General features: G+C 40.2%; 1 protein-coding gene across 2 annotated transcripts; it reads left to right on the top strand.

The window, feature by feature from the left end:
- The first annotated feature begins 45,790 nt into the window (after positions 1-45,790).
- Positions 45,791-138,231, top strand: WAPL (WAPL cohesin release factor). Of its 2 annotated transcripts, none has more exons than XM_047759564.1 (19): positions 45,791-45,924; positions 48,681-49,201; positions 72,755-73,798; positions 76,021-76,121; positions 111,413-111,508; positions 113,333-113,485; positions 113,751-113,887; positions 114,554-114,665; positions 116,640-116,867; positions 123,594-123,705; positions 124,080-124,177; positions 125,377-125,453; positions 128,913-129,088; positions 129,347-129,462; positions 130,597-130,761; positions 132,835-133,042; positions 134,074-134,162; positions 136,900-136,995; positions 137,637-138,231. In XM_047759564.1, exons 2-19 carry the CDS (start codon positions 48,703-48,705, stop codon positions 137,700-137,702), a joined length of 3,573 nt encoding a protein of 1,190 aa, XP_047615520.1. In that variant the 5' UTR covers positions 45,791-45,924; positions 48,681-48,702; the 3' UTR covers positions 137,703-138,231. The 2 variants fall into 2 exon arrangements, with proteins under 2 accessions (XP_047615520.1, XP_047615519.1); XM_047759563.1 differs by having other exon boundaries at positions 76,003-76,121.
- Positions 138,232-139,431: the final 1,200 nt, after the last annotated feature.

Below are 139,431 nucleotides of genomic sequence, written 5' to 3'. Positions count from 1 at the left end.
AATCCTTGGTGAAGGAACTTTCACATGCTATACCCAAGGCCAAACCTGCCCCTCCAAAATCAGAGAGAAGATCTGAAGGAGTTTCAGGTCTTCAAGTCACCAGCAAGAGGGGAAATCCAGGGTGGAGAGAGAGAGAAAGTCACCTGGCCAAGGGGAAGTCTGGTCCAAGGTCAGGGTTGTACTGGGGCTGCCAGTACATCCCTGTACCTCCTCCACACCCCCAGGTCTTCAGAAGTAAGCTGTGGCCCTGCCAGACCCAGTCTGGAGCCCTAGGGCAGCCTCCTTTCCCCATCACCTGAGCTGGCCAAAGGCCACACCCATTGGATTCCTCCCTGTGTGGGTTATGGAACCCAAAGAACAAAGCCAGGTCCCAGGGAACAGCCAAGCTGGCTGGAGGACCTGTGGTGCTCCTTCTCCTGGATCTTCCAGCTCTCAGCAAGGAGAGGTCCTTAGGTGACAAAGGCAGTGAGTACATAGACATTAACTCTGTCTCCCTTTCCTTCCAACTTCTGTTGGGCCTCTCTTAAGTGTTTCTAATATCCCAGATGGAGGTAGAGCCCACGGGTGCTTGTCAGAGGGTCACTGAAAGCTTGTGAGAAGGATTTGCCTTCACCCATTGATCACCTTCAACTCCTGCAGTAACCGGCCTCCGCCAGCAGGGGGTGGAACGGGAGAGACCTCGGCGAGCAGCGTCAGTACAGGCAGCCCGCCACTGGGTGGCACTGCGGCTCCTCAGGAAAGGGAACGGCCCCTACAGAGGAGGGGGCACACCTCTAGGCCCTTCCGTGCTGGGGCACTAGAGTTACGAGAGCTACAAAAAAATAGATCCTGCCTTCCAAAGCCCATGGTAAGCCAGAGCGACACATGGATAACTAATTGCTCGGATATCTGGTTCCAACTGAAGGGCCCAAGGGTAGAGCTTGCATTTGAGCGCTGGTGTAGGATTTGACGATAGGCCATTTGGGGACAGGATGGCTGTGATGGTGTTGGCTCCCAGGGCACAGCGCACAGACGTGGTGTGGGGCGAGAGGGCTTTGTAGAGTTCCTAGGAGGGCGGCGGGCAGCTGGGGACCGATGGCCTCCATCAGCAGCCTGCCACAGGTGGCAGAAGAGTGGGCCTCTGTGCAAGGGAGCAGTCAGCGCGGCCTCACCTCCCACCCCCGGGACTAGAGGCTGAGCTCCATGAGGTACGCAGCTCCGAGATGTGGAGGAGATGCCCTTGGTGTTAAGACTACTAGAAAATGCTGGAAGCCCCTGGCAGGGATGGAAGACTACTGGCCTCCTGTCCTTTTTCCTGGCTGTCCTGGAGCTCAGCCTCTAGTCCCAGCTCTGGTGCCACCTTAATGTGGGGCCTGGGACCAAGTGCCACAGCTGAGGTGGCTCAATGACTGCGTCTGTACAAAGGGTCTTTCTTATGCACAAATAATTTGAAAATAAAAGCCACAGGATGGAGGAAAATAAGTCAGCAACAGAAAAACCTATGTTGCTTCCTGCAGACCGGAAGGCGGGCCACGGCCTTCTTTTGGCAGGTGGGGCCGCTGTGAGCATTCGGCTCCCTCTGCTGGCTTCAGGCCTGGCCAGTACCTGTTGGAAAGCCAGAATATATCTTTGTCGTTGGAGAATGGTTCATCTCCACAGAGCCTGTAAAACTTGATAGGTCAAGATTTGCAGCAGGGAAACAGTTTAATATCTAGTAGATATGTTGTCCTTGAAATTTTTAAGATGAAACAAGGACTCTCTATTTTCAAATTTTCTGTTCAGAAATAAACCCATCATGATGTTAAAACCCACTTCCTAAAGCAAACAATGAACGAAGACGGACTGACTGAGGTTAGTGGTTGGAGGTTCGAGCCAGCGCAGTACGGTTGATTGGCGTGGGGGTGGACAGCCTCTCACCGTGGGCATCTATAACTTGCAGGTGGCACCTGTTTTTGCCCCCAATCCTCCCACAGGTGGCACAGGTGGGACAGGAGGGGGGTTAGGGCTGCAGGCCAGGACCCAGTGTATCATTTCAATCATACTCTGCTCCTCCCTTTGTCATTTACAAGTGATTCTGGTGAGAGGTGATAAGGAAGCTTGGAGGAGGCACCTATGGTTTCCCAGGAAGGGCTTTTCTCCTCTTACCCAACTCCCAACTGAGGAGCCCAGGTCACCTTTCAGAGACTCCAGAAGAGGCACCAAGGGGCTTTGAGGCAAGCTTCACGTGAATAGCCCTGTACAACCTTTTCCTTTAAATGGTAAAGGAATCAATACAAATAGCAGTTTTCCAAAGTTGCTTTTATTTACACATTTCACTGTAAAACAGAAAACTTATGTAATTATTTGAATAATGATGATGGGAGGGGAGGAGGATGGCTTGAGGGGAGCTGATGGAGATTAAGGGAGATAAAGCCCTCTGGCCCTGCCTTCTCCTCTTCCTTAGCCCCTGTTTGCTCCTAAACAATTACTTTTTAATGTTATAAGGAGTCATGCAGTAAGAAGGTCAATAAATGTACTTGACCCAGTCTTTGGGGTACCACACTCTATAGTCAGATTGTGTGTATTTTCATTCCAAAATTGATAAGGAGATTTCAATTTAGATCAGACTAGGTGCAGAAATGCTTCAGCTTTTTGCACAGAAGGTGGTCTTAAAGGAGGGCAACTGAGTTTCCAGAAGGCATGGTGCAGCACCCAGGCACAGATTTATTTTCTACAACTGTGTGTTCCACAAGAGGATTTGGGGGAACGTGGGAATTTACCTGTCTCTCATATGTTCTGCAGAATGCTTCTAATCTCTTTATGGTGCATCCTGGCACCACTGAGTTCCTTTTAAAATTTTAGATTGGGGAGTTCCCGTCGTGGCGCAGTGGTTAACGAATCCGACTAGGAACCATGAGGTTGCGGGTTCGATCCCTGCCCTTGCTCAGTGGGTTAACCATCCGGCGTTGCCGTGAGCTGTGGTGTAGGTTGCAGATCCCGCATTGCTGTGGCTCTGGCGTAGGCCAGTGGCTACAGCTCTGATTAGACCCCTAGCCTGGGAACCTCCATATGCCACGGGAGCGGTCCAAGAAATAGCAAAAAGACAAAAAAAAAAATTTTTAAATTTTAGATTGGTAAACTTAAGCAAGTGATGTTGTGTCTGGTCATTCCATCAGTCAGAACTTACTGCTGACTTTGTCAATATCTTGGTGGTATATTATCCTTAATACATAAAGAGCGCATATAAATCAAATTTTAAAACAAGTACCCTAATTGAAACATGGGTAAAAAACATGAAAGATACAATTCCCAAAAGGTTAAAAATACCCAGTGGTAGATGAAACTGGGCCTCACCTTTTATAACTAAGCGTGTTATTTTATACAATCTTTCAATTGAGAATAGTTTCAAAATTGTTCAATGTGTATACTCTTTGATCAAGCAGTTTTACTTCTAGAAATTTATCTTGTGAAAACATCTGCCCAACTAAGCAGAGACAAATGTGCAAAGATTTTCCATGTAGCACTATCACTATATAGGCAAATTGGAAAAAGCATAAAAGTCCCTCAAGAGTAGATTGGTTAAATTATGGTATAAGCACACACTGGAACACCATATAACTATTAAAAATGATACAGTAGATCCATACCTCTTAATGTGTGCCAACATAGCCTTAATATATTATCAAGTAAAAAAAAAAGGCAGATTAAAAACTAGTATGTTCCCTATGAGTTCTTTTATGTAAAAATATAAATCTGTATATACATAGAAAATCTGGAAAGTTACACAGAACATTAAACTTTCACGTGTGGCTAGTTTTGGGAAGGATTTTAAATTTCCTATTTTTTACCCTTCTGGATCAAAAAAAAAAACTTTTGTAATTTTTCTTAGTATTATGATCAGTAAAAGTAATTGAGTTTCCATTTGGGGAGAAAGCAAATATTCCAACATTTTAATCCCTATATCTTCGGATGTTTTATGAGTTAGCTGGCTATTGTGTATTGGTTTGATATACTTTCAAATCCACTTGTTTATGACTGAAATTGTTTTAATATACTTGTTTATGGCAAAGACCAAAAAAAATTTGTTTTTAGAGGTAAAGTTGTTTTGATATAAGAATGAAGTAAATTGGAGTTCCTGTTGTGGCTCAGCAGAAACAAATCTGACTAGTATCCACAAGGACGCAGGTTTGATCCCTGGTCTTGCTCAGTGGGTTAAGGATCTGGCATTGCTGTGAGCTGTGGTGTAGGTTGCAGATGCAGCTTGGATCTGATATTGCTGTGGCTGTTGCAAGCCGGTGGCTACAGCTCTGATTCAACCCCTAGCCTGACAACCTCCATATGCCAAGGGTGCGGTCCTAGAAAGACAAAAAAAAAAAAGAACAAAGTAAGTTGTGTCAGGATGTCATCATCTGTTCTGTTGTCACTGATAAGTACTCAGTAGCTCAGGTGCTGAGGGGACCTACTGGGGGTTTATTGATGAGAACATGTAAAGAAGAGACACAGGTATACCTTGGAGATATTGCAGGTTCAGTTCCAGGCCACAGCAATAAAACAAGTCACATGAATTTTTTGGTTTCTCAGTGCATATGAAATGTATGTTTACACTATACTTCAGTCTATTAAGTATGCTTTAGCATTATATCTGAAAAAGTACATACCTTAATTAAAAGACACTTTATTGCCAAAAAATGCTAATCATTACCTGAGAACAAAGAGTTGTCACAAACCTTCAAACTGTAAAAAACACAATTATCTGCCAACTGCAATAAAAATGAAGCACAATAAAATAAGGTATACCTGTAAATACTGAATGTTTGTAGGGCTATTAAGAGTGTTCATCTGGGAAGGGGACCCTTTGCTGATCTAAATAGCTCTCTGAAGTCTGGGGCATTGGTTCCTGCATGGTAAGGGCAATTATTTTACTGGCAGTGGGGAAAGCTACCAAGCAGCTCCTCCAAGGAGATCATCTCATCCATCAACAGCAGTGCCTTATTCCCCAGCAGTGTGCTGTAGCAACGGAGGACTTTTACTTTTATGCTGGCAGCTAGACGTCAGCTAGCAATTGGCTAAGGCAACTGTCCTCTCCCAACTTGTATAAAGGTATACCTCAAGCTAAATTTGGACTTGATTCGTTTCATCTCCCCTTGCCTGGAACAATAATGTGATTAATCTAGCATTGGTTTGGGGTATATTGTTTCTTTTTTGGCTTATTAAGAAACATGCTATTGGCTTGTGAAATTTTCACAGTGAACCTAGGTTAAATAAATTCCTGGCAAAGACAGATTTAATCCCTGAATGTCAATTTTGCCAGGACAAAATAAAACAAAACACGGTCCCTTCTCCAGGTCAGGGAGGAAGCCAGTGGTTTCACCTTAGTCTTAGAGATAGATGGGCACCTTGAACCCCCATGGGTGTAGGGAACTTGGCCAGGATAATACGCCCAAAAGTGTGTGCTCACTCCTCTTTAACTAGATGTTTCACAAGGAACTTTTGGTTTTTCTTTTTCTGGGAGCCAGCCCCTCTGCCCTGAGGACCTTCAGGAAGTCACCTTGGTATTCTGTATTTTCCTGTAGCAGATGCCATCAAGATCCTACCTTTAGCCTCTTAACCATATCATTTCATTGTATGCTGGCTTGACTTCTAAATGCCAACACCGGCTCCAAATTGCCTGAGAGCATTCTCTGGAGCCCTCTCTGCCTTCAAAAACAATCCAGAAGTAACAGAGAGTTCATCCCTCCTAGTAGCAATCCTCCTACTTAATCCCAGGCAGGAGTTGGTGTATTTATGCTCCTCAGCAGGCATAACACAGAGGCAAGTGTTCTGTGTTGGCTTCCAGAGCTCCACAGCAGACTGACCTCCTGTTGCCCACAATGGTAACTTTTTGATAATATATTGACTTCCTTCCCTATCTTACTTTCCTACACCCTCAGTGAGGTTTTCAGGGAGCCCTTCCCCAATAAATTACTTTCATTTAAATCCTTATATCAGAATCTGCTTCTGGGGTTACTCAAACTAAGATACTGTGCTTTGTCAGCAAGTTGGAAATGGGAATTGCCCAGGATGGAGGAGCCAAGAGGTCTGAGGGGAATAATCACACTTTGATGCCAGGTTAGGGCTCTGGAATAACCTAGAAAGGGGAGAACACCAAAATTCCCTCACAGTTCCAGTACCCTAGGATAGGGTTTGTCAAGCTTTTTCCATAAAGGGCAAGGTTGTGAATAATTCAGGCTTTGTGTACCATGTGATCTCTGTTGCAGTTGCCTGGCTCTGCCACTGTGGCATGAAAGCAGTCAGATAATACGGCAAAGAATGAGTGTGGAGCTCTCGCTGTGGCTCAATGGGATCAGCAGCATCTTGGGAGCCGCTAGGATGCAGGTTCGATCCCCGGCCCAGCACAGTGTGTTGGGGATCTGGCGTTGCCCCAGCTGTGGCTTGGGTCATGACTCTGGTTCTGATCTGATCCCTGACCTGGGGGCTCCATATGCCTTGGGGTGGCCAAAAATGGTCAAAAAAAAAAAAGGAATGATCATGGCTGTGCTCCAGTAACAGTTTATTTGCAAAGAGGCATCAGGCCAGGTTTGGCCCACGGGCTGAGATTAGTGACTCTTGCTCCAGGACAACAAAGAGAGACTGAACAATCAGCTGTCCAGAATGGGGTGCTGGGTGGGAGATGAGGTCAGTTGCTGCCTTAGACTCTATGAATCCGGCAGCAGGGCTCTCTGCCGGAGTCCCATGGCTGTGCTGCCAAGGCAGGAAGTACTCCTATAGCTCTGCTGACAGTGGGCCACTAAGTGTCAAGTTTCTAAGCTTGAGAGAAGATTTCTACTCCACTTTTATGTTAATAAGTCACTTCTCCTAATGGGGAGAATCCTGCCCACTAGAAAAAAAAAAAAATTCCGCTCCCCAGAAGGCAAAGCAGCTTACTCTTTTAAAAGGCATATAAAATGGTGAATTCAACTGATATTTCAAATAAGACAGGGAATGTAAAACATGATTACAGATAATTTATGGAGCAAGAAATGGAGTCTTCTGTTGGAAATTGAAGGCATAATATTGATAGATGACTGAAGAAAGGCTTTGCTTATGGTAGTGAAAGGTACAGAACCAAGTTTACCAAAAAGAAATTGATCCAAAGATGGGTGATGATATTAGTAAGAAAACTGTTCTAAATAATACAGGTCTCCTAATCTGGTTAATTACATTCTTTTATTTTTATTTTTTTATTTTTTATTTTTTTGTCTTTTTGCCTTTTAGGACTGCACCCACCAGCATATGGAGGTTCCCAGGCTAGGGGTCGAATGGAGCTGTAGCCGCTTCCTATGCCACAGCCACAGCAATGCCAGATCCGAGCTGCGTCTGCAACCTACACCACAGCTCACAGCAATGCCGGATCCTTAACCCACTGAGCAAGACCAGGGATGGAACCGACAACCTCATGGTTCCTAGTCGGATTCATTTCCACTGTGCCATGGCGGGAACTCCTAATTACATTCTTGAAAACTTGCAAATAAGCTAACAAAACTAGCTGGTTACCCTTTCCAATTTCCAAAAAGAATTCTGCATAGTGAACTTCCTATAGACCCAAGGTCATGCTGTAGACTGAGTTTTTAGAGACACTGGTTTGTGAGCTGACCTAATAAGAGAACCCCAGAATGAAGCCTAGATACTTATCAGGCTCACTTTATCTTTTTCTTTGATGGTGTTCTGGGCTGGTGTGTTAGAAAGTGCAGAAGACAGAAAAATTATGTATACATGTAAGTGTAACTGGTCCCCATGCTATACAGTGGGAAAAAAAAAAGTGTGTTGGGGGAAATACAATAAAAAATAAATTAAAAAAAATAACAGCAACAAAAAAAGAATACAGTGGTGAACAAGAAAAAACAAAAACAAAACAAAAAAGTGCAGAAGACAGAGGGTGCAGTAGAAGCATCTTTTGAAATATTAATCTTTGTGCTTTTCCATTTTCACTTCCTAGTACCTTGCGGCCCTCCCCAGACCAATCGGCCAGTTCTTCTCCCAATCCAATCTCTCAATTACTTCAAATGGGCATAGATCTCAAAGAACTCTTTGAATTTTAAAATAGGCTTTTGGAATTTGTGACAAAGACAACGTTTTGATAGAAAGGATTATAGAATTCACAAAGCTTCCCATTGCCTTGGATGTCAAAAATAAAACCCCAAAGAACTCAGGGCATCTGACTTATGCCATAAGTGACTAATTTGGGCAAAATAATAGGTGAAATGCCAAATTAACCCCACTTCATACATTTGAGATAAAAATTCCACTTCCAGAGTTCCTGTCGTGGTGCAGTGGAAATGAATCTGACTAGGAACCATGAGGTTGCAGGTTCGATCCCTGACTTTATTCAGTGGGTTAAGGATCCTGCCTTGCTGTGGCTGTGGCATAGGCCGGCAGCTGTGGCTCCGATTTGACCCCTAGCCTGGGAAACTCCAGGTGCTGCACATGTGGCCCTAAAAAAAGCAAAAAAAAAAAAAAAAGTTCCACTTTCATGGGGGTGGGCAGGACAAATATGACTGAGCAAAGAGATTAGAAGTGTTCAAATCAAGGTTGCATGGACATGAACTGCATGGAAAACAAGGTTAGAATCAGCATGAAGAAATGGCCTAGAAAAAAAAAGAAATGGCCTAGAATGCCTTCCTAAATTCGGAGTGTGGAAGTCCTATTTAACTTCTAAGTTCTTTGAAATCCATGGGAGTTCTCTGATGGCCTAGTGGGTTGAGGTTCCTGTATTTTCACTGCTGTGCCTCTGGTCACTGCTGTGTGACGTGGGTTTGATCCCTGGCCCAGGAACTTCCACATACTTCCTGTGGGGCAAAAAAGAAAAAAAATACAAAAAGAAAAAAAAGAGAGAGAGAGAACCTGAAACAAACACTGCAACTCTCATTTAAAAAAACAAAAAACAAATTTCTTTGAGATCCAAAAGCCATAGACTTAAAAACTCAACCAATTTGATTACACAAAATCTAGACATTTCTCTGTGGAAAAAAAAATTAAAAACAAAACCAAAACTCTAGAAACAAATTGTCAGGACAAATGATGGACTTCCATTTCAGTCTGTAATGGAATAAAAATGACCAGATTTAACATTCCACCAAAAGACAAATAAGCAAACAAAAAACTAGACCAAATATGTCAAACAGTTGCTTTCAGACATCAAATAACAGGCAACACACAACGGTGATTCTTGAGCGAAAGGAAGAAAAAGAGTTCAGCCCTATGAACTCTGCAGCTTTCTGCCTGCAGGCATATTTCAAACTACAGAGTAAGGAAGAGGAATCTGAACACAGCTTAACCATCTTGCTTAGATGAAGAGCCAGAGTTCAGGATATCTGAGGTGGCTGGAAATCTCAGGGCAGAGTTCAGAGAGGAGTAGATTATGAGGAAAAAGAATTCCAGAAATCTCCATAGATACCTCTATGAACTTGCTGAATACTAACATGTGAATGTACAGGATAAAACTCCATTAGGCTGGATAGAGACTGGTCAGGAAGAAATGAGCTCAGTGGCTCCCCAGCTCACAAAGCACTGGAACACATTTCAGTTCTGATCAGCAAGATTAGAAAGCTCTAATTGATCATTTGGCACCCTAAGCAGGCCATGCCTTAGTGAATAGGCGAAACACTCCCAAGAATATGGGCCTCTCTAAACCCACCTTAATGACACTTTAAAGGAGCCTCGAATGGATCAAGCTGAACTGAAGTTAACTTCATTGACTATGGCAAGAAAGCCCAGCATCCAATAGAAGAAGAAAACAAAAATATATATAACAGTTTAAAACAATGGCTAAATCCAAGGAAACTTACTAGACATGGAAGAAGCCAGAAAATGTGATCTATAACTAGGAGAAAAATCAATCAATACAAATAGATTTGATGATTTGATAGAATTAGCAAGTAGGAATATTAAAACCGCTGTCATAACTACGTTCACGTATTTAAAAGAAAACATGAACATAATAAGGAGAGAAAGCAGGAACATAATAAAGAAATGAAAGAGAGAAAAGAATAAAATGAAACTCCTAGAGGTGAAAAATACAGTACCTATGATGGGATTAAAAGTAGGTTAAATGATGGAAGTTCCCTTGGTGGGTGGTTCAGCAGTTAACAACCTGACTAGGGACCCATGAGGATGTGGGTTCCATCCCTGGCCTTGCACAGTAGGTTAAGGATCTGGTGTTGCCGTGAGCTATGGTGTAGGTCGCAGACGTGGCTCAGATTCTGTGTGGCTGTGGTATAGACTGGCAGCTGCAGCTCCAATTTGACCTCTAACCTGGGAATCTCCATATGCCATGGGTATGGCCCTAAAAAGCAAAAAAAAAAAAAAAGTATGACTGGGTCACTCTGTTGTACAGTAAAAATTGGCACAACACTGTAAATCAACTATATTTTAATTTAAAAACGTGAACACAGGAGTTCCCGTCGTGGCGCAGTGGTTAACGAATCCGACTGGGAACCATGAGGTTGCGGGTTCGATCCCTGGCCTTGCTCAGTGGGCCAACGATCCAGCGTTCCCATGAGCTGTGGCGTAGGTTGCTGATCCGGCTCAGATCTGATGTTGCTGTGGCTGTGGCGTAGGCAGGCGGCTACAGCTCCAATTGGACCCCTAGCCTGGGAACCTCCATATGCCGCAGGAGTGGCCCTAGAAAAGACAAAAAAAAAAAAAAAGCGAACACAGTCTAGTGAACTATGGGTATACTTGGAAACCCAGAAAGAAAGAAAGATATAATATAGAAAAAATATTTGAGGAATAATAGCCAAAATTTTTCCATAGCTGAGAAAACTATAAGGCTGCAGATCCCAAAACATCAACCAACACAAAATAGGACAACTATACACACACCACCACCACCACTACCTCAAGAATCAGAATCAAGACACAATCAAATAGCTGAAAGCTTAAATATTATTAAGGGAATTTTTTTTTTTTTTTGCTTTTTATGGCCATACCGGTGGCATATGGAGGTTCCCAGGCTAGGGATTGAATCGGAGCTACAGCTGCTAGTTTATGCCACAGCCACAGCAATGCAGGATATGAGCCAGGTCTGCAACCTATACCACAGCTTACGACAACGCTGGATTCTTAACCCACTGAGTGAGGCCAGGGATCAAACCCAAAACGTCATGGTTCCTAGTCGGATTCATTTCTGCTGCGCAAAAATAGGAACTCTAATATATGGAAATCTTGATCTATGAACAGGTTGGCACTTATGGCAAATGCAGAGGTAAAATGTATGAAAACAGTAGTACAATGAATGGAAAAAGGAAAATGGAAGTATGCTGCTGTAAGATTCTTATAATTTACATTAGGTTGCATACTATTATCACAGGACAGACTCTGAAACGGTAAAAGTGTTTATTGCATATGCTACAGCAATCACTAAAACTAATAAAACAAAGAGGTAGAGCTTGTAAGCCAATAGAAGAGGTAAAATGGAAGCAAAAAAAATTTAAAATAAGCAGTAAAAAGAGAACAAGTAGCACAAATAAAAGATAGTAGACTTAAACCCAATCATAAGAATAAGTACAATAAATGTACATAGTCTAAACATTCTAATTAGAAGTATTAAATTGTATAGAAAAGCAATACCTTACAACATGCTGTGTGAAAGAGACCCATTTTAAACATAAAGACATTGGAGTTCCTGTGGTGTCTCAGTGGAAACAAATCCGACTAGGAGCCATGAGGTTCCGGGTTCCATCCCAGGCCTCACTCAGTGGGTTAAGGATCTGGCATTGCCGTGAACTGTGCAGTAGGTCGCAGGCACGGCTCTGATCTGGCGTTGCTATGGCTGTGGCTGTGGATGGCCTCTGTAGCTCCAATTAGACCCCTAGCCTGGGAACCTCCATATGCCTCAGGTGTAGCCATAAAAAGCAAAACAAAAAACATGAAGACACAGACAGGAATTCCCCATCGTGGCGCAGTAGAAACGAATCCAACTAGGAACATTGAGGTTTTGGGTTCAATCCCTGGCCTCGACGAGTGGGTTAAGGATCCAGTGTTATCATGAGCTGTGGTGTAGGTCACAGACGTGGCCCAGACCCTGCAATGCTGTGGCTGTGGTGCAGGCCGGCAGCTGCAGCTCTGATTCAACCTCTATGGGAACCTCCATGTGCCACAGGTGCAGCCCTAAAAAGCAAAAAGAAAGAAAAAAGAGAAAAAGACACAGAATAAAGTAAAACAACATGAAAAATATACTATGGAAACACCAATCATAAGAAAACTAGAATGGTGATATTAATATCACTCAAGGAATGTTATAATTACAAGGAGTATTATATGGGACATTACAAAGACATAAAAATACTAAACATACCCAATAATAAAGTTTCAAAATACATGAAAAAATAAAACAAAAAAGCTGAAATAAATAAATCCACAATTACAGTTGGAAATACAAATATGCCTCTTCAAATAATTGATTTAGGAGTTTCCTGATGGCTTAGAGGGCTGAGGATCTGGCATTGTTACTGCTGTGGCTCTGGTTACTGCTGTGGTGCAGATTCAATCCCTGGCCAGGGAACTTCTTCATGTTGTAGTCATGGCCAAAAATTAAACCTATAATTGATTTAATAAGTAGGAAGAAAATCAGTAGAAATGTAGAAAACCTAAAAACACCAGCAACTTAATTTAACTTAAATTTATAAAACACTCTACTCAACATATAATTTTCAAGTGCACATTTATTAAAATATACCATATACTGTAAAACAAGTCACAACAGTATTAAAAGGATTGAAATGGCACCAATACAAAATGAAGCAAAATGAAGAAAGATTGAAAAAAGTGGACAGCAGTCAGTGAGCTCACTAGGACAATCTCAAGTACTCTAACATATGTACAAATGAGATTAAATTAAGAATTAGTAGTTGAATTGGGAGTTCTTGCTGTGGCACAACAGGATTGGCAGTATCTCTGCAGCACCAGTTTGCAGGTTCCATCTGAGTTGGCACAATGGATTAAAGGATATGGTGTTGCCACAGCAGTGGCATAGGTCACAACTGTGTCTCAGATCCAATCCCTGGTCCAGGAACTCCGTATGCTGTGGAGCAACCAAAAAAAGAAGGAAAAAAAAAAGAATTAGTAGTTGAATTGAGTAAAAGGAGAAATCAATATTAGAAACAAATCTAGAAAATCCCTAAATATTTGGAACTTAAACAACACTTCTAAATAATCTATTAATTGGGATTTCCCTGATGGCTCAGTGGGTTAAGGATCCAGTGTTGTCACTGCTATGGCTCTGGTTATTGCTGTGGGGCCCATTCAGTCCCTAGCCTGGGAACTTCTGCATGCCACATGCATAGTAAAACAACAGCAAGAACAACAACAAACACATTAATCAAAGAGAAAATCACAAGGAAAATCAGAAAACACATTGAACATATTGGTTGAAAATGAAGACACATTTCAAAATCTGTGGGATAAAGCTAAAGCAATGATAACAGGAAATGTTATAACTTCAGATGTTTATCTTTAAGAAGAAGAATAGTCTAACACCAATAATCCAATATAATACATTAAGAAGCTACAAAAACAGGAGTTCCCATTGTGGCACAATGGGATCGGTGGTGTCTTGGGAGCACTGGGATGCAGTTTCGATCCCGTCCCCATACAGTGGGTTAAGGATCTGGTATTGCTGCAGCTGCAGCTTAGGTTGCAACACCACTTCAGTCTGATCCCTGGCTCAGGAACTTCATATGCCCCCCAAAAAAAAGAAAGAAAGAAAAGAAAAAAGAAACTTGGAAAACAAACTAAATCTAAAATGAGTAGATGGAGTAGATGAGGGACTTTGCATCATGGCTCGGTGGTTAACAACCTGACTAGTGACCATGAGGATGTGGGTTTGATCCCTGGCCTTGCTCATTGGGTTAAGGATCCCATGTTGCTGCAAGCTGCAGCATAGGTCACAGATGCAGCTAGGATCTGGTGTGGCACAGGCTGGCACTGCAGCTCTGATTAGACCTCTAGCCCAGGAACTTCCATATACCACAGGTGTGGCCATAAAAAAATTAATAAAAAGAGTAGATGAAAGGAATAAATAAAGATAAGAATAGCATCGATTAAACAAAAAGAACAATAATCAAGAAAAATAAATGGGGGAGTGATGGATTGAGAGTTTGGGATTAAAGTATGCTGTTAATCTATATAATGTATGCTGTTATCTAACATTAGATAATTGGAGTTCATATTGTGGCTCAGCAGGTTAAGAACCCAACTGAACCCATCCATGAGGATGCGGGTTCAGTTCCTGGCCTCACTCAGTGGGTTAAGGATCTGGGGTTGCCATGAGCTGTGGTGTAGGTTGCAGATGAGGTTCAGATCCCATGTTGCTGTGGTGGTGGTGTAGGCTGGCAGCTGTAGCTTCAGTTCAACCCCTAGCTTGGCAACTTACGTATGCCGCAGGTACGGCCCTCAAAAGCAAAAAATAAATAATAAAATAAATATTTTTAAAAAGAAATATAAGGGAGTTCCCATCATGGCGCAGCAGAAACGAATCCGACTAGGAACCACAGGGTTGCAGGTTTGATCCCTGGCCTTGCTCAGTGGGTTAAGGATCCGGCATTGCCATGATCTGTGGTGTAGATCACAGACTCGACTCGGATCTGGTATTGCTGTGGCTGTGGCGTAGGCCAGCAGCTGTGGCTTCAATTAGACCCCTAGCCTGGGAACCTCCTAAACCTCCAGGTTTTATGGTGCAGCCCTAAAAAGCAAAAAAGAGAAAGAAAAATAATAAAGCAAAAGCTGATTCTCTGAAAAAAAAATCATTAAATGGATAAAGACAGATCAAGATAAAAATAGAGAAAACAGGGGTTCCTGTGTGGCTCAGTGGGTTAAATATTAGGCATTGACACTGCAGCAGCTTGGGTTGCTGCTATGGCTCAAATTTGATTCCTGGCCTGGGAACTTCCACATGCTGTGGGTACAGACAAAAGAAAAGAGAGAACATAAAAGTTTCCAACATTAGAAATGCAAGAGAGGACAATATCACAGATCCAGCAGATATTAGGAGACAGTAAGGAAAAATTATGAAGAACTTTATGCTGATAAATTCTTCAACTTTGGTGCAATGGAAAATTTTCCTGAAAGACCAAAATAACCAAGAAAGAAAGTTTAAAATCTAAGTATCTATTTTTTTTTTACTGAAGAAATAGAATTTATCATCATAAACCATCCTATTAAAAAATATCCAGGAGTTCCCATCATGGCTCAGTAGGTTGAGAACCTTACTAGCATCCATGAGGATGTGGGTTTGATCCCTTGCCTCCCTCAGTGGGTTAAGGATCCTGTGTTGCCGTGAGCTGTGGGGTAGGTCTCAGACTCGGCTCAGATCCCATGTTGCTGTGGCTGTGGTATAGGCCGGCAGCTACAGCTCCAGTTTGACCCCTAGCCTGGGAACTTCCATATGCCACAGGTGTGACCCTAAAAAGCAAAAATAGAAAATATTTAAAAATTTAAAAAAGAGAAGGATAAATACCATGTGATATCACTTATATGTGAAATCTAAAATATGACGTAAATGAACATAGCAGAAATAGATTCACAGATATGGAGAACAGACTTGTTGTAGCCAAGTGGGAGTGGGGAGGAGTCCGATCGACTAGGAGTTTGGGGTTAATGGATGCAAACTATTACATTTAGAATGGATAGATAATAAGGTCCTACTGTATAGCACAGGGAACTATATTTAATCTCCTGGGCTAGATCATGATGAGAAATGATATTTTTTTAAAAGTTGAAAGAAAAGAAGAAAGAGAGAAAGAAAAAACCTTACTTACAGTACCAGTGATAAGAATAAAATATTTGGAAAAGCTTTCGCAAAAGAAGTGCATGGTTTGTACATGGAGAACTACGAAACAGTGTTTAAGGTGATTAAAGAAGATCTAAATAAATGGAAAGACCTTCCACTCTCATGGATTGGAAGACTTAGTATTAAGATGGCAATACTCTCAGGAGTTCCCTGGTCATTCAGTGGGTTAAGGATCTGGTGTTGTCACTGCTGTGGCTCAGGTCACTACTATGGCACACATTCGATCTCTGGCCTGGGAACTTTCACATGCCATGGGTGTGGCCAACAAAAAAGAAAGAAAGGAGTTCCCATCGTGGCGCAGTGGTTAACGAATCCGATTAGGAACCATGAGGTTGCGGTTTCAGTCCCTGCCCTTGGTCAGTGGGTTAAGGATCTGGCGTTGCCATGAGCTGTGGTGTAAGCCACAGACGTGGCTCGGATCCCTCGTTGCTGTGGCTCTGGCGTAGGCCAGCAGCTATAGGTCCGATTAGACCCCTAGCCTGGGAACCTTCATATGCCGTGGGAGCAGCCCTAGAAAGGCAAAAAAAGGACGAAGACAGAAAATTTAAAAAATTAAAAAATAAAAAATAAAAGATGGTCCCTCAAGGAAAAAAAAAGAAAAAAAGATTCAACACAATCTCTTTGAGAGTCCCCGATTCTTTTGGCAGTAACTTAGAAGCTGATCCTAAAATTCATATGGAAATGAATGAGACTCAGAATAGCCAAAACAATCTTGGAAAAGATAAACAAAGCTGGAGGACTTACACTTCTCAATTTTAAAACTCACTGTGAAGCTATAGGAATCAAGACAGTGTAGTACTGGCATAAGTATGGCTAGATAGATCAATAAAGTAGAATTGAGAGTCCAAGAATAAACCCTTACATTTATGGCCAATTGATTTAGACAAGATGTCAAGACATTTCAAAGGGAAAGAGTAGTGTTTTCAACAAAAGGTGCTGGGACAAATAGATATCCACATGCAGAAGTGAACTGACTCACATCATACGGAAAAAACCTAACCCAAAATTGACAATAGGTATAACTGTAGGTGTTCTATAAACATTTAGAAGAAAACATAGAATGAAACCTTCATGACCTTAAGCTAGGTATGACCTCCAAAGCACGAGAAAACAAAGCAAGGGGAATAGATAAATTAGACATCATCAAAACTAAAAATGTTGGGGGGAGTTCCTGTCGTGGCACAGTGGCTAACGAATCTGATTAGGAACTATGAGGTTGCGGGTTTGATCCCTGCCCTTGCTCAGTGGGTTAATGATCCAGCGTTGCCCTGAGCTGTGGTGTAGATCGCAGACATGGCTCGGATCCCGAGTTGCTGTGGCTCTGGCATAGGCTGGCAGCTACAGTTCTGATTAGACCCCTAGCCTGGGAACCTCCCATATGCCGTGGGAGCGGCCCAAGAAATGGCAAAAAGACAAAAAAAAATTAAAAATGTTGGGGATTCAAAGGACACCATAAAGAATGTGAAAAGACAATCATAGAATGGGAGAAGATAATTGCAAATTATATATCTGATAAAGGACTGATTATATCTAGAATATAGAATGTATATAGAACCCTTACAACTTAACAATTTAAAAATCCAATTTAGGAAGTTCCCATGTGGCACAGTGAGTTAAGGATCTGGCATTGCCACAGCTGTGGCTCAGGCTGCAACTGCCGTGTGGGTTTGATCCCTGGCCCAGGAACTTCCATATGCCATGGGCGCAGCCCCTTCCCCCCCAGAATATCCAATTTGAAATTGGGCAAAATCCTCGAATATACATTTCTCAAAAAAAAGTATTCAAATGGCCAATAAGTACAAGAAGAGATGTTCAACATCATTAACTAGTAGGGAAATGCAAATCAAACTACAGTGAGTGGGAGTTCCTGTCGTGGTGCAGCCGAAACGAATCTAGCTAGGAACCATGAGATTGCGGGTTTGATCCCTGACCGCCCTCAGTGAGTTAAGGATCTGGCATTGCCATGAGCTGTGGTGTAGGTCATAGGCAAGGTTCGGATCTGGTTGATGTGGATGTGGCATAGGCTGGCAGCTGTAGCTCCAATTCAACCTCTAGCCTGGGAACCTCCACATGCCACAGGTGTGGCCCTAAAAAGCAAAAAAAAAAAAAAAAAAAAACCCACAAAACAAAACAAAAACCTACAGTGAGATACCCTCGATTTCTGCTACTACAGCTGTAATTTTTGAAAAATGGAAAAATGACAAGTGTTGGCAGGCATGTGGATAAATTATAACTCTCATATGTTACCAATAGGAATGCTAATGGTGTATCCACTGTGGAAAAGTTTGGCAATTCCTCAAAAAGTTAAACACAGAGTTATCTTTTGATCTAGTCATTCCATTCCTAAGCATATACCCAAGAGAATTGAAAACACGTTTACACAAAAACTTGTAAATGACTGTTCATAGTATTATTCATAGTAGTCAAAGGATAGAAACAATCCAAATGTCCATCAATTGATGAATGGATAAAAAAGATGTGGTATATATCTACAATGTACTATTATTCAGCAATAAAAAAATGAAGTGCTGATACAGGTTACAACAGGGCTAAACAACCAAAATGTTAGACTAAGTTTAAAAGCCAGTGACAGGAGTTCCCATCGTGGTGCAGAGGAAATGAATCTGACTAGGAACCATGAGGTTGCAGGTTTGATCCCTGGTCTTGCTCAGTGAGTTAAGGATCTGGCATTGCCATGAGCTGCGGTGTAGGTGGAAGATGTGGCTCAGATCCCACATTGTTGTAGCTGTGGTGAAGGCCAGAGCTATTGCTCCAAATGGACCTCTAGCCTGGGAACCTCCATGTGCCAGGAGTGCAGCCCTAAAAAGCAAATAAATAAATAAATAAATAAATAAATAAATAAATAAATAAATAAATAAAAGCCAGTGACGAAAATCCACACCTTGTATTATTTGATTTATATGACTTTCCTGGGATAGGCAAATCCAAAACAGACAAAGTTTAAGTTAGGGATGGCAGGAGCTGGGGATGAGGAAATTGGGAGAAACTGATAATGCAAATGGATTTTATTTTGGTGGTGATAAAAATGTTCAAAAATTATATAATTTAGGGAGTTCCCGTCGTGGCGCATTGGTTAACGAATCCGACTAGGAACCATGAGGTTGCGGGGTCGATCCCTGCCCTTGCTCAGTGGGTTAACGATCCGGCGTTGCCGTGAGCTCTGGTGTAGGTTGCAGACGCGGCTCAGATCCCGCGTTGCTGTGGCTCTGGCATAGGCCGGCGGCTATGGCTCCGATTCAACCCCTAGCCTGGGAACCTCCATATGCCGCGGGAGCGGCCCAAGAAATAGCAACAACAACAACAACAACAACAACAAAAGACAAAAAAAAAGAAAAGAAAAATTATATAATTTACTATGAATATACTGAAATCACTGAATTTTACACTTTAAAAGGATGACATTTATGGTATGTGAATTTACATCTCAATAAAGCTATAATTTAAAAATTGATCATACACTAAATGTAAAAGCTAAGATTATAAAACATTTGGAGGAAAACGTAAAAGGAAACCTTTGCAACCTCGTGGTAGACAAATACCTTTTTGGGACACAAAAAGCACAAATCATAAAAGAAAAAGTCATACATTTGAAAAAACTTAAAACTGCTCTTTCAAAGACATCTTTAAGAAAACAAAAAAGAGGGCTCCTGTCATAGCTCAGTGGAAACAAATCTGACTAGGATCCATGAGGACGCAGGTTCGATCCCTGGTCTTGCTCAGTGGGTTAAGGATCCAGCGTTGACATAAGCTGTGGTGTAAGTTGCAGGCATGGCTCAGATCTGACGTTGCTGTGCCCAGCAGCTACAGCTCCAATTCAACCCCTAGCCTGGGAACTGAGGGAAGTATTTGCAATACACCAAACTGACAAAGGACTTACTTCCAACATATACAAAGAACTCTTCCAATTAAAGAATAAGAGAAAAGCCTGGTTTGGTGTTCCTTGGTGGCTCAGCAGTTTAAGGATCTGACATTACCACTGATGTGGCTCTGGTCACTGCTGTGGTGGGGGTTCAATTCCTGGCCCTGGAACTTCTCTATACTGTGGATATGGCCAAAAAAAAAAAAAGTCTAAGCAAAAAGCCTGATGAAATGTTGAAATATGAATGCAAAGTAAAACCGTGATCAGATACCACTGCACACCCACTAGATCAACTAAAGCTAAAAAGACTAGAGAGTATTTGATTATAAAGATAAACTCTGATGTATTTCTAGTAGGGGTGTGAAATGCTAAAACCAATTAGAAAAACAAGTTGGCAGGTTTTTAAAAAAATAAAATTAAACACATTCTTACCATCAGATACAGCAATTGTACTCCCAAGGAAAAGAAAATATATATTTACACAAAGGCATGTACATGAATATTCATGATAACTTTATATTCATAATGGCCAGAATCTGGAAATAATATAAATGTCCATCAGCAGGTAAATGGATAAATAAATGATTATATATCCACACCACCGTACTCTGCAGGAAAGGGGGGAGGGGAGAATGAACTGTTGATATACGCAAAAACATGTTTGAATCTCAAAATCAATCTGCTGAACAAAAGCAGCCAGACAGAAAAGACATACTGTACATTCATTTATACAAAATTTAGGAAAAACAATTCTATAGTTAGAGAAAGAAGATATGTGATTTCTTGGATCTGAGTGTGATGGATTGAGACCACCTGCAATGGGCACAAGTGAATATTTAGGGATGATGAAAATGTTCTTTCTATATCTTAGTTTTTCCGGGGGCCTAGTGGCTAAAGGATCCAGGGTTATCACTGCTGTTGCTTAGATCGCTGTGGCACGGGTTGGATCCCTAGCCCAGGAACTTGTGCATGGTGTGGGTCACACACACACACACACACACACACACACACACACACACACAGAAAAAGTTCTATATCTTATCTTTTTTTTTTTCTTTTTTTGGCTGCACCCATGGCATATGAAAGTTCCTGGGCTAGGATTCCAAGCTACGCCACAGCAGCGACCCAAGCCTCAGCAGTGACAACGCCAGATCATTAACCCACTGCACCACAAGAGAACTCCCCAAGATGTGTTTTTATGTCAAGTAAAGCCCAGCTAATTGGAAGCGTAACCTTTTCTACATCTTTTGAGCAATGAGTTGGAACTAAGGTCTACTATCTTACCTGAGCCAGGCACTCTTCATTCACTTTTTCATTTAATCTCTGCCCCCCTTGTCTTCTATTTCCCTTCCCAGATCGGCTCTCCACCTGCCTCTACTTACTGTGAGTCCTTAGAAGCTGAGCTATTGAGACAGCTTCAGCCAGCTTCTTCCTCCTCTGGCTTCCCTTTGGGTTTGGCCAATGGGGAGCATCAGCAGGAGGTGGCACATGAGGAGAGAGAACCTGAGGTGTTTGTTTCCCAGTTTCCAGTGAAGAACCCCTACTGGCTGGCTTCTCCAGCCACCAAAGGCCCCACTTCCTAGAGGGTAGCCCTCCACACAGCCTTTCTGTCTCCAGGTTTCATCCTTCAGGCCCACGGTAGATGAGAGCCCTATTGTTCCTAGTCCTTTGTCTATACTCCCGGAGGACCACACTGTCCCTGGTGGTTATTTTACACCTTATTCACACCTTTGTAAATAGTCTCTGTGTTAAACTCTCCTCAGATTACCCAATCGAATGTGTCATTCGTTTTCTGCCAGGACCCTGACTGATATAATCCCTAAAGAGATAGGGAGTAACTCATCCAAATTTAAACGTTTGTAGGTGGCATAACCACGCTGGGAAACAGGTCTGTCTGCATCCTTTGCCAGGTCAGACAGCACAGCTCAGGAAGGAGCCTACTTGAGGAATGGACAGATTAGGCATCCAGGATGAGGTCCAGCACTTTTGAGCACAGGGAATGGACTCTTCTCCTGCTCCACACCCTAGGCTGTTGCACATCCAGAGCCCAATCCCCACCCCCGTATTTCCTGAAGTTGGTGTGTGCCGTCCTCTGTATTCAAACACTGCATTTATCTAGGAAGTCTTTGCTCAAGAGTCCAGAGTAATCTCCCCAGTAGTTCCTGTGGTGGTTCTTTACTACATGGCCACAAATTCTTGGAGAATTCTGTCCATCAGGAATGCAGCCTAATTCCCCTTCCCTTGAATATGGGTTGTCTCCAGTAATTTGCTTCTAACAAATAGAATACAGAAGAAGTGATCAGGTATGACTTCCTGGAGGCTAGATCATAAAAGCAGATCAGCTTCTGCCTGCCTTTCTCCTCTTGGGATGTCCCTTCGTGTAATCCGGCTGTCATGCTGTGAGGAGACCTGGACCACATGGAGAGGCCACGGACAGGTGATCCAGTTGAAACCCCAGCATAAGTTCTAGCTGTGAGGAAGCTTTCAGGTCCCGGCTATGGCTTGAGTACAACTGCATGAACAACACCCTCATGACTGCTGAGCTGAGCTAAGCAGGAACCAAGAAAAATAAAATAAAATAAAGTAAAATAAAAGCCATTGTTTTAAGTTAAGTTTTGGGATGATGTGTGTAACACAGCAATGGAAAATTTACAAACTCCTTTCTGTGTAGGCATGGTGGGGCCACCAATGTGGTTTGGAAGAATATTCAGTGTATTCTGGGAGACTACTCTAATTCTTTTTAAAAATCTCCAAATCTCCAAATTTTACTTTCACCATGATTGTCCTGGATTTTGCTCCTGGATAACTTCTTGGGTTTAAAAGTAGCTGAATTGTGATCAGAACAAGTTTATGTTCTGGGACTTGCTTTTTTCACCAAGTAATATATTGTTGACAACTTTCCAAGTGAGTAATTATAGATATACTGCTTTATACTGCCTTTTTTTTTTTTGACTGCATCTGTGGCATGTGAAAGTTCCCCAGGCCAGGGATTGAACATGTGCCATGACGGCAACCCAAGCTGTTGCAGTGACAATGCCAGATCTTTAACCTACTGAGTTACCAGGGATCTCCCTGCTTTTTATTCAAATAGCTTCATAGTAATAAACTCAGTTTGGGGGCAGGGGTTGTTTTTGGTTTTTTTTTTTTGTCTTTCTAGGTCCACACCTGCAGCAAATGGAAGTTCCCAGGCTAAGGGTCGAATTGAAGCTACAGCTTCCAGCCTACACCACAGCCTCAGCAACTCAGGATCTGAGCTGCATCTGTGACCTACACCACAGCTCAGGACAACGCTGGATCCTTAACCCACTGATCGAGGCCAGGCATCAAACCCGCATCCTCATGGATACTAGTCAGATTAATTACCACTGAGCCACTACGGGAACTCCTGTAATAAGCTGTTTTTAAAGAGTTTTCCCAAGCTGAGTATGCCATCAGATAACATCCACCGACTACTGGAGAATTTATTAATTCATTTTTACATTCATTCTCTAGCTTATTCAAAAAACCACACAGTGTTCACTATATACCTAGTGGTAGTTTTGAGAATATCAGTAACTTTTTAGAACCCTAAGCCTAGTTTTATAGAGAACATTTTTGCTTAGGTTAACCAGACGTTTTTTGTTTTGTTTTTTTTGTTGTTGTTGTTGTTGTTGTTTTTTTTCAACAAGAACCCTGAATAGAATAGCAATTCATATGAGGTATGAGGTATAAGAAGTAAATTCTCAGAGAAATGGAGAGAATCTGATACTGGTTATCTTCCCTCGATTGAAGCTATGATAATTGTGGCAGGCAGCCTTTAAGATGACTCCCAAAGATTCCTGCCTCCTGCTTTTCAAGCTGTTTTGTAATCTGGACCTCATGACTTGCTTCTAACAAATAGAATATGGCAAAAGTGATGGGATATCACTTTCACAACTAGGTTACTAAAGGCTGTGACTTCCATCTTGCCCTATTATCTTCCTTATGTTTGCACTCTTTTTTTTTTTTTGTCTTTTGACCTTTTTTTAGGGCTGCACCCACAGCATATGGAGGTTCCCAGGCTAGGGGTCTAATCAGAGCTGTTGGTGCCAGCCTACACCAGAGCCACAGCAATGCCAGGTCCGAACCCCATCTGCAACCTACACCACAGCTCACAGCAACACCGGGTCCTTAACTCACTGAGCGAAGCCAGAAATTGAACCCACAACCTTGTGGTTCCTATTCGGATTCATTTCTGCTGTGTCACGACAGGAACTCCCGATTTTTTCATTCTTTTTTATTTAATTGAAATATAGTTGACTTACACTGTTTCAGGTGTAAGCAAAGTGATTCAGTTATACATACAAATATGTATATTCTTTTTCAGAGTCTTTTCCATTATAAGTTGTCAGGTTGGAGTTCTCTGGTGGTGCAATGTGTTAAGGATCCAGTGTTGTCACCGCTGTGGCTCTGTAGCTGCTGTGGCGTGAGTTCAATCCCTGGCCCCAGGAACTTCTATATGCCACAGACATGGCCAAAAAATAAGATATTGAGAGTTCCCATTGTGGCTCAGTGATAACAATCCTGACTAGGATCCATGAGGATCCAGGTTTGATCCCTGGCCTTGCTCAGAGGATTAAGGATCCAGCACTGCCATGAGCTGTTGTGTAGGTTGCAGGCGCAGCTTGTATCTGGTGTGGCTGCGGTGTAGGCTGGCAGCTACAGCTCTGATTCTACCCCTAGCCTGGGAACTTCCATATGCTGTGAGTGTGGCCCTAAAAAGACAAAAAAAAAAAGATATTGAATATGATTCCCTGTGTTACACAGTAAATTCTTGTTTCTTATCTATTTTGTATATAGTGTGTATCTATTAATCTCAGTCCCAATTTATCTCTGTCCCTACCCTGCTATCCACTTTGGTAACCATAAGTTTATTTTCTATGTCTGTGAGTCTTTTTCTGTTTTGTAAATAAGTCATTTGTATAATTTTTTAGAATCTACATAGAACTGATATATGATACTGTCTTTCTTTGTCTGACTTACTTCACTTACTATGATAATTTCTAGGTCCATTCATGTTGCTACAAATAGTATTATTTTATTCTTTTTCAGCTGAGTCATATTCCATTGTGTATACGTATGTATATCTTCTTCATCAGTTGATCCGTTGATGGACATTTTAGGATGCTTCCATATCCTGGCTATTATAAATAATGCTGTTATGAACATTGGGATGCATTATCTTTTCAAAATAGAGTTTTCATCTTTTCTGGATGGATGCCCAGGAGTGGGATTGTTGGATCATATGTTAACTCTATTTTCAGTTTTTTAAGGAACCGCCATACTATTCTCCATAGTGGCTGCACCAATTTACATTTCCAGCATATGTTTGCGCTCTTTAATGAAGCAAGCTGACATGCTGGAGAGGTCCAAATGGCAAGGAACTGAGAGGGATTTCTGACCAGTAGTTCATAAGGAACTGAATCTTGTCAACAACCGTGTGAGAGAGCTCGACTGTAGATCCTTTTCCATTAAAACTTCAGATGAGATCACAGCCTCAACTGATACCTTGATTGGCACCTTGTGAAAGACCTTGACATTGAGGATGCATATAGACTGTGTCCAGATTCCTGACTCACAGACACTGTGAAATAATAAGTGTGTTTTTTCAGCCCCTAAATTGCAGAGTAATTTGTTATGTACTGATAGATAACTAAGAGTAATTATTTAAGGATGGGAACTTGCAAGTTACAGCATGTGGTGATGAAGTAAGTATTTTAACTATTGCTTACAGTTGCCTGTCATGAAGTATGCATTGGGGCAAGGCTTTGGGGGACCCAATGGCTGACACCAAAAAACAGCATATAGGAAACAAGGAATTTAAGGACTATGGGTGATGATGTTGATTTGAACTCTTCTGGACAATTTAAGGAAAGAGATTGATAAGCCCAAGTTCATAAATTCTTGGTCTTCTTCCACTTCTTTTTACTTTTCCCTTTTCTTCTCTTCCCTCACTTTTTTGAAAAATTCAATCCTAAAGGTATTCGGTTAAGGCAGAGCAAGGAAGGCATTTGTGCCTGGAGTGAAAGGACCTGTGGAGGCACAGAGTGGGTATTGGTGTCTGAAGTTGGTAAGGAGAGCATTTGTATAGGAGGACTGCCTGGCATGGAGAGTCAGTGGAAGAGGAGGGTGTTCCCACAGGAAGGTGGCCTAGCAGAGCTCAAGAAGGGTGAGAAGAACAGCACTGCAAAGGAGTAGTTTAGTGAGGGCATCATAGCCTGAGCATGAGACTGAAAGTGTATTAGTTATCTCTTGCTGCCTAAAAAACGATCTCCCAATTTAATACATTATAAGAATAATCTTTTATGCTCATAGTTTCTGTGAGTTAAGAATTGAGACAGGATACAGTAGGAATGGCTTGTCTCTGTCCCGTGACATCTGGATCCCTGGCTGGCATACTTAATGGGCGGAGGGCTGAAATCATCTGAAGTCTTGGCGGAGGCTGCATCTAAGGAGGCTCACTTCAGGCTTGGAAAGCCAGTGCTAACAAGTTGGTTTCTTTCCATGTGGGCCTATCCAGCTGTGGTCCCCACCAATGGACTGTTGAGTGCCCTCACATCATGGCAACTAGCTTCCCTGAGAGCCAGTGATCCCAGAGAGTGCACCTTTTTATGACTTAGCCTAGAAGGTTTTATGGTCATTTCCATCATGTTTTATTCATTAGTAGTGAGCTGAACCCAGCCTACAGTCAAGGAGAGGGGAATTAAATTCCACCTTTTGAAGGGAGGAGTAACAAAGACTTGAGAGACATACTTTAAAACCACTATAGAAGACATGGAGGTACAGCTTGGTGTGGGTCTCACAGTCTGAGCAGAGTGAGGAGGGCATACACACAGAAAGGAAGCTGGCATGGGTTTCCAGAGCCTGAGGATGAGAAAGACATCCATATGGGAGAGACAGACTGGTGTGGGCAATTGGAGCCCAAGTGTATTTAAGGAAGGCATCTGTTCTTGTATGGGGCGGGAGCAGCAGTGGAAGATGGTTTGCATACAGGGGATTAATCACATGAGTAAATGTATTAAGGATAATTGGAATTTCTCACTGTCATAAGAGTGAATTACAAATATGGATAGGGAGGAAAAAATAACATTAATCCTGTGATGAGTGTGAACTAACAGTTTTCTAGATAGATGGATAGGGTGGGTGTACGTGCTTGTGTGTGTGTGGTGTGTGTGTGTGTGTGTGTGTGTGTGTGTGTGTGTATTTCTTGTTGCTGTCTAAGGGGCCTGGAAGAGCAGAATCCTAAAACAATGAGCATACCTGGCACCCAGAAATATTTCCCCTAAAAAAAGCACCAATGTTCCTGAGAGAAATGGTAGATTCCAAGATTAAAGCAGGAAATAAACAAGATCAGCTCAAAACATCTTTTTGTACCAGAAAGCAAAAATTTGCTCAAAGAATGTTGGAGACATGTCAAAAGGACCTATAAGCCTGGAGTTCCCATCATGGCTCAGCAGTTATCAAACCCAAATAGCATTCTTGAAGACATGGGTTCAATCCCTGGCCTTGCTCAGTGGGTTAAGGATCCAGCGCTGCCCTGAGCAGTGGTGTAGGTCGCAGATGTAGCTGGGATCCCATGTTGCTGTGGCTGTGGCATAGGCCGGCGGCTACAGCTCTGACTGAACCCCTAGTCTGGGAACCTCCATATGCTGCAGGTGTGGCCCTAAAAAGACAAAAAAAAAAAAAAAAGACAAAGACAAAAAAAGTGACCTATAAGCCAGGGTGAAGGGGTTTCTGCTGGGACAGTTTGAGCCAGTCAAAAGAAATAATGACATTAAGAAAGAACAACTTATTAGGGAGTTCCTGTCGTGGCTCAGTGGAAACGAATCTGGCTAGCATCCACAAGGATGCAGTCCTTCAATTCCTGGCCTTGCTCAGTGAGTTAAGGATCCAGCATTGTGGTGAGCTGTGGTGTAGGTCACAGATGTGGCTTGGATATTGTGTTGCTGTGACTTGTTATAGGCTGGCAGCTACGGCTCTGATTCAACCCCTAGCCTGGGAACCTCCATATGTCATGAGTTTGGCCCTAAAAAGACAGACAGACAGAAAGGAAGAAAGAGAGAGAGAGAGAGAGAGAGAAAGAAATGAAAGGAAGAAAGAGAGAGAGAGAGAAAGAAAGGAAAGAAAGAAAGAAAGAAGAAAGAAAGAAAGAAAGAAAGAAAGAAAGAAAGAAAGAAGGAAAGAAAGAAAGAAGAAAGAAAGAAGGAAAGAAAGAGAAAGAAACAACTCAAAGTAAAATAGGAAAACATGAGTCTATATGTATAAATAAACAAATAAATTAATGAGGAAGCAGATATTTACAGAGTTTCAAAGTATCCACAAAATACTTTTTAATTTTAAGGGGAAAAATGTGTCTCCACAGGGGAGAGGCCTGGAAGGCACTATCTTATTTAAATAGTCAAGGTGGACCTCACCAGCAATGTGACAAATCAAAATCATGTACCAGGAGTTCTCTTCGTGGTTCAGCAGTAACAAGTCCAACTAGTACCCATGAGGATTCGGGTTTGATCCCTGGCCTTGCTCAGTGGATCGGGGATCTGGTATTGCTGTGAGCTATGGTGTAGGTCGCAGATGCAGCTCGGATCTGGCGTTATGGCTATGGTGTGGGCCAGTAGCTACAGCTCTGAGTTGACCCCTAGCCTGGGAACTTCCATATACCACCGGTGTAGGCCCTAAACACACACACACACACACACACACACACACACACACACACAATCATGCACCATCTGATCAGATACAAATAGAAGGAAACAGTATCACTTTAGTGATAACCCAAATCTAATCATTAGGAAACAGTAGACAAAACACGATTGAGAGCAACAACAAAATAACAAACTATAGAGAATTCCCTGATAGTCTGATGGCTAGGATTCAGGACTTTCACCACCTGGAGCCCAGGTTCAATCCCTGGTCTGGAAACTGAAATCCCACATCAAGCCACTGCAGTGTGTGGCCAAAAATAATAATACATAACTAAACTATAATCACCTAAAATATCAAGGATATAAAAGTTAGGGAAAGACTGAAGAATGTTCCAGAATGAAAGAGATTAAAAGGATATGAAAACTAAAAGCAATATGCCAATCTTCAGTGGATATTATTTTTCTAAAGGATTTTACCAAGACATCTGGCAAAACTGGAATAGGGATTGAAGATTAGATGGTAGTAATGTTAATTTCCTGACTTTGATGTAGGTTGCTTTTTGTAGGAAATATACTCAAACTTAGCATTCTATTGGAGAAGTAAGCTTTAATATTCTAAGCACCCATAATATAGTATGAATTATTTCTCTCCTGAACATAAGGATATAATTATGTATGCTATCCTTGAGAGAACTGGAATAAATAGTCATTCAAATTATTTTCTCCTCTTCCGTCATTCATTTAAGGAACCCTCATTGAGAACGGCTGCACTTCAGTATTATAGGATGATCATGTCAACAACTTACTCTCAAATGGTTCAGGGAAAAAAGAAAAGTGAGTCTAAGATTGTTTTGTGCTTAAAGGAAAGTTACAATTTTTTTGACTTTAGATAAGATAAAAACCTTATTTACAAACATTCTAGTCCTTTAGAATATATACAGAGGAAAGGTTTTGGATAAACTTGATAAAATCAGAGGAAACAAAGCCAAATTCTGATAAAAATTGAGAAATTGGTAACACCTGGAAAATCAAAATGAATTATAATAGTTACAAGAGGGTCAGGGCAAAAACAGTGAGGGAAAACAACCACAACAAATTTCCCCTGAGACCTCTGCCTACTGTTTTTGTTCTATAAATTAATATCTAGCTCAGAAATTCTGAGTTATGAATAGTCTTACTTCTACCCACCTGATATAATGGTGATGTCATTTATTTAATAATAAAATCAGAGAAAGAGATTGCCTCCATTCAGAGAATACAGAAGGAAAACCACTTGCTCAGAGTGACTGAGAATTCTTTGAGCAATGAAATCACAACCTGGGATTATGCTAAAGGAATCTCTCACCTCAGGACCTCCTGTGGCTCAATGAGTTAAGGATCTGGCATTGTTACTGCTGAGGCTGGGGTCACTGTTGTGGTTGGGGTTTGATCCCTGGCCTGGGAACTCTGCATGCTGCAGGTATGGTACCACCACCAACCCCCACCACACCCCTGCAAAAAAAGAAAAAAAAAGGAGTTTCTGCTGTGGCACAGTGGGTTAAGGATCTGGCTTTGCTGGAGTTGCAGCTGTGGTATAGGTCGCAGCTCTGGCTCAGATTACATCTCAGGAACTTCCATATGCTGCAGAGGCCGCCAAAACCAAAAAATAAACCAAAAAACCCCAGAATCTCTCACCTGCTGAGGTAGCCAAAAGTCAGGCCTAAAATTTGAGCAATAATCTGATAAATTACACTGTCAGTTGAATTTGCAGCCTCGCAGTTTCTTAGCTGAAAGTTAAGGCATTGACGAAGATTCTCAAAAGTGCAATGAGGAGGAGTTCCCATTGTGGCGCAGCAAAAAACGAATTTGACTAGGAACCATGAGGTTGTGGGTTCAATCCCTGGCCTTGCTCAGTGGGTTAAGGATCCGGCATTGCCATGGGCTGTGGTGTAGGTTGCAGACGCGGCTCAGATATGATGTTGCTGTGGCTGTGGTGTAGGCCAACAGCTGTAGCTCCGATTCTCCCCCTAGCCTGGGAACCTCCATATGCCGCAGGTATGGCCCTAAAAAAGAAAAAAAAAGAAAAGTGCAGTGAGGTTAACATTACTCCTAACTACACTCAGCCTCGTTTGTGTCAGGAATCACCTTGCTTGGAGACCCCATGCAGATACTGGAGCCAGCTACCTGCAAGAGGAGACCAGTCCCACTGGTACTTGATCTAGCCCTACTACAAAAACAATAGTTCTCAACTCTGGCTACACATTGGCGTCACCTAATGAGTCTTGAAAACCACTGAATCTCTGGCTTGCATGCCCAGAAATTTTGATTTAATTTTTCTGGAGTCCAGTTTAACTTGAGTCTTAGTAGCTCCCAAGGAGATTCTAACTTGCAGCTGAGACTGAGAACTACTGAACTATAGAGATCAGTGCAAGGTCAGATAGCAACACAAAACCCAGGTGCGGCCTTTTATGCAAAAAATTTCAAGATTTAGCTAATTCATATCACCAGCATACATTATTTGGCATCCTTCTGCATGGGAGATTTGTCTCTTCTTTCCCACTTATGTATTTATTCAGTCATTTATATCAGCATGAACTCATGGATATTTATTTTATATTTTGGGCTATCATTCAATACTATTATTGTTCAGATTGCTCCACCTTTAGCCATTGGGAGCTCTGTCAATTGGCTTCTGTGTCCCTTTGGCACTCCAGAATTGTGGGGCTTTGTTTTTCAGTACTTCCTTACTTTCTAGTACTGTAAGATCCTCTAGGTTTTTTGTGTTCATTTGTTGCTGCTGTCCTGGAAGCAGTCATTTCTCCAAGGGGCCTTGGTTCCTTTTATTGGAAAATGGTATTTGAAACCAAGAGAAAGCTATGTGTAATTTTTATATCCTGCTACACTAAAAGAAACAACCCCCCAAATTAAATTTTAAAAACCCTGAGTTCCCAGGGTCAATGACTCCAGACTGGCATGCACCCAACCTTGGAATCTCTTTCCTGGCTGTCCTTTTGATAGGGATGAAGTAGGCACAGGTAGTTGTAGAAGTCCCAATAAAGAATTACAGATAGGGAAATTTAGAGGAATTTGGGATATGACTGTAAGTTAATAAATTGCTCAAAAAAGCCATCAGAACAAGGTAGGCTTGCTCAAGTAGTGGAATTGAGAGAACTGCCTCAGGTTATTGGGTGGGGATGGGATGAGGCCTGCATTCAGATTCAGACCAATGGCAGGAGTTTGAGGACCGCCCCTCTGCTGATTTGAATACACACCTTACCAGATACCAAGGAGGAACCAGTACTACCAGAAAGGAAGAGGTGGTCTTTTCCGACCCCTACTCCCCATGGATGATAAAACCAGCCCACCGGATCCTTCGGGCAGAGCCTCCTTTCCTGCCTGCTTGCATCTCTCACAAGCATCCTATCATAATAAATCTTTTTCTTGCCTATCACTTTGTCTCTTGCTGAATTCCTTCTGCTCGGAGGCATAAAGAATCTGAACCTGGAGTTCCCGTAGTGGCTCAGTGGTTAATGAATCTGAATAAGAACCATGAGGTTTCAGGTTCGATCCCTGGCCTTGCTCAGTGGGTTAAGGATCCGGTGTTGCTGTGAGCTGTGGAGTAGGTCGCAGGCACGGCTTAGATTCCTTGTTACTGTGGCTGTGGTGTAGGCTGGCAGCTACAGCTCCAATTAGACCCTAGCCTGGGAACCTCCATATGCCACATGTGCGGCCCTAGAAAAGACAAATAAAGACAAAAAAAAAAAAAGAATCTGAACCTCAGTAAGTACAGACATCGGGTGAGTGCTAACTTAAAATGTGGGTTCAAGTCCCAATCTAGCTTTAGGCTGGGTTCCGGTCCCTGTCTGTGTTCTGGCTAGGTTTAGGCCGTTAATGCTGTCAGTTTCACTTAAAGAGCTGGGGTTGGAGCTGTCCTGATCATGAAATTTGGTGACCTTCCTTCAGATAGGCACCAGCCTGGCTCTGGTGAGCATTGATAAAACTAACAAATGAGAGTGTAGTGAGTACTCAAAGAGAGGAAAGTAAAGATGCAGAGAGGAAGGAGAAACTAATGCAGTGGGGAGGAGGTGGAAGAAATTTCAAGCCTTGAAAGCAGCTCAGGAAGTGCTACTTGAGTGCAAACACTATGTCATCTTTTACCATGCTCTTGGTACCCCTAAACTGACCTGCTGCCTGGCCTACTGCAGTCCTCCATCAGCATCCTGAGCTCAGAGCACCCTAGAGGATATTAGCAGAGCCCTCCCTCAATTTGTGAAGCCCCAAAGTAGTTCTCCAGTCCTGCTGTTATCCTAGGCAGAATAATCCTGCCAAGTTTCTGATGCCTAAGAAGTTATTGTGTGTGCCTTCTGGGGATTTTTGAGTCACCCTTGGTGGCATCTTCACTGAAAGCAGCATTTGGGAGATTACCTCCAAGGTGAAGTTATCAAAGGGGTTCTCCAGTCAGCGGTGGACTAAGGGGGTAGAAGGACAGAGAAGAGCAAAGGAGCTGAGAAAAGTTGAGACCGTCTGGTGATTCTGGGCAGAGCTAGATAAAACTCTGCCTGGGATGGGGCCCTTATTGTTTAGCAACAGGGTCCGAAGTCCCTTTTATATCCTTCTTAAGAGTGTCCCTGGGCAAGTTCCTGCTATGGGGCAGTAGGAATCCACTTGATTCTGTGGAGGTGCCCTTTTCATCAGCAGTGGGTTAAGGATCAGTATTGCTGCTGCTGTGACCTAGGTGGAAGCTCCAGCTGGGATTGGATCCTTTACCTAGGAACTTCCATATGCTGCTGGTGCAGCAGAAAGAAAAGAGTGGTCCTTATCTCACCGGGACCTCCTGAAATTTTCTCTGGAGGGGTTAGGGGACTGGTATTATTGTTTTCATTTTACCAAAACTGGCAACTCATTCCCTTTCTACAACCCCAGGGGTCCTCTTGGAGGTATCTCCACGACTGCAGAGAAAAGGATGCACAGGTGAGTATGGGAGACCCTGCATGCAGGTAAACATTCCAGGGGAGACCCGGTTGGTGGAAAGCCAAGGCTGGGAAACAGAGGGGCACACAGCTAATTATAATTGCGACTACAACTTTGTGGACTGCTATTGGGGTCACCCAGGGGCTTGGGGGCAGAGAAGAGGCCAAGGGCCTGGAGGCCTAGAGTTTGCTGAGTCGATCCGCTTTGGCAGGACCGACGAAGCAATGCAGACATGAGTTCAGGGGGAAGGGGGACAGCAGCAAAATTTGCAGGAACGGTGCATCTGGTAGCAGAGACTGATAGCGTGGTGCGTGGCCTCCCGTGCCCAGCGCCCGCAGCAAACTGCGGGTTCGCTCCCACACTTCCTTTCTGAACTGCACAGGCCACACTTCGGTGGCAGGATGCAGGCAGGAGGCACGGAGGTGCGGGTATCCACTTCATAGGAGCTGACTCAGTGCCCGCTTTGCTATGCCCTTTTGGACTCAAAAGGCTCGGATAAGGAGTTCAAAGCCTAGGTGGGGGTGGACAGGCCAGTCCCGCTGCCGCTAGCGGGTCCCCAGCGGCTCCCCAGCACTGCGCGGGACAGCAGAGTACATGAGTTCAGGCGAAGGCGGAGGTCCTGCGTTCTTCCGCCGGGGGAACCCAAGGACGAGCCTCGGTTCTTCATTGATCTTCGACTCCCGGGGCCGCTGCAGGATAGCCTTGCATAGCCGCCGGGCCATCTATCAGTCTGGGAAATGCCCGTGAGGTGATGGGCACAACAAAGGCGCCCCTAAGTGGTGCCTTCTGTTTTGTAAATACTGGGTGGGGTCCTGGGGTGAAGTTGAGCCCCGGGAGAGCAGCAGCCCAAGGAGCTCCGCCCCCATTCCGCTCCCCTCCCCTATAACCCCCGGAGTGCATTCATTTGAAATGTTAATATTTTTAAGCTTCCCTCCAGGCTTGGGTCTGTCTCCTTGAAAGCGGGCAGAAAAGCCTCTGGAATTGATAAACAATCCAACGTCAGGCATGGGTGGGAACCGGGTAAACATTTGTTGGTCTCAAAGAGAAGCAGGTGCACGAGGACAAATGCGGGTAAATTATTACACAGCCCCGGTCACTCTCTTTAAAAAGACTCCTGGAGTTCCCGTCGTGGCGCAGCGGAAACGAATTCGACTAGGGACCATGAGGTTTCGGGTTCGATCCCTGGCCTCGCTGCTCAGTGGGTTAAGGATCCGGGGTTGCCGTGAGCTGTGGTGTGGGTCGCAGACGCGGCTCAGAGCTGGCGTTGCTGTGGCTGTGGTGTAAGCCGGCAGCTACAGCTCCGATTAGACTCCTACCCTGGGAACCTCCATATACCGCGGGTGCGGCCGTCCAAAGACAAAACAAAACTCCTTCGTGCAAGCACTCCAGGAGGTGGAGAAGTTTTCCCAATATACAGACCCTTATTTGCACCCTCCAGGCTGGAGGCCCCTCTGGTCTCTGCCCCGAAAGGAGGAATCCAAGTCACAGGCAGAGGGAGGGGCGGGGTTGCTCTCGGGCGGAGCTAAGGCCTGGCCCCACCCAGGTGCTGTCAAGCCGGAACCCAGCCCGCAGCTCCATGCCAAGATGCGGCTAGAATCCGAAATGTCGTCGGGTAAATCCTGACCCTGCGAGGTTCTGTATCTCTGGCCCGTAGGCCTCAGCCTAACACGCCGGGCCTCCGCAGCGGGAGGGCACAGAGGCGGTGTCACAGCCTGTGCTTTTTAAAAGTATTGGCCTGTATTTCCCTGTTCACATTAGATAGTTGTCGGGTTATTGCCAGAATAGCATCAGTTGGATCCTTTGCACAGTCCAGCTGCTAGCGACGATAAGAGTTACCCTCGAACACTTTGGCAATGCTGATACTGTCAGGCACTGTACGAAGCCCTTTACGTGGATTAATTTGTGATGAGGTGACTCAAGTCATTAACACACTTCTTTCCAGAACAGGTACATCACTCATTCTCCACCCATCCTCCCCGAGTTAGAGCAAATTGGGGCACGCGCACAGCATATGGGGTTCTAATTGTGCAGGTATGACTCCAAGGGCTCAGGGCTCATTGTGCTTGAGAGGGGCTGTGGAGGTCACCTGGGGCGCCACTGTGCTCCTTGCCAGGACCCCCCCCCCACAGTTCCCCAACTTCAACATTGTTTAATCCATTAAATCGTCCAAGTAGGCGCTGCCTGGTCTTCCAAAAGCTTTTTCCTCAAGCTGGGAAAACTCAGCAGAGAATGATCATTTTTCAACTGTGGGTGCCAACAGCACTCATATATAATGAAGCAAATCACACAAAAGAAAGAATTCCTTCCCATTATCTTGGAGAGGCCCCAGCCCAGGGAATCTTCAAGCTGCCCAAAGGCTCACTGAGGCACCCTTCTACACCCTCAAAAGCTGAAGTTTGGCAGCCAAAGAAATCCAACCCAGGTTATTTATATGCATTTCATAGAAATCCCTGTTCCTGTGTTTTCGCTGTGCCAAGTGCCAGCTGTGGATCCCCTGAGCCAGCTGAGGGACAAAGGGATGGGAGCTTCGAGAAGGCTCCTCTCTATCCCAGTATAGCATCTGTCCTCTGGGTTCTGTCAGAGGACCCAGTGGACAAGGTGGGAAGAGATTCCATATCACCTGGTTAAGACAAAGCACTGTAGCCCCAAACTGGTGAATAAGCCCAGTCTTATAGACAGCTGTCTACCCCTCTACCTTCAGTGATCACAGATACATTTCTATAGGGTCTCCTGGATCTGTTATGTCTTCCTCCAAGGATTAGTCTATTCCAGACTCCAAACTGACCTTTTCCTCATACCTTTCCTGAAGTCTCAAACAGATTCTTATTCTTTCAGGCAGGCCTGGATCTCTGGCTTAAAAGATGGGGGCAAAAGGATGGGGTTCTCTACTTGGCCTGATATTAAGGACCCAGGATAGTACATGCTTCATGCCTGTAACCTTTGAAGAAAATCACCTAAGTAGCTGGGTGATCTTGAACAAATCATTTATATATGACAGTGTTCCTTAAGTTTCACAGAGTGGCGGGAAAATAGAACATCCCTGAAAAGAAGATATAGGCAAATTGGCATTGTAAACTCAGCACCTGGAAACCTGCTCACCTGTTTTCTCACATGCTCTCCTGAGGCTCTACTATATGATAGTAGAGACAGTAATGTCACTACCACACGGTCATCTGCCCTGGAAGTACAGTACTTAAAACTGAAACACCGACATCCTGGCTAGCGTGAACAGCAGTCAGAGGCAGATTGGCTTTCAGAGCAGGTGACAACCCAGAGGCCTTTCTCTGATCACTGTAGCCAAGCAGTCAGATAACACTACCTTGCTGTGGAATGGATCGTGTCCCCAGCAAGGTATCCCAGTGTTTCCTGATGAAGGAGGTGAGCCCAAGCAGACCGTCACTGATACTCAAAAGACTTGTTCTGCTTCCAATGTTCCATCTCAAGGATATTAATCTCTAGGCTGCCTATGGCTATCACAATCCTTTTTCAACACTTCCAAGATTAACACATACCCTCATCATATCCATTTTCCAAACTTACTAGAAAGAAGCATAAAACTCCAGTATGACCGAAACTCCAAATGCCTGGTTTTCTGTATCTACCTTTAATTTAGAACAATAGCAATACGGAATGGAGAATGATTCACTTATATGGGAGGGTGTTATGATTCATGATTAGGTTCCACAAGCGGAGTGAGAGGAAGACTTTCCAGGCAGAGAAGACTGAATGAGACAAGGCTGGAGGCCCTAATACAGGTAGAAAGAGGAAGAGGAACAGCAGAACTGGAGGTGTGATCAACACCACTGCAAATGCCAATAGATATGAACTAATTTCTGGTAGACAGTGGGGAACTACCAAAGATTTTTTTTTTAAGGTGTAAGTGGTTTATTAATTATTATTATTTTTTTTACGGACACACCTGTGGCATATGGAAGGTCCTGGGCTAGGGGTCAAATCAGAGCTGCAAGCGAGGCCTACCCCAACAGCCATGGCAATGCCAGGTCCTTAACCCACTGAATGAGGCAAGGCCTTGAATCTGCATCCTCACGGAGACAACGTTGGGTCCTTAAACTGCTGAGTCACAACAGGAACACCACTTTGTTAAATTTATGTTTTAGAATTATCATTCTAGTGGCTGTGCAAGGGTGAATTCATTTATTTATTTATTTATTTTTTTATTTTTATTTTATTTTTTTTGTCTTTTGTTGTTGTTGCTATTTCTTGGGCCGCTCCCGCGGCATATGGAGGTTCCCAGGCTAGGGGTTGAATTGGAGCTGTAGCCGCCGGCCTACGCCAGAGCCACAGCAACGCGGGATCCGAGCCGTGTCTGCAACCTACACCAAAGCTCACAGCAACGCCGGATCGTTAACCCACTGAGCAAGGGCAGGGACCGAACCCGCAACCTCATGGTTCCTAGTCGGATTCGTTAACCACTGCGTCACGACGGGAACTCCTGAATTCATTTTTTAAAGTAGAATTTTTAAAGAACAATTTTAGGTTCACAGGAGTACCCATCGTGGCGAAGCGGAAATGAACCCAACTAGGAACCATGAGGTTGCGGGTTCAATCCTTGGCCTCACTCAGTGGGTTAAGGATCTGGCATTGCTGTGAGCTGTGATGTAGGTAGCAGACGCAGCTCAGATCTGGAGTTGCTGTGGCTGTGGTGTAGGCTGGCAGCAACAGCTCCGATTAGACCCCTAGCCTGGGAACATCTATATGCTGTGGGTGCGGCCCTAAAAAAAAAAAGAACAATTTTAGGTTCACAAAGTTGAGCATATAATACAGAGAATTTGCGTATACCTCCTTCTGCACCCTTACAGTTTATTATTAATATCTTGCATTGGTGTGGTATATTTGGTACAATTAATGAACCAATATTGATATATTGTCAACTAAAGTCTCTAGTTTACATTAGGGTTCACTCTGTTTATAGCTCAGTGGGTTTTGCCAAATGCATAATATCATGTACCCACCATTATAATATCATACAGAATCATTTTACCACCCTAAAAAAAAAATCCCATGCTTCACCTATTCATTACTATTCCTTTCTCCTGTAAATCCCTTGGCAATCACTCTTTCTCAACTCATCTTGCTCTTCCGAAACATCATATGGCTGGAATCATATGGTATGTGGATTTTTCAGAGTGTCTTCTTTCTCTTAGTAATATGCATTTAAGGTTCTTTTATATCTTTTTGTGGCTTGATAGCTCATTTCTTTTGGTAAGTCTATTTTAAAAATATTTTCCTTCAATAAAGATTTACTGAACTTTTTTTTTTGTCTTTTCTATGGCCACTCCTCTGGCATATGTAGGTTCCCAGGCTAGGGGTCTAATCGGAGCTATAGCCGCGGCCTACACCACAGCCACAGCAACGTGGGATCTAAGCCACATCTGCAACCTACACCACAGCTCACAGCAACGCCAGATCCTTAACCCACTGAGCAAGGCCAGGGATCGAACCTGCAACCTCATGGTTCCTAGTCAGATTCGTTAACCACTGTGCCACGATGGGAACTCCCAAGATTTACTGAACTTCTATGTCAACTTCTAAATATTCTATCTGTGCAAGAGAAATATGATGCAAGCCACAAATTTATTTTTCTAGTAGCCACAATAAAAAAGGTAAAAAGGAGATGAAATTAACCTTAATAACACAGTATATTCAAAATATCGTTTCAACATTTAATCAATATAAAATTGAGATACTTTATATGTACTTTTTTTATACTAAGGCTTCAAAACCCAGTATTTTGTATTTCCAGGATATCTCGGGTTGGCCTTGCCACATTTCCAGTGCTCAGTGGACACACACAGCTGGACAAGGCAGGATAGATTTTTTTTTCTTTCAGTTTGAGTTTTTTAAATAACAGTTATTCAAGATTTTATAATATATTCTCAAAAGAAAAAAGAAGTTCCTTGACACCACACTACCGAGAGTCTAGTGTGGAAGACCATAAAGAAGTAAACAAATCATTTTAGAGAGCGATGAGTGTTATTGAGAAAATAATACACTTTATTATATAGACAGGAAAGCTGATTTAGATTGCCTGGGTAGTCAGGAAAGACCCAAATGAAGAGACATGAACCATCAATTATCTATTGCCACAATAATGTATAACAAACCACTTCAAAATTCAGAGGCTTAACATAATAGCTAGTTATTGCTCACGGGCCTACAAGTCTGCTGGACAGTTCTTCTGGTCCTAGGTGGGCTCACACATGCATCTTTGAGTAGCAGTAGGTCAGGTAGGTGGCTATGCTGATCCTGGCTGGGCTTGCCTGTTTGGGGTCTGCTGGCTATAAAGGTGTAGGATGACCTCAGCTCTTTTCATGTGGCTTCTCATCCTCCAGCAGGCTAGCCCAGGCCTGTTCTCATGGTAGAGGCAGGGATCCAAGAGAGAATGTGGAAGCATTCAAGGTTTCTGAAAGCTTGGAACTATATATCACTTCTGCCACATTCTTTTGGCAGATGCAAGTTACAAGGCCAGCACAGATTCTGGGAGGAGCAGCAAGTCACATTGCAAGAGGTGTATGTACAGGGAGGCATGGAAAATACAGGCAATTTTTGCAATTCATCTGTCATATTACTTACAAAGCTTTCAGCACCATCAGGAAATTATAACAATGCTAAACTTGTATGTGCCCAATAAAATGTTCTTAAAATATAAAAACAAAAATTGTAGGGAGAAATTGACAAAATTGCTCTTCCTAGGGAAGTTTCAATGTACCTTTTGCTATTATTGATAAGTTAAACACCCACACACATAAATTAGTAAAGATATAAAAGGTTAAACAAATTTACAGGGTATTCAGTCAACAAATATTCTAGGTGTGCTGGGCATAGAACAGTGAGCAAATCAACCATCCCTGGCCTTTATATTCTAATGTAGGGAAAGAAATAAACAAGTTAATATGTAAAACAAACATGATGATGAATAGGGATATGGGGGGCAGGGATGGCAGGGGGAGGGGTTTAACATAGATAACCCATGGTCAGGGTAGGCACTACTGAGGAGACACTGGAGTGAAGACGGGAAAAAGGCAGGCGTTGTGTGCTTATCTCCAGGATAAGTGGGGGGAATGGCAGTACAAAGGCCCTGAGGTAGGAGCTGGTTTGACAGGTTCTAGGTGTATACAGAGTTAGGCTTGGCAAAGTGGGAAGGGATGGGAGAAGTCAGGGGCTAGATCATGACCTTGTAGGCCATGGTAAAGACTTTGGATTTTAGTCTTCATAATGTGAAGCCCCTGGAGGATTTCTGTGGTGGGGGAGGGGTATCTTAGAGCATTAGGGGTGAGGACTCTGGGGAGAAGGCTGTTTCTAGACAAGGGTCAGGTAGCCAGACCTTTAGGGATGGCTGGGTACCAATCCTTGTCAGGAACTCTGTCCCCAGGAAATTTCCTTTGCTTTCTCTTTGAATTACCTAGATGGCAATTTATTCCCCAAAGGATGTCACCATCTCCAGAGAACGTATTCCAATTATCCCAGAAAACAAGGTAATTGGGATTATAGCAGTATTCATTGTCTCAATTCTCAGGATGAAAATCTATCCGAAGAAAGAACAAAAGGTAGATCCAGAAAGCACTGCCCTACCCCTTAGGAAAACTAAGCTAACAACTTATGGAACTGAAGGTTATGTGAAGTTGTTAATATCAAGTCACTTTCCTTTCCGGATATAATTTTACATGAAAAAAATAGGGATATTTATTCAACAAATATTTATTGAGCACCTACTGTTTGCCACATACTCTTCTAGGTGCTAGAGGTACAGCAGAAAACAAGATGGGCAAAAATTCCTGTCCTCATAGGGAAGATAAACATGTGAAAGTATGACAAGTTGGATGAGGAAATAAATGTCCTGAAGAAAAATAAAGGGGGACTAGTGAACATTTGACAGTGGGCATGTTATAATTTAAAACACCTGGTCAGGGAGTTCCCTCATGGCTCAGGTGGTTGAGGACCTGGCATTGTCACTGCTATAGCTCTGCTTACAGCTGTGGTGGGGTTTGATTCCTGGCCTCAGAACTTCCACATACTGTGAGTACAGCTAACCCCCACCCCCCTGCCCCGAGCCCCCCAGCCGGTCAGGGAGAGATTAGTTGAAAAGTCCTATCAGCCCAGCATGGGTGGAACAGAGAGAAGGGTTGGGGAGTATCAGAGAGATAAAGGCAGGGCCTGGCTTACACCTTATAGGGCATTGTAACATAACCGCTACAACGTTAAGTGTACAACTTGTAATTTTAGTTCACATTCTATGAAGAGGAAAAAACTTCCTCTAGCCAATGTGGTTATTTCTGACCTCTAGTTCTCTGAACTGAATTCTGTAAGTTGTAATACACTTCATGCATGTTATCAGAAAAAGATTGCACAGCTCTATTTTGCAACTATAATTTTTTTGGTTTTCAAGGTTTTGTTTATTTCAGCAGTTTGGAGGCATCATCATGTTTGATTGAGAGGCAAGCAAAGGAGAGAAAATTCTTGGACCCATTTTAGATTCTGGGACATTGAGGGTGAAGTGGGCTCCTGGCAGGGTCAAGGCCATAGCTAGTGGAGTGAGATGTGTGAGGCTGTGTCCCACGCAACAGCAGGCCATGCACAGAGAAGTGGGTCCCTGGCTGGATTGGGGAGACACAGCAGACCCTTCCTACCCCACCTGGCTTGCACCTTCTCAGCTGTAGCCTTCCTAGTCCCCTGGAGAGCCTGCCACTCAACAACAGCCAAGTCTGTGGCTCCCTATAGTAACTCTAGTTTTCACAGTTCCCGTTCCCAGGCTAAAACAAAGGCGCAGTGGCAGAATAGGTTCTTTTTAGGTTTCTTTGCAGGATTTTCTTTTTTTAGCTGGAACTCTAGGTAGTGGGGATTTTGTCCTCTTCTAGGTAGTATACAAGAGGGGAGCCTGCAGCATCAAAGGGTACTTGCTTGCCTCAGACTGATTTGAGTTTCTGGCATAAATATGAGACAGTAGAAAAAAAAAATCAGACATCTGAGAGCTTGCATAGACACAGTCTATCAGAGAAAAAAGCACCTATAGGCTACCTGGTGGGTGTGTGAACAGATTCAAGTGAAGTGAACCAATCTGACGGGGTGGGGATGGAGAATGGGCAGGTGGTGGAATATAAGCTGAAGGAACTAACAAAACAAAAGCAATAAAGTAAAAATAAAACAGCTTGCTGATGTTATCCACACTGAAATCTAGTTTGTTCACTGTGGTGTAGGAACTCAGGGCCATGGCAAGGTAATGGGATAGAATGGGATGCCTTCAGAGCATCTGCATGCCTTAGTGGAACCAGGGAGGTACAGAGTAAAGGTGGTGGTACAGCCTGCATGTCCAGTGCATGAACTTCCTCCAGGAGGGGCCCTGGATTGGGCAGGCTTTCCACCTGTCCTTAGTGTAGGACACATGAGGGTGGACAGCCCTAGCACAGTTCTCTCCTGTATTCATATACTAAGCTTCCACAGGCCAAACACACACACATAAAATTTTTATTTTTCAATCATGTACCAGATTCAAGAAAGTGTTTTAGTTCATGCTGTGGGGGTGGCCAAAAAAAAAAAAAGTCTATAAAGGTAGTTCCCGTCGTGGCTCAGCGGAAATGAATCTGACTAGCATCCATGAGGATACAGTTTCGATCCCTGGCTTCGCCAGTGGATTAAGGATCCTGCCTTGCTGTGGCTGTGGCATAGGCCGGCAGCTGTAGCTCTGATTCAACCCCTAGCCTGGGAATTTCCATATGCTGCACATGCAGCCCTAAAAAGCAGAAAAAAACAACCCCCCCAAAAAAACAAACAAATAAATATAAAATAGTACTTTAATGTGTGGACCAATCACCTGGGGGAAATTCTGTTAAAAGTGCAGATTCTGGAGTTCCCATTGTGGCTCAGTGGGTTAATGACCCTAAGTTGAGGATGTGGGTTTGATTCCTGGCCTCCCTCTGTTGGTTAAGGATCTAGCGTTGCCACAAGCCAAGGAGTAGGTCGCAGATGTGGCTTGGATTTGGTATTGCTGTGGCTGTGGTATAGGACCAAGCCACAGCTCCGATGAGACCATTAGTCTGGGGACTTCCATGTGCGGCCATAAAAAGAAGAAAAAAAAAAGTGCAAATTCTTTTTTATGGGATTTGAGTTGTGGTCACGGATTCTTGCATTTCTCAACAAGCTTCCAGGTTCTGACTATACTGCTGGCTGGGTGGTCACTCTTTTTGAGTACTGAGATTTTACATAAGTGCCATTACTTAACACAACAAGTAATACAAAAAGCCCCCAAAAGGAGTTCCAGGGACTAGCTATTTCTTTAAAAATTCAACTTTTCCACTTTAGCTTTATGCAGAGTCACTGACCCAACTAAGTGCCCAGCACCAGCCAGGCTAGGGCATAACGAGCTGTGTGAGGGCATCATTTGGTCCTGGAAGGTTCGCAGCACTCTTTTACGGAAAGATCCTGCAATTGTCTCCCCACCACTTTCAGCTTTTTGATCTTAGCCTCTGCCTCTGATGATAATTACCCCTTAATTAGCACCCGCCACCATGTCATCTAAATAATTACAGTAAGTGCAGCTTGCACCTCTGCCGGCAGTCTTCAAACAAACCGATAAAACAAGATCCTACGCCAATTTTTAAAAAAGACAAAACTGACCCAAATAAAAATATGCCATGGAATACACAGACCTGTTAAAACTTCCACTGAAGTAAGCTACTGAAGAGGTGCTTTTGAAACAATCAGCTATTGATATATTTGGGAAATTGTAGATGTCAGCATACAAATTTTGCAAGCCGCTGTACTTGCAAACATGCTAAAATCCACCTTAAGTTTCTGCTGCGAAGGGCTACAGAATGTCCAAACTATTTTTTTTTTTCTTTTTTGGAGTTTCCAGAAAACATTGGAAGACTCTGGTAACTTCTGCGTGCATGCAAAGCATATTATCCTTTTGTGGAAGTTGGGCGGGCCTTTTCGCAGAAAGCAATTAGTACTTCTCTAATTTCCCAAGTGGATCTCTACTCGTGGCCCACCGAACAGCAGGGCCATCACAGCCCCAAGAATCGTGCACCCCTCCTGGGAGGAACCTATTACGCTACTCATTAGACTGTTGTTTTCCCACTGCAGCCCGAGAGAGAGAGAGAAAGAGAAAGAGAGAGAGAGAGAGAGAGAGAGAGAAAGAAGAGGAGAACCAAACCTAAAATTTACCAATTTTCCGAATAGGTAATACAGTGAAACACAAAAAACCTCCAGTTCGAACAGCACAAAATGGTGTATAGCGATAAATAAATACTCTTCTCTCTCCTCATCTCTAACCTTGCTGTCCTTCCCAGAGATAATCACTCGTTCATTAATTTTTTTTTATTTTGGAAAATTTCAGACATACAGCTCTGTAGAGACACCGGAATGAGTCGTGTATAACACAGCATTGGCAATGAAAAACACCCCACCGGGCTTGTTTTATTCTCTCTTCCTCAGTTTTTGTAGGAGTTATTTTAAAGTAAATCCCAGACACCAGATCATTTTATGTCAAAACTTTAGTATTCCGTTTTTTCCCCTCTCCTTAACCTAACCACACTACCGTCATCACGCCCTACAAGGAGTCCCTTTTAACGGGTTCGTACGGATCAAGGGAGAAAGAACTACGAAAGGCGGAGGCGACATAGAGGACGCATTTAAGAGCCGTGCCGACATCGCTCCCGGCCGCGGCCATTGGGCGCCCAGCGCCTCAGGCCTCCCGGTTCCCGCCGTCATTACCTGCGCCGGGCCAGCACCGGCCAGACCGGTCAAAGACCGCTGGGAACCGCGAGCTCCCGCCTCCTGGCTCCCAGGCGGCGGCCCCAGTAGGCCCGGCGCAGCTGCACAACCCACCGTCCCCAGACACCGGCGAGTCCCTGGAGGGGAAACGATTGACACAGCTGCCTGCACTGCGCAGTCGGCCCTCCCCCGCGGCATCTGCGTCTCCCAGCGGGGATGGGAGCTCAAACTGGCTACCGAGCCGGGGCAGCCGAGGTCCGCCACAGCCACTCCTTCGGCAGCCCGCTCTTGCGCCGGGCTCTCAGCCCCGCGACCTCGCGGACCTGGACTACAACTCCCGTCGGGCCCCGCGGCCGGGCCAATGGCGGGCGCCGGAGCATGCGGGGCGCGGCGCCTGCGCGGCGGTTTGAGTAAGCCGCCGCGCAATTGGCTGCGGGGTCGGGCGGCCGCGCGGGGCCTGTGGGAAGCGGAGTGACGGAGCGAGCGGCTGTTGGAGGAAGGAGGTGGGGGCCGGGAGCGCAAATGGCGTTGAGATGGTTCAGGGCCCTGTTCAAACTCCAGCGCTGACCATTCACCGACGGAAGCGGCGGCGCAGGAGGCGGCGGCGGCCCATCGGGGGCACGTAGCGGGCTCTGGTACCAGCTCCGGCGGTGGCCAGGGAGGCCTAGTCCGGGCCCGGCCGGCGGCGCTCGAGGCGGGGAGGGAAGTTGCGGTGCCGCCGCTCCTCCCCCCCTCCACCGGTTTCCTATTTACCGAGAGCGGAGTCGCGGGTTCTGACGGTGGCGGAGCTCCTTGCTTCTCTTCACGCACCAGCCAGCCCCGTTCTCCCGCGCGGGGCTCCGCCGCCCGCCCGTGGGCCGTTGGGAGCCGGAGAGGCGGAGGCGGCCCGAGGCTAAAGCACCCGCCAGGCGCCGAGGGTAAGTAAGGTCTCGGGCGGCTGCCTAGGCCCAGAGCTTGTCGAGGGTGGGGGAGGCAGAGGTGTTGGAGGGGGTGATGGAAGTCTCTCTGTCACCCACCCGGCCTCTGAGGAAGTTGGGCAGCGGAACGATCTGAAGAACTCTTTTTTCCTTTATTCTGAGTTCTTTTTGGGCGATGGCTGATTTACTTCCCTCCCCAGGCGCGGTCAAGTGTGTTGGTTACGGGCCTGAATCTTTTGCCGTCTCTTCCTCCGCCCCTGGCCGCCACTGAGGCCTTCAACTGCCCTGGGGATTCGGTGGCAGAGGCTTCCGGGGCGTCAGAAGCAACGTCCCTTTCCTGGGAGGTGGGGGTGGGGAGGAGAAAAGTTGCGTGAGCCTCCGGCTGGAGCGGGGGGGCGCCTCTCCCCGCCACCTTCTATTGCTCCGCCGCCCCCAGGTGAGGATTTCTGGTTCGTGAGGTTTGGCCTTTCCGGCTTTCATTCCTTCTTGGAAGCCTCTAAATCCTTGGAGATCTGAAAGACGCTGGATTTCAATGGGGGTTAAGTGTGAGGACTTTTTATTCGCAGCGCACTTCCCTGAAAATTCGACCTGGCTTTGGGCTGAGTGAGGTAAAGGCCCAAAGACTGCGAAGACCTAATTGTGAATCATTTTTTCCTTTTTGGTTAGGGTAGTCTCTGGAGTTTGAAGCTTCAGCAAGATAGCCTGTGTTCTTGAAATATACTTAAAATGTAATGTCACCTATGTCTACCTACTTATTTTGAATTTGTACGTACTTTATACACTAGGCTTAGATAATGCAATCACAATAGTTTGTCTAGTGACTTTTAAAAGAAAGATAGAAAATTGGAAAGACAGTCAAAAGTAGGGAATGTTAGGTAGTGAACTCTCATATATTCATCTTTCAGAATCAGGTTATTAACTCTCAACCAAATTTTTCTCATCTGTGCACTTTCCATTCCACACCCCTTAAAGTTAGAGAATCACTGACATTATTGCATCAGTATTTCAGTATATAGTTGTCAAAGACATGGGTTATTTTAAAAAACGTAAGCATGATTTTCTTACTGCTTAAAATAATTAATTTCTTAATCAAATATTCGTTGCAGACTTTCAACTTGCAACAGTGAATGCTTTGTGGTTCTAGGACCATTTTTACCATGAGTTTTTCTGGTGTGGGCCTAAAATAGCCCAAGTCTAGATTTTTGGTTTGGCCTTTAGTCAGCATTTTTAGGTGATTACCATGTTAGTGTATCCAAAACATTTCAACTTTGTTGGTGTATATGTAAATACAGGTCTGTAGATCAGGGCTTTACATTCATGGAGGAATGAAAAGAAATGATTTATTTTGTCTTCTGGTAGCTGCCAAATATTCTTAGCTTTTTAGGATGTGCTTAACAAGAAAGACAAAAATCTTTAGTTTAAATGTGCAGTAGAAAGGGAAATAGATCTCCCTCAGGAAAAAGTTTTGTGACATATTGAAAGGTCTTCGAACAAATTACAAACCATTTTCTTTTAAAGAAGATGTGAGTGATGACTAAATTGTTATTTTATCCAATTAGAATTAGCTTCTAACTGAAATATGAGAGGGGAATATAAACTAAGTTTATAGTGATTCCCTATAAATTGCCAGAATTTAAGAAAGGGAACCATGTAAAGTATGGATAAAAAACATTCAAAAATATAGGTCAAAATATCATTCCAGTCATACTGTAAATTTCAGAGTTTGCCTTTTTTTTCAAGTGTGTAGGCAATTGTTCATTTTTTTCTGTTTGTATTTATTGATATTTAAACTTTAGTAGGTCACAGTGTGAGAAATGGATAAAGATTGATAGTGTTTAAAAAGTAGCTTGTTTTTTAAATGTTTGACTCTTGATACACTGTTCTGAAACTTTTTTTTTGTCCTAGTACTTATTATGTAGATAAATCAGATGAATCAGTTTATCCTTTCTTAAAGCAAAGAGGAAAATAGTTAAATGTTTGCATTGCTTCATGCAGTAATCCGGAGACCAGTCGGTGTAATGTGCTGGAGTTCACTAGCTCTAGAAAACCTAGCTCAGTAAATGAGCCCAGGACTATAGGGACAAGGAAGATAGAGTAAGTATGGTTTCTTGGATTTAGGGAGATGACCAAGAAAGGAATATTTTTCAAGTCACAGTTCATATTACTTTAGAACAAAAATCACAATCTTTGAGGTTGGGTTAAAAGCTGAAGGTTCTTATATGTGAGAAAATAGCACCATTTTTTTTTCTGACTTTCCCCCCCTTTCTCATAAGTGCTGTGAAATTTCAAAGAACTGTGTTTAGTTAATTATTTGACATTTTTAAGATCCTGAAAAAATTCACATTTTGTGCTTAAGATTTTATATATTAAGAGTAATTGGCCCATTTAGATTATTTTTTTATGGTAAAAGTGATGAGAATAGTAAGTAGACTCATTTGAAACTAAAAAAAATTGATGTTCCACTCTAAGTTGGTTTTGTGAATGCTGTATTATAAGTTGGTTAGTTGTTACACTTTCTTATTCTGAAAGTATCATATGGATATGTACTCACTGTAAAAAAAATGGCAGAAGTATGTAGAATAAAAAATTAGCCTCTCTATACTCCCTCCCCACGTTTATTTAACCATTTTAAAAGAGCTGTATCTTGAATGTTGAAGAGCCGCATGGAGGGCATCCTTATGTTCTTATTTTTACATTCAGTATTAATACTTGTCAAATATTTGTTGATTGTATATTTTCTTCCTTTTTTCCCACAGAGAATATGAAACAGGTGTCAAAATGACATCCAGATTTGGGAAAACATACAGTAGGAAAGGAGGAAATGGCAGTTCAAAGTTTGATGAAGTCTTTTCCAACAAACGGACCACCCTTAGCACAAAATGGGGAGAGACCACATTTATGGCTAAATTAGGACAGAAGAGGCCCAATTTCAAACCAGATATCCAAGAAGTTCCGAAGAAACCTAAGATGGAAGAAGAAAATACTGGAGATCCTTTTGGATTTGATAGTGATGATGAGTCTCTCCCAGTTTCTTCAAAGAATTTGGCCCAGGGTAAGGGTTCCTCTTATTCAGAATCTAGTGAAGCTGCTCAGCTGGAAGATGTCACTTCTGTACTTGAAGCTAATAGCAAAATTAGTCAGGTGATGGGTGAAGACAGTGTTGTATCTGATAAATGCTTACGTTTGGAGGATACTTTGCTTGGGAAAGAAAAAAGCACAAACCGTGTCTTAGAAGATGGTGCAAGCAGAAGTAGCTGTGCTAAATTGATGACTTCAGGTAAGTTTTGATTTTCTTTATTCTGAGCCAGGAGAACTTTGTGTAAACCATTTAAATGCCTGTTTTAAATACACCTCTTGGGTTTTCTTTCTGTATTTATAATTGATGGGGACCAAAGATAATTTTGTAGAAGAGATTTAAGAAATTAAACCAAGCGGGGGTTGAAATTTTATGTAAACAACTTGGATATTAATGTTTCTAGACTAAGTACATTTCAGGGATGGTCTTTCATTAATTCTTAACTCCAGTTTCAATAAGAAACATTCTTTTTGTTGTGTTAGAATTGCACACTATCTCATTTCTATTACTGTGGAGGATTTGGATGGTTACTGATAATGGAAACGAGATGAGCATTTACTATGAGGATTAGGTTTAGAAGTGTTAGACTTTCTTCCCAAAAGTAGAAAGATTAAGGAGGTATGGAGAAGAAGTGTTGAAGAGTTAAACTTGATGCAAATTCAGATTAGTTTGGGGTCTCTTTGGTGCCAGCAGCAACTTGTATTAAGAGATTTTTGCCCACAGAACTAGTGTTTTTAAAATGTCAATTTGTAAATCTGGCATCTAGTGTTTGTTCCTAAACAATGTATTTTATCAGTTGTACCTGTAACTCATTTTAAGGATTTAACACTTAACAATAAGTGATAAAATGTGCAGTCAACTAAAAGACTAGACAGAAGAGCTTAGCTACTAGACGGCAGGGTAGACAGCAACATGTGTGCCTTATCAGCAATAGGACAAGGATGGCACTGTAGTCAAAAACAAACCTTAGTTCTTTACTTCCTGGCAAAATTTAGCGATAATAAAAGGTTATAAAGAACTTACATTTTTAAAAGAGGTAAAGACAGGAATTCCCATTGTGGCTCAGTGGTAACGAACCCCACTAGTATCCATGAGGATGTGGGTTCAATCCCTCAGTGGGTTAAGGATTTGGCGTTACCACAAGCTGAGGTGTAGGTCGCAGATGCAACTCGGATCCCCAGTTGCTATGGCTGTGGTGTAGTCTGGCAGATTCAGCTCTGATTCAGTCCGTAGCCTGGGAAATCCCTTATGCCACAGGTGTGGCCATTAAAAAAAAAAAAAGGTAAAGACTAAACTTACCTAGTTTTGAATACTTGAGAAGAATTTGTCCTCTGGGGGCTTAATATTAAGGCGCCTCAAACAGTATAATACAAGACTTTGCCTTGCATAGCTTCACTAAAAATGCTGAACATTTTTCACTCTCTTTTTTACCCTTGGATGAGAGGATGAACCAGCTGTTCCTGTCATTCCCTTGATCCTCCTGGTTAATTCTGATTTGGCTGTTCTTTCCTTTGCCCGTATTTCTCCTGAAGCATTGTCCATAACTTAAGGTTAGGTTAAATTTTCATTAAAAAACAGTATAAAAGCTATTTCTCAGATCAGCTCCTAAAAATGTATTCTAATCATAGAACTGCTAAGCCAAAAGAAATTTTAACTCCGTTCCTCTTGTTTTATAGATGAGACTCAAAGAGGTTAAGTAACTGTTCAAGGTTGAGTAGTGGCAGAATTGGAATGAGATTCATTTATTGAGTTTTCAAAATGTTGAGTGCCTGCTCTGTGTCCTCTGCTGTGCTAGGCTCTGAGAATGTTCTTCTCTGTCAGTTTATCTAGTGTTCTAATCCTCCGTGTGGGGCAGATAGCCTGGAGGAGGGAAGATGAAGCTGGGGGAGGTGGTGAAATTGGTCAAGGCACATAGACACAAGCTTCCTCAAGTGCTATCTTTGGAGAATAGAGGGGCATCATTGGCAGGCAGAGGATATCAATAGGATAAATTTTAAGTAGAGGGGGAACAGGAACTAGGAAGTGAAATATTTTTAGGCAGCAATTGCTTATATAGCTTTGCTGATGTTACATCTGTACATGTCCAAACTGCTATTTGAAGTTGTTCAGTGGGAACTGGAAACATAATTTTCTGTAGAAAAGAGATATTAGCTTCCCAGTCTCATGTAGCTAAATCGGGATTCTGGTACTGTGGCCTGACCAAGTGTACAAACTATTTTGATGGGTTTGGGATGGGAAAATTTATACTAAAATACAGAAAAATATATGTTCAAGAACATCTTGTTCCTCTTCCTTCTTTCTTCACAGGGCATCCTTAGTAGGAAGGGAATGGTGTGACACTGAATATTTCTAACTTTGTCCTCTCCCTTGGCCCATCCAGAGCTGCAGCAACTCTGGTAGCTCGCTGAAAGACAAGGGAACTTTGAGGGAGTACTTTTAATTCTCATGGTCTTGTCCTATCCCTAATATGTGTAAGTTAGTTGTTCCTTTAAACCTTTTTAAGTTTGTATGTTTATAAGTTGGTTATAGTTCTGGGAGTACTTCTGTACCTTTTGACCTTTCCTTGCCTCTCTAAAATTTGGGCATTTCCATGCATTATGTCTGTCAGATTGTCAGTGCCTTTACTGTCATTCAGAAAGCATGATTTTAGTTGAAGTTTAGAAATTCAAACCTAAGGTTTTGATAAAAGGGGTCTCTATAAATCTAAAGTGGTTCCTAAACCTTTTTTGAATTAGAGGTCTTTTGAGAATAAAATTTTGGATTTCAGATAAAAGTACATGTACACTCTCTTAGGTCTTAGAAATCCTTTGCAGATTATGTTCAGGCATTTTAAGAACTTGTGAGAAATTTTATGATCATTTTTGTTCAAAGTGCACCAGTTAGGTTCTTTAGTATCCTTTCTGTGGAATGTTCCTGTTCATTCAGACCATTTTTTTTTTGCTGTAGAATTATGTCACATCAGTGAAAAAGGGCCCATCATTTGTTCTGGTGTTAAGTTTTAAAGTGGATCTCTATAGGGGAATATATGGTTAATTTTTAGGTACTGTTAAAATTACTTGTTTTAAATATTTTATGCCAGATAATGCTTTTTAAAATTGGGGCTTTGGAGTTCCCATCGTGGCTCAGTGGTTAATGAATCCGACTAGGAACCATGAGGTTGCGGGTTTGATCCCTGGCCTTGCTCAATGGGTTAAGGATCCGGCGTGGTAGTGAACTGTGGTGTAGATTGCAGACGCGGCTCAGATCCTGCCTTGCTGTGGATCTGGTGTAGGCCAGTGGCTACAGCTCCAATTCGACCCCTAGCCTGGGAACCTCCATGCGCCGCCAGAGCGGCCATGGAAAAGGCAAAAAGACAAAAAGGGAAAAAAATAAAATAAAATAAAATAAAATAAAATTGGGGCTTATTTGGAGTTCCTATTATGGCATAGTGGAAACGAACCCAACTAATATCCATGAGGAGGTGGGTTCGATCCTAAGCCTTGCTCAGTGGGTCAAGGATCTGGTATTGCCGTGAGCAGTGGTGTAGGTTGCAGACGTGGCTCGGATCTGGCATTGCTGTGGCTGTGGCGTAGGCCTGGCAGCTGCAGCTCCCTTTCGACCCCTACCCTGGGAACTTCTATATGCCTCGGGTGACCCTAAACAAGTGACCCTAAAAAGTTTGTTTTTTTTTTTAAAAGTGGCTTATTTGAAGAGGAAACCCAGAATGAGGTCATGATAAAACATAATGGTTGCTGTTTTCCGAATGGATGCTTGATGGGTAAGGGAACCAGAAGCAAGATTACAAACTGAATGAGAACTGCAGGGAAGGATTGAGGTGCAAAAACATCCTAACCTTAATTAAAAAAACAAAAAACCCCCCCACTTTTTACTGTGGAACTTTGAGACACACAAAAATAGAAATCTTAAAAGGCTCTTGTGTGCCTGTGTTCTACCTTCAACAGTTGTTATATGCAAATCTTGTTCTATCTATTGTACATACTACTTTCTCCACCTCCTGTCCTCTACCTCCTGGATTATTTTATTTATTTTTATTATTGTTATTATTTTTTGGTCTTTTTATCTTCTAGGGCTGTACTTGTGGCATATGGAGGTTCCCAGGCTAGGGGTCCAGTCGGAGCTGTAGCCGCTGGTCTACACCAGAGCCACAACACCACCAGATGCTAGCCACACCTGCGACCTATACCACAGCCCACGCTAATGCCGGATCCTTAACTCACTGAGTGAGGCCAGGGATGGAACCTGTGTCCTCATGGATGCTAGTCAGTTTTGCTAACCGCTGAGCTAGGATGGGAACTCCCCTCCTAAATTATTTTAAAGCAGATTCAAGATTTATTATTTTACCTATAGATACTTTAGTTGCAGTTGTCATTAAAGCCAGGGAATTCTCAAACAAGTGAAACACTTAAAAAAAAACTTTTAGCAAGAGATAAAAATTTGGTCTTTTGAGAGATCTTAGTATTCTTATAAAGTTTGGAATCCAGAGTTATGTGCATTAGGGATGAAAGAAGGCTTCTCATGCCGTTTATATGCACCTACTTCTGTTTTCCATCTTTGTGCTTTCTGCTGTAGATTTTTAATCTGGACTCTAGAATAAAAGTGTGCAAAGACTCTATTTGGCGCACTTTCTTTGTTAGCCAGCTGGAATTCAATCTACACATCCTGCCAAATATTGAGATAAAATGGCATAGGCTCTTAATTTGCATGACTGTTTTTGTAGCCAATAATTTTTTTCCCATTTGCTTAAAGCTGTAATGAGTATTTGTATATGTTATGAGAATGTTATTGTCAGGAAATTAGGAACTTTGATTTAGAACTGAAGGTGGTTTTAAGAAAGGGAAATAAATTCTTTTATTCCTGAAAGCTTAAAATAGGCCAGGAACCTGTGACCTGAGAGGAGATTGTCATCTACTCATTGGATAAAGTAAGGTGATTAATGAGGATTATTAAAGAATTTTGCAGGTATAGTACCAGTAAGAGTTACCTGTCTTCATTTAGATATTGTATGTATTTGTCATATAGAATATACTTGTCATACCTAAAATCACCTTCTTCTAAGAGAAGAGGATAAGATGCCTATTATTACTTTGTGCTAAGCCCTTTATATATCAGTTGATCCTTAATCACACCTGTTTATTGCAGGCTTTATTCCCATTTTGTAGGGGGTAAAGTATAGTTCAGGGAGGTTAAATAACTTGAACTATTAAGTGGAACATCTGAGAAACATTCGGAGTTCTTTTCATACTGTGCTGGTGTATTCTGATATGTGTGAACTTAATTTTATCATATGTGAGGCCTTAAATTTAAAATAACAGACTGACATTATACAGTGAGTTTGGAGGTAACTGGTGAGAAACAAGTTAAAGATTACTTCTCCCCTCTGTTTAAATAATTTTCTTTTTAATAAGAATAGTGGTCAGACTACTTACTTATAATACTTAATGAAGAAAACTGACCTTATTTTTATTGTTAATTATCTTCTGCTTGCTAGTTTTTTGTTCTGTATACAAGTGGAAATTTAATATGCAAATTCTGAAAGAGACACTGTAATTTCAAGTAAGTACATTTTGTCTTAAAGAAGAACTTTAATTTCTTGTAAAATATATTTTAGTAAAAGGAGGTTCATTCTCAAGCCTTGAGCAGTAGCACAAATGCAGTTAACGACTAACAAGTTTCTCCTCAGATCCAGGCCGAATGCCAGCTATGGGCTAGTACAAGAAAATTATAAGCCTGGTCTTTGTCCTCTAGGTAGGGTTGAAACTTTTGACTTGCGCTGGTCATGATAAATAACTATTTCTGAAACAATGGCAACACATTTGTATAATGCCTGTTGCTTTTCAGATTATTTCCACATGTATTCTATATTCTTAGAATTTAGAGCACATGTAAAAATACATCATGTATTTTTACGGTTCAGCTCCTGACTCTAGAAAATAGTCCTCAACTTTTCCAGACCCCTGGTGGTAGAGGATGAATTTTTCATAGGTAGTTGTGCAGATGCTTTCCTTCCAACCATCCAGCTATAATTTCAGTGTCTTTTGTATGCTGGGTGTTGGATGTATGTCCATAAACAGGACCTTTCCTTTTCATATTCTAGTGGGCAAGATGGATTGAATAAAAATAAGACCAAAATTGAATACAAACAAGTGTGTAGAAAACTGACAGAAAAATACAGGCTGCTGTGAGAATATATAATGGGTTACTTTGCCTGGTTTGAGTGAATGAGGCATGGTGGCAGACTGACATTTAGCTTGAGACCTGGTGCACTGAGAAAAGATAGAAGTGGTAGAGCTTCGTGACATGGGCTATAAGGAAGGAGGAGACATGGAGAATGAATCCCAGGTGTCTGATGTGAGCAGCTGAGTGGATAATAGTATCATTGAGATAAGGGAAAGTTCATGAGTTCAGTTTTGGACACATTGAGTTTGTGATATATGGGAGTTATGTTCATGAGGCAGCAGGATCTGCTGGTATGGAACTTAGGTGTGTCTTGGTTGGAGATGATAAGTTTGTGATTCAGGGAGTTCCTGTCCTGGCTCAGCGGAAACTAAGCTGACTAGTTTCCATGAGAACGCAGGTTTGATCCCTGGCCTTGCTCAGTGGGTTAAGGATCTGTGGTGTTGTGGCTGTGGTGTAGGCCAGCAGCTACAGCTCCAATTGGACCCCTAGCCTGGGAACCTCTATATGCCGCGAGTGCAGCCCTAAAAAAGACAAAAAAAAATTTGTGATTCAGTATATAAATGTTATTTGAAAGTACAGGATTAGAAAAAGTCATTACAGAGAATTTAAGGAAAAAGTACCGAACAGCTTGAAATACTAATGGATGGAGAGAAGGGGAAGAAAAGCTAGGCAATTGAGTAGAAGCAACTAGAGCATCTGAAGGAAAATCAAGTGAGTGATATTTTATGGACTCCAACTGAAAAATGTTTCATGAAGGATCAAATAAATTGGAATGCCTGCTGCAAAGTCAACAAAAATGAGGACTGCGAAGCAGGCATTGGATTTTACAGTTTGGCTAGAAGTGGTCTGAGCAGCTAGTACACAGTGAGGAAATGGGGGTGGCAGGTACACAACTTGTTAAAGATATTTGAAGGAGAGAAGAAAAGGGGCAGTTAGAGATATATTGGGGAGGGGGGTTCTGGAAGGTTTGACTGCATGAGAGAGAGCATAGGACCCAAAGCTCAGGGGGAGAGTGGTCTTGGAAGAAGGGATTCTGCTTTTCCTGGCTAGGAGGAAAGGTGGGCGAAAATGTGAGCTTAACGGGAGGATGGAAGATAAGGTGGTTTATGAATGAAAACTTTTTTTTTTTCTTAAAGTGACAAAAGAGGTCATCTCTGAAAAGAGAAAGAAAGAAGGATGGGTATGTGGTGGCTGGTGGAGGGGGGACAAAGTGTTCAAATATATGTTGCAGAAAGTGGAAAAGAAGGAGCTGTTTAGAGAGAAAGCAGAATTTCTGGACGTCACTGATGCCTTAGTTTGGATCACTGAAAACTTGTGGTCATTGATCCACCTATTGAGTATGTGTGTTTTCCTCTCTCCTTAAGCCTTAATAGCCAGAACCTGCACAAAATATAGAATATTGGATACAATAATGAGAATTATTCTGGATTGGCATTTTGTCTGACAAAATATGGAATGAACAGATAGAGAAGAAAGAGAATTTAGGTTATTGACCAGAGAGTATTTGAACCAAGGGACTGTGCAGTTTAAACTTTACCTGGACAGTGTGGATGGACAGGAGAAAGAGGGGGAGAGAGGTTAGTATACCGAGTCTTATTACATAAAAGTCAAGAATAGGATTATTCTGGAGTTCCGTAGTGGTTCAGTGGAAACGAATCTGACTAGCATCCATGAGGACATAGGTTTGATCCCGGGCCTCACTCAGTGGGTTTAAGGATCTGGCATTGCCGTGAGCTGTGGTGCAGGTCACAGATGGGGCTCCGATCTGGCTTGGCTGTGGCTGTGGCGTAGGCCACTGTCATCTATAGCTCCAATTCGACCCCTAGCCTGGGAACCTCCATATGCCACAGGTGTGGCCCTAAAAAGCAAAAAAAAAAGAATAGGATTATCAAAACAAACAAGTTGGATAGTTGTGATTAAAATGATTTTAGTATTTAAGAATTGAAGCATTTTAGGACATGGTAAGTTCCTGGATGAAACTGAACTAGTGGCTAAAATGGAATGTAGAAGCCTGTTGCAGAGAGGAGGTTCAGAACTGGGAGGTCAGGAGGTTGGAATTTGGTGGAATCAGAATGATAGCAAAAGTGGTGTGGTGGGGTAGATTGTAAATCTGTAAAATCCTTAAATGAAGAATAAGAGGTTGTTAGATAACACATAGGAGGAGTATGAGAGGGCGACTAGATAGGTGGTACAAGCCTCAAAAGAATGGGCTTTTGTTTATTTATTCAATCTTTTTTTTTTTTTTTTGGCTTTTTAGGGCCACACCTGAGGCATATGGATGTTCCCAGGCTGGGGTCGAATTGGAGCTGCAGCTGCCAGCCACAGCCACTCAGATTCTAAGCTGAGTCTGTGACCTACACCATACAACTCAAGGCAGTGCCGGATTCTTAACCCACTGAGTGAGGCCAGGGATTGATCCCTCATCCTAATGGATGCTAGTTGGATTGGTTACCACTAGCCACAATGGGAAGTCCATCAAAAGAATGGGCTTTCATAAGAGAAGTGAGTAATAATAGTTTATAAAGGGCTCTGGAGAGCCAGCATATGGGTGACTGCAAGCCATTCTTTTCTGAGATACTAAAAGGGGCTGCAGAAGTAGCATCCTTAGTCAGGTTTCATTTAGGGCAAGGAAGTGGTAGAGGGTGTGACCCTCAGGTGTATGTGAGTGTGCCGATTCCTAAGGCCTGGATACTCTGATGATGGAGGCAGTGGGTTGTTGGGATTAGGAGATAGGAAAGAAGTACAGGTACATTTTGAATACAGGAGGAGGTAGATGACAAGATGTGTTTTCCCCGTGTGCGTGTGTTTGTGTATTTTGTTGTTGTTGTTGGTTTTTAGGGCTGCACCCATGGCACATGGAAGTTCCCAGGCTAGGAGGTCGAATTGGAGCTGCAGCTGCTGGCCTACACCATGCCCACAGCAATTCGGGATCCAAGCCCCATCTGCGACCTACATGGCAGCTCACAGCAACTGGGATCCTTAACCCACTGAGCAAGGCCATGGATCAAACCCACGTCCTCATGGATACTAGTGTGAGCCGCAGTATCCATATATCCATACTTTCCTCATATATTTTACAAGTTTGCATTTTGATTTATCAAAGTCCCAACTAGAAACAAGTGACATACCTCAGGCTCATACCAGGAGTGTTTATTTATACAGAGCATATTTACAAAGGTATGGGAGGAATATTAGGGAAAGCCCATCCTTGGTTAGCTGAGATGAAGCTTTTGTCACCCAGTTTCACAGGGGCAAGGGATTATTTGAGCTGAGTAGAGAAGGCCACCTTAAGAAGAGCAGTATGCTTCTCTTAAGAATGGGGAACCTCACAAAGAAGGTGCTAGAGGTTAAGGTATCTGAAAATAAAATGTCTGCTCCTTCCCTCCTTTATCCTGAGGCTCCTCATTGATAGAACCCAATGGAAGCCTGAAGGTAAGGAAACCTTGATACAGGCCAGCCTTCTGGGGCTGAGATCAGGATGGAGAGTGAATCTGGAAGGAAAAATAGAGCATAACTGGTGCAATATCTAATCATTGCAATTATTATCAAGATGGAGAATATTTTCATCATGACAAAAGTTCCTTCATGCTCCTTTGTGGTCATTTCCTTCTTCCACTTCCAACTCTGGCATCCACTGATCTATTTTTTTTTTTTGGTCCCTGTAGCTTTGTTTTTTTCCAAAATGTCATATATATACATATGGGATCATACAGTAGGTAGCAATTTCAGTCTGGCTTTTTTCATTTAGCATAATGCTTTTAAGATATTCCCTGTTGTCGCATGTATCAGTATTTTGTTATTGTTGAGTAGTATTCCATTATATTTATGTACCACAATCCACTCACAAGTTAAAGGCCATTTTGGTTTTTAGATTTTGGCAATTATAAATGAAGCCATTTACAGTTACTTTTAGGTTTTTGTGTAGGCATAAATCCACATTCCTCTTCGAGTAAGTACCTAGGTACGGGTTGCTGGTCATGAAAAAATATTTTTAAAAATATTTATTTAGCTTTTATCTCTTTATTTTTAAATTTATTTAATTTATTTTATTTTTTTATTTTTTGTCGTTTGTCTTTTTAGGGCTGCAGCCACCGCATATGGAGGTTCCCAGGCTAGGGGTCAAATTGGAGCTGTACTGTTGGCTTACGCCACAGCCACAGCAATGCAGTATCTGAGCCAGATCTGCAACCTATACCACAGCTCATGGCAATGCCAGATCCTTAACCCACCTGAGCGAGGCCAGGGATGGAACCTGCATCCTCATGGATGCTAGTCAGATGTGTTTCTGCTGAGCCACAACGGGAACTCCGTATAGTGATATCTTTAAACTTTTTATTGTAAAAGAAAATACAGATACAGAAAAATCACACAATATAATAGAAAGATATGTTTTGCTTCAAGAATATTATAAGAGCAACACTGTTGTAACCACCACCCACATCAGGGAATAGAATAGTGCTAGCCACTCCATAAAGAAATTCTTCTTTGTGGTCCCCTTCCTCACCCTCAATGTAATTGCCATCCTATCTTTGTTTTTGTCTTTTTGTCTTTTTAGGGTTGCACCTGCAGCATATGGAGGTTTCCAGGTGAGGGGTCGAATCGGAGCTACAGCTGCTGGCCTACACCAGAGCCACAGCAACGCCAGAGCCAGTTCTGCAGTCTACACCACAGCTCACAGTAGTGCCAGATCCTTAACCCCACGGAGCAAGACCAGGGATCAAACCCTTGTCCTCATGAATGCTAGTTGGGTTCGTTAACCACTGAGCCACGAAAGGAGCTCCCATATTATTTCTTTATAGGTCATGCCAGAGTAGGAGCAATGTACCATAGTAAGATTAGGGGATAGGTGAGCGATCTGCCATTATTTGCAATGTGGGAGAAGATTGATAGATTGGTAGATCAGTTTTTGGACCAGAGTACATGAGGAAGTTGGGAATTTAGAAACAAACGTCGCTAAAACTTGTGCCTGTGTATGTTTTGGAAGGTCTTTGTGTAACTCCAAGGTTCTGTGTATCTAGTTTGAAGAGTTAATTGTCAGGGTGGCCCACTGATTGAGGAGTGGCATAGATTATGTGGGTGTGTTCCCTATTCTGCTGTAAGGGTGGACAGAGATGGGCAGCTTGAGCGGGAGACCATGGGAATAAACAACCTCCTTGGCAATGGCAATTGACAGATTCTCCATAGGCTCTTGTTGAGGAATGAGAAGTTGAGTTGACTTGACTGTTCTGTATAGCGGGTTCAGTTGAATAGTTCTTTATTTTTTAAGTTATTATTATTTGGCCACACCCATGGCCTGTGGAATTTCTCTGGTCAGGGATCAGACTTGCGCCACAGCATTGACAATGTGGATCCTTAATCTGCTGAGCCACAAGGGAACTCTGAATAGTTCTTTTGAAGTTACTTTATTTTTCTTTTCTTTTTTCTTTTTTTTAGGGCCACACCTCTGGCATATGGAAGTTCCCAGGCTAGAGGTCAAATAGGAGCTGCAGCTGCCAGTCTGTGCCACAGCTACAGCAATGCTGGATGCTAACTGTGCCTGTGACCTACACCACAGGTCACAGCAACGCCAGATCCTTAACCCACTGAGCAAGGCCAGGAATTGAACCTGAGTCCTCGTGGGTACTAATCGGGTTTGTTACCACTGAGCCACAAGGGGAACTCTTGAAGTTGCTTTATTTTTAAAATTACATATAGATTTGGTGTTTGATAGGTATGTTTTATGAAATATAAAAACTTGGAGTTCCCATTGTGGCTTAGTGGGTTAAGAATTCGATTAGTGTCTCTGAGGATACGGGTTCAGTCCCTGGCCTTGCTCAGTGGGTGAAGGATCCGGTGTTGTTGCAAGCTGCGGCATAGGTCACAGATGCAGCTCAGATCTGGCGTGGCTGTGGCAGTGGCTGCAGCTCCCATTTGACCCCTAGCCTGTGAACTTTCATATGCTGCAGGTGTAGCCATTAAAAAAAAAGGCTATGTATATATATAAAGATATATATATATTATATAATAAGATGTATAACTATATATACCATATATATAATATAGATAGATTTTTATATTTATATATATAAACATTTGAAATCATCATTTGAAATGCCTAACTTTCTTTTTAAGTATTTTTTTACTTTCCAAATACTTGAGTAAAATTGATTCATTGAGGAAGATGTGCCATGTTTTTCCTTTGTCTTTAGGTGCCTCTGATAAATAGCTACATACTCTTGTTGACAATGAAAAGTCAGTTCCATTTCACAGAAGCAAATGCTGTTAACAATTTCTTTATTTTTTCCCCTTGATTTCCCTTGGTTGTTCCTACGGCATGCAGAAGTTCTTGGGCCAGGGATTGAATATGAGCCACAGCTGAAACCAAAGCTGCAGCAGTGACAATGCCAGATCCCCGACCCACTGAGCCACAAGGGAATTACACTTTCTTACATATCTTTTCATAATCTTCATGCACATCATGCAAATATATGTATCCTTAAAAACACAAACACATAAATGGGAGCATGATATATATGTGAGTGTATAGTGTATTGTGCCTTAAAAAACACTTATGGAGTCGTTCTCCTGTGGCGTAGTAGGTTAAGGATCTGGCCTTGTCACTGCAGTGACTTGGGTTGCTGCTGTGGTATGGATTCATTCCCTGGCCTGGGAACTTTGCATGCCACAGGTGTGGCCAAAAAAACCCCACCACTGCCTTTCCTCCACACACATTTACGGAAAAATTTTTAGGATGTACACATCAGTATTTATGAATCTACTTGTTCTTTGTTTTGTTAACAGCTTCATGGTTTTCTGTTATATGGATATACCATACTTGAGGCTGTTAAGGTTGGTTTGTCTGTTTCTAGTCATTTACTATTACAGATAAAGTGCTTCATTGAACATCTTTCTCTTTTTTTGGCTAGACTAGTGGCATGTTGATGTTCCTGGGCCAGGGTCAAACCTGCGCCATAACAGTGACCTGAGCCTCTGCAGTGACGATGCTGGATCCTTAACCCACTGCACCACAAGGGACTGCCATGTTGAACTTACATTTTGAGCATCACATATATATGATATATGATAATATATCATATATATGTAATATATGTTCTGCTTACATTTTTGAGCATCATATATTCAGTACAGTGGTATGTTTATAGAAGTGGAACTTAAATAGCATATACATTTAAATACTCAATTGATATCACCCAATTCTTCACTAACAGTGTGGCTCTTTTTCTCTTTGCATCATTTCGTTGAACCTTGGACTTTGCTTAGCTGAAAAGTAGAAAAAAATGTTTATTTTGGGGGTTTAATTTTTTTCTGCTTTAGAATATGTACTTTTTTTTTTTTAAAGTTTAAATTTAAAAAATTTATCTGAGAGTCCCATCGTGGCTCAGCGGAAATGAATCTGGCTAGTATCCATGAGGACACAAGTTCTGTCCCTGGCCTTGCTCATTGGGTTAAGGATCCAGCTGTAGTGTAGGTTTGATTTGACCCTGAGGCTCGAACCTCCATATGCTGTGGGTGAGGCCCTAAAAAGACCAAAAAAGAAAAAAAAAAGTTACCTGCACCTAGTACAAAATAGTAGTGGTTAAAAGCTTCCCAGCCTTTTCCTTCATTTGCCCTAATTCTTCTTGGAGTGATCACTCACTCATAGTTACTTGTGTTAGCCTTTCTGACATATGTTGTGCACCTATAAACAATACAAACAATTACATATATGTGTGTGTATTTAAATCTACAAGGAGATAACGTGCTGTTTTGTACTTTGCTTTTTCACTTAATGTGTCTTGAGAATAATCCTTTGTCAGTATATGAAAGCTTTCTGGTCTCCCTCCCTTTATTAATTTAAAAATACTTACGTGGGAGTTCCTGTCGTGGCGCAGCAGAAACGAATCCCACTAGGAACCATGAGGTTGCAGGTTCAATCCCTGGCCTTGCTCAGTGGGTTAAGCAGTGAGCGGTGGTGTAGGTCGCAGACGCGGCTCGGATCTGGCATTACTTGGGCTGTGGTGTAGGCTGGCAGCTGTAGCTCCAGTTAGACCCCTAGCCTGGGAACCTCCATATGCTGCAGGTGCAGCTCTAAAAAGCAAAAAAAAAGAAAAATAAAAATACCTGTATGTTACAATTTCTTAACCAGTTCTTTGTACATGTCAGACTTTTGGGTTGCTTCCAGTGTTTTTGTTTTCTTTAGAAAGTTGCTTTATTTTTCAGAGAACCCACTCCATTTATTAACTGTGTGGTTGTCAACTGTCTACTAACTGAAGTCTGCTGTCCCTCATCTGCAGAATGGGATACAATTTCACATTTCCTTATTGAAACCTTTGGGGTCAGTTTTGTCTTGGAATTGGAATTGTTTTGAAATTTAGAAAGTGTATGTATTTTACATTAATACCCATCAGGGGCTGAGGCAGCATTCTAATCAGAGATTAGAGTTTCTTCGGAAAAAGAAAATACTACAAATAGCCTCATTTAGGGAAGTCAGGTTTTGCTTCAAAATACTTTATGAGGAGTTCCTTGGTGACTCAGTGGGTTAGGGATCTACTTATCATTGCTGTGGCTCTGGTTACAACTGTGATGCGGGTTCCATCGCTGGCCTGGGAATTTTCCCCAAAAAAAGTGTTATGAGAAAACTTTGTTTTCAGAGCTCTTGGGATGCTGGAAGTGTGGATAAAGGTTTGTGAACTTGTGCTAGTACCTACCTCAAATGATTGCTATGAGATCAAAAGAGTTAATAGATGGAAAGTAGAACAGTACCAGGCTTAGGAAGTATACAGTTCAACTTTGTTTTACTTTCTTTTTCCAGCTTTATTGAGATATAATTAATATATAACATTGTAGGCGCTGATATTTAATTGTGAATGATATTGAGTATCTTTTCCTAAGTTATTCATTCTATTTCTTTTTTTTTGTTGATTGCCTCTATGCATGTCTACCTGCTTTTTCTGCTGCAGCATTGATTGGACTTACTGATGTGTAAGAATCCTTAGTATAGTAAGGAAATCAGCCTTTTGAATTTCTCTAGTGACTGATGAGTATTTTTCATGTGCTTATTTGATATCAGTGTAGTTTCTTTGGTGATGTGTGCTCAGGTTTTTTTCTTTTTCTTTTTTTTTTTTTTCTTTTTAGGGCTGCACCTGTGGCATATGGAAGTTCCCAGGCTAGGGGTCGCATTGGAGCTGCAGCTGATAGCTCACACTGCAGCCACAGCCATGCCAGATCTGAGCTGCGTCTTTGACCTACACCACAGCTCACAACACCACTAGATCCTTAACGCACTGAGTGAGGCCAGAGATCGAACCTGCATCCTCGTGGATACCAGTCAGGTTCATAACCCGCTAAGCCACGATGGGAACTCCCTGCTTGTCAATCTTTATAGTGTCTATGAATTGAATGATTTCTGCACATTAAGTTTATTCCCTGTAATTACAGCCACTCAGACATCTAGAGGCGGCCTGCCTTTTAATAATGGCACACACGCACCCCTCCCCCAAGTTAAACTTTTGGTACCTCAGCTGTTTATCATGGCTCGTGGTCTCCAGTAGTGTCCTTAGATGTCAAAGGTTTTGTTTAAATGTAGTCTTCAGCACATGGTGTTACATATTTTCAGTTTGCCCAACACATTAGCTTTTACCTTTTCACCTGAACCTCTTCTATTAATTTGGGTTAAGATGGTTTATCTGGTGTAGTGTTTGAAATTTAAGCAGCCACCGTTAGTAGTAGTATAGTATATTAGAACTTGATACGGTTCTTTTTTTTTTCCTGTCTTTTTAGGGCTGTACCTGCAGCATGTGGAGGTTCCCAGGCTAGGGGCTGAATTGGTGCTATAGCCGCTGTCCTGAGCCACAACCATACCAGATCTGAACTGCGTTCTCGACCTACACCACAGCTCATGGCAATGCCAGATCCTTAACCCACTGATCCAGGCCCGCGATTGGACCTGTGTCCTCAATACAAGTCAGATTTGTTTCCGCTGAGCCACGACAGGAACTCTCATATGGTTCTTTTTATGAGGTTTCTTGGTCATTGGTTTAATTGGCAGCCTTTGTGGTCATTGGCCTCTGTGGGCCACCTTTTCTTCATTTATATAATGATGGATTTGGTGAAAAAGTGAAATATCTTTATTTTCTTATAAGAAAGGTGAAAGTAGTATGTATGCTGTTTGTATATAGAGAGCAGCATACAGTTGTACAGATGTTTGTGTATATCCAGCTTTAGTAAACATCAGTTCATAGCTACTGTTGTTTCATTTTTATCACCACCTGCTTCCTTTCAACATGGATTGTTTTGAGGCAGATTCCAGACATTGTATTTCACACATAAATATAATTCTTTACCAGTAAGGACTCTAAAAAAGATAACTATGGTGTCATTGTTACAGTTTAACGTACTTTTTCCCTTTGTCATTTTTTACTTTTTAGGCTTTTGAGTAGACTGTTTATAGATAGTATAAAATTTGAAAATATGGAAGATTTTTCCTTTAGCCTTTTAGTTATCCATTTCCCTAAGGGCAACCATAGCTGTACATGATATAGACCTGCCTCATTGTTTCTAACAGCTACATAGTATTCAGATAAGTGGCTGTATGATAATTTAATTTAATTAGTTCCTTGTTGATAGATGTTTAGGAAAGCAGAAATTGGGAAACAAAGTTGTAGTGAATTTACTTTTTACTTATGTTATTCATACTCACAGGAAATTGTTTGTGGAATAAATAAAACTGCTTGCTTCAGGGTCAGTCTGTTTATTTCACATGTTCATTCTTAATTCTAAAAAGTATTACCAGATTGCTCTTTGTAGTGATTGTACTATGATATACTCCTACAGAAATGTAGTTTTGATTATTTTTATTGCTTTGCAGTATTTCTTTGTATGACTAGACCGTTCTATTTATTGTACTCTTTTTTTAAAATTTATTTTTATTATTATTTTTTTTCTTTAGTACTTTTAGGGCTGTACCCGTGGCATATAGATTTCCCAGGCTAGGGGTCCAGTTGGAGCTACAGCTGCTGGTCTAAGCCATAGCCACACCAATGCCAGATCTGAGCTGTGTCTGCGACCCACGCCACAGCTCACGCCAATGCTGGATCCTTAACCTACTGAGCAAGGCCAGGGATTGAACCTGCAGTCTCTTGGTTCTTAGTCAGATTTGTTTCTGTTGCGCCATGACAGGAGATCTTACTGTGCCCTTAATGAATATTTATATTTCACTGTTACTGCTATGGCATGAGTTCGATTCCTGGCTTGGGAACTTCCACATGCCACAAATGCGGCCCAAAAAACAAAACTAGGAATTCCCGTTGTGGCTCAGTGGTAACAAACTGAACCAGTATCCATGAGGATGCAGGGTCAATCCGTGGTCTCTCAGTGGGTTAAGGATCCAGAGTTGCTGTGAATTGTGGTGTAGGTGACAGATGTAGCTAGGATCCTGCGTTGCTGTAGCTGTGGCATGAGCTGGCAGCTGCAGCTCTGATTTCAACCCCTAGTCTGGGAATTCCATGTGCTGCAGGTGTGGCCCTAAAAAGCAAAAAATCCCCTAATGTCCATTAAAAAAACACTATTTAAGAGAACTACCAGACCAGAGTAGGGGAGTATTAAAACTATGTAGAGAATGCCTATAGGAGTTCCCATTGTGAAGCAGTAGAAACAAATGGGTCTAGTATCCATGAGGATGTGGGTTCAATCCCTGGCCTCACTCAGTGGGTTAAGGATCTGGCGTTGCTGTGAGCTGTGGTGTAGGCCAGCAGCTACAGGTCCGATTAGACCCCCAGCCTGGGAAATCTCCATATGCCGTGAGTGCAGCCCTAAAAAGACAAAGAAAAGAAATAAAAAATAGAAAAATGGGAGTTCCCATTGTAACTCAGTAGGTTAAGAACCCAACATAGTGACCATGAAGATGTGGGTTTGATTCTTGGCCTTACTCAGTGGGTTAAGGATCCAGCATTGAAATTCTATGATTAACATACATAATTTCCCGCAGATATTTCTCTCCTTCTCTTATCCTTTACCAATTAAAAAATATAGTTTGGAGTGTTTGAAAACTTGCTAAAATTATAGATACTCTCCCTGAAAATGTGTGCACAGACATTTTTTTCAGTTTCACAAGATTTGCAGAACCCATGAAATCTATTGCTAAAACTGATCAAACCTCCTTCCCACTTGTTAAATACGTCTAAGAGTTCACTTTAACCCATGGAAGCCTCAAATCATTTCATCTGTTTATTTTCCATTATAAAACCATGTATATTCTAATTACTGTAAGTGTTGATATGTTTTTGTTTTTTTGAGAGTGTCATCTATTTTCTTTCAACATTAAGAACCCTGGAAGTTCCCTTGTGGCACAGTGAATTAAGGATCCTGGAGTTCCCGTCATGGTGCAGTGGTTAATGAATCTGACTAAGAACCATGAGGTTGCAGGTTCAATCCCTGGCCTTGCTCAGTGGGTTAACGATCCAGCGTTGCCGTGAGCTGTGGCATAGGTCACAGACACGCTCAGATCCCACATTGCTGTGGCTCTGGCGTAGGCCGGTGGCTACAGCTCCGATTCAACCCCTAACCTGGGAACCTCCATATGCCACGGGAGCAGCCCTAGAAAAGGCAAAAAGACAAAAAAACAAAAAAAAACAAAAAAAAATATCCCGTGTTGTCGCAGTTGTGGTGCAGATTCAGTCCCTGGCCTGGAAATTTCCACATGCTGCAGGTGTGCCTCTCCCAAAAGACTACTCCCCCATATAGTCTTTATTATGCTAAATTCTTCTCTAGTGTGTGGCCTAATATACAAAAGATTGAATACCTATTTAGTGATGTTAAAAGGTATTTTTAGAAGTTCCCATCGTGGCGCAGTGGTTAACGGATCCAACTAGGAACCATGAGGTTGCTGAGGTTGCGGGTTCGGTCCCTGCCCTTGCTCAGTGGGTTAATGATCCGGTGTTGCCGTGAGCTGTGGTGTAGGTTGCAGACGCGGCTCGGATCCCGAGTTGTTGTGGCTCTGGTGTAGGCCGGTGGCTACAGCTCTGATTCGACCCCTAGCCTGGGAACCTCCATATGCTGTGGGAGTGGCCCAAGAAATAGCAAAAAGACAAAAAAAAAAAAAAGTATTTTAAAAGTATTTCTGCAGATGATGGTGGGGAGTCTTCAACTGAAAGCTTTCTACATAACCAGTCTTTACCCTCTAGGTTTAGGCCTTAGAATGTAGTTTTGGAGTCCTTGCTTAAAGCTGATAGACTCGGGACCTAAGGAAATATTGGTGAACTTACAGGTTAGATTCCACTAAAGAAGGTTTCACTGGAGTTCCCGTTGTGGCTCAGAGGTAACGAACCTGACTGGTATCCATGAGGACATGGGTTCGATTCCCTGTCCCCGCTCAGTGCATTAAGGATTGGATGTTGCCGTGAGCTATGGTGTAGATTACAGATGCAGCTCAGATCTGGCACTGCTGTGACTGTTGTGTGTAGGCTGGCAGCTGCGAGCTCTGATTCATCCCCTAGCCTGGGAACTTCCATAGCTGCGGGTATGGCCCTAAAAAAAGAAAAGAATGTCTCACTAAGAGATTATTAAAAATATATCCTATACTGTAGCAGAGTTGTAATAACTCTGATAATTTGCATTTGTGTGGTGCTCTATATCCTGCAAATATCTGTAGGTACATTATCTTCTTTTGTCTATTCAACTTGCTCTTAAAACAGGTTTTATTAACTCATTTTTCAGATGAAGAAATTGTCTGAACTTTTTTTTTTTTTTTGGTCCTTTGCCATTTCTTGGGCCGCTGCTGCGGCCTACACCACAGCCAGAGCAACTCGAGATCCGAGCCACGTCTGCGACCTACACCACAACTCACAGCAATGCCGGATCCTTAGCCCACTGAGCAAGGCTAGGGATCGAACCTGCAACCTCATGGTTCCTAGTCGGATTCGTTAACCACTGCCCAAGTTCATTTTAGCCAGTTAAGTAGCATATAGCTGGTTTAGATGAAAACAGAATAATCTTTTTTTGTTAAAAAAAAAAAACATTTTTATTTCCTTTTTTTCCCTCCATCTTGATGTTTTGAGCTATAAAATGATTTTATCTGACATAGAAGCTGGGATATTTAAGGAAGGTGGTCAGTCGAATGCAGTTGCTGTTGTGCATTTTAGGACAAGTTAAGTTTACTCTCTCTTCTGAAGGTATGGTTAAGAATATTTGTTGAAGAACTAAATGGTGAAGGACTGTGTAGAAAGCAATCATTTTGAGCAGACTTGTAGTAGTTTTTAAAATTTTTTTCAGCTGCATGTGTGACATATGAAAGTTCCCAGGCCAGGGCTTGAATGTGAACCACATTGGAGCCACAGCTGTGACCTACGCCACAGCTGTGGCATTGCTTGATCCTTAACCCACTGTGCCACAGCAGGAAGCTCCTAATAAAATTTACTGTTAACGTAAACTTTTTGAGTCAGAAGGATGTTACATAAAACAATTAGAAACAGCTTAAATAGGTTTTGTGACATTAAGGCAATAGAATGCTGTATAACTATAAAAATGGTGTGGTATAGCATTTGTTGACATCGCATAGACTTTGGTGTAGCAATGCATACAAAGGATTCCCATAGCTGTTTATTAGGAAACAAACTCCTTTAGTGCTGTAAAGTAGTCTGGGTCAGTGGCTTCCCTTTTGAACACAGGAGGAAGTTGGAGCTCTCAGGAAAATTCCCAAAGTTAGGGGTCTTGCCTGAGCCTCTACAGAGCTAGTTTGATTAGGGCAACAAAAGAGTCCAGATTCAGTTACTATTGCTCTTTCCACTTGTTACAAAACCAGTGGTGGAGTTCTCTTGTGGTACAGCAGTGGCTTGGGTTGCTGCTGTGGCATGGGTTTGATCCCTACCAGGCCCAGGAATTTCCGATATGCCACAGGTGTGGCCAAAAAATAAATAAATAAATAAAAGCAGTAGTATTATTTTTTTAGGTTTGGTTTAGGCTTGGCTTTGCTTCTGCACCCTTTAAGATAGTATCAGATGTTAGAGTCAGTTTTTAATTCTTTGCTTTTTGGTATCTTATGCTTAGTGATTGGTACTTCTCACACCCCCACCTCCACCCCCCAGCATTTGGAGTTCCTGGGCCAGGGATCAGATCTGAGCTGCAGTTGTGACCCATGCTGCAGCTGTGGCAGTGCTGGATCCTTTAACCCACTGTGCTGAGCTGCGGATTAAACCTGGGTCATCTAGATGCTACAGAGACCCTGCTGATCTTGTTGCACTACAGTGGGAATTCCTAGTGATTGGTACTTCTGAGATTATGAAAGCCATAGTTCCTTGTCTTTGGCAGGTGTACCTATATATTAGATGCCTTTTGGAATTCCTGTTGTGGCTCAGTGGGTTAAGAACACAGCATGGTGTCCATGAGACTGCAGGTTCAATCCCTGGCTTTGCTCAGTGGCTTAAGGATTCGATGTTGCTGCAAGCTGTGGTGTAGGGCACAGATGTGGCTCATATCTGGTGTTGCCGTGGCTGTGGTGTAGGGTGGCAGCCGCAGTTCTGATTTGACCCCAGGAACTTCCATATGCCGCTGGTGCAACCTTAAAAAGGGGAAGAAAAGTTAGATACCTTCTAAAAGTAAGTAAATATAAATTTTATTTACACCTGTTGGGTAGCATTAAAAATCGTCAGTGAATTCATGTAAAGCATTACTTTGCTTTTTTTTTTAAATTTTATTATAGTTGATTTGCAGTGTTCTGTCATTTTTTGCTGTACAGCGAAGGGACCCAATTATACATATATATGTACATTGTTTTTTTCACATTATTCTCCATCGTGTTCCATCACATGTGACTAGATATAGTTTTCCTGTGCTATACAGCAGGACCTTTGTTCTTAGTGGTTTATTAATTGAGATTTGTAAATGGCTTTTCTTAAATATAGGTGTTTTTGTTTGTTTGTTTGTTTTTGCTTTTTAGGGCTGCACCCGAGGCATATGGAGGTTCCCAGGCTAGGGTCTAATCGAAACTACAGCTGCTGTCCTACACTACAGCTGCTGTCCTACGCCACACCCACAGCAATGCAGGATCCAAGCCAAATCTGCGACCTATTCCACACAGCTCACGGCATTGCCAGATCCTTAACCCACTGAGCGAGGCCAGGGATCGAACACGCAACCTCATGGTTCCTAGTCACATTTGTTTCTGCTGTACCATGGCAGGAACTCCCATTTGTTTGTTTTCTTTTTCAGCCACCCCCTCTGCATATGGAAGTTCCAGGGATAGGGATTGAATGTGAGCCTGAGCTGTGACCTGTGCCGCAGCTGTACCAATAGTAGATCCTTAACCCACTGCACCAGGCCAAGGATCAAACTGGTGCCTCCACAGAGACAAGCTGAATCATTAAACCACTGTACCACGGTGGAAACTGTTTTTTGTAATTTTATTTTTTGGCATAAACATTTTGCCTTGGTTTTTCTACTAATAAGTGCTTGGATAATTAATTGTCATATTTGCACTTCTCATTTAGAAAGATTAAAAAAATTTGATGATAAAAATTAAAGACAACAAAAATGAATTCCCCAGGTACAAATCAAACAGGCAGTTTAAGATTTATCACTGGGTGATACGGATAAATGGCCACTGTAGCTACTTTACTTAGGCATCAGAGCCACTTTTAAAAAATAAAAAAGCCTTAGGGAGTTTCCTGTTGGCCTAGCAGTTAAGGATCTGGCATTGTCACTGCTATGGCTTGGGTCCAGTCCCTGGCCCAGTAACTTCTGCATGCCACAGGTGTGGCCAAAAACAAAACAAAACAAAACAAAAAAAACCTTTGAAGTTATATGGCTTTTAGGATTAGGAGAAAGAACCGAAAGCAGAAATAGCTAAAGTAACTGATCCTGAAACAGATTTCTAGACAGAGTGGCATGCCATATGGGCAGCGCTACTCCAAAGAAATACAGACATTTATTGTGTTACACTTAGGTTTTACTAAATAATTTTTTATTTACTTTTTGTCTTTTTAGGGCTGTACTCATGCCACATGGAAGTACCCAGTCTAGGGGTCGAATTAGAGCTACAGATGCCGGCCCATGCTATAGCCACAGCAATTTGGGATCCAATGTGGAGCCACATCTGTGACCTCCACCATACATAGCTCACGGCAATGCCAGGTCCTTAACTCAGTGAGCAAAGCCGGTGATCTAACCCGCATCCTCATGGAAGCTAGTTGGGTTCGTTACTGCTGAGCCACAACAGAAACTCTGTTTTTTTTTGTTTGTTTTTGTCTACTAAATTTAATATAAGCATTTTTATCTCAAAAATCTATAGTACCTCTGAGAAGGTTTGGTTGAGTTTCATTCTGAATTGATCTTTAACATTGTCGAAATCCCATGAGTTTAGGGTAACAATTTTAAGGGACTTGGATGCCTAGGGAGGGGTCACTAGAAGACATGAGACCTGTACACTGAAAAGGTAGAAGGGGAGATGTCAAATATGTAAACATTTATTTCTTTAAAATTGAAAATTATTGCAGTTATTTCAAAATTAATTGACTATGCTATTAATTAGGCAACTGTCCTTTTTATTTAACTTTTACATTGATGTCATTCATGTTTTTATCCTTGACTTATTTTTCATTTTTATAGATAAAGTGGAGAGCTTTAGTGAAGAACATGAAAAGAATAGTCACCATATTTACAAAAATGCTGAAGACAGTACTAAGAAACCCAGTGCAGAAACTACAGTGGTTTCTGGATACAGAGCTGATGAAATCAAGGAAACAAATGATACTTGGAACTCCCAGCATGGAAAAAGATCAGAATCTCCATCAGAAACATCTCCAATCAAGGGATCTATAAGAACTGGTTTGTATGAATGGGATAATGATTTTGAAGATATCAGATCAGAAGATTGTGTTTTAAGTTTGGATAGTGGTCCTGTTTTGGAGATGAAGGATGAGGATTTAAAAAATCGATTGGAAAATCTAAATGAAGCCATTGAGGAAGACATCATGCAAAGTGTTCTTAGGCCGAGTAACTGTAGGACGTACTGTAGGGCCAATAAAGCAAAATCCTCACAAGGAGCATCAAGTTTTGATAAGCTAATGGACGGCACCAGTCAGGCCTCAGCCAAAGCAAACAGTGAATCAAGTAAAGATGGCCTGAATCAGGCAAAGAAAGGCAGTGTAAGTTGTGGGACCAGTTTTAGAGGGACAGTTGGACGGACTAGAGATTATACTGTTTTGCATCCATCTTGCTTGTCAGTTTGTAATGTTACCATACAGGATACTATGGAACGCAGTATGGATGAGTTCACTGCATCAACTCCTGCAGATTTGGGAGAAGCTGGCCGGTTAAGAAAAAAGGCAGACATTGCGACATCTAAGACCACTACTAGATTTCGACCTAGTAATACTAAATCTAAAAAGGATGTTAAACTTGAATTTTTTGGTTTTGAAGATCATGATGATACAGGAGGTGATGAAGGAGGTTCTGGGAGTTCTAATTACAAAATTAAGTATTTTGGCTTTGATGATCTCAGTGAAAGTGAAGATGATGAAGATGATGACTGTCAAGTGGAAAGAAAGACAAGCAAAAAAAGAACTAAAACAGCTCCATCACCCTCCTTGCAGCCTCCTCCAGAAAGCAATGATAATTCCCAGGACAGTCAGTCTAGTACTAATAATGCAGGTAAGACTTAAAAAAAATTATTGCAAGTGAATATGTTTTTCAGGCTTAAATAACAGCTACTTAGTTTCCTCCTAGGTAATCAATTTTAGTTTGTTACCGTGTTTAATTTTAATAGAAGTACCTATTTAGAGTCAAAGATTACCTTATCCAGAGATACAGCACTTTAAATGTTAATAAAGTTCCACTTTGTAAGGAACCAACTTGTAAATGGAAGAGTCTTTTCATGTTTGTATTTTATTTCCACCTAGCAGTTGAGTTTTTAAAGTGTGTGTGTGTGTGTGTGTTCATGTGTCTACAGGTTTTTCAACTTCGAAAAACCAAATGTAGTGGAGACATAAGGATAGATTCTGGTCATTTAGTACTCTGTTGATATTAAATGGTTATAATGAGGGAAATAGGAGAACATTGAAATAAAGCCTTTGTAGTTGTCTCAAAACTAATCAGCTAATGTTAAAAATGTTCTAAAGAAATTTTAAACTTATAAAGTTAAGATTTAATCTTTGGAATCACTCACTTGGAATTCCCACTGTGGTGCAGCAGGTTTAAGAATCTAGCATTGTCTCTGTGGCAGTGCCAGTTTGATTCCTGGGCCTGTGCAGTGGGTTAAGGATCTGGTGTTGCTACAGTTGTTGCGTAGGTTGCAGCTGCAGCTCAGATTTGGTCCCTGGCCAGGGAACTTCCATATGTTATGGATGTGACCGGAAAAGAAAAAAAAGAATCACTCTCTTAAATTGAGTTAATAATATTGAAAAGTGCTGATTAAGTATTTATACACTCTTACTAGTGAAAAATTAATTTGCACTTTAAGATAGTAGAATCAGTAATGACTCCGCCTTTGAGGAGTTGGTAATCTCCACTGTGAGAGACAAAGGAAAGAAATAGGTTGGCTTTGCTCTGAACAAGTCATTACTTGACAAGGGCTTTGTGAAGTGGATTGAGTGAGGAAGCCTCAGTGTGAAAGCCTCTGGGACACAGGGGCTATCTTTATTTATATTTAACCAGTACAGTTTTCCTTAACAGTTTACTTGTTAAAGCTTTTGTCCTTTTAAGGTCATAGAAGAAGAGTTATTATGGTGAATTAAAATTATCATAGTATTCATACATATAGGTTCTCTTGTAAAGTATGTCATACCATTTTGCTTTATTTGGCTTAAAAATAGTTTTGCTAGATTAGAATCATGCGCATAAATAAGTTTCAGAATTTATCCAACGTTTTGAATCTCTTCTGGAGAACTGAAGTTTGCTGCAGCCTTGCTTGTCACTTGAGATTTGACTGGGCAAACAGCTTTACGTTTGCTTTCTCAGGAGGATGATAAGTTAATTATGTAATGAAACCTGAGCTCCATTCCTGCCAGAAGCTACTTGACTCTCATGCAAACCTTGATAGCAAATTATCCTAATCTGCAGGTCAGAATCTGTGGCCGAAATTTATATTTTAAAACAATAAACTTTTTAAGCTTTAAAATAAGAAGGTTGGAATCTGAGTCTTCATATATTGTATGAATAGCAATCATTTTTAAGGATTGGAATAGAGAAAAGTTTATTTTTTAATTTTCTTTTTTCTTTATTTTTTGGTTTTGGTCAGAAAAATTACAACCATTTGGAAATTAATGCTTTGGTTAGTTTTGTGGGAATGTATATCCACAAACGACTGAACTACATTGTACTAGGTCATTCTATGTCTTTTGCCAAGGATAGCTATATCCTTTTTTTTTTTTTTAAATGTGGCTTTTGTAGATGTAAGTAGGCATTCTTTAAAGGCAAGTGTGATTCAGTGTACTTAAATTCTGGAAAAATAGTACAGGTAGATACCACCTGATGGTATGTGTATATGTGTGTGTGTTTAAACTAGACCATACCAGCGTCAATGTCTATAGATATCTAGCAGTTATATGAACTTTATATAAGAACTTTATATAATTTGAAGAACAAATATTCTGGAAAAGAATTAATTTTGGCAGTAAAACTGGAGCACATACACAACAACTAGGTTTCTGGTTTTCTTTTAGAGTAGGTGACAGGCAAGGGGTGAGCATGGGAGAATGAAATTTAGTAATACTGGGAATATTTTGTCAACTATGTGGAGCTTTTATTCCTTTATTTTTTTCTCCCCACAGTATACCTTTCTCCCCAAAATGTTTATAGGTTGTCTGGTAGATAATTTGAAATAATAGAAAGCTAGCTAGTTTTGATTACCATTTCAGAAAACTTGGATTTTACAGAGGACTTGCCTGGTGTGCCTGAAAGTGTGAAGAAGCCTCCAAATAAACAAGGAGATAAATCAAAGGAAAATACCAGAAAGATTTTTAGTGGCCCCAAACGGGTAAGTAAAACATTAACAGTGATTTGTATTATTTAATGTTGGAGGGCTCAACTCTTATTTTTTTTATTTTTTATTTTTTTGGCTTTTGCCATTTCTTGGGCGGCTCCTGCGATATATTAGAGGTTCCCAGGCTAGGGATCGAATTGGAGGCATAGCCACCAGCCTACGCCAGAGCCACAGCAGCATGGGATTCGAGCCACATCTGCAACCTGCACCACAGCTGATCCTTAACCCACTGAGCAAGGCCAGGGATCGAACCCTCATGGTTCCTAGTCGGATTCATTAACCACTGAGCCACCACGGGAACTCCCAACTCTTAATTTTTTTATTTAAAAATTACAACAAACATCATGACAACTAAATTTTGCCTTTCAAAGGATATATCTAAGTCTTTTTTTTTTTTTTTTGGTCTTTTTGCTATTTCTTGGGCTGCTCCCGCAGCATATGGAGGTTCCCAGGCTAGGGGTTGAATTGGAGCTGTAGCCACCGGCCTACGCCAGAGCCACAGCAACGCGGGATCAGAGCCACGTCTGCAACCTACACCATAGCTCATGGCAACGCCGGATCGTTAACCCACTAAGCAAGGGCAGGGACCGAACTGGCAACCTCATGGTTCCTAGTCGGATTCGTTAACCACTGCGCCACGACGGGAACTCCTATCTAAGTCATTTTTGAAAAACATTGTAACCATTTTTTGAAGTGTGGTAAAACATACATGATGTTTATTATATGCACCTGTACAATTCCATAACATTAAATAGATTCACAGTATTTGTAGCTACCACCATTATCAAAACCCAAAACTTTTCATCATCTCTAACAAAAACACTGTACCCATTAAACAATAACTTCATTCATTAAATAGTAACACTACCATTGACCTACCCAGCCCTTGGTAATTACTATTTTACTTTCTATATCTAAAACGCTCCTTATTCTAGATACCTCATATAAGTGTAATCAGAGTATTTGTCTTTCTGTGTCTGCCTTATTTCACTAAGCATTGTGTTCAAGATCCACCCCTGTTGTAGCATATGTCAAAGTGTTGTTCCTTTTTCGTGGCGGAATAATATTCCATTGTGTGTGTATACCACATTTTGCTTATCCATTCATCTGTAGATGGACACCTGGGTTGTTATTTTGGTTATTTGAGTCCTTGGTTTCACTTGATTTGGATCCCTAGGTTAACTGTGAAACTGTTTTCCACTTCGTACCATTTTTATTTTTATTTTTATTTTTAGGTCTTTTTGCTATTTCTTGGGCCGCTCCCACAGCATATGGAGGTTCCCAGGCTAGGGGTCGAATCGGAGCTGCAGCCACCGGCCTACGCCAGAGCCACAGCAACGCGGGATCCGAGCCGCGTCTGCAACCTACACCACAGCTCATGGCAACGCCGGATCGTTAACCCACTGAGCAAGGGCAGGGATCGAACCCGCAACCTCATGGTTCCTAGTCGGGTTCGTTAACCACTGCGCCACGACGGGAACTCCCGTACCATTTTTATATTCTCGTCAGCAGTGCATAAGGGTTTCAGTTTTCCACATCTTCACCAACTCTTGTTATTTTCTGAGTTTTCTTTTGTTTTTTTGGATAATACTTGTCCTAATGTGTGTGAAATGGTATCTTATTGTGGTTTGATTTGCATTTTCCTAACTAGTGATATTGAGCATCTTTTTATGTACCTACTAGATGTTTGTATATCTTCTTTTTTTCAGTTTTGTTGAAGTATAGTTAATTTACAAGGTTGTGATAATGTTTACTGTTAAACAAAGTGACTCAGTCATACATATACACATACCCATTTTCTCTCAGAGTCTTTTCCCACATAGCTTATCACAGAATACTGAATAGAGTTCTCTGCGCTATACAGAAGGTCCCTGTTGGCCAATTGTTCTGTATACCTCAGTATGCACCTGCCAGTACCATGGTCCCCTTTGATAACCTAAGTTTTTCAAAGTCTGTGATGCAAAAAAGTATCTGTATCCTTTTTTTTTTATTTTAGGATTTCACGTATGGGTGATATCATATGATGTTTGTCCTTCACTGTTTGACTAACTTCACTTAGTATGATAATTTCTAGGTCCATCCATGTTACTACAAATGGCATTATTTCATTGTATCTTTATGGTCAAGTAATATCTCATTGTATACGGAGTTCCCATTGTGGCGCAGCAGAAACAAATCCAACTAGTAACCATGGGTTACCAAGTTTCGGGTTCAATCCCTGGCCTCACTCAGTGGGTTAAGGATCTGATGTTGCTGTGAGTTGTTGTGTAGGTTGCAGATGCGGCTCTGATCTTGTGTTGCTGTATCTGTGGCATAGGCTGGCAGCTGTAGCTCTGATTTGACCCCTAGCCTGGGAAACTCCATTATGCCTCGAGTGTAGCCCTAAAAGGCAAAAGAAAAAAAAATTCATTGTGTATGTGTATTACATCTTCTTTATTCATTCCTCTGTTGATGACATTTAGGTTGCTTCCATATCTTGGCTATTGTAAATAGTGCTGCAGTGAACATTGGGATGCATGTATATTTTTGAAATATGGTTTTCTCTGGATAGATGCCCAGGAGTGGAATTGCTGGATTGTATGGTAGTTCTCTTTTTAGTTTTTTGAAGAAGCTGTATACTGTTTTCCATAGTGGTTGCACCTCTGTACATTCCCACCAACAGTGTAAGAGGGTTTCCTTTTCAGCATACCCTCTCCAGCATTATTTGTAGACTTTTTGATGATGGCCATTCTGGCTGGTGTAAGGTGGTGCCTCATAATAGTTTTAATTTGCATTTCTCTAATGATTCGTGATGTTGAGCATCTTTTCGTGTGTCTTTTGGCCATCTGTATGTCTTTGGAGAAGTTTATTTAGATCTGTCCATTTTTTTGATTGGGTTGTTTTTTGGTATTGAGCTGCATGAGGTGTTCTTTATTTTTTGGAGATTAATCCCTTGTCAGTTGCTTCATTTGCAAATATTTTCTCCTATTCTCTGGGTTGTCTTTTGTTTTATGGTTTCCTTTGCTGTGCAAAAACTTTTAAGTTTAATTAGGTCTCATTTGTTTTTGTTTTTATTATCATTAGGCAGTGGATTGCAGAAGATATTGCTGCAGTTTATGTCAGTGTTAAGCCTTTGTTTTCCTCTAAGAGTTTATAGTATCTGGTATTACATTTAGATCTTTAATCCATTTTGAGTTTATTTTTGTGTATGATGTTAGAGAAAGTTCTGATTTCATTCTTTTGCATGCAGGCTGTCCAGTTTTCTAGCACACACTTATTGAAGATAATGTCTTTTTGATATTGTAAATTCTTGCCTCCTTTGTCATAGATTAATTGATCTTAGGTGCTTGAGTTTATTTCTGGGCTTTGTATCATGTTCCATTGATCTATATTTCTTTTTGTTGTTGTTGTTGTTGTTGTTGCTATTTCTTGGGCCGCTCCCGCGGCACATGGAGGCTCCCAGGCTAGGGGTCGAATCGGAGCTGCAGCCACCGGCCTACGCCAGAGCCACAGCAACGCGGGATCCGAGCCGCGTCTGCAACCTACAGCAGAGCTCACGGCAACGCTGGATCGTTAACCCACTGAGCAAGGGCAGGGACCGAACCCACAACCTCATGGTTCCTAGTCGGATTCGTTAACCACTGCACCACGACAGGAACTCCGGTACTGTATTGTTTTGATGACTCTAGCTTTGTAGTGTAGTCTAAAGTCAGGGAGCCCGATTCCTTCAGCTCCATTTTTCATTCTCAGGATTGGTTTGGCTTTTCAGGGTCTTTTGTGTTTCCATACAAATTTAAAAATTTTTTTTATTTTGTTTTGTGAAAAATGACATTGGTAATTTAATAGGGATTGCATTGACTCTATGAACTGCCTTGGGTAGTATACTCATTTTGACAATATTGATTCTTCCAATCCAAGAGCATGGTATGTCTTTCCATCTGTTTATATCATCTTTGATTTCTTTCATCAACGTGTTACAGTTTTCTGAGTCCTGGTTTTTAGTCTCTTTTCCTAGATATTTTATTTTCGATGCAGTGGTATAAATGGGATTGTTTCCCTAATTTCTCTTTCTAATTTTTCATTGTTAGTATATAGAAATGCAGTTGATTTCTGTGTATTAATTTTGTATCCAAATTCATTGATGAGCTGTAACAGTTTTCTGGTAGCATATTTAGGATTTTCTAGGTGGGGTACCATGTTATCTGCAAACAGTGATAGTTTTACTTCTTTCTTTCCAATTTGGATTCCTTTTCTTTCCTTTTCTTTGATTGCCGTGGCTAGGACTTCCAAAACTATGTTGAATAGAAGTGGTGAGAGCAGGAATTCTTTCAGCTTTTCAATGTTGAGAATGATGTTAGCTGTGGTTTTGTCATATATGGCTTTTATTATGTTGAGGTAGGTTCCCTCTGTGCCCACTTTCTGAGGGATTTTTATCAGAAATGCATGTTGGAGTTTGTCAAAAGCTTTTTCTGCATCTATTGAGGATCATGTAGTTTTTATTCTTCAGTTTGTTAATATGGTGTACCACACCGATTGATATACAGATATTGAAAAATCCTTGCATCCCTGGGATAAATCCACTTGATCATGGTGTATGATCCTTTTAATGTATTTCTAGGTTTGGTTTGCTTGTATCTTGTTGAGGATTTTTGCATCTATGTTCATGAGCGATATTGGCCTGTAATTCTCTTTTTTTGTGGTATCTGTCTGGTTTTGCTATCAGGGTGATGGTGGCTTCATAGAATGAGTTTGCGGTGTTCTTCCCTCTGCAGGTTTTTTTTTTGGGAGTAGTTTTAAAGATACGTGTTAACTCTTCTCTAATTTTTTTTTTTCTCTTTTAGGTCTGCACCTGAGGCATATGGAAGTTCCCAGGCCTAGGGGTCGAACTGGAGCTGTAGCTGCTGGCCTATGCAACAGCCAAAGCAATGTGGGATCCGAGCCATGTCTCCAACCTGCACCAGAGCTTGTGGCAATGCTGGATCCTAAATCTACTGAGCAAGTCCAGGGGTCGAACTTGCATCCTCATGGATACTAGTTGAGTTCGAAATCACTGAGCCACAATGGGAATTCCTCTAAATTTTTAATAGGATGCACCTGTGAAACCATCTGGTTCTGGACTTTAGTTTGTTAGACGTTTTTTGTTTTTTTGTTTGTTTTTGTCTTTTTGTCTTTTCTAGGGCTGTACCTGCAGCTTATGGAAGTTCCCAGGCTAGGGGTCTAATTGGAGCTGTAGCTGCCGGCCAATGCCAGAGCCACAGCAACGTGAGATACGAGCTGCGTCTGTGACCTACACCACAGCTCAGGGCAACCCTGGATCCTTAACCCACTGAGCGAGGCCAGGGATCGAACCCGCAACCTACTAGTCGGATTCGTTAACCACTGAGCCACAATAGGAACTCCTGTTAGAAGTTTTTAAATCACATTTTTAATTTCAGATTTGTGATTGGTCCATTTATCTTTTCTATTTCTTCCTGGTTTAGTCTTGAAAGATTGTACCTTTCTAAGAATTTGGACATTTGTATGTCTTTTTTGCAGAAATGTCTGTTCATTGTCCATTTTTGAATTGAGTTGTTTGGCTTTTTAATGTTTAGTTTTAGGAGTTCTTAATATATTCTAGATATTAATGCTTTATTAGATATATAATCTGCACATAGATTCTCCTATTCTTTCTTTGAGTTGTCTCTTTACTTTGCTAATATGCTTTAATTTCAGCAAAGTCCAGTTTATCTAGGGTTTTCCTTTTGTTACCTGTGCTTCTGGTGTCATATCCAAGAAATCATTGTCAAATTGGATGTCATATAGGTTTTCCTCTGTATTTTCTACTAAATTTTATAGTTTTAGGTTTTACATTCAGATCATCCATTTTGAGTTGATTTTTATATATAGTGTAAAGGGTCTGGCTTCATTCTTATGGATTATATAAGTCATTTTAATATGGTCCAGCATAGGTGTTGAGAATATTTTACTTGACCTTTTTTTTTTTTGTCTTCTTAGTGCTGCACCCACAATATACGGAGGTTCCCAGGCTAGGGGTTGAATTGGAACTACAGCTGCTGGCCCTACACCACAGCTGCAACAACATCAGATCCGAGCTGCGTCTTCGACCTTCATCATAGCTCATGGTAACGCAGGATCCTTAATCCACTGAGCGAGGCCAGGGATCAAACCCGCAACCTCATTGCTCCTAGTCGGATTCGTTTCCAATGCGCCACAATGGGAACTCCTCTGTTAGTTTGTCACTGAAAATTGCAGTTAGAAACTGTTGACTTTTTGAGTAGATAGACGTACTTTTAAGCAACTAAAGAATGAGTGTGTGTTTTATGGCCTTGTTTTATTTTTTTTCTTTTACCTCTGTGAAGAGCCAGTTGGGAATCTTTTCAAAATGATTGCGTTTTACTTTTGAACCCCCTTGGTGCCCACTCCCCCACCAGAAAAGAAAGTGCTTAACGCTGAATTCAGGAGAGCTAACTTGCTCTGGAACGAGGAGCCAGGGTAGTGTTGTGTAATGTCTATAGCCCTTAGTGCTTAGATGAGGCTTTTTTTTTTTGATTATTGTATGGCATGTGTTGATTTCTACTGTAACAGTTACCAAATTTTTTGGTCTTAGGACTACTTTACAGTCTTAAAAAATTTATTGAGAATCCCAAAGAGCTTTTGATTATATGTTATATTTATCAATATTTATCTACCTAGATTGATTCCCCTTTGAAAAAAAATTTGTCATGGAGTTCCCTTCGTGGCTCAGTGGTTATCGAACCCAACTAGGATCCATGAGAATGCAGGTTCAATCCCTGGCCTCGCTCAGTGGGTTAAGGATCCGACATTGCTGTGAGCTGCGGTATAGTTCGAAGACACGGCTTGGATCCCAAGTTGCTGTGGCTCTGGCGTAGGCCAACAGCTGTAGCTCTAATTCAACCCCAAGCCTGGGAACTTCCATGTGCCGCAGGTGCAGCCCTAAAAAGCAAAAAAAAAAAAAAAAAAGGTTGTAATTACACACAGTCTTTTTTCTCCCCTCCTCCCCTATATGTGTGTGTATTATGTTACATCTTCTCTGTCATATTTAAAAGTAAGATGTTGAGTTGTAGATAGAATGCTTTTCTTAAGTAAAAAGATAGTCTCATACCTAACTATGGTTATGATTATAATACCTAAGAAAATTAGTAATTCTTTGGTGTAACCTGATCTCTAGTCCATATTCAGTTTTCCTCGGTTGTCTCCAAATTGTCTTTTAGCTATTTTCCCCAAAACTATAACCATTTACGTGTTATGTCTCAAGCCCAGAGTTTGTTTGTTTGTTTGTTTATTTATTTATTTATTTATTTTGGCTGCACCCAGGGCATATGGAAATTCTAGGGCCAGGGATGGAACTGTGCCACAGTCGAGACCTACAACAAGGCTGGATCCTTAACCTGCTGTGCCACCCAGAAACTTCCTACTTATTATGTCTGTTTAATCTTGTACAGTCCTCTCATCTTTTTAAAATTCTTCATGGCACTGATTTAACTTCTTTAAGAGCCCGGGATATTTGTCTTGTAGAATGTTTCACATTCAGAATTTATCTGATTGTTTCCTGTTGATGTAAGTTGTTACTCCACTATATTGAAGTAATAGGATGTCATAAAACACTGGAAGCTAAGTCTACACGTTTGATTAGGCTCAAGTTGAACATAATTTGGCAAGAATTCCTCAAAGTAATGTTGTGTATATTGTCAGAAGCTGTGTAATACCTGGTTATTCCACTTAGTATTCTTTGACCACCTATTGAAGATAATGGTCACTGGATCGCTCCAAAAATCATGTTTTTCCTTTTTTAATTTAATTAGTAAGCTTCTGGGTGTTACTTTGACACCAGGTGAATATTCTGTTCCCCATTATGGTTTTATGCCATTATTTTAGCATCCATTGTTTGTTTTTAAATTTTTTAAAATTAAAGTATGGTTGATTTACAGTGTTGTGTCAGTTTTTGCTCTACAGCAAAGTGACCCAGTTATATGTACATTCTTTTTCTCTTATTATCTTCCATCATGTTCTATCATTAGAGATTGGATATAGTTCCTTTTGCTATACAGTAGGATCCACTGTTGATCTTTGCCTGCATCACTTATTACGCTGATAGCTACAGAACAGTGAGTTTTCTAATTGTTGTTTATTCTACATTTAATAATTAGGATTTTGTAAATAGAAGTTTTCTTTCTCATCATCCCTGCCCCCTCCCTATTACTATCACTGTAGACTCAACTGTTATTTATTAAATGTATTTGTAATAGATTTGGCTAGAATGAGCCATTTCGAGCCTTTTTTTATGTCCTTCTTATGTAATCCCTTCATCTTTGAGCACTTATTTTACTTTTTGTACAACAGATGACCCACACTCATCTTGTACTTTCAATCATGGAATCATTCATTTATCTAAGGATCTTTAGTTCATTTTGTGGGGAGTAGTAATTAGAAACCCAGATCTGAGTGCTGGGTGTATTCATTGCTTCTAGACTCTTTCACTGGGCAGAGAGCTATGAAACATGTTGAAAAATAAACTGAGTTCATGTGGATAGTTTCATTTCAAATTTAACATATCAGAAGTTTGTATTTAGCTTTCTTGCTTTATTCTACAGCATATATTACTTTTTAAATTACAATACCTATATCTTTGAATAGTAAATACACTGAGTGAGATTTAAGATTTTTTTTTTTTGGGGGGCCTTTTTTTTTTCCCAGGGCTGCACCCATGACATATGGAAGTTCCAGGCTAGGGGTTGAATTGTAGCTACAGCTGCCGGCCCATGCGACAACCACAGCAACTTGGGATCCGAGCCCCGTCTACAACCTAAACCATGCCTCGTGGCAATGCTGGATCCCTGACCCCCTGAACAAGAGCAGGGATCGAACCCACATCCTCATGGGTACTAGTCAAATTTGTTTGTGCTGCCCCACAACAAGAACTCCAAGAATTCTTAACAGTTCTTTTTGTCTTTAAATTATTTTACTAATGATGTTTTGAAATAATATATATATTACTATTATTTTTAGGCCTGTATTTGCAGCATATGAAAGTTCCTAGGCTAGGGGTGGAATTGGAGCTACAGCTGCTGGCCTGTGCCACAGCCACAGCAACTCGGGATCCAAGTCGTGTCTGTGACGCATACCACAGCTCACGGCAATGCCAGATCCTTAACTCAATAAGCTAGGCCAGGGATGGGACCCGCATCCTCATGGATACTGGTCGGGTTCATTACCACTGAGCCACAGCAGGAACTCCTTGAAATAATTTTTATTTTGCACATGTTAATTCAATATTCATTTGTACTTGTGATCACTTTTTAAACTTAGTTTTAAATTTAATATTGAATTTATTTCTTTGTTACCAACATGGCTTAGAAGGCAGCAGTGTACATGTACTTGACCTGATTATGAAGGAATCTTTCTGGCCTAAAGTAAATCAGGTCATGCAACCAAGTAGACAGAAGACCTATTTACTGTTGTCAGAGGAAAATTAAGAGAATTATTTATTAATTATGAAACCAAAAGAGTTGTGAGATTGGACTCATTTGAAAGATGTAATATAGGTAAAGCTCTGCCTTAAAACAATAGTCCTGAAGAGGCTTCAATAAATGTTTTAATTTTCTTTTTAATGTCCTGTTAAAAGGTTTGCGAAAATCCTTTTTAAGAGAAATTATGTCAGAATTCTTTCACTTAGATATTACTACTGCTTTGGTGGATTAGTAAGCTTCAAAAATGAGACTTTGATCCTGAGTGTTATAGTACTTTAATAAAAAGTAATAAAAAATGTTTTAGATCCTGTGGAGTTATATATCCTTATGAAAATATCTAGGTAAAGAATTTAGAAGCCTACTTCAGGAAGAGAGCAACAAGAAATTAAGCAGTATAAAAATCCCTAGCTCTTAGAAGAAATAGGTCATCCATTTGTCTTTAAGACAGCTAAAAGACTACTTAAGAGTTGTTTAAAAAGGGAGCAAACCATTGAGAAACAAATATCAGTGATTTTACCTGAGTTTTGATGGGTGTAAAGTAATAGAGGAAATAAATGAGATCAAAGTTTTAAGCATTTATAAATTAATACAGTGGAAAGAATAGATGTTTCATATATATAAGAAATTAGGATTCATGTTTTCTATGTAAAGATGAGATAAGCTCAATTCTCCAAGGAGTTTTTAATGTAGGTTATCCCCCAAATCTCTAGGGAGAAAGGAAAGGGGGGTGGTCACTAGGTAGGTGGGTGTAGGAAATGTTCTCAGTAGTTGTTCCATTTTTCTGTTATAATAGAAATACCCTCCTCTAGTGGATAGGTCACTGGGAGTGTCTGAGTCTTCTCTAATCATTAAAAGCACCAATGACCTCATTTTTGTGTGGTGTAGTGGTGGCCCATGTCTTGTAGTGGCAAATTTTCCTCTATCAGGGTTTCTTAGCCTTAACACAGATGTTGTGGTTTGAATGAATCTTTGTTGTGGAGGGTAGCCCTGTACACTGGAGAATATTTAGCAACATCTCTGGCCTTACCCACCAGATGCTAGTCCTCTCTGCCCCTCTTCACACCCCCCTTTCAACCAAGAAATCTCTTGGACATTACTAAATGTTCTGTGGGGGTCAAAATGATCCATGTTTCTCCCCCCTCCCCAGGTTTTGTGTGGTATGTGTGACTTGACAGTAAGTTACAGACTTGATGCTGATTACTCCTAAATACCTTGGTTTGTACTTTTAGAAACAAGAATGCTCTACTATATAGCTATAGTATACCCATCAAAACCAGGAAACTAATAATAATACTGGTACAATAATTCAGTCTAATCCACAGGTCCCATTCCATTTTACCTGTTGTTTCAATAATGGTCTTTATATGGCAAAACAGATACTACCCCCCCCCACCCCCCCACCCCACCCCCACCTCAGTCTTCCAGACAAAGAGCCCATGATCCAATTCAGAATCACAGGTTATATTTAGTTGTCGCAAGTCTCCATCCGCCCTCCTTCACTCTGGAACATCTGTGTCTTTCCTAGTCGATCCATGTGTTTAATATTTTTGAGGAATTAAGTTATTTGAGGAATGTCTCAATATGTGCTCATCTGATGTTTTCTCACCATTGGATTTAGGTTATGTGTATTTGGTGGCAGTACCTCAGAAGAGATGAATGTTCTCACTGTATCTTATCAGGTGGCGTACAGTGTCACTTTGTACCATTACTATTGATGTAAAGTATCCCTTGGGGTCTATCAGGTTCCTCAGCTTTCCTTATCAAACTTTTACCCATTAGCTTTAGAATTGATTTTTGCCTAAATTGATCTTTACTGTGATGGTTGTTGAATTTTTTTTCTAATTACATCATTCCCCCTGTAGTTAGTAGTTGGCCTTCTACTGTAGGGTAGATCTTTTCCTCCCTTTCATGTATATAAGAATATGTATAGGAGTTCATGTTGTGGCTCAGTGGTTAATGAATCTTACTAGGAGCCATGAGGTTGTGGGTTTGATCCTTGGCCTTGCTCGGTGGGCTAAGAATCCGGCGTTGCTGTGAGCTGTGGTGTAGGTTGCAGACTCTGCTTGGACCTTGCATTGCTGTGGCTCTGGCGTAGACCGACAGCTACAGCTCCGATTAGACCCCTAGCCTGGGAACCTCCATATGCTGTGGGAGCGGCCCTAGAAAAGGCAAAAAGACAAAAAAAAAAAAGAATATATGTAAATATGTATGTATGTATTCATTATACACTGTATATAATATATTCAATTATATATATTTCTTTGTCAGTATGAACATGGATTTCTGTTTTATTCAGTCATTTGTTACTATCATTTCAATTCTCAAGATATTCTTAGATTTGGCCCGTAGGTGTTTTTTTCAACTGGCTTTTTTCCTTTACCTTTTTCTTTTTCTGTTGCATCTACAGCATAGGAAAGTTCCTGGGCCAGGTATCAAATTTAAGCTGGAGCTGCAGCTTGTGCCACAGCTGCAGCAATGCCAGATCCTTAACCCGCTGTGCTGGGCTGGGGATCAAACCAGTGCCTCCATAGCGGTGAGCTGGATTATTAACCCACTGCACCACAGCTTGAATTCCTCAAATTGGCTTCTAACATGTCCCACAATTTCGCTTTCTGTACTAATGACACACTAAGATGGTCATACATTCCCAGACTTGGAAATCAGCCATTTTGCCAAGGATCCCTGTTTTCTTTTAGTGGAGAATGATCTTTTTTTTTTTTTTTTTAAAGATTTTTTTTTTTGTCTTTTTGCTATTTCTTGGGTTGCTCCAGCGGCATATGGAGGTTCCCAGGCTAGGGGTCGAATCAGAACTGTAGCCGCCGGCCTATTCCAGAGCCACAGCAACGCCGGATTGTTAACCCACTGAGCAAGGGCAGGGATCGAACCTGCAATCTCATGGTTCCTAGTCGGATTCGTTAACCACAGCACCACGACGGGAACTCCGAGAATGATCTTTAGAAATAAAATCTAGTTACTAGATATGGTCTTTTTTCTGGGGTATCATTGCTTCTAGGCCTTGTTTGAGTCAACAAAGCAAAGAAACTTGAATATGTGCATTCTCTCTTTTTTACATGTACACAACACACGTTTATTTCATATATATGTATATTTAGAACCATGAGTTCACACTGATAGCTCTAATTCTAGTTCAACATCACAGGTTTTACTCTAGCCTTCTTGCTTTCCACATTTTACTTCTCTTTGCCAGTGATTAGCTTGGTTCCCATTACCCTAAATACATTTACATATTTGCTCAGTCCTCATGTCTGTAGCCAGTTTCCTGACCACATAGGCCATCTCCTCAGCTTTCATGCCACTAGCTAAGAGGTCCCTCTTCCCTCTCCCTCCTGTCCCGTGTTAGAAAACCTTAACTTTTTAAGCTTGCTAGCATTGAGAATTTTCCCTAACACCTCACCAGGGATATAGAGAAGGGTTGTTCATAACAAGATTAAGGGCTGGCTGGATGAACACATGTGGCAGAAATAAGATGAGAGTAAAGAAAAGTTTCTGGTAAGGATATATTTGAAATGTTTATTCAGAAAAGTTGTCACTTGCAAGGTAGAAAAATAAAGATAAGGTTTGAGGGATTAGGATGAAACATCTGTTTTTAAGTACTTACTGCTTCTGTGCATGGTTTTATCGATCGTTTACTAATATTAGTACCTTTTTTTTAATCCTGTTTCTAGTCATTGGCTATAGTTTCTCTGAATTCCATTATTTCTGGTTATCATATATGTGCTAATAAACTTAGGTCATTTCTTCTGCCTGCCCTGCTTTTTGTATGAGTTCCAGTTTTCCACTTAGCTGCTGCCTATTTTGCTCACTTCCTAAGGGAATTATCTGTATAATCATCCCAACTAACCTTCAGTGCTTGGAGGGTTATATTTTACCTTGGGTTTTGGCTGTCATATTGTGCTGGTTAAGACTGCTACTGGGTCATTGATGAAACTAACTATGTCGATCTCAGCTTGAATTCTCAAATATTTATACCTTCACTTTCATCATTTCCCTATGGTTTAATGCTGGGCCCATCTGGTCCTGTCTTTTGTTTGACTCTCAAAGGAACATTTTGAACTTCATTTTTTTCTTCCCTTCTGTCATTCAGTATGACACAGGGTAGTGGATTTCTGGGTAATTAATTGGATTAAAATTTGATTATCAGTATAAATCATGGTTATATATTTAGCTTTATTAGTTAAAGTTGTGTAAAGCTGCAGTTTTAAAGTTGTGTAGTTTTTATAGTTATAAACTCATTTTTAAAAATAAAACAAGGTTATATAGATTGTCAACTTAAAAACAGAATTGTATAATTGAGATTTTAAAAGGACAGGTGTTCCACCTCTCACCCAAGAACAGATGCTCCTTCTCAGTAACCTTCTCTAGCAGTTAGAATTCACTCTCATGAAGTAGCTTATTTTTCTGTCAAATTGTTTTACCCATGGTCATCTTTGTTCTGTGTCTGGGGATTCATTGACTGTCCTGGGATCTAGTCATCAATATAGCAGTATGAGATTCATTATATTCTCATGGACTAGAAACCTGGAACATAGATAAATGTGAAGCCTGGGGGGGGAAAAAGTCTAATCATTGGCCCACGGATGAGGGATGCTGGCCAAAGTGAAGAAGTAAAAAGCCACTGCTAGCCATAGCTCCCAAGTTAGTGATCCAAAGAGTCGTTGAAGTTGAGTGTGTTCTGGCTGAGCCTGGACATAGAGGAGGGTCAGTTTTAGTTGGCCTTTCCCTGTCATTGTTTTTATTTAACACACACTAGGTGCATTTCTCGGTGCTAGGTGCTGGGGGTATAAAAAGTAAGATAAGTGTCTTAAAAAGTGAGGTAGAATGTTGTTCCGCCATGGAAATTTTTGAGTAGTCTTAGTATTTCATACTCAGTGCATTTGTTCCAAAAGTGGCAGTATCTATTTTCCTTTTATATAGATAGTATTTGACTTAAACATTGAACTGGGTACTTAAACCATTGATCTCTATTCTATAAAGACATAGGAAATTATAAGTTATTTTCTCTAATTCTTGTGTTTTTTTCCTGTAACGTTTTATTATTAAAGGAATAAAAGTACTATTAATCCTTTTATTTTCTTTAGTTCAAATTCCTTTCAAGTTTGAAAGTTCAGAATATTTCGTTATAACTTACTTTCCAGAAAATGAAGTTCACAATGAGAAAATGGGAGTTCCTGTCATGGCTCCGTGGTAACAAACCTGACTAGTATCCATGAGGATGTGGGTTTGATTCCTGGCCTTGCCTGGTGGGTTCAGGATCTGGTGTTGCCATGAGCTGTGGTGTAGGACACAGACATGGCTTGGATCCTGCGTTGCTATGGCTGTGGTGTAGGATGGCAGCTATGGTTCCGATTCGATCCCTAGCCTGGGAACTTGCATATGCAGCATGAACAACCCTTAAAAAAAGACAAAATGAGGAAATGTAGCCATGGGTTAATCAAAAGCATGAGAACTTTGGCATACATTTGACACTTAGCAAAAGAGTGTGAGCATGTATATGTATGAGGATGTTTATAGTTTGGAATTTATTTTTCCAACTTATAGTATTTTATTTTAGACTTCATTGGGGTTCTGACATCCAAAACTCTTTGCTGAACCTTCTATTATTGATACTCTGATGGCTTTATGCTAATGATGACCACAATTTAACATTAGAATCTTTATGTAGTGTTAAGTATTTGACTTTTTTATATTTGAAAGTTGATGAATTAATCAAATTTGGGAAAGTTTCAGCCAGTATTTTTCAAATAGTTTTTTTGGCTCTATTGCCCTCCTCTGGGTGTATTTGTCTTACTTCAGTTAGCCTAAAGCCAAAAATCAAGATGTTTAACCTGTATTATGACAGAATGAGGCTTATGGACTTATTGTAAGAAAGGGTACTATGCACCAGGGAAACCAAGGAGCATCTTACTAGTGAAAAGTTTTTGTAGGATTTTTGGGGAACTGGGGAGTTTAGGTGATATTTAAATGAAACAGTGTTTGAGAACTTCAGTGCAAAGCATTGCTATCTGTGAAGAAAGTTAATCTTTACCTTTTCATACATTTATTGGGATAGCTGAACTTGTCCCAGTGTGTGCTGACATTTTGTCCATTTTCATTTTTCTGTCTTTTTTTTCTCTTGGTTTCATTTGGTTAGATAGTTTAGTTGCGATTGCTCAGTTTTAGATTCTTCTACAGTGTCCAATCAGCTGTTAATTCCACTCATTAAAATTTGCATCTTCAAAAGTTTAGTTTGAGTCAGTGTTATGTCTTTATTATCTACTCAGCATATTCAGTGTTTCCCCTACTCTCTTACATATGTGGAATATAGATAGTTATTTTCAGTGTCGTTGTCCCTTAATTCTGTCATTTGTATTGTTTCTGAGTCCTTCTATTTTTATTTACTTATTTATTTTTGCTGCAGCTTGAAGAAGTTCCTGGGCCAGGGATTGAATGCACACTGCATCAGTGGCAGTGCTGGGTCCAACTCTCTGAGCCCCTAGGGAACTCCTGGGTCGTTTTTATAGATTGATTTTCTCCTTATTATGGATTGTATTTTCCTACTTCTTTGCACGCTTGATGATTTTGATTGGATACTTGTCATTTAGACTTCCTTGTTGGGTATTGGACATTTCCCTATAAGTTTTGGTTTCCTTTGAGATGCATCAAAGTTATATTTGATCCTTACGAAGCTTTTAAATTTTAGGTGGGACAGAAAAGAAATGCATGGACTTGTGGTTGCCAAGGGGGGAGGGAGTGGGATGGACTGGGAGCCTGGGGTTAATAGATGCAAATATTGTATTTGGAGTGGATAAGCAATGAGATCCTTTTGTATAGCACAGGGAACCATATCTAGTCACTTGTGATGGAACATGATGGAGGATAATGTGAGAAAAAGAATGTGCATGTGTGATTGGGTCACTTTGCTGTACAGTAGAAAATTGACAGGACATTTCAAACCAACTATAATGGAAAAAATAAAAATCATTAATAAAATAAAATACTGAAAAAAATAAATTTTAGGTGGGAGAGCAGCCTTTAGAATTCATCTCCCGGAGTTCCCGTCGTGGCGCAGTGGTTAACGAACCCGACTAGGAACCATGAGGTTGCGGGTTCGATCCTTGCCCTTGCTCAGTGGGTTAACGATCCGGCGTTGCCGTGAGCTGTGGTGTAGGTTGCAGATGCGGCTCGGATCCAGCGTTGCTGTGGCTCTGGCGTAGGCTGGTGGCTACAGCTCCGATTCAACCCCTAGCCTGGGAACCTCCATATGCCGTGGGAACCTCCATATGCCATGAGAGCGGCCCAAGAAAATGGCAAAACACACACACACACACACACACACACACAAAGAATTCATCTCCCACCACACCCCCTAAAATATATCACCTGATATTCTCCTTAATTACAAGGCTAGTGGGAACACAAAGTTTTTCTAGCCCTGGGAAGAATAATTTAGGAATTGCCTGCTCTTTTAAGGGGAAGTCATTTCCTTTGCTTCACATTTGTTCATCAGTACTCAGCTACGTATTTGAGAGGAACCTCTGTAGATCTTTATTTTATTTATTTTTATTTTTTTGCTATTTCTTTGGGCCGCTCCCGCGGCATATGGAGGTTCCCAGGCTAGGGGTTGAATCGGAGCTGTAGCCACCGGCGTACACCAGAGCCACAGCAACACTGGATCCGAGCCGCGTCTGCAACCTACACCACAGCTCACAGCAACGCCGGATCGTTAACCCACTGAGCAAGGGCAGGGATCGAACCCGCAACCTTATGGTTCCTAGTCGGATTCGTTAACCACTGCGCCACGACGGGAACTCTGATCTTTATTAATATATTTGTTCAGCTCTTTCCTCTGATACTGTGCTCTGTGAACTTTTAGTCATTTGCATCCCTGGACTCCCAGTTCCATCTCTTCAACTAAGAGAGACTGATGCTGGTGCTGCTGGCTGGACTAGGAATTTTCCCTCCTTGTGCCATTGCCCGGAAACTCAGAGGCAACAGTAGGGTTTACCCTTCTCAGGGATCATTGTGTTCTACTACCCAACGTCCAGTGTCTGAAAACTATTTCTTTCTTTTGTTTTTGTTTTTTTTGGCTTTTTAGGCTCTGCATCCATGGCCTATGGAAGTTCCTGGGCCAGGGGTCGAACCAGAGCTACAGCTGCCAGCCTGCACCACAGCCACAGCAATGCCAGATCCAAACCGCGTCTGTGACCTACACCACTGCTCGCCACAATACTGGATCCTTCTCACCCACTGAGCGAGGCCAAGGATTGAACCCAAGTCCTCCTGGATACTAGTTGGGTTGGTTTCTGTTGCTCCACAACAGAACTCCCTGGAAACTATTTCATAGATCCTGTCCAGTTTGTTAATTTAGGTAGAAAGGTAAATTTGGTCCCTGTTACTCCATCTTGTCCAGAAATAGAAACTCTAGATTCATGTATGTGTTATGATAATCACTATATTCTGTATCCCTATCCTGTGTCCAGAAAATAAGTGTTTTTTCTTTTTTTGTTTTTCATGAGTACTTAAGAATGTAATGAATACCTACAAGACTAATGATTCATCCTTGTTTCCTTCTTTTTGGTTTTCTTCTTTTATTTTTGACTTGATCTGAACTTCCATACTAAATTGAAATAGAGTTATATAGTTGTATCTCTTTATGTTTAGCTATGCTTTATATGCTGTCCATATAATAAATTTTTTAAAAAGTGTACAAAGAAAAATTTTGTAGAACCACGTTGAAAATAAATGAGGAAATTGAGTTTAGAAAAAGTAAGTAGTAAAATGAGTGGAAGCCAGAATTCAAGCCTTTTCGTCTTGATGGATTTTCTAGGGATCTATCGCCAGTATAATTTTGAGCTTCTTAGAAGCTAGGGCAGAGAAGATTGTCAGTGGCCTGTTTGCTTTTTATGTGGGACCATTAAAAATAGAAAACTCTTATTACCCTTGGGCCAGGTATGGGTTATGTTTTAATCACTTTCTGTGCCTCAACTAAATTTTGCTTTTAAACTTTCATTTGTTACTAATGTGTTATTTAACTGTTTGATTTGAGAACATAAATGAAGGGTATCTTTATCCGTTATTTAGTAGGAGTGCCTTAGTAAGGTTGAATTCATCTTTTTATTATTCTTTGATTTCTTATCTCATTTGATTTAGTTGTTTCATGGAAATTAAAATATTAACTGATAGAATGATGATTTAGACTTTTTTTATTTTATGTTTTCTGAGATAATTTCAAAAGATTTTTGATATTTTTATTTGGAAATAAAAAATAGTTCATATTTGGAAATAATTTCAAAATTATATGAGTTAGAAAAATAAATTAGTAGAACAAATAAATGCTCCTTATCCTGATTTTCTTAATATTTGATTTTTGATTTCTCTGTGTTTGTGTGCGTATATATACTCATACATACACATTTTCTCTGAATATTTAAGGGTAAGTTATATGTATCTATATGTCTGTTCTGTATATGTTTTATATATATATATGTTATACATCATTAGCTCTTTATCTCTAAATACAATGTGTACTTCTAGTCAATTACATGTCCACATCACAGTAATCATCTTCAGTAAGTTTAACATTGTTCTAGTATTTTTACCTAATAGATTGTTGTGTCAGTTTTGTCAGCTGACGTAGCAATGTCCTTTGTAGCACTTTTTCCTTTCTGATACAGGAGAGTTATTTCATTTAGCTGTCAGCTGTCTCTTTAGTCTCCTTTAACCAGAAACATTAACATAGTCTTTCTTTGTCTCCCATGACATCGACATCCTCTGATCCTCTTTAAAAAACAAAACAAAACAAAAAACCAAATTTCTCATTTTGGTTTAGTTTGAAGTTTCCTCATGATTGGATTCAGGTTATTCATTCTAGGCTGGGAGACTGTGTAAGTGATGGTGTATTCTCTTCAGTGTGCCACCTCTGGAGGATATTAATTATGACCACCCAAGTTAAGGTGTTGTCCATTTCTCTACTTTATAATAACTGTTTTTCTTCCCCTTATAACTAAAAAGCAGTCCTTGAAGAGACTATTCAGATACCTTTATTCTTCATACTCATAGATTTTGTATACATGATAATGCTTTCCCTATTCAGTGTTTACTGTGCTGCTTACAAAATAACCATTTTCAATCTCTCAACACTCCTTCCACCTTTACCAGTCAGTTCTCAACACTGTTACACGCATCAGTCCATCCTTCTCCCCATTTATTTATTTTATTTGTTTGGTGGTTTTATTTTTTATCAGTATGGACTCAGAACCACTGCTTTTTTAATGGTTCACAATTCATTGTTTATATTGGAGCTGTGTTTATCCTGATTTGGCTCATCTGTCTCTTCTCTCACTGTGACATGTCCTCATCATGCTGTGAATGCTTTCCTACTTTCTGGCATAACACAGTGTTCCAGATTCATCTCGTACCTGCCCTGCTCCAGCTTTGGAGTCAGTCCCCTTCTCTGAGGAGTGTCCGTTCTCTTTAGTGGGGAATAGTATTAGAGACCAAAATCTGGGCAGTAGATGTGGTCATCACTTCTAGGCCTTTTAGCAGATGGTGATAGGAAGCATGCATATATATGCATGTAGATTCCTGCATATGTACATACTTGTTCTAGAAATCATACTACCTTCAATATTAGTTCATCCCTACAGGGTACTTTCTTGCTTTCTGTCTTAACCCAGACTTCCAGCACTATCAATACTTTTATTCAAACCTATGATGCATCAGAGATAGAGAATTGTATTGTCAGTTCCATTATCATAAATGACTGTGTGTAGGATTTATTTGTAATCCTACTTGTTTTACCCTATACTGCCCCCTGACTCAGTGTATAAAGTCAAATACTGTGTTCATAAGTTATTTAGATTAGTTCTGACCACCTCTCTTTTGGTCTTTCTGTCTTCCTTCCCTTCAGTGTGTTTGCTATTCATATGAATTTCAAGGTTTATTTGTTCTGGTTTGCTTTTACTTTTAGGTTTTTCCCCTCTTCCATTCTCATTTATTTAGTTAATTTGATTGAATATGCACAACATTAATATGCTTCCAAAATCAGCACTCTACAAAAAGGTAAGTTCATTGAAGGTTCACTTCACTATGTTCTGGCCTGTTACCCACCCCTTGTAGGGGCTGGTGCCATAGTTCTTTGCTTTATCTTTTCTGTGTTTCCTGTTATAAAAAATAAGCACACAGTTTTAACTTTTCTTTTTCTCACATAAAAGGTAGCATCTGGATGTGCAGTTCCGTGTTTTGCTTTTTAAAAAGTTAGGAATAGTAACTCTTGGAAATCACACCATGTGAGTTCATAAAGATCTTCCTCAGAGTATATATAGGTTTTGAGTTTTTTTGGTTTTTGTTTCCTTTTTATGGCTGTACCTGTGGCATATGGAAATTCCTGGGCCAGGGGTCAAATTGGAGCTGCAGCTGAGGCCTATGCCACAGCCACGGCAACACTGGATCTGAGCTGCATCTGCACCTATGCTGTAGCTTATGGCAACGCTGGAGCCTTAACCCACTGAGTGAGGCCAGGGATCAAACTCACATCCTCATGGACACTTATGTCAGGTTCTTAAGCCGCTGAGCCACAATGGGAACTCATATTTATAGGTTTTTCAAAAAGTTGGTTTTAGGATTTCCCTGGTGGCCTAGCAGTTAAGGATTCAGTGTTGTCATTGCTGTGGCTTGGGTTTGATTCATGACCTGGGAATTTTCTTCTACATATGGCTGGCAGGCCAAAAAAAAAAGTTGATTTCAGGTTGTATTTTTCCTTGTTTTTTTTTTTCCTTCCTCTACTTTCTTATATTTATTTAAGATTATATGTGTGTAGATTTTATATATGTACGAATCCATTGTGGCAAAATTCTGAATATTCAGCACATCCCTATCATTATTTAGTCCTAATTTCAGTCTTAGCATTTGGTTCGGCCTACTGTAAAAGAAATTCCCAAATAGGTTGTAGTAGGTAGTTTATTTTTCTTTGGCTTACTAGTCCTTGGCTATTTATCAACAGCCTGTTTGCAAGTTGCTGTGTTACCCACCTTCCTCTCTGGTGGTGTTCTATCATCCTTAGAGTATTGAAGAGTATGAATAGAAGGGATGGGAATGGGAGGCGAGGAACCATCTTTAGAAGGCAATGATCCAGGAGGTGTGTCACGCTTCTGTTTATACATCATTGGCCAGAACTTGGTCATGTTCCCACACAAGCAGTAAGAGATGTTGGAAAATCAGGGCAAGCTATGTGTCCAGCTAAATAGTCTTGAAAGGGGAAAATGGATGTTCTCTATCTAGCCATAGATGTCTCCAAATATGTGCAGCTTCTCTTTTCATGTTTCTAAATTTGGTGAATCATCTCCCTAATACAATTGGTGCATTCTATATGTATGTGTGTGTGTGTGTATATTTTTTTTCAGAGCTGCACCTGCAGCATGTGGAAGTTCCCAGCCTAGGGGTCAAATAGGAGCTACAGCTGCCAACCTACGCCACAGCTACAGCAACGTGGGATCCTAGCTGAGTCTGCAGCCTACACCACAGTTCATGGCAACACCAGAACCTTAACCCACTCTGCGAGGCCAGGGATGGAACCTGCATCCTCATGGATCCTAGTCGGGTTCATTGCCCGCTGAGCCACAAAGGGAACTCCAGTCCATTTTATATTTAATGATATTTTTAGTTGCAAAGCGGATGCTTATTTCAGTTAATGTTTTTCATCATAGTTCATGTTAGTATCTTTTTATTTTATATTGTTCAGTTGTAGGCTAATTAGTATTAGTTTTCACAAAGTGCCAGGTATTGAATGTTTATGCTTTGTTACCTGGACTTAGTGTTTATGCTCATATCATGCTATTTCAAGGTGATATTCTGATGTGGCAATGCCTGCTTTTATGGAATTTTATAAAGTCGTTGCTACCATTTATACTTTTGAAGGTATACTTAAAACACCTAGTATGTATTGTTCTTTTGTATAGGATCTGACAATTCATAAAAATAGCGGCTAAAAGTTTTATCTGTAGCACCTAATTGAATCAGGCAGAAAAGAAAGATTTTCAATTCTACTTCCTCCATGTACCTGTATCTTATATTCTTTGCATAGTCTCTATTTTAACATTCTAAATGACTAGCTCTTAGCAGTTCTCACATTTATTGGTTTTAGTTTAGGGATAGCTGCCATTTTCCCTCAAATAATTTAATGCCCTGAATATTTAACAAATTATGGAGATTTATTGTAAGATTTTTTTTGTCATAGTTTAGCACAATTTGAGATTATATGATTATGCTTAAAAGAAAGATCAACCGAGCTAAAAGGTTGCGTAATCTTTGTAAAACTTTCTTCCTTGAATTCCCTCTGTTTTTTTGTTTTTGTTTTTAGTTTTGCTTTTTTTAGGGCGGCAACTGCCGAATATGGAGGTTCCCAGGCTAGGGGTCTAATTGGAGCTGTAGCTGCCAGCCTACACCACAGCTCACGGCAACACCAGATCCTTAACCCACTGAGCGGGGGTTTGATCCACCTGCAACCTCACGCACAGTTCCTAGTCGGATTCATTTCCGCTGCGCCAAAATGGGAACTCCTTCAAAATCCCTCTGTTTTAATTGTTAATCCTTAACATTAAAAAAAAAAAAAAAGCCAAATCCAGATTATTTTTTTCCCTTTCGAATTGCCGCTAAAGTAGCCCCCTCCCCACACACAGTTGTGCATTGTAACACTTTGCTTTTTCAGAACTCATTTAGTTGTAGACTGTGCTGATTGAATTACTGGTGAGTATGATTCTGTTATGATATCCTTGTGCAGGGAAGGCTGGATGAATTCTTATCAGTTTGCTATATTTATCCTTATTTAGTACACAGTACTCTTTAAAACTCAGAAATAGGTCTGATACTACTAAAAAATACATATGGATTAGAGGCAGTTATTTCATTTTTTTCCCCTTGTGAGAGCCAGTTCAATAAAGGGTGGTATTCTGTTGTCAGTTCTTCTTAGGTTTTTATGAAGGAACTCTTCCTACCTCTGCTTATAATTGTGATTCAGCAAGCCAATCTGTTAACCACAGCCTTGGCATTATAATTTTATTTTTAAATTTTATTTGTTTTTTGTGTTTTTGGGGCCTCACCTGTGGCATATGGAAGTTCCCAGACTAGGTGTCGCATTGGAGCTGTAGCTGCCAGCCTATACCACAGCTATAGCAATGCAGAATCCAAGCCACGTCTATGATGTACACAGCTCACAGCAACCCTAGATCCTTAACCCACTGAGCGAGGCCAGGGATTGACCCACATCCTCGTGGATACTAGTCGGGTTTGTTACCCTGAGCCACGATGGGAACTCTCAGCATTATAATTTAAAAAAGCCACTTTTTAATCCATTGTTTTTGTAGAAACTAGATTATTTTTCATGGATAAATGCTCTATAGGTCTGTCATTAGCACATTTTTTACTTTCTGTTTTAAGATTTTTTCTTTTTCTATTATAATTGATGTTCTGTCAGTTTTATGCTCTACAACAAAGTGATCCAGTCGTACATACATACATATATACATATATTGTATTTCTCACTTTGTCTTCCGGCATGTTCCATCGCAAGTGACTAGATATAGTTCCCCGTGCTGTACAGCAGGATCTCGTTGCTTATCCACTCCAAATGCAATAGTTTGCATCTGCTAACCCAGACACCCAATCTGTCCCACTCCCTCCCCCTTGGCAACCACAGGTCTGATCTCCAAGTCCATGAGTTTGTTTCTTTTCTGTACATAGGTTCATTTTGTGCCATATATTAGATTCTAGATATGTGATGATATATGGTATTTGTCTTTCTCTGTCTGATTTGCTTCACTTAGTATGAGAGTCTCTAATTCCATCCATGTTGCTGCAAATGGCATTATTTTGTTCTTTATGGCTGAATAGTACTCCATTGTGTATATGTACCATGTATTCTTAATCCATTCATCTGTCAATGAACAAATATTTAGGTTGTTTCCATGTCTTGGCTATTGTGAATAGTGCTGTAGTGAACATAAGGGAGCATGTATCTTTTTAAATGAAAGTTTTGTCTAGCTATATGCCCAGGAGTGGGATTGCTGGATCACATGGTGGTTCTCTATTTAGCTTCCTGAGATACCTCCATATTGTTCTCCGTAGTGGTTGTACCATTTACATTCCCACCAACAGTGTAGGAGGGTTTCCTTTTCTCCACACCCTCTCTAGCATTTGTTAATTGTTGACTTTTAATGATGGTCATTCTGACCAGTGTGAGGTGGTGCCTCATAGTAGGGTTTTTGTTTTTTTGTTTTTTGTCTTTTTCTCTTTTTAGTGCTGTACCTGTGGCATATGGAGGTTTCCAGGCTAGGGGTCCAATTGGAGCTGTAGCTGCTGGCCTACACCACAGCCCTAACAGCACGGGATCCAAGCCACCTCTGCAGCCTACACCACAGCTCACAGCAACACCAGATCCTTAACCCACTGAGCAAGGCCAGGGATCCAACCCATGTCCTCATGGATACTAGTTGCTTTCGTTAACTGCTGAGTCGTGACAGGAACTGGTACCTCTTAGTAGTTTTGATTTGCATTTCTCTAGTAATAGTGATGTTGAGCATTTTTTATGTGCCTGTTGGTCGTCTGTATATCTTCTTTGGAGAAATGTCTATTCAGGTCTTCTGCCCATTTTTCAATTGGGTTGTTGGGGGTTTTTTGCTCTTGAGTTGTGTAAGTTGTTTGTATATTTTAGAGATTAAGCCCTTGTCGGTTGCATCGTTTGAAACCACCATTTTCTCCCATTCCGTAGGTTGTCTTCTTCTTCTTCTTTTTTTTTCCTTTTTTTTGTCTTTTTGCCTCTTGTATGGCTGCTCCCTTGGCATATGGAGGTTCCCAGGCTAGGGGTCCAATCGGAGCTGTAGCCACTGGCCTACACCAGAGCCACAGCAACACGGAATCTGAGCCGCGTCTGCAACCTACACCACAGCTCATGGCAACGCCAGATCCTTAACTCACTGAGTGAGGCCAGGGATCAAACCCGTAACCTCATGGTCTGTAGTTGGATTCGTTAACCACTGAGCCACGATGGGAACTCCTTTTTTTTTTTTTTTAAGGGTTTCCTTTGCTGTGCAAAAGTTTGTCAGTTTGATTAGGTCCCATTGGTTTATTTTTGTTGTTATTTCTATTGCTTTGGGAGACTGATATATTGGTAAGGTTGATGTCAGAGAATGTTTTGTTTACACTCTCTTCTAGGAGTTTGATGGTGTCTTGTCTTATGTTTAAGTCTTTAAGCCATCTTGAGTTTATTTTTGTGCATGGTGTGAGGGTGTGTTCTAGTTTGATGAATTTGCATGCAGCTGTCCAGTTTTCCCAGCACCACTTGCTGAAAACACTGTGGTTTTCCCATTTTATATTCTTGCCTCCTTTGTCAAAGATTAATTGACCACAGGTGTCTGGGTTTATCTCTGGGTTCTCTATTCTGTTCCATTGGTCTGTGTGTCTGTTTTGGTACCAGCATCACACTGTGTTGACGACTGTAGCTTTGTAATATTGTCTGAAGTCTGGAAGAGTTATGCCACCTGCTTGGTTTTTGTTTCTCAGGATTGCTTTGGCAATTCTGGGTCTTTTATGGTTCCATCTACATTTTTGGATCGTTTATTCTAGTTCTGTGAAAAATGTCCTGGGTAGTTTGGTAGGGATTGCACTGAATCTGTAGATCGCTTTGGGTAGTATGGCCATTTTAATGATATTAATTCTTCCAATCCAGGAGCATGGGATATCTCTCCATTTCTTTGAGTCCTCTTTAATTTCCTTGATTAATGTTTTACAGTTCTCAGCATATGTCTTTCACCTCCTTGGTCGGGTTTATTCCTGGATATTTAATTTTGGGGGGTGTGATTTTAAAAGGTATTGTATTTTTATATTCCTTTTCTAATATTTCATTGTTAGTATACAGAAATGCAACTGTGTTTTTTCATTTGGTTTTCTGTCTGCTGTCTTGATTGGGTGGTTTCCATTATTCTATCTTGTAAGTCACTAATTCATTCCTCTGCATTATTCATTCTGCTCTTCAGTGCCTTTAACTTAGCTTGTATCTCTGCAAGTGAATTTTCTAATTTTTCTTGGCTCCTCCTAATATTTTCTAGTTTCTTTCTAAAGTAATCTGCGTCACTGTTCAAATCTGTTCTTATTTCCTTCATATTCACTCTTAATTCCTTCAGTATTTTCACTATCTCCGTTTCCAACTTGGTGTCTCTTAGACTGCAGAGGTCTGTTTCATTGTTTGCTCCTTCAGGTGAATTCTCCTGGGAATGGTTTCTTCATTTTGCTTTATTTTTCTTATTCTCTGAGTTTAGGGAAACCAACTACTGTAGTCTTAGAGTGTTCTTTGTATGAGTGAGCACCCCTGGGTATTTTGTGAGGGTTTACTATTTATTTTTAGGGTGCTGGGTGTGCTTCCAGGGTGATGGAGGTAATGGGCATGGCTAGTAGTCAGTGTTTGTTTGCTGGGCCCTTGACAGTGGCAAGGACCCGTGGGCAGGTGATGCAGGGTGCTATTAGTTGCGGGGCCTTGGGAAGTGACAGTGATTCAGCAGGTGCAGGCATTGCCCAGAGCATTTGGCAGTGGCAGAAGCAGGGCAGGTGTGTTCCCAGGAGAGGAAGAGCAACAACGAATGGTGCACGGTTTGCAGTGTCCTCTTCTGTACCCATCTCTGAGGTGACGGGGGCTGCAGGTGGTACCTGTTCGCAGACCCCTAGTGGTGGTGGGCCATGCCCCCCTCTGGTGTCTGAGATGACTGCTGTGGTTCACCCCTGCTGCCTGTACTGCACAAGAGGTGCTGCATTGCATTTAGCCCCCCAACTGCCCTTAGCCCCCACAAGACGTGCCTGGTTGCCTGTATCTACAATGATGTGAAGAGCTCAGGGTCAGTCAGTGCTGTCATATCTTATGCCCACCCCCACCTTCCTGTCCCCACTGTGCATGTATTAGCCACATCTAGATATTATCTTTCAATTTTTATTTATTTATTTTTTTGGTCTTTTTGCCTTTTCTAGGGCCGCTCCCACGGCATATGGAGGTTCCCAGGCTAGGGGTCGAATCAGAGCTGTAGCCACCAGCCTACGCCAGAGCCACAGCAACACTGGATCCGAGCCGTGTCTGCAACCTACACCACAGCTCACAGCAACGCCAGACCCTTAACCCACTGAGCAGGCCAGGGATCGAACCCGCAACCTCATGGTTCCTAGTCAGATTCGTTAACCACTACGCCACGATGGGAACTCCTCTTTCAATTTTTAGATAGTAGGATATATTTTTATCTCTTCCCTCCTCTATAATAAACCCTGTATTAACTTTGTAAACTTTGAAATCATAATCAAGGATTCTTACTGGATTCACTTTCTTTTAGATTATGTAGTAGCATTAAAATGGCATAACATTGTCAAAATTTTTAAAATAGTAGTATTTACTAAGTTGCCTTTTTCAACAGAGTAAACAGAAAGCTCACTGAATGTCTTTTGAATATAACTTATGCAGTTACACTCTGTATAAATTACTCTGTGTAAGTTACTCTGTTAAGCTTCAAAGGCTTTTCAAAAATTTTTATTGCAGTAAAAAACAATATGAAATCTATCCTTTGGAAAAATTTAATTGTGCAGTATTATTAATAAGCACAGTATTGTACCACATATCTCTGGAGTTTTTCCATCTTGCATGACTGAAATTCTATACCCGCTGAACAGCAAAACCACATTTCGCCCTTCCTCCAGCCCCTAGCAACCATCATTTCTTTTTATGAGTTTGACTAGGTATCTTATTTTATTTATACATTTATTTATTTATTTATTTATTTATTGCCTTTTTTGTCTTTTTAGGGCCACACCTGTGGCATATGGAGGTTCCCAGGCTAGGGGTCCAATTGGGCCTGTACCTGCCTGCCTACGCCACAGCCACAGCAACCCCAGATCTGAGCCACGTCTTCCACCTATACCACAGCTCATGGTAACGCCGGATCCTTAACCCACTGAGTGAGGCCAGGGATCAAACCTGCAACCTCATGGTTCCTAGTCAGATTCATTTCTGCTGCACCGTGACGGGAACTCCTGACCAAGTATCTTATAAGTGGAATCATGAAGTATTTAGTCCTTCTGTGACTGGCTTATTTCATTTCACATAACATTCTAAAGGTTCATGTGGTAGCTTATGATAGGATTTCCTTCAGTTTTGTGGCTGAATAATACTCAGTTTAAGGATAGGTAACATTTTCTTTATCCATTCATCTGTTGATGGACACTTAGGTTTTTTCCATGTCTTGGCTATTGTGAATAATGCTACACTGAACATGGGCATGCCCATATTTCTTTAAGATCCTGACCTTTTCGGGAGTTCCTGTTAGGGCGCAGAGGAAATGAATCCGACTAGGAACATTGAGGTTGTGGGTTTGATCCTTGGCCTCGCTTAGTGGGTTAAGGATCTAGTGTTGCCATGAGCAGTGGTGTGGGTTGCAGACGCGGCTTGGATCTGGCATTGCTGTGGGTGTGGGGCTGTGGTGTAGGCCAGCAGCTGTAACTCCGATTAGACCCCTAGCCTGGGAACATATATGCCATGAGTGCAGCCCTAAAAAGCAAAAAAAAAAAAAAAAAAAGATCCTGCCCTTTTTATTTTTTTTCTTTTTAGGGCCACATATACAGCATATAGCAGTTTCTGGACTAGGGGTCAAATCAGAGGTGCAGCTGCTGGCTTACACCATAGCTCACAGCAATGCTGGATCCTTAACTCAGTGAGCGAGACCAGGGATCAAACCTGTGTCCTCATGGATACATTAGGGTTCTTAACCTGCTGAGCCATGATGGAAACTCTCAGATCCTGCTCTTAATTCTTTTGGATAAATATCTTGAAGTAGGATTGCAGGATCATATGGTAGTTCTATTTTTAATTCTTTGAGGAACCTCCATACTGTTTTCCATAATGGCTGCACTCTTTAAATACACAGCAACACTGCATGAGGGTTCCATTTTCTCTGCATCTTGGTCAACAGTTGTTATTTTCTCTTCTTTTGATGGTGGCCATCCTAATGGGGGTGAGGTGATATGATTTCATTGTGATTTTGATTTGCATTTCTCTTATGATTAGTGATGTTGAGCATCTTTGTATACTTATTGGCCATTTGAATGTCTCCTTTGGAGAAATTTCTGTTCAAATCCTTTGCCTGCTTTTAAATTAGGTTTTTTTTTTTTTTTTTCCCCCTCTGTTGACTTATAGGAGTTCCTTATATATTTTGGATAGTAACCCCTTAGCAGATACATGATTTGCAAATATTTTTTCCCATTCTGAAGGTTGCCTTTGCACTCTTGATTGTCCCCTTTGCTGTGCAGAAGCTACTTGTCTATGCTTGCTTTTGTTGCTTGTGTTTTTGTGCTTGTGCTTCTTGGCAAGAAGTCATTGCCAAGACCAGTGTTATGTATCTCTTTTCTCTCACATGTTTTCTTCTAGGAGTTTTAGCTTCAGGTCTTATGTCTACAAGTCTTTAGTACATTTTGAGTTGATTTTTGTGTATGGTAAGATAAGGGTCCAATTTATTCTTTTACATGTGGATATCCAGTTTTCCCAGCACTATTTGTTGAGGAGACTATCTCCATTTGTGAAGATCATTTGACTATATATGTGGATTTATTCCTGGGTGCTCTGTTCTCCACTATTGGTCTGTGTATTTGTTTTTATGTCAGTACCCTACTGTTTTTATTACTATAGCTTTGTAATTTTTTTCTCCCCAAGGGCTGCACCCATGGCATATGGAGGTTCCCAGGCTAGGGTTCAAATCGGAGCTACAGCTGCCGCCACCTACACCACAGCCACAGCAATGCATGATCCAAGCCACGTCTGTGACCTACACCACAACTCACAGCAATGCCGGATCCTTAACCCACTGATCAAGGCCAGGGATTAAACCTGCAACCTCATGGTTCCTAGTCAGGATTGTTTCTGCTGTGCCACGACAGGAACTCCTGTAATGTTTTGAAATCAGGAAATGTGGGGCCTCTGTTTTTTTTTTATTCTTTCTTAGGATTGTTTTGGCCATTCAGGATCCTTTGGGATTCTATATGAATTTTAGTTTTGTTTTATCTATATCTGTAAAAAATACCACTGGGATTTTGATAGGAATTGGATTGAGTCTGTAGATCACTTTGGGTCATATGGCCATTTAAACAGTGTTAAGTCATCTAATCTCTGAACACAGGATGTCTTCATTTCTTTGTGTCTTTAATTTCTTTTTATAATGTCTTATAGTTGTCAGGGTACAAATCTCTTGCCTCTTTGGTTAAGTTTATTCCTAAGTATTTTGTTCTTTTTGGTGTTATTGTGAACGGAATTTTCTTCATTTCCTCTGGATTGTTCTTTGTTGGTATATAGAAATGTAAATGATTTTTTAATGCTGACTTTTGTGTCATACAACTCTACTGAATACATTTCTTTGTTCTAATAGGATTTTTTTTTTTGGTGGAATTTTTAGAGAGTTCTATGTAAAAGATTATATCACCTGTGAACAGAAAAAATTTTACTACTTTCTGACTTGGATGCCTTTTTTTTTTTTTTCCCTGGCCTAATTACTTTTGCTGGTATGTTCAGTACTATGTTGAAAATAATCAGTGAGAGGTGGGCATCCTTACCTTGTTCCTGATCTTAGAGGAAAAGCTTTCAGTTTTTCACTGTTGAGTATGATGTTAGCTGTGGACTTTTAAAATATGACCTCTGTGTTGAGGTAATTCCCTTCTGTTCCTTGTTTTTGAATGTTTTTTCATTAAAGGGCATTGAATTTTGTTAAATCTTTTTCCTGCACCAGTTGAGGTCATTATGTATTGAACCATCCTTTCATGTCAGGGATTAATCTGCGTGGTCATGATGTATGATCCTTTTAATGTGTGCTGCTGAATTTAGTTTTCTAGTAGTAATTTTTTATTAAGAATAATTCTTTGCATCTGTATTTATCAAGGATATTGTTCAATAACCTTTTTTTTTGGCCAAACTCATGGCATGTAAGTTCCTGGGCTAGGGATTAAGTCCCAGCCGCAGCTACAACCTACACCACAGTACCTGCAATGCCAGATCCTTAACCCTCTGCGCTGGGCCAGGGATCGAACCTGAGTCTCGGTAGTGACCCAAGCCACTTCAGAGACAAAGTCGGATCCTTAACCTGGTGTGCCACAGTGGGAACTCCCCTGTTCAATTAATTTTGAGATGAATTAGAACAGTATATCCCAATTTGCTTTTTATAATAATATTTAACAGAGTGTGATTTTGTCTGTTATCCCTTTTATCTCAGTCCCTTTGTTACATGGGTAGGCCATGTATTTTAATTTTCTTATTAAGTTGCTGGACTAAGAATTGTACATCATCACATAATATTATTATAAAATATTTGTATAGTACGTGTTATTTCAGGCAATCTGTGTTTTACATATATTCATTTAATTCTCACAACAACCCTTTGCAGTAGGTACTGTTATTAACCCTCTTTTACAGAAGAGAAAAATGTTTAGTGCTAAGTAGTAGTAGAGCTTTCTATTTCTGGATTTTAACCCAGACTGCCTGGTTCGTGAGTCAGCTTTATAACTCTTAAGTATGTTGCCACTCAGAATTAACTAGGAGGAGGTGTATTTAATTTAGAACATTGACTTTCTCTGCTATTTTGTTACCTATGGAACCAGATAACCTTTTTATTATCCAAAAGATTGTTGATTACTCGAAATCAATGCTTTCAAAAAAGAAGTGCATAAATTTTGCGGCTATTTTGAATTCAAAAGTCTGTTATCTTCCTGGGCTTTTGGCTGTGCTTTGGGTATTAGAGGGTGCTTAAATGAGGAATCTACCAACTGGCGGACATGTATATTATTTAGATAATGTTTGAGAGAAAAACAGTAAGGTTTTAAAATTTACATTGAGTCTGCTCTATGTAGTTGTGCTTCAAGTGGCTAGATCAAGTCACTGTATGAATGCATAAATTGCTTTAGATTACTAATGCTGCATCATTTTATGCTAACCTGATATATAAGAATAATGCATTTGTATACACAGTACAAAATGAGATTTTCTGCCATGTATTTCACAGTAGATTCCTTTTATGTTAAGATTTTCTGAGAGTTCCTGTTGTGGCTCAAAGGTAATCTGACTGCTGTCCATGAGGAGGCAGGTTCGATCCCTGGCCTTGCTCAGTGGGTTAAGGATCCCGTGTTGCTGTGAGCTGTGGTATAGGTCGAAGACATGGCTTAGACCTGATTTTCTAACAAATTTAGAATGTAAATCAGTTTAAAGTTTACCTTTCGAAAAAAACCAGGGATTTTTTTTTAATTTATTTTTTTCTCTTATAGTTGATTTACATTGTTCTGTCAATTTCTCTTCTTTGGGAAATATTCTTATTTATTTTTGTCTTTTTTTTTTTAAAGGGCTGTACCCACGGCATATGGAGTTCCCAGGCCTAGGGGTCGAATTGGAGCTGTAGCCACCTGCTTATGCCACACGCACAGCAACGCTAGATCCGAGCTGCATTTGCAACCTACACCACAGCTCACGGCAACGCTGGAGCCTTAAGATCCACTGAGCGAGGCCAAGGAGCAAACTTGTGTCCACATGGATTCTAGTCAGATTCGTTTCTGCTGAGCCACTACGAGAACTCCTATTCTGTCAATTTTTGATGTACAGCAAAGTGACCCAGTCATGCACATATATATATATACACATTCTTTGAAAAACCAGTTCTGGAGTTCCCGTCGTGGCGCAGTGGTTAACGAATCCGACTAGGAACCATGAGGTTGCGGGTTCGGTCCCTGCCCTTGCTCAGTGGGTTAACAATCCGGCGTTGCTGTGAGCTGTGGTGTAGGTTGCAGACGCGGATCGGATCCAGCGTTGCTGTGGCTCTGGCGTAGGCCAGTGGCTGCAGCTCCAATTCGACCCCTAGCCTGGGAACCTCCATATGCCACAGGAGCGGCCCAAGAAATGGCAAAAAGACCAAAAAAAACACAAAAAACAAAAAACCAGTTCTTATGGAGTTTATGTTGTTGTCACAGCATGTTTATTTTAAAGATAATATTTGTATAAAAAGGTTACTTTGTATGATGCTTAATTCCAATTATGTTACTTCACTGCAGCTAATCAGGGAAGATGGTTAATTTTTGATGTTGTTTTTTGCCAGTCTTGAAATGTGGTTCTCCTCTTGTACTCTTATTTTTTTTGTATCTAATACTGAAAATATGAAGATTACTAATTAATCATATTCTTATGAACAGAAAATCTCTAATGAGATTATTTGTTTGAAATTTAAAGGACGTACCATCACTTTTGTAAAGGATACAGAAAATGTCTGTTTAATCAATCTCCTTGTGGAAGCAAGAATTTGTTCCTTTATACAGATTTCATCCCATGGACTTGATTATATAGGGTCACATTTATTCTCAATTCTGAAATTCAGGGTGTTAAAACTGAAATTTTTCTCAATAAATTTGTCATATATTGATTTGGCAGCAAACTAACCTGAACTGGAGTGGGGCAGTTTTATCCTACCCAGTGTGAATAAAATACATTTTGCATGTATTTTAGTATGTGGTACTGCTTTAGACTCTGCTGTGTTATGTAATGTGGTATGCACACCGTATTTACTTTTTTAAAAATGATTTTTATTTTTTCCTTCATAGCTAGTTTACAGTGTTCTGTCAGTTTTCTTCTGAACAGCAAGGTGACTCAGTCATACATACATACATACATTCTTTTTCTCACATTATCATGCTCAATGATAAATGACTGGATATAGTTCCCAGTGCTATACAGCAGGTTCTCCTTGCTTATCCATTCCAGAGGCAATCGTTTGCATCTATTACCCTAAATTCCCAGTCCATCCCCCTCCCCCTTGGCAATCACAAGTCTGTTCTCCAAGTCCATGATTTTTTTCTGTGGCAAGGTTCATTTGTGCCATATATTAAATTCCAGATATAAGTGATGATATATGGTATTTGCCTCTTTCTGACTTACTTCACTTAGTATGACAGTCTCTCGTTCTATCCATGTTGCTGCAAATGGGACAAAACAAAATAAAACAAAAAACAAAATGGAGTTCCTGTTGTGGCTCAGCGGGCATCCATGAGGACGTGGGTTGGATCCTTGGCCTTACTCAGTGGGTTAAGGATCTGGTGTTGCCATAAGGTATGGTGTAGGTCGCAGACATGGCTCAGATCCAAGTGTTGCTGTGGCTCTGGTGTAGGCTGGCTGCTACAGCTCTGATTTGACCCCTAACGTGGAAACCTCATATGCAGTGGATGTGGGCCTAAAAAGACCAAAAAAAACCAGAAGTTGCTGCAAATGGCATTATTTTGTTCTTTTTTATGACTGAGTAGTATTCCATTTTATATATATCATATTTACTTTGATAAAATCTGAACACTTGAATAATGGCACTCATCTGGCCCCACCAGTTTTACCTAATTGAATAAGGACCTTTATTACTTGTCATAAGCTGCCTGATTTCCACTGTTAGAAGAATGTGGGGCATGAATCAGTAGTATGAGGAATAAAGAATAGGTTGATTTAACTATATTAATTAGTAAGTTAATATAAGCCTAGCAAGAGGTTTAATTTTCTTTTCTCGGTTGGTAGTAGTTGCACAGAACACTGTCGGTTTTTGTGGCAGAATAGTACAGCGACTCCATGTCTGCCATAGCATGGGAGTATGATGGGAGTACGAGCCAGATACTGTCTATCCTGCTCTGTATAGGAAATATGTTTATGTATTTAAATTATTCTTTATAATAAAATGAGATGATTTTATAAGGATGCAAAGTAAGATGGAAACAGTTGATCTTTTTTTTTCATTTCTCTAGTCTCCTACAAAAGCTGTATATAATGCCAGGCATTGGAACCATCCAGACTCGGAAGAACTACCTGGGCCACCAGTAGCAAAACCTCAGAGCGTCACAGTAAGTGAACTGTACTTTTTAATTTCATGTTTGTGTAATGAATTATAAACCAAGAAGTTGCTATCTTCCTAATTTGAAAGTCTCTGGCTTTTCTGTTTAATAGTTGATTTTCAACTTCCTCACTACAATTTAAAGGCTTTATTAATTCATTGGAAAAGTAAGGATTATGGACGGGATAACAGAAATTCTGGTGTTACGGTTAAAATATATTGGACTACTACCTTTTTTTTTTTAACTGCTGACCTACATTTTATGGCATTACAGTATTAATGTTTAAGGGAAAATATTTGAATTTGTATTAACTTAAGAGCTATATTATAAATTAAGTATTTTAAGTTTGTATTAATAATTAGAGCTATATTATAAACTACATCCTACATTGATCTTAAAGTGCCTTTGAGTGATTAATTTGTCTTTTAGTGCAGAACTTTTTCCTACATTCCAGTAATACTATTCTTTTTCTTTTCTTTTTTTGTCTTTTTGTATTATCTAGGGCTGCACTTGCAGCATATGGAGGTTCCCAGGCTAGGGGTCAAATAGGAGCTGTAGCTGCCAGCCTACACCAGAGCCACAGCAGTGCCAGATCCGAGCCACATCTGTGACCTACACCACAGCTCATGGCAACACTGGATCCTTAACTCACTGATCAAGGCCAGGAGTTGAACCCACAATCTCATGGTTCCTAGTCGGATTTGTTAACCACTGAGCCATGATAGGAACTCCCCTAGTAATACTTTCCAATTGAAAACACATTTGAAAAATATTGTTATCAAATTATTTTCTTCAGAATAATTGGCAGGACCATACATTGATACTTCTCGAATGGTGACACCTCAGTTACACCTCAGTCATCTGGAGCTATCAGGGAATGAGTTTTTTAATAGAAAACAATAAAAAGGATAAAGAATATTTTAAAATGTTAATGTACAATTCCCTGTCTTCTTTCTATTATTAAACTCCTTTTATTAGTTTAAAACCATTATGGTTCATATTAGTAATTATATACCTTATTAGGGCTATTTGGCGGGGCGGGGGAGGCCTTGCACCATAGCATGCAGAAATCCCTGGGCCAGAGATTGAACCTATACCACAGCAGTGACCACATAAGATCCTTAACCTCCTGAGCCACCAGGGAACTTCCTATTATGGTTATCTTTTCTACCCTTAAACTGCAGGCCCCCTGTACTTTAAAAATTCTTTTGTTTATCTGTTGTAATTTTCCTGTTCATTTTGAGCTGCATATCAATATTATTTATTTATGTGGTTTTTTTATTCCTTCTAATGGTCCTGGAGACAACAAACTGTATAAAATTTAAGGTTAAAAAGACCAGAATGGGAGTTCCTGTCGTGGCACAGTGGAAATGAATCTGACTAGGAACCATGAAGTTGCGGGTTTGATTCCTGGCCTTGTTCAGTGGGTTAAGGATCTGGCCTTGCCGTGAGCTGTGGTGTAGGTTGTAGATGCAGCTCACATCCTGTGTTGCTGTGGCTCTGGTGTAGGCTGGAAGCTGTAGCTCTGATTAGACCCCTAGCCTGGGAACCTCCGTATGTCTTGAGTGTGGCCCTGAAAAGCAAAAATAAAAATAAATAAAAATAAAAAGACCAGAATGTTTTCCTGAGTGGTTCTTTTGTGAATAACACATATATGAGTCTTACCTTGTAGTGCATGGATTTAAAGTATCCCTTATGACCTTTCAGAGGCCTCCCCTTATCTTTGGGGGAGAAGTGGGGACCTTATTCATAAGCTAAATTTGCCAAGTAGATGAGATGTTACTATTTTTATATATTTATTTAGAACAACTAATTTAATACCTTTATTAATAGGTGAGGCTGTCTTCAAAGGAACAAAATCAAAAAGATGATGGAGTTTTTAAGGCTCCTGCACCACCACCCAAAGTGATAAAAACTGTGACAATACCTACTCAGCCCTACCAAGATATAGTTACTGCACTGAAATGCAGAAAAGAAGACAAAGAAGTAAGCAGCCACATACAGTTTTACTGCACGTGGATAGAATTTTGTATGTAATTTAGCCTTTCAATGTTTTGAACACAAGTCAGTACACTGATTTTCAGTTTTGAACCACAAACTTATCTTGCCCTACTACTACTCGTGTTTTTAAAACATTTCTTTTGGTGGCCATCTAAAAAACTTTGGTACACTTAAATAAAGCACAAGTCTGTAGATTTAAATATGCTACTTCATAGTTATAAAAGAGGTGAACTTATTTTTTTCTTGGCAGTTGTATACTGTTGTTCAGCATGTGAAGCACTTCAATGATGTGGTGGAATTTGGTGAAAATCAAGAGTTCACTGATGACATTGAGTACTTGTTAAGTGGCTTAAAGAGCACTCAGCCTCTAAACACACGTTGCCTTAGGTAAGATCTTATTTTTATATTTGAAAATTGTATTCATGCTCTTTTTCATTAATATTTTCTAGCTGTGGAGACGAACATTTGTGACTTTGTTATCATAAGTGTAGTTATAACCAGTGATAAGTTAAAATGTGATTGATTTCTTTTAAGGGACCTGATTCTACATGGACAAAAGAAAATTGGGTGATAAGTGTTATTGTAGCGTGTAGGCTGCAGTTTCCAGATACTTAAAAGAAGTATTGTACTAAAGAATCTTCTAAGTTCTTTTTTAGCCCCAGATTTTATACTTGCAAGTGATAAATTTGTTTTAATTTAATCATGTTTTGATATGGATTACATACTTTAAAGGATTGAGTATCTTGGTGTGATTGAATTATCCAGTCACTTGGAATATGTTCAATTAGATAAAATTTTTATGGGCCAGAAACATTATTTTTTCGTGTATTTTTTCATTACCTAATCAAATACCCTGAATCAGTAAGTTTTTAAAAACTTGGTTTGGCCATGTTTTTTAATATTGTGATCTGCATGGGCAATCCTGACCACCCCCACCCACCCTTATCCCTACTCCTCATATGTGCACCCTTTTGCTTATTTTGGTATTATGCAAATAAGAAACTAATGCACTAGCTATTTTCAGTCCCCATAACCTAGTCTGTTTTCTTCTAGTGTTATTAGCTTGGCTACTAAATGTGCCATGCCCAGTTTTCGAATGCACCTAAGAGCACACGGAATGGTAGCAATGGTCTTTAAAACCTTGGATGATTCCCAGCATCATCAGGTATTTAAGTTTCTGGGATTGAGAGGCATTATTTTAGAATTCTAGTTTATGTGGCTATTGAAACATACCCTCTTTGGATATTCGTCTATAAATATTTCCTAATTATGGGTTGAGTTTTATTTGCTAAATATTAGAGCTTCACATCAGAAGTTTTTGCTTAATAAATCATTTAAGGTAATTTTCTCAGAGTTCCTGTTGTAGTACAATGGAAATGAACCTGACTAGTATCCATGAGGATCCAGGTTTGATCCCTGGCCTTGCTCAGTGGGTCTGGGATCTGGCATTGCGGTGAGCTGTGGTGTAGGTCGCAGACATGGCTTGGATCCTGTGTTGCTGTGGCTGTGGTGTAGGCCAGCAGCTGGGCCTGGAAACTTTGAAATGCTGTGAGTGTGGCCCTAAAAAGAAAGGAAAAATAATTTTCTCATGACATTTTTCCCCTTATCAATTTATACTATTAACCATAGTATAACCATTTTGATATTAATAGCATGAAAAAATGTTTTTTGATATTAAATTTTTTTTAGCATTTTTTCTGGATGTTGGATCTCATGAAAAGCAATCAATTCTTCATTTTCATTATGACTTTAATGCTTTCTCTTAAAAATAAAGCATATTTACATATAAAAGTCACATTTAACATTTCCAAAGTTAGAAAAAAATTAATCATTACCAATAATGGTATGTTGAGATGGCTTTATTATATTTTTGTTCAAGGAAATTATGTTCCAAATACAGATTAGATGACACAATCTAATACGGAGTCTAATACTGACTCTGATAATGAAACTGAAAGCAATGTAGTTAATTCTGAGTAGGGATAACTCCATTACCAAGTCATAGAGGATACAAAACAATGAGGGGAGAAGAGAACTAAGAATTAATCTGCATTCTTATGCAGTTATGAGAGGACCATATAGCATTAATGCATATTCTTGGGGGCAGTGGATCTCCCAAGACCTGTACTGCCACATCCTTATTTCCAAAAACATTTTGCTCTGTAAGCATTTAATTAGTCACCTAGTCTGAATTTTGAGGATTCAGAGTTTAAATCTTTAATTGTGTTTTTGTGCATTAAAATAAGTTTAAGTACAAAATATGCCAAATGTTGGAATATCTCAACACAGACCTTTTTGTTATATTGTTTACCTATATCACCTTCAGTACTTGCAGATTTTATTATAAGCAGAGTGTGCTAACTTACCTGATCTGAATGATTTTGAGAGCACATTATATTAATATTTTTCAAAAAATTATTTGGTTCAACCAGACCTATTAGACCTATTAAAGAAATGAGTCTAAATATGTTTATTTGAGCATCCTAGTTTAATATATTGACGTAAACTCAGCTGTCTTTTTCTTTTCTTTTCTTTTCTTTTTATGGCTGCACGCACTGCATGTGGAAGTTTCCAGGCCAGGGATTCAGTCTGAGCCATAGCTTTGACCCACTGCACCCGACCAGGGATCGAACCCACTCGTCTGCTGCAGTCAGGTTCTTAACCCACTGAGCCGCATTGGGAACTCCTCGGCTGTCTTTATTTTTATAGTGAAAAAAACTTGTTTCTGGTACAGATTTTAAAACACATTTGCATTATTGATTTTAAACTGAAATTCAACTTTACTGTATCATAAAGAACAAATGGTGAACTGTATTATGAAATAGGATTATATGTAGCTGTAAAGTGTTTTGTAAACTTTATTTAGCACAGAATGGCCAAAAAATGTAATTCCACTTAATAGCTTCTAGCTCTTGGGCATTTATGTAGGGAAGGTCTATAAAAAGAATTATAATCAACAGTGCTTTATTTATGTATTTATTTAATTCATATTACCGTAGAATATTTTAAGAGAGAGGTTTTCACTGAATAAAAACATTTTTCAAGGTTTCCAACATGTGAACAAAATGTCAAAATAGTCATGTTTCCTGAAATTATCAGTAATTGCTATGTTAATTTTTTTTTTTTTTCATCTGTGAAGAATCTGTCCCTTTGTACAGCTGCCCTCATGTACATACTGAGTAGAGATCGTTTAAACATGGATCTTGATAGAGCTAGCCTAGATTTAATGATTCGACTTCTAGAACTGGAACAAGATGCTTCTTCAGCTAAGCTGCTGAATGAAAAAGACATGAACAAAATCAAAGAAAAAATTCGAAGGCTCTGTGAAACTGTACACAACAAGCACCTTGATTTAGAAAATATAACGGTGGGTTCCTTTCTTCCTTCTGTTGTAAAATGAAAATTACTTTGAGAAAGCTTTTAATTGGTCACAGCTGCTGTGTGACTTTGGACAAATCATTTAACATCTTTGTTTACAATTCAGCAAGTTCTTTAGGTTAGCTCTGTACATAATTCTGCTCCCTGCCTGAAAAGTCCTAAACTGCCTCATTGGTATTTAGATTTTTTTCCCAGTAAATTTTTTTGTTTCATTTTGCCTAATCCTTTTCTCATGATAAAAATTTTTTTAGTGTGGAAGCAACATTTAGGCTATTAGGAATTTGAATTCTTAATTCTCTGTGGATTTCAAGGTTTCAGGAATAAAAATTCAAAGGATTTTCAAGAGCCATTTTCAGTGAGCATTCACTTATGCCAGAGTATTTCAAGATGTCTAATTTTTTAACTTGTAGAATGAATAATATCCCCAAAGATTCGTAGGCCAGAAGAAGATAGATGATTGGCTTTGTCTTTTTTTTTTTTTTTTGGCATTGTCATTTTGAAAAAAAGTAAGGTTTTTTGCTTTTTATATGCCTGACTTCCAGATATTTCCAGCATCTGAACTATATAACCATTGATCTTTCTTCTGCCCACTAAACTGAAGACTGCAGCATTTGCCTCAGAAATGACCAAATGGGAGTTCCCTGATGACTTGTGGTTAAGGATCCAGTGTGGTCACTGCTGTGGTGTGGGTCCAGTCCCCGGCCTGGGAACTTAAGCATGCTGTGTGGGCATGGCCAAAAAAATAATTACTGAATGCTTTGTGCTAGCCACATATGACTTAGGGTTAGTTAAGGTAGAGTAGGGAGTATATTCAGGTATAGTAGGGGTTTAGGGGGAAAGCAAGTATTCTGTTCTTTCACTTATTAAAATTAGAATACAACTGTTATGCTCAGATTGCGGATGAACAGTTCTTCTACCTCACCAAACTATTTGTATACCTTTTAGCTATATTCATAATTTTTATTTACTTTTAACATTTTTACAACATATACTCATTTTAATGTTATAAAAGAATACATTTGAGCCTATAATTTTTATTTGCTATATAATTGAAAAAGAGCTTTTTAATGACGATGATGAAGAAACATTTAGATTCTTTCTAGGCATTTGCTCTTAAATAACATGATGATAAACTTGTTCACTGAATTTTCTCCATCATTTATTGAATTTATTAGGATGGTAAATACCATATAATAACTCTTATATTGTGTTAAGTAGTTAACTCACAAGATTAAAACCAGAACACACAGTTGCCAATATCAAGATGCCTTTTTACCCACCGCCCCCCTCTTTGGCTCTTCTTAGATACTGTGTTTGTTTTTAATCTTACAATAGACATTATTTTGTATGGTGACTATCTCCTACATACTGATTTTTGTTAATTTTTCAACCTCTTTCTTGAAACATACTGCTACTCCTGATACGCCATGGAGAATAATTTAAAATATTAATATTATAATTTTAAAATATTTTCAAATAACTGAGAGCTCACAAATAGTCTTTTTTTTTTTTTTCCCACTGTACAGCAAGGGGATCAGGTTATCCTTACATGTATACATTACAATTACATTTTTTTCCCCCACCCTTTGTTCTGTTGCAACATGAGTATCTAGACAAAGTTCTCAATGCTATTAGCAGGATCTCCTTGTATATCTATTCTAAGTTGTGTCTGATAGGCCCAAGCTCCCGATCCCTCCCACTCCCTCCCCCTCCCATCAGGCAGCCACAAGTCTCTTCTCCAAGTCCATGATTTTCTTTTCTGAGGAGATGTTCATTTGTGCTGGATATTAGGTCCAGTTATAAGTGATATCATATGGTATTTGTCTTTGTCTTTCTGGCTCATTTCACTCAGTATGAGATTCTCTAGTTCCATGCATGTTGCTGCAAATGGCATTATGTCATTCTTTTTTATGGCTGAGTAGTATTCCATTGTGTATATATACCACCTCTTCCGAATCCAATCATCTGTCAATGGACATTTGGGTTGTTTCCATGTCCTGGCTATTGTGAATAGTGCTGCAATGAACATGCGGGTGCATGTGTCTCTTTTAAGTAGAGTTTTGTCCGGATAGATGCCCAAGAGTGGGATTGCGGGGTCATATAGGAAGTTCTATGTATAGATTTCTAAGGTATCTCCAAACTGTTCTCCATAGTGGCTGTACCAGTTGACATTCCCACCAACAGTGCAGGAGGGTTCCCTTTTCTCCACAGCCCCTCCAGCACTTGTTATTTGTGGACTTATGAATGACGGCCATTCTGACGGGTGTGAGGTGGTCTCTCATGGTAGTTTTGATTTGCATTTCTCTTATAATCAGCGATGTTGAGCATTTTTTCATGTGTTTGTTGGCCATCTGTATATCTTCCTTGGAGAAATGTCTATTCAGGTCTTTTGCCCATTTTTCCATTGATTGATTGGCTTTTTTGCTGTTGGGTTGTGTAAGTTGTTTATATATTCTAGAGATTAAGCCCTTGTCGGTTGCATCATTTGAAACTATGTTCTCCCATTCTGTAAGTTGTCTTTGTGTTTTCTTTTTGGTTTCCTTTGCTGTGCAAAAGCTTGTCAGTTTGATTAGGTCCCATGGGTTTATTTTTGCTCTAATTTCTATTGCTTTGGGAGACTGACCTGAGAAAACATTCATGATGTTGATGTCAGAGAGTGTTTTGCCTATGTTTTCTTCTAGGAGTTGGATGGTGTCCTGTCGTATATTTAAGTCTTTCAGCCATTTGGAGTTTATTTTTGTGCATGGTGTGAGGGTGTGTGCTAGTTTCATTGCTTTGCATGCAGCTGTCCAGGTTTCCCAGCAATGCTTGCTGAATAGACTTTCTTTTTCCCATTTTATGTTCTTGCCTCCCTTGTCAAAGATTAATTGATCATAGGTGTCAGGGTTTATTAGTGGGTTCTCTATTCTGTTCCATTGGTCTGTCTGTCTGTTTTGATACCAGTCCCACACTGTGTTAATGACTGTGGCTTTGTAATATTGCTTGAAGTCTGGGAGAGTTATGCCTCCTGCTTGGTTTTTGTTTCTCAGGATTGCTTTGGCGATTCTGGGTCTTTTGTGGATCCATATAAATGTTTGGATTGTTTGTTCTAGTTCTGTGAAAAATGTCATGGGTAATCTGATAGGGATTGCCTTGAATCTGTAGATTGCTTTGGGTAGTATGGCCGTTTTTACAATGTTGATTTTCCCAATCCAGGAACATGGCATATCTTTCCATTTCTTTACATCTTCTTTGATTTCTTTGATTAAAGTTTTATAGTTCTTGGCATATAGGTCCTTTACCTCCTTGGTCAGGTGTATTCCGAGGTATTTGATTTTGTGAGGTGCAATTTTAAAAGGTATTCTATTTTTGTATTCCTTTTCTAATATTTCATTGCTGGTATTCAGAAAAGTGACTGACTTCTGAATGTTAATCTTATATCCTGCTACTTTGCTGAATTTTTTAATCAGTTCAAGTAGTTTTGGGGTGGAGTCCTTAGGGTTTTCTATGTATAGTATCATGTCATCTGCATACAGTGACAGTTTTATGTGTTCTCTGCCCATATGGATACATTTTATTTCTTTTGTTTGTCTAATTGCTGTGGCTAGGACTTCCAAAACTATGTTGAAGAGCAGTGGTGAGAGTGGGCATCCCTGTCTTGTTCCAGATTTGAGTGAGAAGGCTTTTAGTTTTTCCCCATTGAGGATTATATTTGCTGTGGGTTTATCATAAATGGCTTTGATATTCAGGAATGTTCCCTCTATACCCACTTTGGCGAGGGTCTTGATCAAGAATGGATGTTGGACTTTGTCAAATGCTTTTTCTGCATCTATTGAGATGATCATATGATTTTTGACTTTTCTTTTGTTAATGTGGTGTATGATGCTGATTGATTTGCGTATGTTGAACCATCCTTGTGAACCTGGGATGAACCCAGCCTGGTCATGGTGTATAATGTTTTTGATATGTTGTTGGATTCAGTTGGCTAAGAGTTTGTTGAGAATTTTTGCATCTATATTCATCAATGATATTGGGCGATAGTTTTCTTTTTTGGTGGTATCTCTGTCCGGTTTTGGAATGAGGGTGATGGTGGCATCATAGAATGTCTTTGGGAGTAATCCTTCTTCTTCAACCTTTGGAAAGAGTTTAAGGAGGAGGGGCACCAATTCCTCTTTATATGTTTGATAAAATTCACCTGTGAAGCCATCTGGTCCTGGACTTTTATTTGTAGGGAGTGATTTTATGACCTCTTCAATTTCATTTCTAGTGATCGGTCTGTTCAGTTGGTCTGTTTCTTCTTGATTCAGTTTGGCAGGCTGTGAGAGTCTAGAACATTGTCCATTTCTTCCAGATTGTCAAACTTGTTGCTGTACAGTTGTTCATAGTATTCTCTTATGGTTTTTTGTATTTCTGCAGTATCTGTTGTGATTTCTCCTTTTCATTTATAATTTTGGTTATTTGGGTTCTTTCTCTCCTCTTTTTAGTGAGTCTGGCCAGGGGTTTGTCAATTTTGTTTACCTTTTCAAAGAACCAGCTCTTGGTTTTATTAATTTTCTCTATTGACAGTCTTTTTTATGCCTGTAGTAATAAGGTCCCTTTTGCGTAAAATCTTATGAGTCTGCTATATTAACATCAGATTACTATGTCCTTTTCTTCCTAAACAAAGAAAGCCTCATTTATCTTAGCTTCACTTCTGTGACTCATGAGTTAACCTACCTGAACTGATCTCATTACATTACTCTTTCAGGGACTTAGAATGAGAATTCAGCAAAATTTAATCTGTTTTTATAGTGTTGAATTCTAGTTCTATATTTGTTGCCTTGGGCATTAACCTTGGTTTTTTTTTTTTTTTAAAGAATAGAGTAAAATCTTTAAATTTCTTCTAAGTAAGTAATACTAAGACTTTTGGTGTTAAGATCTGTTTTTTTGCATTTCTGAATATCTAATTCAGATCCAAATAGGTCAGGCAGACTTAATATAAACTTTCATCTTTTCAAAGAAAAAAAGCTTTGGGAAGAAAACCAGGGCTTTTTAGCTTTGCTAATTAAAGCATTTCTTATACTAAAAATTCCTGTTGGAATAGGAAGCAATTGCCCTTTGTTGGGGGTGGCTGTTTTTAAGAAGAAATACAATAAAAATAATAATTAAAGGCAAATAAAGAGAAAGAAAAACTAACCTGGTTTATAAATATGATTCTGACTGTTCTGTGCTTTTTCTAGTGATGGTTCTGAATCATTTATATAAAATTTTGTCATGGTGGCCATAGGATGTGTATCCAAGCTGCTAGTCCTGCAGTGTAAAGTTTAAAACTGGTAAATACGAAAGCCTAAAAGTTACAAAGGATTTTTATTCAGAATAGATAAGGAAATAAAAGGACAAGCAGCTTTGCAGGAAAATAAGGAAAGAATATTTGACAGGGGACTCACAGCCAAAAAAAAAAAAGAGTTAACTGATAAATATTTGAAAATAAACTCATTTGCCATAGTTAGAAAAATACAAAGCAAAGCAATAAGATAGCAGTTTTTGCCAACAGACAAAAATTGAGACATAGCCATACGTTGTTCCTGGAGTATTTACTTGTTACAGCCTTTCTGGTAAATTAATCTAATATATTTATCTATAGTTAAATGCCTATACCCTTTGATTCAGCCACCTTGCCCTTGAGCCTCTATGTGGTGGTCCTACTGTATATTTTATTGAACTGGCAAATGATAGACTACTTTAAATAATGGGTTTTCTCTGAAAACAAGCCAGTGGTTAAAAACATTTATTTATTTATTATTATTTTTTAAAAATTTTTTCTCGCTGTACAGCATGGGGATCAAGTTATTCTTACATGTATAAATTTTTCCCCCCACACTTTTTTCTGTTGCAGTAAGAGTATCTAGACATAATTCTCAATGCTACTCAGCAGGATCTCCTCGTAAATCTATTCTGAGTTGTATCTGATAACCTCAAGCTCCCAATCCCTCCCACTCCATCCCTCTCCCGTTGGGCAGCCACAAGTCTATTCTCCAAGTCCATGATTTTCTTTTCTATGGAGATGTTCATTTGTGCTGGATATTAGATTCCAGTTATAAGTGATATCATATGGTATTTGTCTTTGTCTTTCTGACTCATTTCACTTAGTATGAGAGTCTCTAGTTCCATCCATGTTGCTGCAATAAAAACATTTCTTAAGCTTAAGATTATTTTGATACCAATTTAAAATTTACTTAAGTTTAGGGAATTCCTTTGTGGTACAGTGGGTTAAGGATCCATTGGTGTAATTGCAGCAGCTTGGGTTGCTGCTGTGGAGTGGGTTCGATCCTTGGCCTAGGAACTTCCATATGCTGAGGGTGGGCCAATCAATCAATCAATCAATCAATATGTTTTACTTAAATTTAAATACCAGTTTAATTTTACTTAGAAATGCATTTACTGGGAGTTCTTGTTGTGGCTTAGTGGGTTAAGGATCTGGCATTGCTGCAGGCTGTGCAGCGTAGGTTGCACATGCTGCTCAGATCTGGTATTGTTGTAGCTTGCAGCTGCAGCTCCCCATCAACCTCTGGCCCAGGAACTTCCATATGCCACAGGTGCAGCTATAAAAAAGAAACAAAAAAGCATTTACTGTATTAGAAAAAATACTATCGGCTGGTAGCATACACTGTATTTAAAAAAAAAAGCAGTCTCTAGAGGTGTTGCCTCACAGTTACTGCTGAGAGTCATATTCATTAATGGTGCTTCTGATTTTCAGACTGGGCATTTAGCTATGGAGACATTACTGTCCCTTACTTCTAAACGAGCAGGAGACTGGTTTAAAGAAGAACTACGGCTTTTGGGTGGTCTGGATCATATTGTAGATAAAGGTATGATATACACACATAAAATTTTTATGTATATTTAAAGCCTGAAGAAAATGTTCTGTTTACATACTTCAAAGAATCATTCTATCAGTTCGAAAAGATCTCTTCCTTTTAGCAGCATCTTGAAAATCTTGAAAATTTCCTTTTAAAGGAAAGGCCATTAATAGTTTGATATTGGAGAGTTAAGGAAATAAAATAATTGTAATAAGTTAGAGTCACAACATACATTTCAGCATCTCACAATATAAAACTTTGAATAGTGTTCAGGGAGGTTTTAGCATATTTATAGCATGTGTACAGATGGCTTTTATTGTTAGTTAAGGGGATAAGTATTGAAGTGATGAAACATTAATTTATGTCCATTTCTTTTCTCCTAGTGAAAGAATGTGTGGATCATTTAAGTAGAGATGAGGATGAAGAGAAATTAGTAGCTTCATTATGGGGAGCAGAGAGATGTTTACGAGTTTTAGAAAGCGTAAGTATTTGATTTGGAGAAAAATGTGACTGTTTGTGAGACTGTCATAATTTATGTTACATACCCACAGTTTCACTTTTGTTCCAAATTATAATGTAGTCTTTGAGCAATTGGTGTTAATGAACAAATTAAGTGAGCGGTGTAGTTTGGAAGTTTGTTGCTCCATATGAAACTTTGCATGTCGTCTGTCTGTATTGCCAGATGTTATTGTTCTTTCTTTAATGTGGAATTCTGCTTAAATGTATTAACTTATTTGTGGGAAGCGGTAGTTAAATACAGTTGGGTTTTTGTTTTCATTTTTTAATAAGAATTTTCTTTTTTCTTTTTTTGGTCACCCTCTGGGCATATGGAGCTCCCAGACCAGTAATCAGATCAGATCTGAGCCACAGTTGCCACCAATGCTGCAGCGGCAGCAATGCTGAATCCTTAACCCACTCTCCGGGCTGGGGATCAAACCTTTGTCCCAGTGTTCCAGAGACGCTGCTTATCCTATTGTGCCATAGTGGGAACTCCAGGAATTTTCTTGATATAGCCATTATTTAAGCCACATTGTTTGTAATCACAGCTTATAAAAATATTTGGCTTTGAAGAATATTATTGAACCGTATGCCCTAAGTATACTTGTTTTTCTTTTACGAATGACTTAACCTAGTTCAATGTAGATTAGTTTATGCTGCCACTGAATTTCAAGATGCATAGACTGTGTGCTGACCAAATTGGATTAGCTAGATACTTTATTAAACATCTATGAGTGAGAAACTAATCTAGTGTGAATGAAAAGTTCCTAGCATAGATGAAATTGAAATTGTTCCTTGTCTCTTCTAGAAAGCTTCAGGTACATTTGATAAGCAGATCTAATTTTTTAAAATTCTAAATGAATCTACTTAAGAACTGTAAAATATTTGTTTACTAAGTTAGTGATTGCTCTTTTCTGACATGTAAAGTGCTTGATAATTCGTTACAGTGTATGTGTAGTACAGAATTTAGTAATTATGAGCAAGGAATTATAACAGTGGCATTTGGATATTGTATTAAAGCAAGAGCTCTATAACTTTAAGTTTAGAACATGTGGGTTGTTATTCCCTTGGATGACAAGAGCTAATTCTTTTTCATCTTGGTGTCTTTTAGAGCACTGTGTGTTGCGTGTGAATGAATGAATGTTATGGATTGCCACAAAATTTCAAAATCTTCCCTTTTAGGTAACGGTGCATAATCCAGAGAATCAAAGCTACTTGATAGCATATAAAGATTCACAGCTCATTGTTTCATCAGCTAAGTAAGTTTTTCTAAAATGTTAAACTATTTATTTAAAGCATTTGGATTGACCATAAAGGCAGTGTGATTTTTATCACCTTCCTTCACAAAATACTTCTGTCTTGTTGAGTTCTGTGAACCAGAAGCACTGTAATGTAGTACAAAAATTAGGAGTACAAATTGTGGAGCCAGAGTGACTTGAGTTTGAATCCTAGCTTCATAACTTCAGCCTATAACCTTGGGCAAGAACACTTAAAGGTTCTTCAGAAGGGGTTAAGAATTGTATCTACCTACCTAAAGTTGTTACTACAATAAAAATAATTAATATATATGTTAATATATCCTGAATTATATATGATATTTTAAAAATAGTGTATATATAATTATTTTTAAATCTCAAAAAGATTTAAAGATATCTCTTGTATACTGTATATACTCTATATAGTACAATGTATATTAAGGAGTTTTTACATATATATGCTTGGCATATAGTGGACACTAAGCATTAGTCCTTATTTTTATTATAAATGAACTTTACCAGCTGCTTCCTGCGCATTTATACCTGTTTTCCTCGATTTTTGTGTAGCTTCCTCTATTTCATATTCTCCACCCAACTTTCTTGACATTAGGCTAATGCTATCACCTCATTGCATGTAAAATTTCCACATATGTCTCCAGTCCTGGTTCTAGCTTGTTACAGCAGCTTCTTCCTAATATGTCTATCCTAGTTTTTGCTGTCTCTGCCCTGGTACTCTGGCCTCTAACCTGTCCAACATAATACCATAAGGGGTTAACCTTCCCCAGATCTGTTTTGTAAAAATCCCAAACTCCCAATCTCTGTGGTTCTTTATTGTCTTTGGATATATGTCCAAAGTCCTTAGTATAGTATCAGAGACCTACTACAGCCTGACTCAGGTTTATCTGCCTTTTTTTGTTTGTTTTGTTAATTAAAAAAGAAACTGGGGGAGTTCCCGTCGTGGCGCAGTGGTTGACGAATCCAACTAGGAACCATGAGGTTGCGGGTTCGGTCCCTGCCCTTGCTCAGTGGGTTAACGATCCAGCGTTGCCGTGAGCTCTGGTGTAGGTTGCAGACGCGGCTCGGATCCAGCGTTGCTGTGGCTCTGGCGTAGGCCAGTGGCTACAGCTCCGATTCAACCCCTAGCCTGGGAACCTCTATATGCCGCGGGAGCGGCCCAAGAAATAGCAACAACAACAACAACAACAAAAAAAGACAAAGACAAAAAAGAAAAAAAAAAAAGAAACTGGGGGGTTCCCGTCGTGGCTCAGTGATTAACGAATTCCACTAGGAACCATGAGGTTGCAGGTTCAATCCCTGGCCTTGCTTAGTGGGTTAAGGATCTGGTGTTGCCGTGAGCTGTGGTGTAGGTTGCAGACACGGCTCGGGCGTAGGCCGGGGGCTACAGCTCCAATTGGACCCCTAGCCTGGGAACCTCTATATGCCATGGGAGCAGCCCAAGAAATGGCAAAAAGACAAAAAAAAAAAAAAAAACCTGGGTTTTTTTGGTCACACCTGTGGCATGTGGAAGTTCCTGGGCCAGGGATTGAATCCACACCACAGCAGTGACCCAAACCACAGCAGTGACAATGCTGGATCCTAACCCACTAGGCTACCAGGAAACTCCATGTTTTTTGAATTCCTATTTTGGAGAATTTCAGAGACAAAACTAGATAGTAGATCAACCCCAATGTACAACTCATTCAGCTTGAATAGTCATCAGTTATTGGCCAGTCTTATTCCCATGTGTAATCCTTTACATCCCCCTTCTATGTTATTTCGAAGCAGATTACAGATTTCATATAATTTCATACATAAATATTTGAGTATATAATCTCTAAAAAAGGATTCTTTAAAAAATACAACCACAATATTTTGATATCCTATAAATTATTAATTTCTTAATATTATAAGCCCAGTCATTAATCAAATTTCCAATAGTCTCAAATTTCTAATCGTCTCTAGTTCCCAATAAATTTGTTTTTAATCTGTAGGTTTCCCCTCTTTTTTTTTTTTGTCTTGTATTTCTAAATTTTGTGTCATACTTAGTACCCTTACGACATGTGTTCTATTTGTTACTGTGTATTATCCTCCCTCACTGAAGAGTATTCTTGCAAATTAAATCTATTTTTTAAGACGTCTCTTGTATACTTCATGACCCCTGATAAATGGTCTTCTAAAAAGAGGTTAGGAACTTTTCTGATTAGGAACTTTGTGTCAGATGTCTGCGAAGTGGCAGCAGAGGTCAGAATTGGATGTTTGTGAAAGACCACACCTCTGGCTTTTTAACACTTTCAGTAGAACCCTGATAACAGCAGGGGTAGCCTATTGAATGATTAAATAATACAACCCTGTTTTTCTCCCCTCATCTCCCAACAGATTTAGTTCAGTGCTGCTTAAGGCAGTAGCTATAGAGTATATTTTAAAGAGCAGCTAGAGGGGGATTAGATATAGTACAGTTTTTTTTAAGGGTTTCGTGTGGTATATAATACATGAAGACAATTGACAGAGAATACTTCGTATCTCACAGATTTCTTTTTTTTTTAAAGTAATGGACATGGAGTTTTAAAGAGAGTCTTAAATACTAGACCCACCTAAAGATTACATTTCCTTGTTATTTTGGATAGCATCTAGAGAATGCTTGGATGTGGCTGATATCCTTGGACTGCCAGGCATGCCAGTTAAATGACCTCACATTAAAAAAATACGATTTGTTGTAATGTTTATGAAGTATTTAATATCTTCTATGCAAGGTTATTATGCAGTATTAACATAAATAATACTCTCTACCTGCAAAGAGCCTACATTCTAAATGAAATTCAGAAGCATCCAGTGTTAGCTTTTTAAGGTTTTACCTTATTTGGGGTGGGCTAGTGGTAGGTCTGTTATGTTGGAGAGATAGGTAAATTGAGGGGCAATTATAGATAGTATAATTATAAACTTCTGCATTGAGTTTATAATTTTAACTTGCTTAGAAAATTTTATATTATCAAGTTCTCCCAAAACAAAGTTTAGCACCTAGTGTGATATCAGATATGCTTGGTACATTATTGGGTAGTTAATACATTATAACTTCTGGAGTGGAAAAAAAATAATTTAGGAGTTCCTGTTGTAGGTTAAGAACAACACTAGTATCCATGAGGATGTGGGTTTGATCCCTGGCCTCACTTGGTGGGTTAAAGGATCTGATGTTGCCATGAGTTGTAGTGTAGGTTGCAGACACAGCTTGGATCTGGCATTGTTGTTTGCTATGGCATAGGCTGGCGGCTGGCAGCTCTGATTTGACCTCTAGCCTGGGAACTTCCATATGCTGCAAGAGCAGCCATAGGGGGAAAAAAAAGAAGAAAAAAAATTGATTTGGCAGAATTTATGACAGATTTAAACATTAAGGTCCAAGTAGGTAGAAAGTCTTAGTGTAACTATTTTTTGTTTAGCATAATAGTGTACATCTTATTTTCTTTTAAGAGCATTACAGCATTGTGAAGAATTGATTAAGCAGTATAACCGTGCTGAGAACAGTATATGCTTACCTGACAGTAAGCCTCTGCCTCACCAGAATGTAACTAATCATGTGGGCAAAGCAGTAGAAGACTGCATGAGGGCCATCATTGGGGTGTTGCTCAATTTAACTAATGATAATGGTAAGTCATCTTTTCTATGTATATTCTCATTGGAAGATTGTACTTCATGTAAAAAACATGTTAATCTCCTTGTTTCTTTTTGTCTTGATATAGTGATTTTTAAAGGGTTGTCATGTATTTCACTTATTCATGTATAGATTCACTGCTTTTGGGGAGTGATATTTTTAGAACTAGCCTGGTAGCTTGGCTCAGAAATATTAAGGTCAACAATGTATTTCAATAAAGGAATAGCTATACTCTTCCCATTCCGTGTTCCAGAATGGGGCAGCACCAAAACAGGAGAACAGGATGGCTTGATTGGCACAGCGATGAACTGTGTGCTTCAGGTTCCAAAGTACCTACCTCAGGAGCAGAGATTTGATATTCGAGTGCTGGTGAGTTGAAGTGACTATTTCAGAAATGAGTACTTGATCTATTAAGATGAAAAAAACTTCATATTAGTTTTGGATTTAAATAGTTGTCAGTATGTTCTTAGTTTTAATTGATTCCTTATGAACTTATTGTATGAAAGAGAGCCATGAAGGGCCCTTTGTAAAAATAAAAAGTACAAGAACTGGACTTCCCGTTGTGGCGCAGTGGTTAACAAATCCGACTAGGAACCATGAGGTTGCGGGTTTGACTTAGCTGTGGTGTAGGTTGCAGACACCACTTGGATCCCGCATTGCTGTGGCTCTGGCGTAGGCCGGTGGCTATGGCTCCGATTCGACCCCTAGCCTGGGAACCTCCATATGCCGCAGGAGCAGTCCAAGAAATGGCAAAAAGACAAAAAAAAAAAAAGTACAAGAACTAAAAGTGATTATTTTAAAGAGTGGCGAAATCATTCTTTGGGAAGACCATTATATTATTTTCATTTATTATTTATTTATTTTTTGCTTTTTAGGGCCACACCAATGGCACATGGAGGTTCCCAGGCTAGGGGTCTAATCGGAGCTATAGCTGCTGGCCTGTTCCACAGCCACAGCAACTCCAGATCAGAGTCTTGTCTGCGACCTGCACCACAGCTCATGGCAACACCAGATCCTTAACCCACTGAGCGAGGCCAGGGATTGAACACACAATTTCATGCTTCCTAGTTGGGTTTGTTGCCACTGGGCCACAATGGGAACTGCAAGATCATTATTTTATATACTGGTTTTTAACCATTTTGTAGATAGCAGAACACTGATTAGTTTTCTAGCTGGCAATAAAAGTTATGTATGTTATGTTCATTTGCTTTTTTACTTTTTATTATTTTGTCTTTAGGGCCGCACATGTGGCATATGGAAATTACCAGGCTAGGGGTTGAATCGGAGCCGCAGCTGCCAGTCTACACCACAGCCACAGCAAGCAGTGTCTGCGACCTACACCACAACTCTCGGCAACGCTGGATCCTTAATCCACTGAGCAAGGCCAGGGATCAAACCCATGGCCTCATGGATACCAGTCAGGTTCATTAAGCCACAATGGGAACTCTGTTCATTTGCTTTTAATTCTTACCTGTGGTAACATGCGTGTTTTAATTTTTGTAGGGTTTAGGTCTACTGATAAATCTAGTGGAGTATAGTGCTCGGAATCGGCACTGTCTTGTCAACATGGAGACATCATGTTCTTTTGATTCTTCCTTCTGTAGTGGAGAAGGAGATGATAGTTTAAGGATAGCTGGACAAGTTCATGCAGTTCAGGCTCTAGTGCAGGTAAGCAACAACTTAATAACTAACACTTTCAGTTGGTTGCATCTATCCAATTTCTTTATCAGTTGCACCTTCTCTCTTCCTCTTACCTCCCCTTCTTTCTCACAAGTTCATTGAGGGGCACACTGGGTTAGAATGTGTTATCATTGCATTTTTTCAACTACTGTAATCACTCCTTAGCAAAAAGCAGAAATAAGGCACTTGTATTTATGAATTAAAAGTAGGGGGATTTGAAGTTCCAGCTGTGGCACAACAGGATCAGTGGTATCTCTGGAGCACTGGGATGCAGGTTTGGTCCTTGACCTGGGAACTCCATATGCTCCAGGGAGGCCAAAAAAGGAAGAAAAAGAAAGTAGATTATTAACAACAAATTAGGAATCAAGTTCTAGCCCTATCCCATCCAGTTCACGTCCTCCAGTATTTACTTATTGGTCTAATCTGTGACTGGGACTGTGTACACCTAATGAGAGATAGTTTTCAAAGTATGTACGTCTTCGGAGCAATTTTCTGGCTTAGGAATTGTGTCATAATATGCATATTTAAAATTGACGTCCTTAGCTTGCTGCCCCAAGCACCATACTGTCCCTTTCCCTTTGATTTATACTCCCCCACCCCCAAACTGTGATTTAAAAAAAAAAAATGCTGGACATTACAATTTTTATTTTGTCAGTTCCCAGCTACCTTTGTCATTTCCTTAAATGGCAATTTGCACATGCTCAGAAGTGATAATAAACCATTCTTTTCATTTTTCAAAAGCCTCTGCCAACCTTTAATCTTTTTGACCTTTTTGAAACTAGAAGTGCTTGAACTATGTCTTTAGGAGATAATCTGCAACAACTTGGATCTTTTCCCGATTCATAACTAGGAGCCCATCATTCTCTTCTCAAACATTTTGATCTTTGGACTTCTTTATACTCTTAAAAATTACTGGGGACCCCAAAGAACTCTTATGTGTGCTTTTTCTATGATATTGTTTAAATTTGAAATCAAAACTGAGAGAATTATGAAACCCAAGTACTCATTCTATTAGTCATTAGAGCAATAACAATCAAATGGCAGGTAGATTCTGGACAACTCCACCAGTTGTGAGAGAATTAAAGAAGTCACCTTTTAATGTTGACCTTTTAATGTTTTTATGAATGCAGTTTTGACCTCACAGACTCCCTGAAAGGATCTTGGGGGCCCCCTCTATAGATCCTTGAACGAATTTTAAGAAATATTGCTTTATATGAAGCTTAAATGTTATGTTCTTAAGGGTATTAAAGTTTATATATCATGTTTCTATTTATTCAGCAAATTTTTGAAGTCTTTACTTGGCATTTGGTTATCAGGTAGTTGTCATTAGTAACTTGGTGTTTTCTCCAAATCGTATTAGCAAATGTATAAAATGCTTTCTCTACATTCAGCACTGTGCCAGCACAGGAAAATAAAGTATGAAGGCAAGAGATTTAGTAAGACATTCCAGTGTATACGTCCATTGACAATTCTCTTTCCATTGTTAATGATACTAGTTTGAGATTGAGTTCTAGATCTTTCTCTGAGAACTTGCTTTTTACTTTCACAGGTTCTTGTCTATCTTGCTTCCTTCCAGATTGCTTGGGTGTAAAGGATTTTGTTTTAACTTTTTTTTTGGTCTGCCCTTGGCATATTAAATTCACTGGGCCAGGGACTGAACCTACACCACAGCAGCAACCGAAGCTGCTGAAGTGACAATGCCAAATCTTTAACCCACTGTGCCATGAGAGAACTCCCCAACTCTTTAAATTTTAATTTGTATTTTTGCTCGCATTTCCTATCAATATTATCCAAATTGAGGGAAAGTGGTGAGATTTTCATTCTTATAAACAGATGCCTGCATCATCAGTAGATAGTTTAATTTTCTTGATTGAATCCCAGCAGCATTTGTATTTGGTTTGGATGTGGATGTGGAGTGAGGGCTTTTATTGATACTTATCCATTTTACCAGACAGCATGCTTCTGAGGATTACTGATAATTTAAAAGCAAATGGAACTTATATTTGGATGTGTAGATGTTGGTTGGTGATCTCTTTAATGATCTTGAAAAATGTTTATCAGCTATTCCTTGAGCGAGAACGAGCAGCACAGTTGGCAGAAAGTAAAACAGATGAGTTGATCAAAGATGCTCCCACCACTCAGCATGATAAGAGTGGAGAGTGGCAAGAAACAAGTGGAGAAATACAGTGGGTAGCAACTGAAAAGACCGATGGTACAGAAGAGAAACATAAGAAGGAGGAGGATGATGAAGAACTTGACCTCAATAAAGGTATATTTATTTTGATTGGTGTATTCAAATGAAAAATAATGTGGTTTTTCCCTATAAAACATTTTTTTAAATTTATGTGTTGTCGTATGTCATAATCTTGCTATTTAATGGCCTTGGTAGTGTAGTGCAGGCACATCTTGTTTTGTAGGAGTTCTTCTTCACTGGCTTCCTAGCATTGAGGAGGGTATACGTGCAGTGCAGAAAAGGTCTGCTTTTCCTTCCTGGGCCCTTACTCATTTATAAAGAGAAGCAGCCAAATAATATGACCCCTAGAGATTTTTACAGTTTTTTTGAAAATTTAAGATTCTTTTGCTACCCTCACTTACACACTGAGTTCTGTTGTCATAAATTACAGTAGTAGTTCTCAAAGTCTTTTGCCCATATTTTAAATTGGGTTGTGTTTCTTTTTTTGTTGTTGAGTTGTGGAATTCTGTATACTTTAGAGACTTTAAATTCTTTATCTTTGTATTATTGATGGTGTCTTTTGAAACACAAATGCTTTAAGTTTGATGAAGTCTAACTTACTTATTTTGTCACTTGTGGTTTTGGTATTGTGTTTAAGAAACCAATTCCTGGAGTTCTTGCTATGGTGCAGTTGGTTAAGAATCCAACTATAGGGGCTTGGGTTGCTGTGGAGATGTGGGTTCAATCCCCAGCCCGGCCCAGTGGGTTAAAGGATCTGGTATTGCTTTCGGTGTGGCGTGGTCACAGCTGTGGCTCAGATTCAATCGCTGGTCCAGGGACTTCCAAATGCTGCAAGTTCGGCCATAAAATTAAAAAAGAAAGAAACCAATTCCTAACCTAAGGTCACAAAGATTTAGTTCTAAGAGTTTTGTGGTTTTAGCTTTTATATTAAGGTCCCTCTTCCATTTATTATTTTTTGTTAATTTGTGTGGCTGTCCCAGTTTCCTAGCACCATTTATCAGTGTTGAGCAGTTTTGAAGAAAAAAGGACTATCAGAGTTGTTGGTTTCCTGGGTGCTTTTTAAAATTTGTTCATGTACTGTTAGTTTTTTGCTTTGCTATTTTCAGCCCTTCAGCATGCTGGCAAACACATGGAGGATTGCATCGTGGCCTCATACACAGCGCTACTTCTCGGGTGTCTCTGCCAGGAGAGTCCTGTAAGTAATAGTTCAGTACTGTTTTATGTATCTTAAAAGGACTCTATTGTGACCACTTTGTATCATTACCTAGTTAACTTATTTTTTATTTTTCCCCCTCATGTTAAAAACTTTCAAATATTTGGTGACCTATATAGAAGGTAGATTTCAAAGTAAGACTATATTGGGTTTATTACCATGTTATGAAAAGTCTTTTATCAGTAGATCTTTTAGTCTTTAAAAACAACCGAAAAAGAATGTATTGGGTTTGTTTGATAAGTTCCAGATTGGTAGAGGAATCAATCCACTGCTCTTGGATGAAGTAAAAGAGAGCATCATAGGGAGTTCCCATCGTGGCTCAGTGGTTAATGAACCTGACTAGGATCCATGAGGATGCAGGTTCGATCCCTGGCCTCGATCATTGGGTTAAGGATTGGGTATTGCCATGAACTGTGGTGTAGGTCACAGATACCGCTTGGTCTTTGGTTGCTGTGGCTTCAATTTGATCCTTAGCCTGGGAACTTCTACATGCCAAAGGTGCAGCCCTTAAAAAACAAAGAAAAAAAAAGAAAAACAGCATCATATAAAACCTTTGCTACCTGGCTTAAGGTGGGAAAGTCTAGCCTCAGTGATATCAGGGGCTCATAATTTCCTTTTTTTTTTTTTTTTGGCTTTTGTCTTTTTGTTGTTGTTGCTGCTATTTCTTGGGCCGCTCCTGCAGCATATGGAGGTTCCCAGGCTAGGGGTTGAATCGGAGCTCTAGCCACTGGCCTACGCCAGAGCCACAGCAACGCTGGATCCGAGCCGCGTCTGCAACCTACACCAGAGCTCACGGCAACGCCGGATCGTTAACCCACTGAGCAAGGGCAGGGACCGAACCCGCAACCTCATGGTTCCTAGTCGGATTCGTCAACCACTGCGCCACGACGGGAACTCCCATAATTTCCATTTTTAAACTCTGCTGTCCTCTGCATGTCTGGCTCTTTTCATGGCCCTGTGCTGACTCGCTATGTGTCTCATCTAGTTAAATAATGTCCAGTAGAAGGTAGCCTCTTTTTTGTTTCTTTGGTAAGAGCAATGGTTTCTTTTCCCCAGGACCTCTCCACACCCACTGCAAAAAGTAGACTTACTCTCATCTTGGCCAGCACTGGCTCACATGCTTCTGTTTGATTTACTCACTGGCCAGGAAAATGGGATTACTATGTGAGATTTAGATCATCAGGATTTAATTAAGAGAAATATGCCAGTGTCTAGACAATTGGGCTGAATCAGCACAGAAGTGGACAGTCTGGCCATAGTCTGCTTTTAAAATGAGGCATGTGGGATGGAAATATATATATATATTAACAGAACTACCCAGGAGAAGAACCAAAGTTTAAAATAAAAGGGAGGCTTTTTTCCTCCCCTTATGAGCAAGGGCATTCAGGATGCAAGAAAGAGTGGAGGTCTCTTGTATAATAGGACAGTTCTCTTTTCTGAGACTGGAGGATTAGAAGAACAGAGTTATGACATGCAGGTTTTCTATCAGCCCAGCTCCATTTCCACATTTCTCCAATCTCCTTCCCATGCTTCAGCCTTTTGATGTATTCTGTAGTGTGTTGACAGAAAAGGATTTGATGGGATTGTTGAGGGGCTTTCACTCAAAACCCAGGATCTAATAATTTATTCTGAATGATAGACATATCCTTTTCTAGTAAGCCGTCTTCATAACACCACAACCCATTACTCTTACTACTTTTCCCCCACTATGCTCTTGTGCCCCTTTCCTAGGAATTGGTTAAAGACATTTTAAAATCCAGCTTTCCTCTTTACCCATGCAGTTAGTTACCACAGCTGTTGCCGTTACAAGATGTTTTCCACTTTTCAGTTTATTTTTAAAATATAAATATTTCAAGATTGTAAAAACGTTTAGTATTTTAGCTGTAGGATTGGATAACTCAGTCGGAGTAAAAGTGGGAGAAGGGGGTTGGTTGCAGATCTCTGAAGAGGGCAATATGTATTCTTTCCTCCCCTGCTTCTGTCAACAAAAATCAACTCAGAAGCTTCCCTCTTCCTTCCCCTCTTGTGGCCCAAAACTTAGGGCAACATATTTTCTTTTGTGTTTTTTATTGTAAGTGGGCCTCCTTAGAAGAGCATTTTTAAAATATATTGAAATAAAACTGTTTTTCCTTGTAACAGATTGGTTTATGTATCTTGCTGATAATAGAAACATCTTCATCTCTCCTGGCATTGCCTGCATTCTCCTTCTCATGGATGACACTAGATTACCTTTGAAAAGATGTAGTTAAATTCTAGCCTACATAGGAACATGAAGAATTTTCTTAAAGCTTTTTATGTTCCTAAGCAGCTCTGTGCATACGCTCTAAGTCTGCACTCTTTCCTCCTCTTGTCCTAATTGTCATCGTTGTGTTGTGCATCCCCACTGCTTCCCTCAACAGCACGTTGTTATTTGAGGCACTTTTCTGTGCATTTACCAAAGTAAATATCCACACAAATGTTTCTTTGTAGCCTTTGTCAGCTTTACCTTTTTCCTTTCTTTCTGAGGATGGGATGGTGATGGGAATGGACATATACCCGCAACACAACACAATCATACAGAGTTAAAGAGTGTGGAAAATGAAATTGCATATTAACCAGGGAGTTCAAGGACCTTGTAGAATTTTGGAACAAGATGTGTGCCAAAACCAATGGCACAGTGCAAGGTTCAAGTTCGTGTTTTCTTTTGCCTGACTAATGCTCCTTTGATCCGTTTCCTCAGATCAATGTGACCACTGTGCGGGAGTATCTGCCAGAAGGGGACTTTTCAATAATGACAGAGATGCTCAAAAAATTTCTGAGCTTCATGAATCTTACCGTAAGTAGCTTCTGTTGTAGCTTCTGTGATTTTAAATATGATGAATTAATGACAGTAGAAATACAAATACTGTGGCCATAGTGATAAGCAAAAAATGATTCTTTTAATAATTGTTTATTTTTTTAAGATAACTACGAATTATTATGGCCGATGTATTGATGCTATATCATCAAAGCCACAATTTAATCTCATTTTGTTTTGTTTTATAGTGTTCAGTTTAGTAAAGCTAAAGAATATTTTAACATCCTCACAAAATAGTCTGTTTATTGTGACAAACTCAGCATCAAACAAATCACAGTTATAGTAAATAGATGATAAAGGCAAGACAGAAAATTTAGGATGGTCTTTAGTAATATAAGAGGGTAACAGTATGTTTCAAGTCCTATTTCATGGCCATGTGTGTACTCAGGATGATTATTTTATAGGCCTCAATGTACTGCGAAGTCTTCACAAAGCACAGGCCATTCTATCTAATCTGAAAAAAGCCCTGTCTATGACAAAAGGACAAATGTAACATTAACAGTTGTGTAAAGCTAAAGAATTAAAGCTTTGATTCAGTCCTTTCAGTACTTTTGAAAATTTGTCAAATATTAACTGTTACTTCCTCTCCTCCACCCCCGCCCCCATCCTCCCCTTTTCAGTGTGCTGTTGGAACCACAGGCCAGAAATCTATCTCTAGAGTGATTGAATACTTGGAACATTGCTAGCTGCTTTACCTTTGCTTCAGGTGCTCGGCAAAGCTGGAGCTATTCTTAGACAAAGAAAAGTCACGAAAGAAGTCCTTGAAGATATACCAAGAACATTCATCAGTATCATTCATATTTGGATTTTTAGGCCACCTGATTTCTTCTTCGTCATGCATTCTGCATTTGCTAAATGACAGTTACTACATCAATCTGCAACTATCAAAAATGAGGGAAAAGGTTCAGGCTGTTAACATTTCCATGCAGTATTTAAATACACTTACTTTGGCAGAATTTATACTATCCCCTTGTTCTCTTGCTTTATTCTGGGCAAGTTTTAAGGGGAAAATTTGTGCTGCTGTTAGTGCAACTGCTGTGTATGTTGAGCCACTGTTGTCATGCCAGCCAGGTGCAAAGGCAGCTTAGCTACTGAGGTATTGAATGTTCTGAGGACATTCTAGACAACAGCTTAGTTCCTTTTTCAGGCTCATTTGCTTTTGCTTTTTTGTTGAATGATTCCAATCGTAAATAAAGCTTTTAATAATTTTGTGAATTTTTTTTGTTGTTGTTCCCTGAACTACTGTCTATATTTAAAATTAGATGGAATCCAAAGACACAAGGGATTAATAGTATATTTTTTTATTCTTGATTTGGTTTGGGTTGTCAAACTATTTTTCATCTTTGAGATCATGACCATATTCATTATCATACCATAATGAGTCATAGCTGTAGACGCAAGAAAACAAATAACAGTTTGCGGGAATATTATATAAGATGATGTGCCCTATTAAGGGATGAAGCAAAATAGACAAGCCCAGGGTAGTTTACCCTTAATGCTAGGGGAGGCTCTTGAAACATGATTAAGTTTTGAGGGAGGACTCTACATATATTTTCTAATGTTCACTACAATAAATATAAGGAAGCTAAAACACCAATGTGGAATTCATGTTTCCAGATAACATGTATATTCTTCTATAAGAGTGACAGGATCAAATGCATAACGTAAAGCCTTAAATTGCTGGTTTAGAGAAGATCCTTTTTTTAAAGATTCTTTTAGTTCATAGAATTGTGTTGTTTGGAACACACGAAACACATTTAATTATATTTAATTTCACAACATTGCAAATTTTTCTTGTATTAATTATTGTTCAGACCACTGGTTATGCTTTTTTTTTTTTTTTAATTGATTGGGCCTGAATACAGGCTTTCCAGAGATTTCATTTAATACTTTCAAATACCTTTCAGGTAATTATATCATGTTTCTTCATTGGATTTGTAAAACTTGAAGCCATAAAAATATTAGTTTGGTGTGTATTGGGAAAATAGCTAAAAGTCTAATTTTTACCCATTTAGACTTTGTTATTTCCTTGTATAAAGTGACAAATCGGGGCTCTTGGATCAGTGCCAGCTGTAATGTTTTTTTTTAATGCAGTGGCTGCCTTCTCTTGTCTTCCTATTTTTGATAATGCAGATTGTTGGGAAATCTATAAGGAAGTAACTGATTCCAGTCAAATTGTTTTCTTCCTCCTACCCACCCCAACCCCCACCCATCACTTTTAAGAGCATAGTATGCCAGTGTAACTTGGGAACGACTGAGGTTGTACTTGCCCTGAGTATAAGAGCTAGCTTAGCAAACTATTTTAAAAAGCATATTGGTAAACAATATCCATAAAACTGAATTAAATTATTTTAAAATACTGATATTTATTAATCATTGGATTTAGGGAAAGGAAGAGATTTTAGTAAAACTGAC

The sequence above is a fragment of the Phacochoerus africanus genome, chromosome 15, assembly GCF_016906955.1.
Source record: "Phacochoerus africanus isolate WHEZ1 chromosome 15, ROS_Pafr_v1, whole genome shotgun sequence".
NCBI lineage: Eukaryota > Metazoa > Chordata > Mammalia > Artiodactyla > Suidae > Phacochoerus > Phacochoerus africanus.
The sequence above is the reverse complement of the archived record's forward strand: the minus strand, read 5'-3'. Positions and strand labels throughout refer to the sequence as shown.

Excerpts from the sequence above, each read along its gene's own strand:
- WAPL (XM_047759563.1), top strand. The coding sequence starts at position 48,703 with ATGACATCCAGATTTGGGAAAACATACAGTAGGAAAGGAGGAAATGGC. Across the intron at positions 123,706-124,079 it reads GGATCATATTGTAGATAAAG|TGAAAGAATGTGTGGATCAT; the intron begins GTATGATATACA and ends CTTTTCTCCTAG. Across the intron at positions 129,463-130,596 it reads GATTTGATATTCGAGTGCTG|GGTTTAGGTCTACTGATAAA; the intron begins GTGAGTTGAAGT and ends TAATTTTTGTAG.